This window comes from Mustela putorius, unplaced genomic scaffold, assembly GCF_011764305.1.
Source record: "Mustela putorius furo isolate JIRA1106 unplaced genomic scaffold, ASM1176430v1.1 tig00003869_pilon_pilon_pilon, whole genome shotgun sequence".
In the NCBI taxonomy this organism is placed as follows: domain Eukaryota; kingdom Metazoa; phylum Chordata; class Mammalia; order Carnivora; family Mustelidae; genus Mustela; species Mustela putorius.
Genome location: NW_025422021.1, coordinates 6,310,875 through 6,455,053, shown reverse-complemented (window position 1 = coordinate 6,455,053; position 144,179 = coordinate 6,310,875). Strand labels below are relative to the sequence as shown.

General features: G+C 36.2%; 1 protein-coding gene across 5 annotated transcripts; it reads right to left on the bottom strand.

Annotated features, from left to right (window-relative positions):
- Positions 1 to 25,083: 25,083 nt before the first annotated feature.
- Positions 25,084 to 113,309, bottom strand: LNPK (lunapark, ER junction formation factor). 5 transcript variants are annotated; one of them, XM_045066654.1, is made up of 14 exons: positions 112,691 to 112,832; positions 106,177 to 106,265; positions 104,577 to 104,618; positions 102,962 to 103,149; positions 83,284 to 83,342; positions 76,066 to 76,106; positions 69,579 to 69,662; positions 69,446 to 69,497; positions 50,228 to 50,440; positions 41,322 to 41,427; positions 39,734 to 39,804; positions 38,602 to 38,772; positions 36,900 to 36,982; positions 30,244 to 30,410 (listed from the first exon to the last, which is right to left on the bottom strand). In XM_045066654.1, the coding sequence occupies exons 2-14, from the start codon at positions 106,201 to 106,203 to the stop codon at positions 30,402 to 30,404; spliced, it is 1,146 nt and encodes a 381-aa protein (XP_044922589.1). In that variant the 5' UTR covers positions 106,204 to 106,265; positions 112,691 to 112,832; the 3' UTR covers positions 30,244 to 30,401. The 5 variants fall into 5 exon arrangements, with proteins under 5 accessions (XP_004774449.1, XP_012902279.1, XP_004774448.1 ...); XM_004774392.3 differs by lacking the exons at positions 36,900 to 36,982; positions 112,691 to 112,832 and adding an exon at positions 113,030 to 113,309 and having other exon boundaries at positions 25,084 to 30,410; XM_013046825.2 differs by lacking the exon at positions 36,900 to 36,982 and having other exon boundaries at positions 25,084 to 30,410; positions 104,577 to 104,620; positions 106,174 to 106,265; positions 112,691 to 112,849.
- Positions 113,310 to 144,179: the final 30,870 nt, after the last annotated feature.

The window sequence follows — 144,179 nt, the reverse complement described above, 5'->3', positions numbered from 1 at the left end:
ATGTCATGCCTTTGGATCACCAACACAGGTATCATGTCCTCTGTCTAGATAGATAAGAGTTTCAAACCAGGGGTGCCTGGGTGGCTCAATGGGTTAAAGCCGCTGCCTTCAGCTCAGGTCATGATCCCAGGGTCCTGGGATTAAGCCCTGTAGCGGGCTCTCTGCTCAGCAGGGAGCCTGCTTTCCCCTCCCTCTCTCTGCGTGCCTCTCTGCCTACTTGTGATCTCTCTGTCAAATAAATAAATAAAATCTTTAAAAAAAAAAAAAAAAGAGTTTCAAACCAAAGCTAGAACCAAACCCAAATTGTTTCCATCTCCATCTACTATGGCACTTCCTGTTGGGGAACCAAAAAAATGACCACTTGAACCACAAAAAGTGCAGGGAAAAAAGCACTTTTATGTAACTTGAGGTTGGGAATAGCACAATCTTTCACGATTTAGGGTGCCTGAGACATTAGTTATCTTCGGTTGAAATTCACATTTTTTAAATTGGCAGCTAGTCTTTCTCCATAGACCGCTCACTACTTTTTAATCTGATCCCTGAAAACCTACTAGGAAATAGCATAAATCCCACCTGTTTCTTCTTCTTCCCTTTCTGCAAATTTTCTTCTGGCTTCTTAAGATTATTTGGCTTCTCTGTGCTTAACAATTTGAATTAAATTAAAATCTAATAGAGTCAGGAAGCAGAATTCCCAATTTATCTTATAACAGACTCTTTTAATAGGTGCAATCTTTTTTACCAAGAATATGATAACAAGTTTGAAAATTAAGTAGAAGAATTCAGGAAATGAATGGGCCTTTTGCTGGCTGTAGAACAAACAGAACCATGTTTACAAAAACATTAAGCTAATATTTTTAAAGCCAAGGTTAGTTACATATACTCTACCTCTAAGCAAAGAAGTACATTTATTTGACTACATAGTTTCTTTATGCAGCTATGAAAACAAGACCTCTGCCTCCCATCTATTTTTAGGTAAGCCAGTATGTACTTCCCTGGCAGGGCCATGTGCCTAGGAAGGAAAGCATGCTGAGAGATTGCAGAAACTTGGCTGGTTGGTCAGGGAACGCTGGGCCAAAAAAGACAGCGTTTGAATTGGGCTTTGAACGGCTGGTAGGATTTCAGTGAGGCAGGGACTGAAGGAAGAAATGCTGTGCAAAATGGCAGAGACAAGGGATAACAAGAGAAAATTAAAAAGTGCAAGCTTTTAGTCAGACCACCAAAAACTGGTCTCCTGTCCTCTGTCAAATTCTGGAAACAGAGAAACGAACCCAACACGGCCCATACTCTCAAAGTTCCCACAGGACAACCCAGCCAGAGTGTGTCTGCATTTTCTGCCTGTAGGATGCTCTGAGCAGCCAGAGGAGGAAAGCTGGGTTTGTGGCGCTGGTGGAGTTTCGCATGTTGAGAGGACAGGAAGCAGGCCGTCCCAGCAGAATCAGCAGCATGTGCAAAGTCACCGAGATATTTTTCCTGTAGAGTTTCTTTTTTCTTATTATGTAACTATGAGAAAAAGAATAATAGTCACGTGGCTAACATTTATTAAGTTCTTAGCTATTTGTCAGGCACAGGTACTGAAACCTCACCAAATCCTCAGATATCCCTCTGAAATAGGTACTGTCTCCATTTCACAGATGAGCAAGTTGAGACCCAGGGAGCTAAGGGACTTGCCGAAAGTCACGCAGCCAGCTGGGTGGATTTGAGATCAGGGAGTCTGGCTCCAGAGCCCCCTTCCTTCAAGGCCGTTTCACCCCAGGTAACCTACGTGGTAAGGTCAAGGAAACATGACATTTCATCTCACCAGTTCTAGAGTTGGAGAAGAGTTTTATTACTCAGGCCCTACAACTTATCTGGAAGGCAGTCCATCTTAAATAAGTATTGAATATTCGAGTCTTTCTACTTTACATGCTACCCCTCTGTTCCTGGCATACTTACCTTTCTAGTTGGAAGTTGTAGTGGACTGTTGCTGTCATGTTTTCTGCTCCAATCCTCCCTTCTCTTGAGAACTTCTCGCCCCACTCCCCTTCTCTTCAACCATGGGATCTCAGTGGGGACTGCATGAACTCCTTGGCCATGGTTGTTGGCCCCAGAGGTATGCCTATCTGGGCTTGATTGAGCTAGATCTGGAAAATGACAGCTGGCAAATCTAGTGGCCATCATTGGCTGTGCGTTTTCTGCCCTATAGAGAACATTGTTGTACAATGGTTGAGGGTGAAAAAAATGAACTGAGTGAAATACATTTGAGGATGAGATAGAGCAGGAGTTCCCAGGGCATTTGAATGTCTAGAGCCTGTTGCCCCTAAGGTCCAGGCACATGCCTCCTTTGCCTGCATTTAGGTTGTATAAGATAAACCTGTAAACATCTAAAATACTCCCCTCTTGCTTAAACTAGTTGGAGTTCTGCCACATGCAGTCAAAAATGATCTCACTAACATGAGCATAAAGAATGAATGCACTAAAAATACCCCCCCAAACTCTCAGAGAACTTGAAAATAAGGGCTGCTGTATCCCTATATGAGCACATAAATAATTACATAGCCATCCAAAAGGGTGAGATCTTGCTATTTGTGGCAACATAGACACACCTAGTGGGAATAATGCTGAATGAAATAAGTCAGACTGAGAGAGACAAATACCATATGATTCCTTAAAAAAAAAAAAAAATCAGACCTACAAATACAGAGAATAATTGGTGGTTTCCAGAGGGAAGGGGGGCAGTGAAGGGGTAGGCAAATAGGTGAAGGGGCGTAGGAGATACAGGCTTGCAGTTATGGAATGTGTAAGTCATGGGGATAGAAGGCACAGCATAGGGAATATAGTCAATGATATCGTAATTATGTAGTATGGTGACAGATGGTAGCTACACCCATGGAAAATATAATATAGCATGTAGAGTTGGTGAGTCACTATTGTTCTATATCTGAAACTAATGCAACTTGGGTGTCAACTCTACTCAAATAAATACTTTAAAATACATATTCTAATTATTTTATACTTTGCTGTGTTTTCTAAATAAACAAATACATATATTTTTTAAATAGTACATACATATACACAGAGGTCAGGTAACCCCTTCCTAGAAGGAATGATCAGTAACCAACAGCTGAGTTAACATCGCCAAGTGACTCAGCTTCACCTACAGTTCTTGAGACCATCCCTCTTCTCTAATCCCCAAACTTTGAGGGCTAAGTGATCCTGAGTGCTTTCAAACACAGAAGCTCCCAACGGTGCCCTGCATTCTTAAGGAATCTGGAAGAGATGTACCTAAGCTGAATGGTAAACAAGATAGGACTCCACAGTAAAGTAACTTATTTTAAAATAAATATGCCAGATACGTGCTTTTCCTTAAAAGTCATTAGCCCAGGACTGCCAATGTGTCAGGTAGCATTGGAACTCCATTTTGGGGGGTGCCTTCACAGCCTCCGAATATTCTTAGTGATACCTATCTTTATCATTGGAGACAAGTCTAGACTTTTGGAGTGAGCCAAACTGTTTGGAGCCAAAGTTGTTGATTAAGGTGAGTAATCAAACTTAGAAAATCACTTGGCATCAGAAATAACATTTGAATATAAATATGAAGATAATTTTTATTTCATTATTTACAAACTGCCTCTGACAGGTGATTTTTGCGCAGTTATGTACTGTTACAATTTTATAACATAGCTTACCTGCAAAGGAAAATTTTTAAATCTTGTTTATATGATTTAATCAGCTTCATGAATGAGGAGAAGAAAAATCTCTTCTCCTGAAGTCCACAGTCTTACAAAAAGAGCAAGAGATGTGCCACCAAACGTGCTTCACTGTGTTATGTCAACTTGTAAAAACAAAAGGTTACTTTGGATTTTACAGAATCTTACATTCCAACTTCAACAGGGCTGAATTATCTGGACTATCGTCTAACACAGGAGGGATATTTATTACCCTGAGGGATAAGAAGTGACAATATCCAGAAACATTTACTTTAAATGTGATCATCTTCCTTTGAAAAATACAGCCGTTCAAACATAAACAATGTTTTGCATTTATTTCCTTTTAGAAAGTTTTCTTCCTCTGTAAGGTATTCTTCTACTTAGCCTATGAAGCCAATGAGACTACTGAGGACTCAAGAGACAGAGACATCAAAGATTCCTTTCACATTTTCAGAAATGTCATCATTATAGAGAACTTCCCAAATATTCTCCATTTTACATATGTTCTGTAAAGTTATAGGACACAAGAGTTATCAAGCAATCTTTCACATTTCCCAGAAAATAAATACATCTGCTTTAGAAACTCTTACATCAGTGAGATTGTGCAAATATTATTTGTTCCAGCTATGTCCTAAATAAATAAATAAAACCCCAGGAAAATCTTCAAACATCATTTCAAACGATACAAAGAGAAAAGTGACATGCCTGGCATGGCTGTCTGCTTTACTTGTACTGTTTTACTGTTTCATATTCTGAGCAAACAGAGAGGCTATTTTCCCCCAAGGGTTCAGGAGGGCACACAATTTCATTTCTTCAGAAAATTGTTTCTCAGGATTTCAATCTTCTTAGCTGGAGATGACAAAACATAATATCAGAAACACTTATGCTTTTTATCTAGTATATTTTCAAAGCATAAATAAAGTCTCAGTATACATTTAAGACAGGTAGATTCCAAGTCAGGGATAAATCACAGACATATTGTAAAATAGTTTTATAACATAAGAACATTTTAATTGTAAGATGGGCATGAGAAGATCAATAGAAAAAACAAGTCTTTTCCAAGTATTTTGCATTGTCACTCTTATTTGACTCAGATAGCACTCAATTTTCTAAATCTGAGGGTTAATGAGACAAGTAATAAAAAATTAAATTGGATTTTTAGAAATAGGGATTCAAATGGGCAGCATTCAGCTAACGCTTCTCTTTTTTCCATTTCCAGGCACAGTGGTGAGCACTATTTTGGTTTTCAACCTCATTACACTTCTATTCATAAAGCACGGTATAAAAACTTTAAACCTCAAATGTTTTAAGAATAAAACAAATCATGCATCTATGAAAAGATGAGCATAATGGCTTTTTTTGTAGCGTGTCTAGTGCACTTCTCAGCTGGCCTTGCACAACGTTAGCAGGGCAATTCCCATTAGCATTAATATGCTCTTAAGTTTCTACTGTTCTATCATTTAAGCAATAATTTGAGGATCAATTCAATTTCATGGGAATTTCACTATTCCAGGCAAGCTTCATGGCGTTGTGACATGACCTTGAGAAACTGAATTGTGGAGACATTTAAGGTTTCAAGATCTTTTGTGGAGTAATTTGAACACACACATGTACACACCCATACACATGTCATTAAGTGAATGCAATGGATGAAACCTGTTACAAAATAAGGTAGCTTCTGGGGCGCCTGGGTGGCTTAGTGGGTTAAAGCCTCTGCCTTTGGCTCAGGTCATGATCCCAGGGTCCTGGGATCAGTCCTGGGATCAGTCCTGGGATTGAGCCCCGCATCGGGCTCTCTGCTCAGCAGGGAACCTGCTTCCTCCTCTCTCTCTGCCTGCCTCTCTGTGATCTGTCTATCAAATAAATAAATAAAATCTTAAAAAAAAAAAAAGGGTAGCTTCTGAGGCATAAATGCCCATCAACCTCCGAATTTCCTTCTCTTGGCACCCAGCTCGCCTGCTGGAGCCAAAAGTCATCCAGCAAATTATCGGTATTAGTTCCTTAAGAGATTTAAGAGACACTTAAAGAATACTTGAGTCCTTATTCCATTCTGGCTGCTGTCTTGGGTGAAGACAGTGTCCCTAGAAGTTCTCTGGTAAGACACCGATTTCTGATCTGGAGAGTTAACAGAAACTCATTAGCACTTCCCCCACATAGAGCAGGCGTTCCATACATACTTACTGAATTGAAATAGCACCCTTAAGATCATGTGATTTGTCCAGTTAGAATAAGCAGAAGCATCTGCGGACAGAACAAGAGTTCTGAGTGTTGGGTGAGGGGCAGAGGAGAGAGCAGAAAATAAATACCCCATCTGAAAATTCAGAACTCTGATGTAACTAAAAAAGGTTTAGAAAGGGATTTCATTGTGTGCTGAGCAAACTATATTCTTGACCCCAAGAATTGTTTCTAGTGGTTACCAGAAAGTTCAGAGAAGTCACTAGGATAGGCAGCATTTTATATGTTCGCACTCACTGAAAGTAGAAGAAGCTTAAGGAAAAAGAACATTGCAGTAAGACTGATAGATTGTCAGATTTCTGAACTTTGACACTAATGAGCCTAAAAAATTTCAACAAGTCTCCAGATCTCCTTTTTTTTTTTTTAATTGTGATAAAAAGTACATTTTTTTAAAGGTAAAAATTCCTGTGTAAATAGTAGTTCTTTCCAGTCAGGAAGTTAACTTGACTTTTTTTTTTTTAACTATGAGAATATTTTTATTAGATTTGTGATTCTTTTGTTGGTGTTTTTGTTACAAAGTTGCTTAAGTTCTGAGTGGTCTGCTTCTAACTCTATTTTTCCTTTAAAACCTGTGATTTTGCAGAATGCAAGTATTTTTTGAAATAGTTATATCTCTTAGAGCAGAAGAGCCTTTATTGCATTTTCTTTTCTTTTCTTTCTTTTTCTTTCTTTTTTTTTTTTTTTTTTTTTTGGTTAAGATTTTATTTATTTATTTGATGGAGAGACACAGTGAGAGAGGGAACACAAGCAGGGGGAGTGGGAGAGGATGAAGCAGGCTTCCTGCTGAGCAAGGAGCCTAATGTGGGGCTCAATCCCAGGACCCTGAGATCATGACCTGACCTGAAGGCAGACGCTTAACGACTGAGCCACCCAGGTGCCCCTCTATTGCATTTTATTAATGCATATTATATGGCTGATGTAACTGATCATCTTCAAGGCTTGTCCTAGGAAGGTAAGCTCAGGTTGGAGTAGGACTATTTATAAAGAGCCAATAAGAGGTTCAGGGTTCTGGGATCGAGCCCCACATATCTGTAGATGATATAGATGTAGATGACAATAAGTGTAGACACTAAATGTCAGGAGACCATAGCTCAGGACCTCAAGTACAAGAGGAATTTTTCAGAGACAGGTAATTATTTTGACATTCCAGCATTACAAGAGAATTCAGTCAAACAAGAGGAGAGTTAATCTAGCCATCAATCAGAAGACACCCATGCCTTTGGGAAACTAGTGCCCAAGGTCTATCATGCTTTTTAGATACAGAAGATTCTCTTATTTATAGCCCTCACAATTTCCACCATTTCCCATCATTTTGTCAACATTTTCCACCCTTTGGGATTCTTCAGTTAATCAATGACCAAGAAGCTTTTCACCAAAAGGATTGACCCAGCCCTCTTTCCTTTGGGCCCTCCTCAGTGCTAAGCAGCTTGCCCTTGTAATCTGCTTTATTCAGCACAAAATATGAAATACAAAATAAAAGCAGTGGTTGACTTCCATAACTGCCTTTTGTTTTACCTTGTTGGCCCCCCTTTGCCCTATTTGAATAGTCCTGCATCTCCTTCATCTTCCATTCTTAATGAGGTTATTTACCTCGCATACCCAATGAGATTGTACCTTTTATAATAAATTCTCTTCTCGGAGATCTGTCTGAGAGGGCAACCTACTCAACTGTTAGAAGGATTAACCTTTTAACTGAGAGTGGTCTTAAGGCTGGACACAACTTTCATGCTGAGCTTTCAATTACTTAAAGATGTCACCATCGCGCACAGAAGGGTGTTTGCATTTACATATACTGGCAGATTAAAAAAAAAAAGGCACTCACTACCTTTGCAAAATGGCTACTCAAGAAAAATCATTTGTTACCACATGTGTATTGCTCTTGCTTATGTGTGTTAACGAAATACATGTGTGGTAATAGTGCAAACTGGGAAGTAGAGAACATCATTTCTAATGCATTGGTATTGCTATCAATTATGTGTCCTCATGAAATACATGGAGGTCCAATCCATATAGACCCTTTAAATTTCCTTTATACCCAATAAAGGAAAACCCATGTTTTTACCCCTTAATTGCATCTTCTTATATTGTCACCCCAGGTAGGAAACAAAACAGAGAAATGGCCAAAAGTCTAGAAATAAAATAAGAACAAGGGAAAAGCAAATAAATGGCTTGAATAATTTCATTTGGATAATAAATTTGACTTTACCTTACCAGGGGGTGGTGGTAGAGGTGGAGGGGGGAGGTGGTCAGTGGTTGAAAGTCAGGAACAATAGGGAAAAAATTTTAAGTTACTTGTTTATGCTTATACAGGTCATTGCATTTAAAGGTAATATTAAAGGGAATTTTCATAAATCTTTTGTCAACCAAAATCCTTTTGCATTATGATATATCTCACTCTGAGGTTCTCATGAACATTATTACCTAGTTTGTTTGATTACATGTTGTACTAACCTAAAAAGGACCTGCTTATCAGAGGTATCCAAGGCACTAGGAAAGCAGCTCTCTTAAGTCAAAATAATTCGGTCTCTATTCTCAGGACAGGAGTAATTGACAGGAGAAAGTAGTTGAAAGGAGAATCACCTCTTGAACAAAAACCTTCTTGTCCATCCCTCCTGCAAAAGTCCCAGGAAAATCTAGCCTATTTACTAACATTCTGGGGCTCATGGATTATTTCAAGAGAATTCAAATATTTACTGACAATCTTACTGAGAAATCAAATATTTACTGACCAGCTGTTACATATTGAGAATAGAGCAGGGAACAAAGTATTCAGAAATTTCTGGCAACATGGTTGCTTTCTACTGGAGTTAAGAGTATAATAAACAGTTTTGGGGGAGGAGTCAAGATGGCAGAGAAGAAGCAGGCTGAGACTACTTCAGCTAGCAGGAGATCAGCAAAATAGCTTATCTAAAGATTGCAAACACCTACAAATCCAACAGGAGATCGAAGAGAAGAAGGACAGCAATTCTAGAAACAGAAAAAGGACCACTTTCTGAAAGGTAGGACCGGCGGAGAAGTGAATCCAAAGCAACGGGAAGATAGACCCCGGGGGGAGGGGCCAGCTCCCAGCAAGCGGTGGAGCAACAGAGCACAAAATCAGGACTTTTAAAAGTCTGTTCCACTGAGGGACATCGCTCTAGAGGCTAAACCGGGGTGAAGCCCACATGGGGTCAGCGTGGCCTCAGGTCCCGCAGGGTCACAGAAGGATCGGGGGTGTCTGAGTGTCGTAGAGCTTACAGGTATTAGAACGGGGAAGCCAGTTACAGAGACAGAGCCGAGGAGTGAGCTCTCAGCTCAGGATTACCTTGAACTGGTTGCAGGCTCGGTGAGCTCGGAGCGCGGCCAGAGACCACAGAGACGGGAGTAATTGGGCGCGGTTCTCTGAGGGCGCACTGAGGAGTGGGGCGACGAGCTCTCAGCTCCTCCAGGACGGAGACCAGGAGGCCGCCATTTTCATTCTCATCCTCTGGAACTCTACGGAAAGCGCTCAGGGAACAAAAACTCCTGAAAGCAAACCCGAGCGGATTACTCAACCCGGCCCATTGTAAGGGCGGTGCAATTCCACCTGAGGCAAGGACACTTGAGAATCACTACAACAGGCCCCTCCCCCAGAAGATTGACAAGAAATCCAGCCAAGACCAAGTTCACCTACCAAGGAGTGCGGTTTTAATACCAAGGAGAGCAGCAGAATTCCAGAGGAGGAGAAAGCAAAGCATGGAACTCATGGCTTTCTCCCCATGATTCATTAGTCTTGCAGTTAATTTAATTTGTTTTGTTGTTGTTGTTGTTCAAATTTATTTTTCAATTTTTTTATTCTGCTGCTAATTTTTTTTAACTTTTACCCTTTTCTTTTTAAATGTTTTTTAGCTAGTTTATCTAAAATATATATATTTTTTTCTTTTTTATATTTTTTTCTTTATTTGTTTTCCTTTTTTTATAATTGTTTCTTTTTTTTTTTCTGAACCTCTTTTTATCCCCTTCCCCCCACCACGATTTGGGATCTCTTCTGATTTGGTTAAAGCATATTTTCCTGGGGTCTTTGCCACCCTTTTAGTATTTTACTTGCTCCTTCATATATTCTTTTCTGGACAAAATGACAAGGCAGAAAAATTCACCACAAACAAAAAGAACAAGAGGCAGTACTGAAAGCTAGGGACCTAATCAATACAGACATTGGTAATATGTCAGATCTAGAGTTCAGAATGACGATTCTCAAGGTTCTAGCTGGGCTCGGAAAAGGCATGGAAGATATTAGAGAAACCTCTCAGTATATATAAAAGCCCTTTCTGGAGAAATAAAAGAACTAAAATCTAACCAAGTTGAAATAAAAAAAGCTATTAATGAGGTGCAATCAAAACTAGAGGCTCTTGGAAGGGGAGGTGAACCATGAGACACTATGGACTCTGAAAAACAATCTGAGGGGTTTGAAGCCATGGGGGGTGGGAGGTTGGGGGAACTAGGTGGTGGGTATTAGAGAGGACACGGATTGAATGGAGCACTGGGTGTGGTGCAAAAATAATGAATACTGTTATGCTGAAAATAAAAAAGGGTATCAGAATGGATAAAAAAACAAAAGCCATCAATATGTTGCCTACAAGAAACACATTTTAAACCCAAAGACACCTCCAGATTTAATATGAGGGGGTGGAAAACAATTTACCATGCTAATGGACATCAGAAGAAAGCAGGAGTGGCAATCCTTATATCAGATCAATTAGATTTTAAGCCAAAGACTATAATAAGAGATGAGGAAGGACACTATATCATACTCAAAGGATCTGTCCAACAACTTCTTGTTCTCTAACAATTTTAAATATCTATGCCCCTAACGTGGGAGCAGCCAACTATATAAACCAGTTAATAACAAAATCAAAGAAACACATCAACAATAATAGAATAATAGTAGGGGATTTTAACACTCCCCTCACTGAAATGGACAGATCATCCAAGCAAAATATCAACAAGGAAATAAAGGCCTTAAATGACACACTGGACCAGATGGACATCACAGATATATTTAGAACATTTCATCCCAAAGCAACAGAATACACATTCTTCTCTACTGCACATGGAACATTCTCCAAAATAGATCACATCCTCGGTCCTAAATCAGGTCTCAACCGGTATCAAAAGATTGGGATCATTCCCTGCATATTTTCAGACCACAATGCTCTGAAGCTAGAACTCAATCACAAGAGGAAATTTGGAAAGAACCCAAATACATGGAGACTAAACAGCATCCTTCTAAAGAATGAATGGGCCAACCAGGAAATTAAAGAAGAATTGAAAAAATTCATGGAAACAAATGATAATGAAAACACAACGGTTCAAAATTGAAACAGTCATCAAAAATCTCCAAACAAACAAAAGCCCAGGGCCAGATGGCTTCCCGGGGGAATTCTACCAAACATTTAAAGAAGAACTAATTCCTATTCTCCTGAAACTGTTCCAAAAAATAGAAATGGAAGGAAAACTTCCAAACTCATTGTGAGGCCAACATCACCTTGATCCCAAAGCCAGACAAGGATCCCATCAAAAAAGAGAACTACAGACCAATATCCTTGATGAACACAGATGCAAAAATTCTCACCAAAATATTAGCCAATATGATTCAACAGTACATTAAAAGGATTATTCACCATGACCAAGTGGGATTTATTCCAGGGCTGTAAGTTTGGTTCAACAGCCACAAATCAATCAATGTGATACAGCACATTAATAAAAGAAAGAACAAGAACCATATGATACTCTCAATAGATGCTGAAAAGCATTTGACAAAGTATAGCATCCCTTTCTGATCAAAACTCTTCAAAGTGTAGGGATAGAGGGCACATACCTCAATATTATCAATGCCATCTATGAAAACACCACCACAAATATCATTCTCAATGGAGAAAAACTGAAAGCTTTTCCTCTAAGATCAGGAACATGGCAGGGATGTCCATTATCACCACTGCTATTCAACATAGTACTAGAAGTTCTAGCCTCAGCAATCAGACAACAAAAGGAAATTAAAATCATCCAAATCAGCAAAGAAGAAATCAAACTATCACTCTTCGCAGATGATATGATACTATATGTGGAAAACCCAAAAGACTCCACTCCAAAACTGCTAGAACTTGTACAGGAATTCAGTAAAGTGTCAGGATATAAAATCAATGCACAAAAATAACAAGACAACAAGACAATTTACATTTGCACCCAAAACTATAAGATACCTGGGAATAAACCTAACCAAAGAGGCTAAGAATCTATACTCAGAAAACTATAAAGTACTCATGAAAGAAATGAGGAAGACACAAAGAAATGGGAAAATGTTCCATGCTCCTGGATTGGAAGAACAAATATTGTGAAAATGTCTATGCTACCTAAAGCAATCTACACATTTAATGCAATTCTTATCAAAATACCATCCTTTTTTTTTTTCAAAGAAATGGGACAAATAATCCTAAAATTTATATGGAACCAGAAAAGACCTCAAATAGCCAAAGGAATATTGAAAAAGAAAGCCAAAGTTGGTGGCATCACAATTCCAGACTTCAAGCTCTATTACAAAGCTGTCATCATCAAGACAGCATGGTACTGGCACAAAAACAGACACATAGATCAATGGAACAGAATAGAGAGCCCAGAAATAGACCCTCAACTCTATGATCAACTAATCTTAGACAAAGCAGGAAAGAATGTCCAATGGAAAAAAGACAGCCTTTTCAATAAATGGTGTTGGGAAAATTGGATGGCCACATGCAGAAAAATGAAATTGGACCATTTCCTTACACCACACATGAAAATAGACTCAAAATGGATGAAGGACCTCAATGTGAGAAAGGAATCTATTAAAATCCTTGAGGAGAACACAGGCAGCAACCTCTTTGACCTCAGCTGCAGCAACATCTTCCTAGGAACATCGCCAAAGGCAAGGGAAGCAAGGGAAAAAATGAACTATTGGGATTTCATCAAGATCAAAAGCTTTTGCACAGCAAAAGAAATAATTAACAAAATCAAAAGACAACTGACAGAATGGGAGAAGATATTTGCAAATGACATATCAGATAAAGGGCTAGTGTCCAAAATCTATAAAGAACTTAGCAAACTCAACACCCAAAGAACAAATAATCCAATCAAGAAATGGGCAGAAGACATGAACAGACATTTCTGCAAAGAAGACATCCAGATGGTCAACAGACACATGAAAAAGTGCTCCACATCACTCGGCATCAGAGAAATACAAATACAAACCACAGTGAGGTATCACCTCACACCAGTCAGAATGGCTAAAATTAACAAGTCAGGAAATGACACATGCTGGTGAGGATGCCGAGAAAGGGGAACTCTCCTACACTGTTGGTGGGAATGCAAGCTGGTGCAACCACTCTGGAAAACAGCATGGAGGTTCCTCAAAAAGTTGAAAATAGAACTACCCTATGAACCAGCAATTGCAGTACTGGGTATTTACCCTAAAGATACAAATCTAGTGATCTGAAGGGGCATGTGCACCCGGAGGTTTATAGCAGTAATATCTACAATAGCCAAACTATGGAAAGAAAGAACCTAGATGTCCATCAACAAATGAACGGATAAAAAAGAGATGTGGTATATATACACAATGGAATACTATGCAGCCATCAAAAGAAATGAAATCTTGCCATTTGCGATGATGTGGATGGAACTAGAGGGTATCATGCTTAGTGAAATAATTCAATCAGAGAAAGACAACTATCACATGATCTCCCTGATATGAGGAAGTGGAGAGGCAGCATGGGGGGTTTGGAGAGGTAGGAGAAGAATAAATGAAACAAGATGGGATCAGGAGGGAGACAAACCATGTGACTCTTAATCTTACAAAACAAACTGAGGGTTGCTGGGGGGAGGGGGGTTGGGAGAAGGGAGGTGGGGTTATGAACATTGGGGAAGGTATGTGCTATGGTGAGTGCTGTGAAGTGTGTAAACCTGGTGATTCACAGACCTGTACCCCTGGGGATAAAAATATATTATATGTTTATAAAAAATTAAAAATTTTTTTAAAGTATAATAAATGATACAAAATATACAATGTTAGTGATAACATTGCCATTGAATATTGGTGATAATAGAGAACTTATAGAAAATCTTAGTGGAGGAAAAAAGCAAGAAAGGAAAATGGAGGGATATTTTAGGAGGGTGTTGTTAGGTCAGGGGAGACAAGCCCATATTTCAGTAAAAACCTAGTAGGGGGGGGTCAAGCCAAACAAAAGTATTAGGGTCATTCTTCTGTTACCTAGATGTTGGCTCATCAAGAGAAAGGGCTCTGAAGCAGCAGTATAGTTGGCATGATGGAGGAATGCAAAGGAAGCCAGTGAGGCCAAGGAGAGTTGAGATTATAAGAACAGAAGCATCAAGCAAGGAAAGGGTGAGGGTGGCTAGTATAGGACTTTGTAGACCATTGAAATGACTTGGGCTTTTACTCTAAATAAGTTGGGGAACTATGGATCTCAACTGTGAACATAAGTGCCAGTTAGCCGATGAATAGATAAAGAAGATATCATATATATGTGTGTGTATACATACAAACACACATACGCACATGCAGTGGAATATTATTCAGCAATGAGGAGGAAGGAAATCCTGCCATTTGCAACAACCTGGACGAACCTCAAGGGCCTTATGCTAAGTGAAATTTCAGAGAAAGACAAATACTGTATGATACCATTTACATATAATGTATGTAAAAGACTGTATTTTTATGTAAAGACATACATTTACATATAGTGTATGTCTTTACATAAAAAGACAAACTCAGGGAAACAGAGTAGGGTGGGAAGTGGGGGGAAAGGGGAAATACTGGTCAAAGGGTACAAATTTGCAGTTATAAGATTAACAAGTTTGGATCTAATATACAGCATGGTGATTATTGCCAATAACACTGTATCACAGGGACGCCTGTGTGGCTTAGTTCAAATGGCTGCCTTCAACTCAAGTCATGATCTCAGGGTTCTGGGATCAAGCCCCACATCTGGCTCTCAGCTCAGCGGGGAGTCTACTTCTCCCTCTCCCTTGCACCTACCCCATACTCATGGTCTCTCTCTCTCTCTCTCTCTCAAATAAACAAATAAAATATTTTTTAAATCTTTTTAAAAAATAAAAATAAATACTGTGTCATATACTTGAACATTGTTTAGAGAGTAGATCTTTACATTGTCGCCACAGGAAGGAGGTGGCAGCTAATTCTACAGTCATAATCATGTTGCAGTTTATAAATGTATCAAATCAATGGGTTGTATGCTCTAAACTTACACAGAGGTATATGTGGTCACACCCAGGGAGCAGGCTCGCTCTGGCTTCTGCTGGGAATGGGTTGTAAGGAAAGCAGAGGAGCACCTGCTACGAGAGCTCAGAGGAGAGCTGAGGGGCTGGGAGCTGAGAGTGGGGTCCGTGTCTGGACAGCATGGAGTGTGGAGTGAGAACAGAGGCTGCCTACAGAGACAGCCAATATCTAGGCTACAGATGAACCTATTTACAAATTCTAATTCATAGCATTTATTTATTATGAAACCAATCCATCAGAAAGAACCCAAATTAGTTGCCTCTGGTGTTGAAATATGTTATAAAACAGATTGACGTATGCATCCTTTAAAGTTTCTACACATTCGTATGTAAAACGAAGTCAAATGTTTGAGGAATGACAGAAGGACCCTCATAGCATCTCAGGGTTCTGTGGAACACAGAGTGAAAACTAGAGCACCCTGGGCTGCTGGGAAAGATGCCATACCCTGTGAAGACTGAAGCAGGTGGCCCCAGACTGCTCTCGGGAGGTGTCAGGAGAGGTGGAGGCTGTTGATGGGATTGGAAGCAATAAGGCAGCCCATGGCACCTCCCTGTCCTCGGAGGGCCTGAGGCTCATGGCCCTGAATGATTTCCCTCCCTGCCTTACGAAACAACCGGAAATAATGTTTGACAGCAAAATGTGTTAGAAGTTCGTAGAAAGCATACTCTTTGAATAGCGCCAGCATGACACATGAGTTACATGTAACAAACAGGAGTCATGAAAAATACATGGAAAAGCCCCCAAGGACTAAGGTAAAGGTTGATACCGACCCCAAATTCAATGGCTGGTGGTGGGTGAGCACAGGGTGACTGCAGAGGAAGAATGTGAGAGGAGGGGGAAAGGGTCCAGACAAGGCAGCTGACGAGTCTGGGCCCTTCTAGGGACAGCACCTCTAGCCAAAGGTTAGGTGGGAAAAGGCAGCCAGTCATCAATGCCTGAACCTCTAGGTAAAGCCCACGGGGATGGGAGCGGTGGGCAGCAGCAGTCCATACCCTTCCTCCCGGCTTCAGTAGAATACGTGGAGATATAAGGAAATCCAAAATTAAGGCTTCTTCAGTCCAGTCAAGAGTCCCAATTTTAGGGATAAGCATCTGTATTGGGGCGCAGTGTCTGCTGAGAAACTATTTAACACACATGCAAGGAGAACATACTGTTTGCCAAGAACCATTTTCTGCAGATGGTTGAAGGTACCTAGGAGAATTAATCCCTTAGTGACTTTGAACTCCAAGAAGAAGTCTGCATCCTTTGTACAAACCAAACCAGTATTTGACGTGTGCTCAGAAAAACCTTTCAATAGACAAAAAGTATTAGAGGGCTTTCAGTAAAAAATCTCATTGGAAAGACAATTTTTTAAGCAACATAGAATCAAAGAATTTAGATGTTGGTTTTAGTAGTTCAGTTAGTACCAAGACTAGAATTGTAATGTATATACCAAGCAACTTATAATCATTTTTTCTGTTGTCACAAATCAACTCTGCATGACCTCACAGAAGAGACATAGCCAATGATAAAAGAGGAAAGAATGTACATGGTTTCTTATAAAGGGGAGGAGAAGCCAGTAAGCACTCTAATATCCCTTTCCAGCTTCTAAAATAAGAGTTAACATCTCCAGTAGTGTTTTTGCAAAGTTAGGGCACCCTAAGGAGTGGTCATCTTACTCAAAGGGATTCTTGAAGACCTTCCTCAGAATAGTAAACAAAACTATGGAAATTTTTTACGGGATATTTTTAATCACTTTAACGTATAGAAGGTAAAGAAAGTGGGGCTGGTAAAAAGCCATCTTTAAGAAATGGATAGAATGGAAGGGAATGTGATACAGTGAATCACGTATGGATAAACCTAGCTTCAAACCCTGCCTTTCCCACTTGCTAACTCTGTGACTTTAGGTGAATGACTCAATTGCTTTGCATTTCCATTTGCTTATCTGTAAGATGGAGATCAAAATTAGCTATTTCAAAGAGTGCTTCTTTTTTTTTTTTTTAAGATTTATTTATTTGACAGACAGAGATCACAAGTAGGCAGAGCAGCAGGCAGAGAGAGGGGGAAGCAGATTCCCTGCTGAGCAGAGAGCCTGATGCGGGGCTTGATCCCAGGACCCTGGGATCATGACCTGAGCTTAACCCTCTGAGCCACCCAGGCACCCCTCAAAGAATGCTTCTAAGAATCAAATGACACTGTGTATCTAAGATATCTCATAGCAGCTTGGGTATATATCAAGCATTAAGTCAATTATGATTTCCCGAGTAGGAAACCAACACATCAGAGTGTCTTCCAGGTTCACTGCTATACATAATGAGACATTTAAAATACAAAATCTTACATATATTATAAATTTACCTATTTAATCTTCAAAATCAGGAAATTCATTCTTATTTGATTTGAATATTGAATAAATGATAAATTATTTGAATATCCATAAAGCAGTCTTGATAGTTGTAAGATTTTCAAAGAAATATTTTAAGGGAAGATCAAAGATTACAGTTCCATGTTGCATTTAACAAAGTGCCTACTTGTTAGAAGACAAAACCTTTGATTCATTCCTCTTAATTAAAGGAATTAATGAGCTGTGTATGTCTATATATGTGCATGTAAAGGTAGGTGGAGGAAATATATAAATGTGGGGGGGGTGGCCTTCATGCCACTCTACCAGCTTAGCATGTTTTATTGAAGCTGCTAGAAGAAAAAGAAAATTATTCAAGCTTCTCAGATTCTTTCCTCATTTTTAAGTCTGTATCATTCATAAAGCATTCATTTCTCTCCTTTATTCCAAGGTAATCAAGGTCTCTGTATTTTTACTGCTCAAAAATCTCATTTTTTTCTCTTCCTTTGCAAGTTAAACTATCAACTCTTTCCTATGACTTTCACATGTGAAAATGTTCTGAGTTTGGGAATAACTGAATTATCAACTTAAATTTAAACATCTTTGTGTAATACAGTGCTTTGTTGTAGATGATTCAGATTTTTTAAAATTTTTTTACTTGAAAAACCAGAAATATTAAAAGTAATACACATTCTTTATATTCAATTTGGAAAATATAAGAAAAGAAGATTAAAAAAGAAAAAGCAAGCCAGATATTATAACTCAAACAATGAAAATGTGTTTTCTTTCCAGTCTCTTTGCTCTGGTATATCCTTGCATACAGTATCAGACTACAATATTGTGCAAACTGTATTTTTTTTCTTTTTTCTCAAATCATGAATATTTTCTCACATTATTAAAAATACTTCAGGAGCATCTGGGTGGCTCAGTGGGTTGGGCCTCTGTCTTTGGCTCATGTCATGATCTTAGGGCCCTGGGATCGAGCCCCGCATCAGTCTCTCTGCTCAGTGGGGAGTCTGCTTCCCTTCATCTCTCTCTGCCTGCCTCTCTGCCTACTTGTGATCTCTGTCAAATAAATAAATAAAATTTAAAAAAATTTAAAAATAAAATAAATAAAATAAAAATACTTCAAAAAATATTTAAGTGCATTAAACACTCTCCCATCCAGCACGTTTTGATCACCTTTTTTTTTCCACAATCAAAAATAATTCTGTGATGAACCTCATTTTACAATGCAGTATGTTTAGTCCTACAAAGCAAATGCACAAACGTGAACACTATTCCGAAGGAGAAATGGAAGAGGAGATAATATGGGAAAGAGTAAGGCCAGACATATGAGCCCTCAGTCCGTGTTTGCCTCAGTACAGAGGAAAAAACTCACCACTGAAGAGCTTCGCTGTGGTCTGTAGACAGTGCAAGGTTCGAGCCTCTTAGTTATCAGATGTCTGTGCCTTCGGGTGCTTCAGAATGGATGATTGACTACAGTCTGACAACAGCCCATGGGAAGGAAGTTACAAGAGGCCAGTGGGAAGCCACATGGAGCAGTGTAATACAACTGTGTTGGTGTAATACAACTGTGCATGTATCAATTTATAAAGCGTTATAAGCTAAAAGGACTAAAGACTAAAAGGAAACCCAAGGAAGAAAAACAGTTGATGCATTACGATACGATGTAATAAACAGCTTTTTAAATTTACCACTGTGCTTTAGATTTCTTATAGTAAAAACCAAGGGGGGCGCCTGGTGGGGTGCAGTCAGTTAAGCAGCCAGGTCTTGGTTTCAGCTCAACTTGTGATCTCAGGGTTGTGGGATGGAGTCCACCTGGGGCTCTGAGCTTAGCACAGAGTCTGCTTAAGACCCTTTCCCTCTGCCTCTCCCCATCCCCACCCACTTTCTCTCTCTAAAATAAGTGTCTTTAAAAAAAAAAATTTTTTTTAAAACACGACAGAAAAAAATAATCAGGTTTTGGTAGGAAAACTCTCACTTTATGACATCACTGCAAGAGCAGGCGGTTCGGGGCAGGGGCTAGGGACAATTAAAGAACAATTAGAGGGGTGGAACTGTGACATTTATAATATCAAAACCCAGTAGGTTACCTTGTGACCCCTTACAATATCCCCATCTTATTTTCAAAATTCGATGTCACCAACTGGCAAGTTTTAAGCAGTTCTCATGTCTATATGTGATCCCTGATAAAGCTCTCAGCAGTCTAAAAGCACGCAAGAGTTCCATTTTTACACTCATTTTGCCACTGACATGGCATGGCTGTCTGGTAGCTGGCATGTAGCTTCTGGCCGTGGGGATCATTTGAAAGGTTCTTTAATGCTCAGAGAAAAGATACTTGAGATTCAATTGGCTTTTTTACATCATTAATCCAAATATTGCAGTAATGATAAGTAATCTCTTTGATTAGTTCGCTGTTCCTCTAGAAGAGAGTGGCAGCCTGCCTGCTCTGTTGGCTCATGGTCCAACTTTGAAAATGAGATAAGGTCTATGGATTCTCTCCCTGGAAAACTGTGCGTGCATACATACAAAATGGTGTAGGCAATTTCTGGAGGCCCATGGACCCTGTTATCCACCTTTGCACAGAAGAATACAAATGTATAAAGAAACAGTAAACCAGCTGATTGAAATGTTTAGGAGGGTGATGAAAGAGCGGGAAGTAGAAAAGGAAGATTCTGTTCTGGGCCACACCTAGACTTCCTGTTCTTAAGTTTTCACAGCAGCTCTTGCACTAGATATGATTTTTCTATAGCCAAGGAAACTGAGGTTCAAAGAGGTTATGGAACTTCCCCCAAGGTCATAGTGCTGAAAGTGGCAGAATACAAATGCTAGCCTGGTCTCCTGCCTTAGTAAGTCCAGCATACATTTCACGGAGCAATTACTGGGTCAATGTACTGCTTTCCCGCCTTAGGACTTCTCAAGAGAGAACTGAGCTATTGGTCTAATCACATCTGCTAGACTGGGAACTCCCTGAGAGTAGGGACCGCATCTCATTCATTTTCGATCTCCTGTGCCTGGTCCATAGAAGACACTCTTGAAAGGAGAAATGGATGTATACATTAGCATGCTGGAGCAAAAGTCCTGTGAAGACCAGAAGAAGCCATATGCAGCTGTATGTTGCAAAAACATGAAGGTCCCTGTCATCACTAAATATTCCTCTAGACGACCACTGGGAGCAGACTTTAATAGCTTAAAAACACACATGGTGAAACTTTTGTAAAGGAGCAGCATTTAATCCTTTTGAAAAATAACCTACCTCTAAAACACAAAATAGCTTTACCACAACCTGCCTAAAATGATCAGGTCAGCAATTAAGATCTTCTGGTAGTGAACTACTGCATCGTATAAAAATCAAACTCCTGCTGAAAATAAGTGCATAAATTAGGACTACTTCTAAAGACACTTAATTTTACAAAATTCATAATAAGAACTCCAATGCATTTTTTTTGTTTTTACAATACTTTCTCTAAGGATGAAAACTAAAAGCCCCATTTCAATGTAGTAAAGGTAATTGCAGCATTTACTGCTCATGTCATGTTGATTTATGACTATGTATCAAAGGTCATCCTTCTGTACTCATACATTATCAAATTTGAAAGCACAGTATTTGATTCTGACCAACCTTTAAACTGCCCACAATGTATGTGAAAAATAGATGGAGATCTACCTTGGGTTTTTTTTTTTTAAATGAACCCATGTTTCGGAAGCAGAGGGGTCAAGAAGCCAGTGGCAAGGTTAGATGTCAGCACTATGAATCTCATACTGTCTTAGCTTATCAATGAGGTCTAGTACAATGATCACAAGCTAAAATTGCTGTACTAATGAAGACAAAGGTCTAAAAAATTAGATAGCACAGGCCCTCTGACAGAGGGCAGTACCTTGTGGACGATAGTGCAGAAATAAGGACATAAATCAGTCTTCAGAGACAATAAAACCTATAATGCACAAATTGAATTGTTTACATGTGTATTGGAGCACTGCTAAAAACGGTTAAGTGTCAACCGCCGTACCTCTTGTTACTCATCTGGAACACAGCAGCCCTGAATTCAGCTTCCTCGTTAAGACAAGTCATCTGCTCCCTGCTTCTCCTCTTCCAACTCCAAATACATAGAGCTCCTGTTCCAACACACAATTTAGTAGTTTCGTGCCTTCCTGTCCTGAAAGTAGTGCTGGACATTCACAGTTGCTTCAAACTACTGCTGACCGTTATTTGCTGGGAGGATAAACTGCTTGTATCTGAATCTACTAAAACTTGCTGCTCTCTCCTTTGTGGTTGGGAGAGTGGAAAGGTGGGGAGAAGAGAGTATGCCCAATCTTCAGTAATGATTGTGGCTGTCTTTAAATTAAAAAAATACTATTTAATTTCATCAAGCCTAATTATGGGAGATTGCCTATTGAAAAGAAGAACAATCACACAAACACATAAAAAGAATCCATGTTTTCAAAAACCAAAAGAAAAAAAAATGTTCTGAAATGAAACCACATCATCTACCCAAAACATGTTTCAAGCATATCAATTTTATTTCAGCCTGTACTCAGTTTATAAAATTCACAGCATCCTGTTTGAAACACCCATGTATTATTTGGTTGTGTGAACACTCATAATCAAAAATTCAAGTTCATTCCAAAATTTGAATCATTTTGGTCCTAGGAAAAAAATATCTTTAAAGAAGCAAACCACCATAATTTACTAAAATGTGTTAACTCTTGACAGATAAGCAAACCCTTTAGCATTCTTGCTGTAGACAAGGCACAAAATGCCCATTTCATTTTTAGAAAAAAGAAATAACTTAGCTGACTATAATTCACAAAATATGTATTAGTGCACATTTTAATTACACCTGCCATGTGCAGTATACAATACCTTTTCGTATTTTTTGAGGCAAGTACTCAACTTTAAGGTCTGAATTCCAATGGCCTATATACTGAAAGAGGAAATATTCCTAAATTGTATTTCATGTATGTGTGTATCCAGGCTCCACCAGATACAATGTCAAAAAAGCACCTACTTAATCCAGAAAATTCCTATGTTAACATCAGATATAACATTAAGTGGGTCAGAAATGAAATAATAAAAATATACAGAAAAACAAAAATATTTTAAAATACCCCATTCTATGGGTGAGTAAAAATATGAGGTCAGAGGGTGTGGAATGCAGAGATCATCAAGAATGGTAGAGTTTATTAAACCAAATTATTTCATATACAATTTAGAAACCTTGCCCAAATAATAGATTCCTGTGAATCTATTACAGGCGGGAAGCTCTTCTCTCGAGAGAGAAGAGAGAAGAGCTTCCCGCCTGTAATCCCGCGTAGTGCATCAGCCCTTCGGTCATTCCAGCTCAGCTCATCCAGTTACTAAACATCTATGCTGGGGACTAAGGATACAAATGAATCCTCCCCACGCTGTGTGCTCACTGTATTTCCATATGCTCAAATCTTGAGCTAGTCCTTCTCACGTTCTAGCCATAATTCCTTTACTGATAGGCGTGTCAGAGAGAAGTAGCACGGAGACATAGGGCTGACCGAGTCCGGTCTATCACTTATTTCTACAAACCCACTCTCTAAACATACATGTAGTAGACACCGTACCAGGTGTGAGTTTTGTTTTGTGTTGTTTTGTTAGAGGAGAGCAAGACGGAGAAAATTCAAATTGAGAAACCCAGCCAGGCTTAGCATTCACAATCAGCGAGGGAGGCAGAGAGTTCCAAGAGACCAGGAGACCAGCTACATATGTACAAAAAGCAAGTAACTGCTTGGGAAAGCTGAGGAAGAGGTCACTGAGATGATAGATAAAGCTGGGTCTTAAAGAAACAAGATTTTGACAAGAAGAGCACCACGTAAACTCGGCACAGGGCATCTCTCAAAGGCATCAAATACTCCTCTGGTCACAATGTGAGGGAGAGTAGCGGAAGAAAAAGCTAGAAAAGGGGATCCTTGCAAGCTCCCCTAATGAGTCAGCCATATACAAATGAACCTTAGAACATTTTTTTTAACTTGTGTTTTCTTTTTCTCTTTATTTAAATTCAATTAATTAACATACGTTGTATTATTAGTTTCAGAGGTAGAATTTAGTGATTCATCAGTTGCATATAACCACTGCCCTTTACATCAGGTGCGCTCCTAATGCCCATCACCCACTTACCCCTTCCCTCACCCTCCTCCCCTCCAGCTTGTTTTAGAAAGCTCCTACAGCAAAATTGATGCTGGATTTTTAAAAAAAAGACAAAGGAAGCAATTGGAGTTTGCCTAAATTGTGAGGATCAAATTATCTGGCCCTCTCCCTACTCAGTAATTCAAATTTTAGATTTACAAAACTGCTCACACTACAAAATCTGCACTAAGACTACAGCAGTGTTTTCCATTTTGGGGGTGTGTGTGTGCACATAACTATTCAACAGCTAATTTATTGTGTCTTCTACATGCCAGACACTAGGAATACATTGATAAGTAAAAACAGATATGGCCCTGCCTTCAAGGAGTTCATAGTGTAGTGTAGGAGAAAAATTATCAAAGAATTTCAAGGGGCAGGTGAGTAGAGAGTCTGACAAGCATTCAGCTGAGAAGACTGCCCTTCAGCAATACTTGGCATTATCACAAAAATATGAGAAATCCAAAAGAGGATTATTCTGTTCTTCCAGCTACCAAAAGAGGAGAGGGCTCACAGATAGCGAATAGGACAGGGACTTAATGACCCTAGGTTCTGATTCCATTTTACAACATTCATAAATAAACTAAGTGGTCTTGGGGAATTAATTCCCACTTGCCAGGATTCCATCTCCTTACATGGTTGTAAGAGAACATATGTGAAAGTGTCTAGAGCGCAGTGGCTGACCAGGAGCAGGTATTCAAACAATGTTCATTTAATTCCTTACTTTCTTCACCTTTCAAAATCAGACGAAGATAAAAATATTTATTTTCACAAAAATGAATGATTTTCCCCAGTTTTCCTAAGTCAAATGCCAGGGATCTGGTAAAAGTCTTTGGCAGCTGAAAATTTGGCCTGTTCTCATATAATCCTGGAATAAGAACTTTAAAAATCTAATTTATGAAGGAGATTTTTGAGAACACTTTTTAATCTCCTCCAACTGCTTCCAACTTCTACCATTACTGCTGCCAAAGAAAGAGGAAGGTATAAATATTAGAAAAGAAAAAAAAAAACTGGAGAAAAATGCATAAAGCAGAAAATCTAGGTTGTAAAAGACATCAAAGAATATAGAGCTATGTAAGTGGACAGTGTTTTCTTCTGAAGTCCACAAGTAGTGTAAGTTAAGCCACATAACAGGACCTCTGGAGGCGAGAGAATGGAAAAAGTAAACAGAATAAGGCAAACCAAAGGTTACTTGGGGGGACATTTACTTTCAAATAAATTTAACAATTTTTAAAAAGACATTTTTAAATAATATTGAAGAAAATACACATTTGTTTCTGAGAAGGAAAGAAATTAGGTTGAGGTAAATTAATAGTTTATGGACCAATACAATTTAATGAGGCTTCTATCCTGTATTTTTAAATTTTTATTCTTATGTCTTGTCTATATTCTAATGCCAGTATTTTTCTTTTTTTTTTTTTTTCTAAATTCAGAGCCTGAATACATTTACTTATTAGCTAGGTGGAGTTAATATATTTAGATCTTCAATAACTCTGAAACAAGTCAAATTACAAACGGTAAGATTTAGCAGATCATCAATTCACAATCATCTTTATCTTGATTCATCTTTATGTAAGTATGTGAATTATTTATAATAGCTCTTTGGGAGTCCATAAACTATATCTAAGTCTCTTCTACAATTTTTTTCCAATGAATTGAGGTTATACTATATAGTGACCTCCATTATTTTCTTCTGATTTTTTAAAACAGCTCTGTTCTCCATGATTGTTTCAAAATAGCTATTCATAATTGTGTCAATTATCCCCATTCTTTGCTTTGACTGATTTGCATGAAAAAAAAAGAAAACATATCACATTTTTACAGTAACCAAACTCCAACACCAATATCGATTGGCAGTGTAAAGTTGGTGGTTCAATATAAAGCATCTGCATTAAGAGCTGAGATCTGAGTTTTGGCTTGGTTCAGATGCTAGCTATCCCTATGACCTGTGTAAGTCATTCAGCTTTCTGACATGCAGCATACAATATAAAATTAGAGTATCTCTCCCATTCACCTTTTCTCTCTCACACACGCACATACACTATAACTATAAGCTATAACTCTCCTAACTCAATCAGGTTCTCCATAACAATACTGCGTACCTAATGCATAAAACAAAAAAAGATAAATTTCAAGAATAAAAGGTATAGGTTAACAACAATTAGCAACATTTCCAAACTTGGCTTCTAACTACTCTTATTTGAATGCAATCCGGCAACTATTTATTGCAGGTCCCCATGTCTTTGTGAGTGGGACAATATCCCAGGCAGAGGAAGTGCAAGCTGGGGGATTAGAAAAAAACTTTGCATATACAAACCACAGAACACATTAAGATAGCTACATTAAAAGTGGGGCGGGAATGGTGGCAATAGTTGTGGTCAGAAATGCCAGAGGTAACTAGAAGCAGAATTACACAGGCTCCGTAGGCCCTACCAGTCAGTTTGGACCTCATCCCAAGAACAATGAGGAATCACTGAAGGGTTTAAGAAACGGTGTAGCAGGATTCCTTTCCCAAATTTTAGAACTGGGAAAGGCTCACGCTATAGCGCACAAAATAGATAGCAAGTGAGCAAGACTGGAGACAGAAACCAGTGAAGAGACAGTGCGGAGATACTGGATGCCTCAATGAGAAGAAGCAGGTCAGTAATTAAAAGTAAAACTTCTAAAGTTATTTGTCTGCATTCAAATCACAGAATTTCCACTGACCAAACTGCTTATTCTCTCTACAGCTCAGTTTTCTCATCTATAATCCAGAAATAAAAATCCTCACAGGGTTATGCCAAAGAGCAAATAAGGCACATATGACAGTTAGCACATTGCCTGGCACAGAGTAAGAATGCAAATGTTTATTATCATTATTAATGTTAATGGAATGGAGAAATGAAAAAACAGAAATTGACAGTGAAGATGTAGGAAAAAGGGGAAAGGGGAAGAGGGGTCAGTATAGTTCAAATACATCATATTTTTAAGTTTTGAAGGTTTGAAGGAGAAAATAGTGTTCATTTTTGAATATACTGATTGTGAAAGACATTTAGAAGGCAGGGAATTGTATCTGTCCAAAGGAAAGCAAACGGATCAAGACTGGAAATTTGAGAATCAGAGAGACGGGTGTTAATTAAATCCATGGGGTTGGGGTGCCAGGGTGGCTCAGTGGGTTGAGCCGCTGCCTTTGGCTCGGGTCATGATCTCAGGGTCCTGGGATCGAGTCCCGCATCGGGCTCTCTGCTCAGCAGGGAGCCTGCTTCCCTCTCTTTCTCTCTGCCCGCCTCTCCATCTAATTGTGATTTCTCTCTGTCAAATAAATAAATAAAATCTATAAAAAAAAAAAATCCATGGGGTTGATGAGATCCTCCAGAAAGAGAATATGCAAATGAAAAAATGCTGGCACCATGAAGAAGCTCTGGAACACTAGTATTTAATGGGTGGGAAGGGGAAGAGAAGCCTGCAAAGGACACTGAGAGGCGGGTGCCAGAGTGTGAGAGCTCCAAAGCCAGAAGAAAAAAAAATGTGTTTCGAACCAAAGGGAGTGCTCAACAGTGTCAATACTTCCAAGCAGTGAAATAAGCTAAGAACTGAGAGTTTTCACTGGATTTAGCAACTAAATTATTCATTTGCCTAAAAATATGCGTCAAGCTAGACCTGCAGATACAAGTAAACAAGACAAAAAAAGAGCCTTGCACACACACTGTGTGTTGTGAAGATAGTAAACTAGTAAACAAATAAAATACTAATATTGTGATAAGGACCATTAGTAGAGATAAAGTGACATGACAGAGAGTACTAGGCAGAGGCCAGCTTTAGACAGGGAATTCAAGAGCATCCCTCTCTGAGCAGAAAACTTTTAAGTGTAGACTTACTGAAGGACTGGGTTTAACATGATCACAGAACTGAGAGAGCCCTGGAAGGTACAGCATCGCAGTGGAGGAGGGATAGAGACAAAGAAGTCAGACCGTGTTTGTAGATCACGCTCAGAACACAGTGAGAAGAGTTTGAAAATATCTGTGGAGCATTTCTAAGTAGGGAAGTTTAGATCACTCTAGCTAATAGCACTTAACAGTTTATTTTTCCTTATTTACACTAGTCCTAATAATCAGAAATAGAGCATTTAACCATTCTTCAAAACCACTATTTATTACAATATCAGAATAACCTTTTCTATTTTAAAGGGTGCTATACAATTATAGCCTGTTACCTGTTGCAGTGACCTCACTAATCCCCTTTTAACCTGCTTCCATTTTCCTTTCAAAGATGTTTCTCATATTTGCTTGATTCTATCATTCAATTATATTTCTCTGAAGTACCCCTCATTTTCAAGCAATGCACACCAGAATTTGAATGTTTTAAAACAAGAAGATTCGGGGCATGTGGGTGGCTCACCCTGCTAATTAAGCATCTGAATCCAGATTTCGACTCAGATCATGATCTCAGGGTGGTGAGATTGAGCCTCCCATCAGGCTCCGTGCTCATCAGGGAATCTGCTTGAGATCCTCTCTCTTCCTCTGTCCTTCTACCCACTCCAAAAATAAATACATAAATACATAAATAAAAAAACAAGACAACTCAGCATGATGTCACTAAAACATTTATAGGTCAATAATGTACAAAACCTGAGATCCACCTTCCCCAAAAAAGATTATATTCAGAGATTATATTCCAGTCTCAGGTTCCTATTTCTGTCATCTATGTATTTATTTATATACATGTATATGACAGAGAAAAGTTGATGCAGAAAACTGGCTTGATTCTGAGCAGCTAAATTATATGTCCATATTATTTTTTCATTTCCTTATTTACAAGAGGAAGAATTTATAGCCCTTCCGTATTTCACAAGGATATCAATAATATAAAATGCTGTCATTTACTTAATTATTAATTGTCAGGCAGTGAGCTAGGCATATTATATAAATTATTTTTAATCATCCATATACCCCACAAAGTAGATATTATACCTCCCATTTTACAGTTGAAAAAAAGTCTCAGAGAGGCTGGATGACTTGCCCAAGACTACACAGCTAGAATTTAAACCCACTTCTGTGATTCAAAAACTCTGGTCCCTATACCATAATGCCTCAGACTATTAACAGATTGGACTCATTAAAATACCTATCAGATATAAGATATTAATCATAAAGATGAGCTTTTAAATAATAAATGTTATTTTATTAAATGTTTAATAAACTGTATTTAGTTTACTAAACTTTGAAATATTTGCCATATATATATATATATATATATATATATATATGCCTATGAACCTCGATTTCAATTTTCTTAATAATGGAGAAGAAAGATAAAAGGAAGATAAAAAAGATAACCACACTGTATTTAAGGTCCAAAAATTACCATTCTGGGTGACTTTTTTTCACAGTTAATAATACATAGATTAACTCCAATGAATTATTAGTAATTAATTGCTTATTCTCAATACTTATGTATTTCTCAAAATTAGAAATTAAAAATGGCTTCAGGTTTCCCTGAATCAGAAAACCCTAATCTCTGATTAGAACCTCTAAATGCTCCTATTTCTCTGAATTTGAAAAGCAATTAGTCTGAACTGAAGCATCATAATTTACTCTCAGAAGAGTCTATAGATTAATTGTATTGTGAACTGCTCCTACTAAGATTTTTTTAGGTAGCCAAGCCATCCACCAAGACACTGTCTGAAGAAGTCTAAATATTTAACAAAAAGAAACTGCTGCCAGATCATCTTTATTTTCCTTAACAAAATACACACAAGAGCACAAAATTCACTTATATATCACCATTATTTTACAAGTATAAATAATGCTCAGAATTCAAGTACAGTCAAGTGCAGAGGTATTTCCTATATGTTAATATGTAAACATAAGCTAATTATATACATCATGTGCCTTTGGCCCAGCTGCAAAATAAGAAACATCAAAGAAGAAACACTGCACTTGACTGTTCAACTGCATTCTTACTGAGAATTCGTACCAATGCCTATATAGATACAGTTATAACTTTCCTACCACTTAATGTAAATGCCTAAGTAGACATCACCCCTGCAAATACCTCAAGAATTAAAATTCCATCCATTTTTGATGATGAATGATTAAAAATCTTAATTGAGTTTCATTCCTTAAAATAAACACCATTAGAACTTATTCATAACCAAAGTTCTTCCTATGTCAAAATGGTATTATTTATAAGTCACACACAGAGAAAACAAGAATGCTATTCTGTTTACTTTTAGAATGGAAGAAAACATCTAATACCTGGCTAAACAGTGTGGGTCTTTATACATTCCAAAGGTTCTTACTTTACTGATATCACTTGCCTTTAATTTAACATCCAGGAGCTACAACTCTGACATATTGAAATAGCCAAGCAATCTAAATTCAAATGATATCAAGCATATATCCTTATGAGGGAAAAAAGAAAGCACCACCTAGAAAGCGATAACTGACATCAACAAGACTATAAATATCCAGTTGAAGGCACGTGGAAGCATTTACTACATGGCCATCAAAGATTCTCCACTGAGTTCAGGATTAGGAGTAGAATCAGCTCTAGGGACTGCTGATTTGGCTTCATTCATTGAGGTGTCCTCATTTTCAGCCTCTTGTTTCTCCTCTGGTTCCTCTGTGTCAGATACTTTTTCAGTCCCTTGGTCTGTCTCCTCTGTATCTGATATTTTCTCATCTGTCTGCTCTGTACTGTTATCAAGAACATCTTGTTCTTCTACAGATTCTGAAAAGATAAAGAGTCAAGACTTTAGGATTTCCAAAGTTAAAATGCTAAATGAGATAAAAGATATGCACATACACGGACAAAGAAACAGGAGAATGGTCTAATATAATCCTTAAAATCTTTTAAAATACGTACTTAACTCCCTATTACATACAAGAATTGGTGGAATGAAGGAAAAAACAACTTGGAGAAAACAAACCTATAAACATACTTTTATCTAAAGCCCTATATTTCTCTAAAATTTAGGAATTTTCACAGAATTTAGGAACCTTCCTAAAGATGCATTTAAAAGTTAAATGTCCAAATATATCAAACGAAGTCCCAACAGATTTATAAGACAACAGCCCAGTAAACAAAGCCAATGTATTAACTCCCAGATTACGTTTCCTGAAGGAGTTGTCTCCCTTGCACACAGACAACTCTGTAAACAATAAATGTATACGCCTGTGTGTGTATGCATGTGTGTGTGCATGTACAGGCAGTGCCATCTCCCACACTGATTTACCTCTCTATTATCCAAAGACTGGGATGGTCTGAATCCACGTTTTCCAAAGGCATGACAAGTTTCCCCCCATCCCTCTACAACACAAGTTCTCAGGATTTGAATCTCTGGGTCATATGCAGATTTATAAGACCAGTAAACAAAGCCAATGTATTAGCTCATAGATTATATTATATTAATATAATATACCTACAATACAAGGAAGAGAAAGGGAAGGGTCTTTTGCCCGCCTCCATAGTGGAAGCTAAGTGAGGGTCTCGGTTCCTATCTAAAAATTTACTCCTTTTAAATTTTCCTTTGAGCTTCATTAAATTCAAATCCCTTAATAATAATAACCTTACTCAGTAAAGTCCCTTTAGTTTTTTTAAGTTTAAAGAATAAAATGAGGGAAGGAATGTCAGAAGCAGAAATCTTTGGGCCTCCTAATTTCCAAGTCAAAAATAAAAATCTAGCTTTTGTTTTTATAATAAATAGTAAAAAAATCCTTGCTAGGAGAAATATGGTTAAACCACATCAGCCAAACAAATAAGCAAATTTTACTATGCTCCTAGAAGATCCCTTATGATATACTACAAATGTTATTACTTCAAAAAATCTGAAGGAAAAAGCCAATCTACACTAGTAAAAAGTTCAAGTTTAGTTCATTTACAGTACAGGTCAGAGTCTTGCTAAATAAAAACAGATTTGCAAAGAAATTATGTGCTATATGCACACAAGGAAGTAGACATCTTACAAATTCATGGTTTTACCATTATCAGTTTAAATAAATACAAATTATCTAAATCTCACACACTCACGCCAAGACTTTAAAAATACTAAAAAATCAGGGCGCCTGGGTGGCTCAGTGGGTTAAAGCCTCTGCCTTTGGCTCAGGTCATGATCCCAGAGTCCTGGGATCGAGCCCCACATCAGGCTCTCTGCTTGGCGGGGAGCCTGCTTTCTCCTTTCTCTCTCTCTTTCTCTGCCTGCCTCTCTGCCTACTTGTGATCTCTGTCAAATATATAAATAAATAAAATCTTTAAAAAAAAAGTGTAAAAAAAAAGACAATTGGAGAGTGAAGTAGCTCTTAAAAAATTAAAATTAAAAAAAATTAAAATACTAAAAAATCATTATTACTTTAAACAGACATCTTAGACTCTAGTTTACAGAATTAATTACAACCTCCTTCCCTCTTTCATATATAAAATGAAAAGCCAAAATTCCAGTCAGGGACATCCAATTTAGTGAGGTCTTACTGTATGAAAATTCATAGGATCACAAAATGTAGTGAGGAATGTTCACAAATCCTACTTGTGTCAAATGTCACAAAAATGCTATTTTTAAGTTGAACTGAAAATACACTGCAGTAATGGCATCACAGTACCACTTGGAATCTTATAAAAATCAAGGTAGAAAAGCAGTAGGTCATTTGAGTTTTGTTATTTGAATGTTCCAGTGCACAAAGGAAAAGCAGAAAGTACAAATGAAATTCTCTGGACATGTACGGATCATTTCTGCCACAAGGGCAAGCAAATTCTTCAGTGGAAAGCTTCAGGAGTCGCCAACCATTTGTAATTCTACCCTCCCAAAATTTATGCAGGGTAGAATGGTAAGAGTCAAAGTTTTCCACAACTCTCTGGCCATTGGGCAATACTGACTTGCCCAGAACTTTACAATTTGTTTTATTTTAGAAAGCCTTCTGAGACAAACCAATAAAGTCCTACGAAATGAAAAGACAAAAAGCTCAGAATCTGGGACTCAACTCACCAATAAATGTGTTTAGGTGAATAGAGACTCAGATAATTAGTTATAGTCTGTCTGACCAAATGCCTCAGTACTGAACAGGAGAAGTACTCAAGTTCATAGATTATCACAATAAAGCTCTGTGATGTAACTATTTTCAGAAACAGACACATCATCGGTCAAATCCAATTAAATTAAAAAACTCTGGTGTCTTGAGGCAGATAATACAAAAAGAAGTACTATGATAGTTACATTTTTAAATGCATAAAGATGAATTCTAAGAAATACTATGGGCTATCATAATTAGAAAATTATGCTTGCTTGTCAATAATTTATTTTATGTCAAAGAAAATACAGAAGACTAAAAACTGGTGAAATGATGCATAAGGCTTGAATATAATGAAAAAGCCTATTAATGACTACTTTTCTACCCCCAGGTTAATCTGCAGAAAAGTCATTTTAAAAACTGTAATACTACAGAAAAACTGGTATGTGTTATGATGCCTATGAAGCAGACATCAGTCTAAATGACACAGATATTCGATTTTTGGATGCCAAACCCATTTTGTTCAAGTCATCCAAATAAGATTTAAGTGAATTAGGTGTGCAAGATTAACAGAGAATTACATGTCTAAGAACTAAAATACAGAGCTTTATAATAAGATTATTAAATGTATTCCAAAAGTATTTACTTTTCTATGGGAGAATATCATTTGCCTATTCTAATAAAAACAGCTAATTTTTTCTGTGAAGTTATAGTTTAAAATAGCTTGATGGTATAAGATAATATAATAGAAGATGTCAATATTTGGACATAAAGTCATAAGAAAGAAACCAGCACTTGTGTTCACACTAATTAAAGAGGCCTCTTCTCCCCCATGCAACATCAGTTTAAGACTAAAATTAAAACAAAGTTAACCAACGTAATACCATCAGTAAGAAAATTTTTTAAATCAACTTTGGCATCTATAATGTCAAGAAAACAATATATCACAATGTTAAAAAACAAAAATGACCTATGGAATTTGTTCCTTTTCCCACTGCTGCCCCCTGCCCCTCTCCCCAATGTTCTTTAGAGAGAAAGCTTTTTCTACCAAATTGTAAACAACTGGCTTACAGTTGTTTGGAACTGAAACTCATAAAACTGAGTATTAACTGTATAATGAATACCACTGCCTCATCTATAAACCACACACATGCAAAAACATGTATGAACATCACCTTACCTTTTAGGTTTTATTCTCTCTCTTAAAAAAATAATTTTCTTTGAAAATTCGAGAACGGTCTAGCAAAACAAATTCATGTATTTCCTTTAGAAATACATAATTTCCAGGGGCGGGGGAACTATTCTATTTAGTTTATGCCTTTGAAAATCCTTCATATTTTGGTGAATTCATTTAGATTCTTACTTTTTATTCCGTTTTACAATAACAAAAATTTGTCTTGCTTATGCATCAAACTTTTGCCTTGCTAACACATCAGTACCCACTATATGTGTAGATTATAAAATTTACCCAAAGGAGAATTTGTTCAATTAAAATGGACAGTCTGTCTTTGAACTCACAGGTCTTAAGCAAAGCAGTTTTTATGTAACTTTCTGGCTTAAGGAAAATGGCCAACTTACATTAAGGAACAAAGACATGAATCTCATCTCAAAATTTAACCCATTATGGCTCAATGAATAAAATTAATTAAATAAAAACCACCTATGAGAGAATAACTCATACTAAGCACACAGAATACTGTTTAATAGTGATACTGTTATTTACCACTGGAGAACAAATGCATTAGATAAGAAAGAAATGTCATTATCAGGCAATAATGTAAAACTATTAAGTGAAGGTGCTTCAGCAAAGCGAATCAAAAGACCAAAAGATCTCTAGGTCTAAAACAAACAAACAAAAAGATACTATAGGCATGTTTGTATCCTGATGAAGCTATACATAATTAAATATCAATAAAGGTGTAAGCTTTTTGGATCTGGTAAATACATAATTCAACAAAATTTACATTATCAAATAGTTCAATTTCCTAGAGCATCATAACAAACAATAGTAAAAACAGAATTTTCTCTAGTTCAACATAACCTAACAGGAACAATATGTTGCTTAAAAGAAAGAAAAAAGCAAAAATCAGATTACAAAAATAAATTTCACCTTATATAAATTTTACTTGCTATTTTTGGTATTTTTTATTTTTTTCCTTTTTTATTTATATTTAATTAGCCAACATATAGTACATCATGAGTTTCAGATATAGTACAGCATTAGTTTCATCACTAGTTCAATAACTCATCTGTTGCATATAACACCCAATGCTCATAAGAGCACATGCACTCCTTAATGCAATGCCCATCACTTAATTACCCCATATTTTTGATAGTATTGATTAAATGCCATAGGTTTTATTATTAGAAAATTATTTCCAGTTGAATAAAAGCTATCTTTTTTAAAAATAATTATATAAGATCTAGACAAATACAACTGAATAATTAAAACAATACTAACATTTTTTAAACATGGTAGCCTAAAATCACTCTATAGGTATGCTAACAATGTAGAAACCTCCTATTCTAAGTATTTATCATAGTTAACAAAAAAGAATGCTACATATCAATTATTTTGGAAAGCATATTTTAGGAAAGCAAAACTGATAAAGCACTTTAATGTGGCTTAGCAGAGATTCACTACTCAGCCATAAAAAAACCAAATAACTTAAAAGTAGTTCATTACTTTGGCATACCATATCTAGTATGCTCTTACATAAAAAGAGAATCCATAATCCTAATTTCTTGTGTTTCTTTTTTTTTTTTTTTTTTGGATCTCATTTATTTATTTGACAGAGAGATAGAGAGCACAAGTAGGCAGAGTGACAGGCAGAGGGAGAGGGAGAAGCAGGCTCTCTGCTGAGCAGGGAGCCTGATATGGGGGTCAATCCCAGGACCCTGGGATCATGACCTGAGCCGAAGGCAGATGCTTAACTAATTAAACCACCCAAGTGTCCCTTGTATTTCTTTTATACAGTATTACCAAAGCATCTGGATACACAGTTCTAGAAGAAAATTACAGGAATCCAAATGAGTAATTAATAGGAGAAATTTTCTAGGTCTCCCTCTTTGATGAAAACTCCAATATCTCTTAAGTTGTTCTAAAGAGTGATCCAAAAGCCTTGTGTCTCATCCTAAATGCAAAATCTTACACTAGCAGAATCAAGACAAAACTCAAAGTCTTGCATCATAGTTCTTTTTTAAAAAGGTTGCTTCTAATGATTCAAGATTATTCATATAAGCAGATACAGAATATTTGTTGAAAGGAAAATTCAGATGGAAGAGAGCTATCTTTTTGTTTCCTCTGTGACTTCAATAACCTAATCTCTACAGTTTCTGCCACTATCAAGGAGCTATTTCACTACTTTAAAAAATATAAAAATTGGATGCCTTGGTGGCTCAGTCAGCTAAGTATCTGCCTTCGGCTCAGATCATGATCGCAGGATCCTGGGGTCGAGTCCCACATCGGGCTCCCTGCCCAGCAGGGATCTGCTTCTCCCTCTGCCCCACCCGCCACTTGTGTTTGCTTTCTCTCTCTCTCTTTCAAAAATAAATAAAATCTTTAATTTTATTATGTAAATTTATATTTATATTTTATTTATTTATTTTATTTTTATTATATTATATAAATTATATAAATTTTATATATTAAATATATAATATATATTAATAATGTATTATATACAAAATATATAATTGATATATAATACATATATAAAAACTTCCCAGCATTTATATATTTATATATTTTATTATTTATAAAAAATAAATTTATTTATTATATATTGTTATATATATTATGTTATATATATGTATCACGAACGCAGAAATCAGAAATCTAAGACCTTGCTTACACTGGCTGTCAGTACAGAGAGATGACTGAGATGATACGGTCTTACTTAATAGTTCAGTATAATAATCATAAAGGTATGCCACCAGCGTTCAAAACAAATGCAGCTTCATCTTTCACGCGAATACTTGCTTATTACTTGGAAATGGTAACTATATCATAGTGGTGAGACAGTAGTCTTGGAGAAAAGTTTCAATCTTCTGAAAGCTAAAGTAAAAGGTTCTCAGCCTTTTTGATGAATCCAAGGAGAACTATGAAAAAGTTACGACTCCAAAGACTATTTTAGCCAATGTAATTGTTTCTTCCGTTCCTTGCCCTACAGAGTTGTTAGACCCTGCCTCTGATTTTGTCTTCACCTATTAATATTACCTTATTAGGGCTGAGTTTGAGCCAGTTAGACTTCGTTCTGGAGATTTCAGATAGAAAATGTGACATCGGGGGTATTGTTCCTCCTAGATTTGATGAGAAGGAAAGGTATCGCTAGGTGCTGTTTGCTAACTATTCATCTCAATCTTAGCAGAAGACACTAAAGCATGGGACTCTTTACCAAGACTTTTATTTTGTTGGCTGTTTCCCTCCCTCCCTCCCTCCCCGCCTCCTTCCCTGTTTTTTCTTCCCTTTTCTTTTCCCATCCCCTTTCCTTCTCCCTTTCCCCTTTCCTTTCCTTTCTTCCTTCCTTCTTATTAGCTTTCAAATATTCACTTTAGCTTTTAATAAGCAAGTTTACTCATGGAAAGGACTTCAATTTTTCTTCTAGGAATCTTCACTATGAAATTCTTTCGTTTTCTGTCCCAAAAGGCAGCAATAGCAAGGCAGGTGATTTGCATGTGACAGCATGCAGCTCAGAGCATGACTTAAGCAGAAGAAAACTTGTGATTATGTTTGGAGTTGATGTCGCAGACTTGGAGAAGGTAAAGGTATTGATTCCATGTTGAAAGAACAAGGGCTTTCTGTCATGACTATCTGTGTTCAAATTCATTTGATAAATGTTAGTAAGCCAAAAGCCAAGCCCAAATCAACACACACATTTTAGGTTCACTCTTCAAGTTAAAAAAAGAAAAAAGGTTCTCAAATTTTCATACTAAACTTCTCATATCTAAAAATTCACTGTCTCATGTCATTCTCAGTTAAAGCAATTTTTTCACTACTCAGCACTTGTATAAAGAACTCAAATATATATAAATGAGAATTCCTAGAAATTAAAAGGATGATAAACTATGTGAACTAAACTTCTAATATGGATTTTTTTTCTATATCAGGCATAGCACCAAAATATCATGGCCTGAGCCATAATTTTAGCATCTTCATCCTTCAGAGCTGCTCAACAAACATCACCCCACCTAAGATTAACAGAAATAGTTGGCAATTAATAGTCAGATCTTCCAACTCTTCCCCATTTTTTCATGATTCTTCCTCAAGTCATAAAACAGAATTAGAAGACGAGTTCCAAAAACCAATGAATTCTGATAAATTTTATTTCTCTAAAATAAGGTTGTTTTACATCAAAGGCATCCATTATCAACATTAATCTTGCAGACCCCAAAAAACTGTTTCAAAGGACTACCAGTCCTATCAACATAGTTATCCCATCAATACAAGGATGACTTTCTGATTCCAAAGTTTCCTGCTTCCAGTAACCTTACCAATTCCAGTGGTAGGCACAAACCTATTTCACCAATGTTAATTATAAATCTTATCAGAATTTTAGTCTTATAAGTAGTTGCATAATTCTTATAATCTGCTTCACTTAAATAAATTGAAAAAATGATTCCATGAAAACACTACTAGTCCAATCTCCCAACAGTTACATGAAGATGTCACTACAAAAACAATGTTTACCTAGCTGTTGCTAGATGCTGCTTAGCACAGTATAACCAACATTTTAAAACTGAAGCACATTAGACCAATCACACAGGAGGCTAGAGTTTCAGAGCCATAGCTGATACGTGCATAATAAATTATGCATAATTTATGCATAAATTAATCCATTCTTACCTAAAAGCATTATGCTTTTATTATTAAATAGCAAACATTATTAAGAGGCATAACTTTTTAATTAACATATTCATACCTTCACTGATCTGGTTCTCTGATGAAATCACACTTCTTGAGGGCAAAGGATCAACTGAACTTGAGCTTTCCACTGCCTGCCTCTTCTCAAAACTAAACTCTGGAAGTCTTGGAGCCTGAGGTCTAGTTTTTCTTGCAGGATTCAAGAAAAAACAGTAGGCACATCTAAAAGCTGCAGAGAATTAAACACACACACACACACACACAAACCAAAATAAATTCAAGGATTAATGAGATAATTTTCAATATTACTTTTGCAAAGTAGTCAAAGAACCCTTCAAAAATTACTTATCCCTTGAGAAATTACTTCTGGTTTTAATAATATGGCAGGTGCTCTCCAAAAGCTAATTTTCAAGCACCTTTTCTAATTACTATTAGAATTAGAATATTAATTTTAAAACAGAAAAGATCCTAAGTTACACGGCAGGTTATCTAATAGCAAAACAATCTATACTAATCTAAAATGTATTACAGAAATTTCACTTCTAGTCACTACAATCATTAGGTATTTTAAAATCCAGAACCCTGCTCACTTGCCTGAGAAAATGTAGCATGATTAATTAAGTGCAATATTTTTTTAATAGTAGCTGCACATGAGAATCATCTGAGGTACTTCAAAAAAAAGCCTGTCCCCCTCCCATCAGACTAATTAAAACAGAAAAACAGACTCTTCGTAGGCATGATAATATTATTATTTTTTTTTAATTTGACAGAGAGAGAGTGAGTTCACAAGTAGGCAGACAGAGAGAAAGGGGGAAGCAGGCTCCCCACTGAGCAGAGAGTCTAATGAGCGGCTCGATCCCAGGACCCTGAGATCATGACCTGAGCCAAAGGCAGAGGCTTAACCCACTGAGCCACCCAAGCACCCCTAGGCATGATAATCTTTAAAAGTGCTTCAGGTGATTCTGATACACAGTGAAGTTTGAGAAAACTGACCTAGAAGTTGTACACTGTATGAGAAAAACAACTGCATTGTTTTTCCTGCTTGGCTCTGTGTTCTAAAATAAGAACAATATGCCTGAAAAATACATACAGGGATAGCACCTAAAACAATGTGACATTATATAGGAACTGGCACAGAATGAAATATTTAAGAGTAACATATTTAAATCTAACTGCCCAATAATTCTTACCAATGTATTCAAATTCTTCTTTCAAAGCCATGCCATTATGAGAAAAACACTGCTGACATATAAGGGCATACCTATACGAAAAGGAAAAATGAACATGTCAGTTACAAATGCAGACAAATCCCATGGAAAGGTTACTTTAGCCATCTCAGCTAACTTATATTTTTAGCATAGCAGAATATGTTGTAACAGTTTAGATGTTCCTTACTAAACAATGAACAATACTCTTTAAATATAACAGTCAAAATTTCAGCCCTTTTAAAATATAATTTATACATCAAATTAAAAACAAACTAAGCAAAGTTAAATGAATATGTCCTTACTAAGTTAAAAGAAACATATCCGATGACAGAACACTTAAATTTGAGTTACTTCCTAACATGTATTTCTGGGGATGACAGACCCCAAATCTGTGGCTAGATACGACTGGAAAAGATAGAACTCCTTAGAGATTCACAATGAATGTTACTAAAACCTCTGAGAAGTCTGTATAAAGAAATGAATTTAATTTGCTTAGTCCAATCCAAAGGTTAACTTCACATATATCATGATTTCTATACCTATCCCAGTTATACATCTTCCTCATTTTCTATTTATATACTCTCTCTGTTCTCTGTGTACACGCTTAAAAATACTTGGCCCTATGAAACAACTTGTCTGTTTTGAATAATATACAATTTATAACTGTATATTATATATACATATATAATTTATAATTATATATATAATATATATATATGGGGCAAATATATAATTTATAATTATATATGTATATATAATTATATATACTATATATAATTTATAATACTAACATTAAATATATCTAATATATACATATAATTTATAATACTAACATTAAATTCAGTCCTTTTATTAAAATGATAATATTCACCATAACCTTGTCAATATCTACTCAACTATCCTAAGTATTTTTTAGAAGTCTACACTATCACAGTTGCTCTTCTCACATCATCCCTATCTTCTTCAGGTTATTATAAAAATTAAATAAGACAATAAGTGGAAAAGCATTTTGAGAACTAAAAGTGTCAAAACATATGTAAATTGTCTTCATCGTTATTAAAATAATCACCATCACCAATTCCAGTACTGACATCTATAAAACTCCATTTCTTACAGACTACCAAGTTTTTACTATTTGTTTGCTCTTCAAGCTTAAGTTTCATGAAATGACACAGTTTCTCTAAAAATAATGTCATACACACTGAAAAAATAAAATAAAATTTTAAAAATAAATAATTTTTAAATAAATTATTTTTTAAATAAATTATTTAAATAAATTTATTTAAATAAATAAATTATTAAAAATAAATAATTTTTAAAATGTCATACAATATTATTTTGTTTTCTCTATATATCTTGCTATATTTTAATCTAGATACTTTATCTAAATTCTTACTGAAAAACAACTGAATATTACTCTTTGCAGGGCTATAAAATATTCTATTATGTTCTAAAATCAGGAAATAGGAGCCACAGAACTGTAGAACATCTACTGCATACACACATACATGCGCCCTGACCAATAAACTTTTTCCTCATTTTTATTTATCTACCACTGTAATAAGCATACCTGTTCTGTGGACCATCACCAACTAAATATTCAACAATTCTATCCAGAGCACCTCGTTCTCGCGGGAGAATGGGCCTTGCTAAAGGTGGACCCGGAGGATGAAGACCTAGTAAATAAAGAAATATTTATGTATTTGTATAAAATACATTTAAATTTTAATTCAGTTACCAAGTACTACCCATGCTTGTCAGAACTTTTGAAAGATTTTAACAAAAGAAAAATACATCTCTTTAAAGCATTAGAGTTTTCATTAAAAATATTATACTACATGGGGCGCCTGGGTGGCTCAGTGGGTTAGGCCGCTGCCTTCGGCTCAGGTCATGGTCTCAGAGTCCTGGGATCGAGTCCCACATCGGGCTCTCTGCTCAGCGGGGAGCTTGCTTCCTCCTCTCTCTCTGCCTGCCTCTCTGCCTAACTTGTGATCTCTCTCTCTGTCAAATAAATAAATAAATAAATCTTTTAAAAAAAAAAAAAAAACACTCTCATCTCCTTCAAATATAAAAAAAAAATATTATACTACAAAAAAAATGTTAAATTAAGTTCTAGATCAAAACCATCAACATAAACTATTAAGAAATGAAACTATGTTGGGCTCTGTACAAACTAATTTTTTTTCATTTTATTTTATTTCTTTTCAGTGTTCCAGAATTCATTGTTTATGCACCACGCCCAGTGCTCCATGCAATATGTGCCCTCCATAATACCCACCACCAAGCTCACCCACCCGCCTCCCAAACTAATATTTTTAAGTGCCCACACTCTTATTAAGAGGGCATTTGTCGTGAAGAGAACTGGGTGTTGTATATAAGTGACAAATCACTGAATTCAATTCCTGAATTCTACTGAATTGCACTGCATGTTAACTAAAACTTAAAAAATAATTTAAAAATAATTTTAAAATTTAAAAATATGTATATACATGTATGGATAGATAAAACTAAATATATTTTTGTAGGATTATACAAGTAATAGGACATTTTAAAGGACATATAAATAAATAAATAAATAAAATGTTCAGACTCTTAAAATCTTATGTAATAACAAATTAGAAAATTAGGGGACTTCTATTTGGGGCAATAATAGAGTCACGGGGTCAAATTTACCTTCCCACCTAAATTAACTAAAATACTGTGCAAAATATATCATGAAACATTTTTTAAGACACTGGGTATCAAACAATGTAGGATAAAGATCCCCAAGAGACCAAAAGAGAATAAGAGGAGTCCTGTAACTGCTCCAGCCTGTTGCCTGGAGAAAATTTCCAGGCAAAAGCTCAGGAAAGGTAAGTCAGCTCAGATGTATAAGCATCCCTGAGTTTGAGGAGATAAAGCTAAAACTCTGGGGAGACCAAGTCAGGTTCATAGAAAGAGAATGCAGAGTGCAAGAACACCAAAGATCTACAGAGGAGCCCCAAGACTGTTCAACATCTTACTGGCTAGTGCACGTGTATATTGAAACCGTCTGAGTACACAGAAAAAACTGCCCCCAAATATTAGAGGTAATAGTGTTCACATGGAGCCCAAGTGCTGCATGTTCTCACCAGCCAAAGTGGAAAACATCATAACTCACAGGTTACTGGATTATGTAGTCAGAGGACCTTTGTATAAGGACATAAAAACATCCAGCATTCAATAAGATAAAATTTGTAATGCCTGATATCAGATGAAAAATTATTAGACATGCAAATAAGCAGGAAAATAAAACCCACAAGAAAAATCAACCAAAAATGACCTAGAAATGACAGTTTATAGAATTAATATACAAATATATTAAAACATTTATTATGACCACATTCGATATGATTGAGAATCTAGAGGAAAGATTCACTGTGGTAGTCAAGACATGGAAAAAAATTCAAAAGACCCAGACCGAACTTCTATAGATGAATACTACAATGTCTAGAGTGAAAAATCTGCAGATGGGATGAATAGCTGTTTGGACATTATAGGGTGTGCGGAAGTAAACTTGAAGAGACAGTAATAGAAACCATACATAATGAAACACAAAGGAAAGCCTAAAAATTTTTTAAATAAATTATCAGCAAGCCGTGGAACAACAACAAGCAGCCTAATATAGATATAACTGGAGTCTATAAAGGGGGAAAAGAAAATAATACTTGAGGAAATTATGCACAAAAATTTTCCAAATTTGATGAAATCTATAAACCCACAAATCCAAGAATATCAACAAACCCTAAGCACAAGAAACATAATTTTGCACCAAGGCACAGACAATCAAATTACTTAAAACCAGTGATCAAGAGAAAATCATAGCATAGTCAGAAAAAGATATATTTTATACAGAGAAACAGAGGTAAGAATGACAGATTTCTCACCAGAAAATAAGCAAACCAAAAGAGAGTGAAGCAAAGAACACTATCACTTAGAGTTCTGTATTAATAAAAATATCTTTTAAAAATGAAAGCAAGGGTGCCTCGGTGGTTCAATGGGTTAAAGCCTCTGCCTTCAGCTCAGGTCATGATCTCAGGGTCCTGGGATCAAGACCTGTATAGGGCTCTCTGTTCAGCAGGGAGCCTGCTTCCCCCCTCTTTCTGCCTATCTCTCTGCCTGCCTACTTGTGATCTCTGCCGGTCAAATAAATAAATAAAATCTTTTTTAAAAAGAAAAGAAAAATGAAGGCTTTTCAGCATACAAAACTGAAAGAATTCATCATTAGCAGAACTGCACTATAAAAATGTTAAAAGACAGAAAAATGACACCACACAGAAAGAGGTAGTACAAAGGAAACAACTGAAATGGTTACCATGTGGGTAAATATCCAAAACTCTTAAAAAATAATTGATAGCTTAAAGGAAAAATAATCATTGTTGTAGGGTTTATTAAGTATATTGAAGTAAAATGTAAGGCAACATGCACAAAGGCCAAGAGAGGAGAAATGTAAGTATACTGCTGTCAGATTCTCAAACTGTTTGTGAGCTGATGTTATATTACTTGAAGATAAACTGTCGTAAGTTAAAGAAATACACTGCAAACCCCAAAAGACCCACTAATATGAAAAAGCAATATAGCTAGTTAGGCAATGAAAAAAGATAAAATACAAGATTTAAACTCAGACTCAAATATACCAATCCTGTTAAATGTACATAGTCTGAACATCCTCATTATTGAGCCACAAGCTGTCAGAATAAAAAAACAAGATCTGATATATGTTGCTTACAAGAAAAAAATTCAATACAAAGACACAAATACGTTAAAAATAAATGACAAAGGGGCATCTGGGTGGCTCAGCTGACTGGGCTTCCAACACTTGGATTCAGCTCAGATTGCGATCTCAGGGTTGTGGGCTTGAGACGCATGGTAGGCTCCACACTCAGTGTAGAGTCCCCTTGGCACTCTCTCTCCCTCTGTCCCTCCCCCTACTCGTGTTCTCCCACTCCCTCTATAATAAATAAATTATTTAAAAGTAATGATAAACAAATGATATAAACTATATATAAATAAATATACTAACACTAATCAAAAGAAATCTGGAGTATCTGTATTAACAGACTTCAGAGCAAACAATACTATCAGAGATAAAAACAATAATTTTATAATGACAAAGGAGTCAATTCATCAAGGGAGCATAATAATTCTAAATATATATGTGTATCATAGGAGAGCATCAAAACACATAAAGCAAAAAATTAACAGAAACTACAAACATAGACACATATCTACACTGTGTGTGTATATATGTTGTATATATGTTATATATATATATATACTTGTGTATATATATACAAGACTACAGACATATTTATATATATGCACACACAATAGTACAGTTGGAGATTTCAACAGCTTCCTCTTAATAACTAAAGGAATAAACACAGAAATCAGTAATGATATAGAAGACCTGAACAACACTATGTGCTACCACCTTATCCTGACATTTATAGCCACTCTATCCCAACAGGAACAGAATATAAATATTCAAGTAAATATAAAACATTTAACAAGACGGATGATATTCTGAGACATAAAACAAGCCTCAGTACACTTAAGAAGATTTAAACAATACATAGTTATGTTTTCTGACCATGACAGAATTGAATTAGAAATTAGCAACAGAAAGACATTAAGAAAATCTCTAAATATTTGGAGACTAACTGACATCCATTTAAATAACCAAGGATGCAAAGAAAAATTAAAATGGAAGTCAGAAAGTATTTAATGAAAAAACAATATACCAAACTTATGATACACAGCTAAAGCAGTAGGTAAAGGGAAATTTATAACACTAAAACATCTATAAAAGAGGATAAATCTAAAATTTATGAATTCAGCTTCCACCTTAAGAAACTAAAAAGGAAGAGCAAATGAAACCCAAGATAAACAGGATTAAAGAATAATAAAGAGTAAAAATAAAATATAAAATACAAAAATAGAGAAAATCTGGTTCTTTTGAGAATATCAAAACTGATAAACCTCTAGTCAGATTAAACAGGAGGAAAAAAAGCGAAGATAAAAAATACTAATATCAGGAATGAGAGAAATGGCATAAATCTAAATTGTTTACAAGTATATTATAAGTAATTTTATGCCAATATACTCAAAAGTTGCATGAAATAGAGAAATCCTTTGAAAGACTAGCAAATTACCACAGGTTACTCAACAAGAAATAATTATTCAACATGCTAAAATTTATAAAGAACTTTTTATTATCTATATTCCTAAGAGATAATAGTCTGTAGATTTTGTTCTATTGAATCTTTAGTTAAAAACAAATTAAAAAATAATACAACCTTCCACAAAGAAAACACCAGACCCAGATGCTTCCACCTGCAAATTCTACCAAACATTTAAGGAAAAAATAATATAAATTCTACACAAAACTTTCTGTAAAATTGAAGATGAGAGACTACCTTCTTATACCTTTGATACCCAAACCAGAAAAAAGACACTGCAAGAGAAGAAAAAACAAAAAAACAAAAACAAAAAAACTACAGACCAATATCCTTAAGGAATATTGATGTAAACATTTTTAACTTGATGTAAACATTTACTAACTTTTAGTAAATCAAACCCAACAATATATACAAAAATTAAAACACCATGACTAAGTCAGATTTATCCCAGGAAAGCAAGGAGTCCAACATTTAAAAATCAATCAATGTATTTCACTATATTAATAGATGTTAAAACAAAAAATAAACTAAAACCCTATATGAGCATCTCAATAAATACATTAAAAATGTTTGATAAAATCCACCCTCCCTTACTGAAAAAAATTTTCAGCTAATTAGAAATTGAAGGGTACTTCCTCAACCTGATAAACGCTATCTATGTAAAACAAAATAACAACAAACCCTACAGCTAACACCAGGCTGAATTGTGAAAAGGTAACCGCTTTCCTCCTAAGATCAGCAATAAGGAAGAAGGTCTGCTTTTCCACTTCTTCTTTTTTGTTTTTAAGATTTTATTTATTTTTTAAATTTTATTTATTTGACAGACAGAGATCATAAGTAGGCAGCGGCAGGCAGAGAGAGGAGGAAGCAGGCTCCCCGCTGAGCAGAGAGCCTGATGCGGGGCTGGATCCCAGGACCTGGGACCATGACCTGAGCCAAAGGCAGAGGCCTTAACCCACTGAGCCACCCAGGCGTCCCTTAAAGATTTTATTTTTAAGTAATCCCTACACCCAAAGTTGGGCTTAAACTCATAACCCCAAGATGAAGCATGACAAGCTCCAACTGAGCCCGAAAGGCTCCCCTATTTTTGCCACCTCTATTCAACATTTTACCAAAGGTTCTAGCTTGTGTAATCAGCAAGAATAAGAAATAAAGGAGCCCAGATTAGAAAAATTATCTTTATTCACAATGTGATAGTCTATGGAAAATACTATAAAATCTACTAAAAAACTAATAAAAAACTAATAAGTTTAGAAAGATTATATAAGACTAATATACAAAAATCAATTGTATTTCTAAGTATATTAGCAATGAATAACTGGAGATAGTAAAACAAAGCCATTTGCAATAGGCTCAAGAAGTGTAAATAATTATATACACATATAACCAAGAAAATGTGTAAAATCTATATACTGCACACTACAAAACACTGCTAAGAAAAACTGAAGATCTAACTAAAAAGATATACTGTCTTCATGTCATAAACTAGGCAATATCAGAAGAGACAAATGGAGAGAGGAAGAATAATCTAGTTTTAATTAATGATTTACATCATATAAAAACATTAACAAAAATAAAGAGTTATAAATTGTAACTCCACAATCTTTGAAAACTGCGAAAGAACTGTTTGTAGGAGATACTCTGAACTAAGTGTCAACACAGAAGACAGCACTGAGAAGAAAGTGAGAGAATAAAATAAGTAAGTGATGTTTGCCTCTATAAAGCAAGGCAGGATAAACAATAAGAGAGGCAGCAATAAAGGTTTACACAGAGACCTCATAGAAAGACTTTGCAACAAAAAGAGCCCTTATAGGATTAAGCCTTACAGTATAAGGATACAAGGTTTTCAAAAAACCTGTGACAAAACTTTAAAGTACTCAAGAATAGTTTCAGAGTAGCAATGCTGTATTAATATTTTAAAGGCTAATAAAAAGATATGTGCCTTGTAAATAATCACAAACCTAGAAGTTGTTGCCATCTAAAAAAGGGCAAATGATGTCAAAATTTTAACAATTAACAAATGAAATTTAGGTTTTAGAATAAGTTCTTTGTATAACAAATCAAGAACATTTTTCAGATTTCATCAGATAAGTTGTGAGTTTACTTGTATTAACAACATTCAATCATTTACAATCAAAAAATAAATTTGAATGCAGACATTAAGTGTCATCCCCCATTATCAAATTTTCAACTTGAATAAGTAAGCCAAATGATATCTTGAAAGCATTTAAGTCAATTTCACTTTTGCTGGAATATTTAACTTCTGAATGTTTAAAATGAAAATGTCCATAAAGGAATCTGGATACATAAAACAACAGATTTCATAAAAATATCTTAAATGCTGTGCATACTAATAACTTTTAAAATAACATATCCTCATTATCTATGCCATTATAGATAACAGTAATTAATACAAACATCAAGAACAATCATTGTAGGAATACTGGTCATTTTTACACAGCTTGGCAAATTATCAAGTACCTGCTGGTTATTAATTTTCAAACATATGGGAGCCCTGTGGTAATACACATTAAATTGATTCTCTTCCACAAATATGGCATAATGAAAAAATGAATTATTAATCTTCTCTATAAGAAATCATTTAACTCATTCATATTTTTGGCAATGCACAACTTAGGTCTTTTACATGGAAAATGAATTAAAAACTTTAGTAAAATATGTTTTATTTACATGATCATGAAATTTAGGCCATTTTTCCCTCTACAGCCCTATTCTTTATGTGCAATACAGTTTTTATTACTTTATACAAGTTGCTAAACTTTGATTTCCTTAAAACTCAGATACACAAATGTACATAATTCACGCATTCTCACACAAAAAAAGTTCTTCCATTAAACCACTAAGAACTTCACAAATTATGGGTATATCAAATAACAAGAGAAAGATAAATAATTTTCAATCAACTTAATTTTTCTCAATTTCACAAAATATATGGCTGCCTTAAGTGACATCATTATATGCCAAGTTTACAAGCATTTTTTTCAATAACTACTTTAAAAGTTATGTACATTTCATTTGTAGCCAGATTTAATTTGTTTATAAATTAATAGTTTTTTAGTTTTCTAAAATCTTATGCTCCTTTTCTTTAAAGGAAAAGCAGGGGGAAAAAAACACTCTTACAGTAACATTTAGATTGTTTTTATTATAAGTGCCCTGAATACCTGATATCAACTACTGACTAGCCTCAAAATGATTATAAATTATGTTAGTAATTAGTCATGAAATAATAAGGTAATTTAAATTAGAATTAAATATCCTAAAATAAGTAAATAATTTACTATCATATTCAAGAACTGACATGGAAATTTATACAAAATAATGTAATCTGCTGAAGTATTAGACTTCCATGTCCCATTACACTCCAAAATAAAGTGGCAGGGTAATATAATCAATTACACTCCCAAAATGTGATCTTCCCCTAGAGATTACCTTGAAAAAAGAGAATCCAAAGAAATGAAATAGAAAAGGCAATTGTTAATTTAATAGAACTTTATGCTAAAGTAGCTGTCAGAAAATACTAAGGTCTGACAGCTTAATAAGAGAAAAATCGAGGGATGCCTGGGTGGCCCAGTGGGTTAAGCCGCTGCCTTCGGCTCAGGTCATGATCTCAGGGTCCTGGGATTGAGCCCACATCAGGCTCTCTGCTCAGCGGAGAGCCTGCTTCCTCTTCTCTGCCTGCCTGCCTGCCTGTCTGCCTACTTATGATCTCTCTCTCTCTCTTTCACTCTCTGTCAAATAAATAAATAAAATCTTAAAAAAAAAAAAAAAAAGAAAAGAAAAAGAAAAATCTACCAGCCAATATTAACAACAATAGTATTGTATACCACAATACAGAAATAGTCTTCCTGGAATATGTTGTCATGCTTAAAAATATATGTGAAGAGCTTAGCAAAAAGCATGAATATATTCCAGAAGTGTTCTCTTCTATTCCCATTTTATATAAATCTGGAGCCATTCTAAAGCAGAATATAAAAAGATATGCTATACCGTTGACTACAGAATACTACAAAGTTTTATTGCCATTTAAACAAAGAAGCCATAACAGTTAAATGAGCTCAAGAAATAGGTTTCAGTATCACAAGGTGCCAGCTGTAAAGAGTTATGGCTAATTGAATATGGAACTCCTGCTTAATCAGATAACTGCTCTGCTATTTCCAAATGAAATGCCATTTCCATACTGCCTGAAAATGGCCCATTTTATTGGTAACCAGAGAAAACAATATAAACTGTAAATAACATTAAGTGCTCTGTTTACCCATTCCAGGCACTGAAGTAGCAGGGGATCCAAGACGTCTTGGTAACACATTTGATGATAGGACTGGAGTAACAGTTCTTTCTGGGGGTCCACCAGGGGCTGAACTATCCTTTGGTGGTCCGGGAGATACTGGAACTTGTGGAGGAGGGCCCTGGCTAGAGCTTGGTGGTGTTGGAGAAAGGTTTCTCTGAGCTGCAGTCCGCTGACGAATCTCTGAGAATAAGAATTAAAAAGTGCATTTTGATTTCATATCCGTAAGGACCAATACCACAAAATGATTCATGTTTAATAAAGTTCTGTAGCACCAGAAATCATCTGTAGGGTCAAAACTTCTGATAATAAAAAGTTTGTAAGATGTGACATTGAAAACTGACTATAATGGATTACTCTGTTTCTGATCCTACACTTCCAACTACATATAACAAAAGTCTTGATCTAAGTCTATCTACAGATACCACTTTTCAAAATAAATTCAAATAAAATAAAATCATCACCCAATTATGTGTGATGCCTTTTTATGGTAAACTTTCATAATTTATGATAAAGAAAAGTAAGTTTATCAGAATTTGTGAAAACTCTGATGAAAATGGCAGCTTTCTTCAAGATAAGGAAAATGTTAACTCTAAGATATAAGTGAATAAGTATATTCCGGAATTATGAAATAATTTATGAGGTACTTAATTTAAGCAGTCATGGAAATGCTGAAAAAGTAGTCTTTACTATTAGGTACTATTCCCAATCTCCTTTATACTCTTACTGTCTTTTTGGTAATTTTTTTTTGCCAATACATTCAGTAAAGGAAAACTTCCACTCTGCATAAACAGTATCATCATAAATAAATCTTATCTTTTAGTTGCAGAAATTACAAGATTTTCTGTAATAGGGGCTGGTAAATGTGCCAAATCCAGGCCCCCACCCCTTTTTTTTAGTTTTATTAAAACACGACAATGCTTTTTTGTTTATATATTGTCTATAGCTGCTGGAGAAGAGCTGTAAGAAGATTTCTTTACAAGAAATCATATGGCTGTCAAAGTCATTTACTGTATTTACTGTCTGACCCTTTACAAAAAGTTTCATGATCCCCTACTCCATAAAACAAAATTCAATTCTATCATTTCCCCTTCCCACCAATACCTTATTTGAATGTTGATGGTAAGATCTCAAGAAGTGCTTATTACTTTTTTTTGTTTTGTTTTTTTAATTTTTTTTTTTAATTTGACAGAGAGAAATCACAAGTAGATGGAGAGGCAGGCAGAGAGAGAGAGAGGGAAGCAGGCTCCCTGCTGAGCAGAGAGCCCGATGCGGGACTCGATCCCAGGACCCCGAGATCATGACCCGAGCCGAAGGCAGCGGCTTAACCCACTGAGCCACCCAGGCGCCCTGCTTATTACTTTTTAATTCTACATATTAACTAAAATTATCACAAATCCTGAAACAGTAGGCTGATACTAAACAAGTTAAATTTTAATTGGCATGGCTGGTAAAACTGCATACATCCAGAAGCAAAATATTTTAAATTTGGACTCTATTTGACAGTTAAAGATTTTCATGAAAAGTTCACTGCAACTAAAAGTACAGCTCTAGCATCAGGCTTTAGTTTACTACAACCTGGCAGAAAAGTTTGGTTAGAATCTGGCTGTAGCTTACAGCATTATAAGACTTCAGATGGGCTAACGTCATTAACATCTATCTGTAAATTAAGGATAATAATATTAACTAATAGAACTGTTACAAGGGTTAAATGATGTCTGTATTGATAGTTCACATTTATCAAATACATAATATCTCAGATGATGGTGTTTTCACGCAAAGTATTTTCAAATGACCAGTTAGTAGGCTGTAATTACCAAGACCAACTAATCTTCCTCTGGCTCTTAATTTAGTCGCTAACCTAGCCACTAAAATAATAAATTACAAGCAGATCATCTTTATATAAATGGAACTACCTCTATATCTGGCTATTTTTCATGCAGTTTATTTAGAAATTTTCAGATTTTACCTAATTGTATCCTAATAGCTCCTGCAAATTAGCTGGTTACTTAATTATCTTTACTCAAAGGAACTCTTAAAAGGTGGATACACATTGGGAAAGCTATGAAATACTGCAAAAGGTAGCGAGGGGCACCTGGCTGGCTCTGTTGGTAAAGCAGACAACTCAGTTTCAGAGTTGTGAGTTGAAGCCCCACAGTGGTGCTTACTTTAAAAAAAAAAAGTTGCAAAAGATACTAAGATCAATGAAATTATATTAAGGTTGGGTCATTTAAATTAATCTTTTAAAAATGAGGTATCAAATACTATAAATCACTTTTTAGCCAATTTTCAGGTAAGATTACTCCCAAAAAATGACATTTTTCATCCAGATAAGTAAAACTTTAACATGTACCAAACTATATTAAAAATAATTTATTCTTTCACTTCTTGAACAAAGACTTGAAACTGCTTTCTCTGGTTGTGAACCTACCCTGGGAATATTAATTAAAGTACCCTTTTACCATACATCACTCATATCACTCATGAACTACTGAAAGTTAAGGTCTATAACTAGCTAGGTTCACAAAGGACACCATGTCTAGCATTCTACCAAAGAGACATGGCTTAACAATTTCCGAACCTAAATTTAGACAGAAAAAGGAGAAAAATGATATAAAAGAGTCAGGAAAGAGAGAAAACATAGTTCCATTGTTTTCAAAGGAAAAGCACATAACAAAGAGTTATATATCAATAAGAGAAAATAGCTAGCAATACAACACCAAATCTATATTTGGTAAGGTGTTATGAAATAGAATCTGGTAGTCTCAATTTAAAACATCTAAGATTTATTTACTTTTAGTTATTTGCCATTCACAAATGCTTTGTAATATAACTACTCTAAAACTTTCCTGGTATTCAACAAAGTATTATATTGGTTATAGTTAACGTTTCCTGCATTTAAATGTAAAATACCATTCCACAAAAAAGATTTACGAAGCATTTCACATCAATCTGGTAAAGTATCATAAGGAATGTTGCGTAAGTTCAATTCTTGACTAGAGGATGTTTCAACATCCTTATTAGTGTCTGTATTTTTAAATTCAAAACAAGCAAATAGAATCTAAATGAGATTTAAAACTTCTATATTACAATAAACAAAAGAAAACAAAATGTAAAATAATGATAAAACGGCACCTAAGTGGCTCAGTCAGTTAAAATAATGATAAAACAAGATAGTTGTTAAAAAGCATAGACTCTGCCTGAAATAAATTAAAGACAAATACCATATGATTTGACTCACATGTGGAATTTAAGAAACAAAACAGATGAATATAAAGGGAGAAAAAAGAGGCAATCCATAAAACAGACTCTTAACTACAGAGAACTAAGGGTTACTGTAGGAGAGGTGGGTGGGAGGGGGTGGAGATGGGTTAAATGGGTGATACGGATTAAGGAGAGCACTTGTGATGAGCCTGGGATGTTGTACTGTAAGTGATGAATCACCAAATTCTACACCTGAAACTAATATTCCACTGTATGTTAACTGGAATTTAAATAAAAACTTGAAACTACAAAGAAAAAAAAAAAGCAGACTCTGGGATCAAGGTGTGTTGATTTAAATTTCAGCTCTATCCTTTTTATTAGATATACATGCAGCCTTTTCCAAGTTGCTGACAAAACTCAGTTCAGATTCCTTGTAATAGCAATACTTACCACTTAATAGTTGTTACAAAGATTAAATGAGGTAAGCAAAGCGAAGGGCTTAACCAAAGCATAGGTACTTCATAAGTACTTAATAAACAAAAACTATAAGAAGTAGTATTCATCTAAAGGTTGAGATCACAATAGAGACTGTGATCACAGAGATCACAATAAATCAAAAGCTAACCAATCTAGAATTTATATAAAATGTAAATATTAATGTACAAATTAAATATTTTCCTAAACTTGTGAATGTATTTAAATGTATAAATTCACAATTTATGCAAAAACTTAAATCTAGCTTAACTCTAGCTTGCTCTCAAATAATTCTTGAAATAAATATTCTATAACACAAATAATTCTCTTGATTTATCAGATTTTTAAATACTGATTGTTTACATACTTGTAGAGGGTTTTAGCTTCGTTTTGGTATTAAGCTATAGTAGGAAGAATACCACACTACAGTTAGGAGGCCTGGATTTTCATCCTAGCTAATACCATAGTATTATGGTGGATAGTTCCCTATCCACTCTGGGTTTCAAATTTCTTTATAGAGCGGTGGCAAAACTACAAAGACAATCCTTGTATTTTCCCTAGCACTGGTCAAAGGTTTTTTTCAACATTATGTCCAGTGCTAAGCCTTGTAAGAAAAAGCATCAAGAAAAAGTCTTTGAATGATTCACATTTGCAAAAGTGGAGATTCTTAAATTTAGGGTGAATTTGGCTCTTTGTAAGTGATTATTAAATGTAGTTAAGTGAGATGTGGGGATATAGCTTCAGGAGAGTTTCTATTTTGAAATTTATGAAAATTCTGGTCTCTATTGTTTAAATTTATATGATTCCTTTAAATAATCAAAATAATAAAGACCATGCACCTGGCATCTCTTCCTTTTGCTTTCAAAATTTTTTCTAAGGTCTATGTTGACTGTATCATCTTCTATATAACCTACTCATAATAAGCTACTTTAAATTCAGCCTCTGCCCTACTTCTCTACTTAAATTGTTTTTTCAATAGGTGGATGACTTTTTAATAACAAAATGACTCCATACCTACTTCCCTCCCATAGAGGCAAAGGAAAGGAAAGAGAGAGAGAGAAAACTTCCCAACATTTCATTCCTGGACCTAACACAATCTGTTTTTTGTCCTCCTTCTTAGATACCACACTATCACTTACCACTTAAGGCACCACTGGTTTGGTTACCAACAAACTTATTACCATTACTCTTACAGCTATTCTTTATCAAATCCCTGTTATCTGCCAGGAACTATAATAGGTGCTTAATGTGAGTTTACTCATGCCACCTAATATTTAGACCAACTCTTTGAGATAATTCCAACCCTCAGTTTTCAAAAGAAGAAACCAAAGCTCAGAAGCTAAGGAACTTTCCAAAAGTCTCAAAGTAAGTAAGAGATGGAGGCAGGATACAAATCCCAGGTTTTATTACAACAGTGCCTCAACTCTGCAACCTATCAGATTCGATGACTTCGTTTGTCTTCTACTTAACCTGAACCTTTGCAGACGATGACAGCAGATGCCATCCCTACTACACTTCAACTTTCTAGACACCAGTTAATTCTGATTTTAACTCTAATCATTCTTCTGTCTTTTTCCTGAGTTCCTCCTTTCTCCTTCTACTCTTAAGTGTTAATGTCCCCTGGAGTTCTGCCATAGCCTTCTTACTCTATTTTCTCACCCTGAGCAATTTCAGTCAATCCCACGGTTTGAAGAACTATCCTCTATTATTCCAATCGTTCCTACTCTGTACCTATAACCTTAATTTTTTTCCTGAGCTCCATATAAAATAATCAATTACCTATAAACCATACCACCTGGATGTCACTTGATTCAACAAAGCCAAAAGCAAATCCATTATCTTCTAAATAAACCTACTACTCCAATTCTATGTTTCTTATCTTGATTAAAACACTAACATATATCCAGCTGCCAAAAACCTAGGTGATCTCAAAATGGATAAAAGACCTCAATGTGAGACAAGAATCCATCAGAATCCTAGAGGAGAACATAGGCAATAATCTCTTTGATATCAGCCACAGCAACTTCTTTCAAGATATGTCTCCAAAGGCAAAGGAAACAAAAGCCAAAATAAACTTTTGGGACTTCATCAAAATCAAAAGCTTCTGCACAGCCAAGGAAACAGTCAACAAAACAAAGAGGCAACCCACGAAATGGGAGAAGATATTTGCAAATGACAGTACAGACAAAAGGTTGATATCCAGGATCTATAAAGAACTCCTCAAACTCAACATACACAAAACAGATAATCATATCAAAAAATGGGCAGAAGATTTGAACAGACACTTCTCCCATGAAGACATACAAATGGCTATCAGACACATGAAAAAATGTTCATCATCTCTAGTCCTCAGGGAGATTCAAATCAAAACCACATTGAGATATCACCTTACACCAGTTAGAATGGCCAAAATTAGCAAGACAGGAAACAACATGTGTTGGAGGGGATGTGGAGAAAGGGGAACCCTCCTACACTGTTGGTGGGAATGCAAGTTGGTGCAGCCTCTTTGGAGAACAGTGTGGAGATTCCTCAAGAAATTAAAAAGAGAGCTTCCCTATGACCCTGCAATTGCACTACTGGGTATTTACCTCAAAAATAAAAGAAGGGCCATCTGTACCCCAATGTTTATAGCAGCAATGGCCACGGTCACCAAACTGTGGAAAAAACTAAGATGCCCTTCAATGGACGAATGGATAAGGAAGATGTGGTCCATATACACTATGGAGTATTATGCCTCCATCAGAAAGCATGAATACCCAACTTTTGTCGCAACATGGACGGGACTGGAAGAGATTATGCTGAGTGAAATAAGTCAAGCAGAGAGAATCAATTATCGTATGGTTTCACTTATTTGTGGAGCATAACAAACAGCATGGAGGACATGGGGAGTTAGAGAGGAGACAGGAGATGGGGTAAATTGGAAGGGGAGGTGAATCATGAGAGACTAAGGACTCTGAAAAACAATCTGAGGGTTTTGAAGTGGCGGGGGGTGGGAGGTCGGGGTACCAGGTGGAGGGTATTGGAGAGGGCACGGATTGCATGGAGCACTGGGTGTGGTGCAAAAATAATGAATACTGTTATGCTGAAAATAAAAAAAAAGTAAATTTAAAAAATTAAAAAAAAAAAAACCAACCTAGGTGATATCTGTCCCCTCCTCCCAGTCCCCACTATCCAAATCTAGTATCATCAAATCTTGTCAAACTACTCTTAAACCTTAATTATCTTCTAAATCTCTTCTTTTGCAAATCCTTTGCCACAACTTTATGTAGTACAGACCTTTTTTTCTTTCCTATATTAGATAATATCTTAATCTTATCTCCATGTCTTCAGCCTTCCATTCTCCATATTACAAAAAAAACAAAAATAAAGAAAGAAAATGTTCTAAAATGCAAAGCCTGCAGAGGCTTCCCATGTTGCATATAAGATAAAGTCCCAAACTCCATAATGTTGCATACAAAATACTTCATAATTATCCCTCCCTCACATAAACACCAGGCACCTCCCTTTTTCAGGCATATAGCACTATTTGCAGTCCCTCAAGGTAACAACTTGTTTCTCTTACCTTTGCATGTGAAGTAGACCTTAAGAGTCCTTTCCCAATGCATTCTCAAAGCAAATTGTTACTAAAATTTATAATGCCTTGTGATTTGTACCTACCTTCATTATGGTCCTTAGTATGTTAAGATTATGTAGGTGTGCACACTCTTTTGAACCAAGAGCTCCCAGATAAAAAAAAAAAAAAATACATCTTTGCAGCCCCAGGATTTGGCAAGTAACTAGCAAGAGTATTAGCTTAATAAACATCTATGAAATAAATTTACTTTCCGCTTGCATTTTAATATCAAATTTCCAACTGCCTATCACCCAACTTAGATGGTGTAGTAGGCACAATAATGGCCTCCCAACCATGTCCACATCCTCATCCTCAGAACCTATAAATATTATGCCACATGCAAGGGGAATTAAGACAGCAGACAGAATTAAAATTGTTAATCAGGTGAATAAGTGTTGCCTGCTACATTGAGAATTTCAGCCTAACTTGAGACCATACAAATAAGCTACCTTCAAGCAAAAAAATATGCTAACCACTATATACCACTTGCTAGCCTTTAGTTTACTATTTCGTTCTTCTGCTTTTTAAATTAAGAATACATTTTGCTTATATTATTTATAAACAAATAGTACAATTTAAAAATGAGCAGAGGACCTGAGTAGACATTTTTCCAAAGACATAAAGATGTCCAACAGACACATGAAAAGAAACTCAACATCACTAATCATCAAAGAAATAAGTATCAACACTACAATGAGATATCACCTCACACTAGTTAGATTGACTAGTATCAAAAAGACAAGAAATAACAAGTGTTGGCAAGGATGTGGAAGAAAGGGAACCCTTGTAAACTATTGGTAGGAATGTAAATTGGTGCAGTCACTGTGGAAAACAATATGGAGTTTCCTCAAAAAAATTAAAAATTAAAAGTAGAAATACCATACAACTTCCACTTCTGAGTATTTACCAGAAAAAAACAAAAACACTAAATATTCTGAAAAGTTACATGCACCCTTATGTTCAGTGTATCATTATTTATAATAGCTAAGATATACAAGTAACCTAAGTACCCATCAACAGACAAATGATCAAGAAGATATGATATAGATAAACAGATACACACATACAAACACACACACACACATATGCATACAGCAGAATATTACCCAACCATCAAAAAGGATGAAATCTTGCCACTTGCAACAATATGCATGGGACTAGATGGTATTATACTAAGTGAAATAAGTTAGACAGAAAAAGACAAGTTACCATATGATTTCACTTATATGTAGAATCTTTAAAAAAAAAAAACAAAAATAAATGAACAAATAAAAAGAAAAACAAACTCATAAATACAGAGAACAAACTGGTGGTTATCAGAGAATGATGGTGGGGGGACAAAATAGATGAAGGGGATTAAGAGACACAAATTTACAACTATAAAAGACATCACTGGGACAAAAAGTACACTATAGGGAATATAGTCAACAATATTGCATTAACTTTGGTGACAGATGGTAACTACATGTGACTTGGAGAGTCTTTTAAAATGCACACAATTATCAAATCACTATGTTGTACACCTAAAACTAATTTAATGTTGTATACCAATTATATTTCTATTAAAAACAGATTATGTTTTGCTTTATAGTTCTTTATCTCAACACTTACTTTTTTCATTACCTTGACTATCTATTTCCACTTTAATTTGTCTCCTACCTCTTTCAACTTTAAACAACCTGCACCTTGCAGTTCATCAAGGTTCCATTTGGCAAATTACTACTTTACAACATTTAAACAAAATCCGTTAATTCTAAAAAAAAATTTTTTTCTTTCATTTCCTTCAACTCATTTATTAAGCAACCACTATGAGTAAGGCACTATCAAATGGAATGCAGAGTTGCATACAGAGGTGACAAGCAAAGATAACACAAAATCATGAAACACCAGGTAAATGCCATAGAAAAAGGAACCAACAAAGCACCATGGAGGGTCCAAGAATGGGGAGATTAAATTCAGTGATGGGATGCAGGAAGGGTTCATGGTAATGGTGGCATTTAAGAACACTGAAATATGGATGGGAAGCTAAATGCCTCTGTTACCTGTACTAAGGTACATGTAGAGTTTTAAAATACAGGTTCAAAATTCTTTGATTTGCCATCCTATAAAGGAGGGAGGATGTCTATGTCTCCTCCCTTGAATCTGTGTTCTGTTACCATTTGACCAAGAGAATATAGGGGCTCCAGCTTTCTGGACTACTTTCTGTCTCTTGGGCTGCTTGTTCTTAGAACCCAGCCACCATGTTGGAGCAACTCCAAGTGACCCCATGAGAGAAGTCTATGTGGAGAGGAACTAAGTGCCAGCACCAATTTGTCAGCCACGTATATAAGCCATCTTGGTAGTATATCTTCCGCGCCCAATCAGGTAGCTCCAAGAGATATGAGGCAGAGATGAACAATCTCAGCCAAACCTTACCAACACTACAAATTCATGAGCAAAACAAATTAAGGTTGTTCTAAGCCACTAAGTTTTGGGGTGTTTTTTATACAACAGATAACCGTAATGGTATAGATATGATACTTAAGAAACCCGAAAAAAAGTGAATTTACTGTTTTACCAGTGTTTTCCAGATTTCCTTAATCAGACATACATCCCCCCAAACATCAAAATATGAAGTATTATTCCCTTTACTGTCAAGATTATAAAGATTAGTGATTCTACTTTAATCTTCCATATCTGCCATGGAACACAAGTAAGTAAACTCTAAAAACCTACTTAAGGAAATTATAATCCATTTTCTCAAGCCATTAAATTTTTCTACAATACTTACTCTGATTTCAAATTTAGCTGTGGGGGAATACAATTGACTTTTCTTTTGTTAATTTCATTAGTAGAAAAAACATTTCATTAGTAGAGATGCAGGGTTATGTTCAAAGGTAAAAAAGAATGCCTATGTAGCTTCCTTTTGAAACAAATATAGGAAAGTCTGTTAAGGATTTCTAATCATAACCAATCCTAGAACCTTGCCAGTAGGGATAACTGCAGCCTTTTCAAGTTCAAGCACCCCTCTCTGAAACCACACTTTTCCAGATTAATTCCCCTGTTATTCTTTCAACTCCAAGAGGATCTATGACCCATTAGTTATTAAAGGGGTCAGCAAACTTTTTTTGTGAAGTGTTAGATAGTAAATATTTTAGGCTTTGTGAACCATACAGTTACTCTTGCATATTCTTTTTCTTCTTTTTTTATTTTTTTGGATACTGCGGACAAAGGGCTGATATCCAAGTTCTATAAAGAACTCCTCAAACTCAACACTCAAAATACAGATAATCATGTCAAAAATGGACAGAAGACATGAACAGACACTTCTCCAATGAAAACCTACAAATGGCTAGCAGACACATGAAAAAATGTTCATCATCATTAGCCATCAGGGAAATTCTAATGAAAACCACACTGAGATACCATCTTATACCAGTTAGAATGGCAAAGATTAATAAGAGAGTAAACAAGAAATGTTGGAGAGGATGTGGAGAAAGGGGAACCCTCTTACACTGTTGGTGGGAATGCAAGTTGGTGCAGCCTCTTGGGAAACAGTGTGGAGATTCCTCAAAAAATTAAAAATAGAGCTACCTATGACCCTGCCATTGCACTACTGGATATTTATGCCAAAGATACAGATGTAGTGAAAAGAAGGGCCATATGTACCCCAATAGCAGCAATGGCCATGGTCGCCAAACTGTGGAAAGAGCCTAGATGTCCTTCAACAGATGAATGGATAAAGAAGATGTGGTCCATATATACAATGAAATATTACTCAGTCATCAGAAAAGATGAATACCCAACTTTTGTATCAGCATGGATGGGACTGGAGGAGATTATGCTGAGTGAAATTAAGTCAAGCAGAGAAAGTCAATTATCATATGGTTTCACTTACTTGTGGAACATAAGGAACACATGGAGGACATGGAGGACATTAGGAGAAGGAAAGGAAAAAATGAATTGGGGGAAAACAGAGGGGGAGAGGAACCATAAGAGACTATGGATTCTGAAAAACAAAATGAGGGTTTTAGAGGGGAGGCAGGTGGGGGGATGGGTGAGAGTGGTGGTGGGTATTAAGGACAGCATGTATTGCATGGAGCACTGGGTGTGGCACATAAACAATGAGTATTGGAACACTGAAAAAATTAAATTAATTTTTTTTAAAAAGAACACTTTATTTTTTTTTAAAGATTTTATTTATTTATTTGACAGAGAGAGATCACAAGCAGGCAGAGAGGCAGGCAGAGAGAGAGGAGGAAGCAGGCTCCCTGCTGAGCAGAGAGCCCGATGCGGGACTCGATCCCAGCACCCTGAGATCATGACCTGAGCTGAAGGCAGCGGCTTAACCCACTGAGCCACCCAGGCGCCCTAAAAAGAACACTTTAAAAATGTAAAACCAATTCTAAGGTCAAGAGCCATATCAAACATATCTTGTAGTTTGCAGACCCCTCTATTAACATTCCCAACACCTTTGACTGTCCATCATCCTCCCCTCATGTCCTTATTTCCTTCATGATCATCTTAGATCCCATAACACAGTTATAGTCACTCCCTTGTAACAATTTCACCTCCTCTGCCCCTTTATCACTTTATTTAATCCATTAAGTAAAACCCCAACCCTGGTTAAGACTGACTCTCTTCCTACTTCACACATGTATCCACAGAACTAAACACAACTGGAAAACATGTACAAGCATGCTTTAAATTCATGACTGTTACCTAATTTACTCTTTCTTTCCTTTCTTTTCCTTCCTTCCTTTTCCTTCTTTTCCTTCTTTATAAGTAGTGGGAGCCCACTGTGGGGTTTGAACTCATGACCTTGAGATCAACACCTAAGCTGAGACCGAGCCGGATGCTTAACCAAAAAACTGTGCCACCCAGATGCCCCAGATTCACAACTATTAACTTTAAGTGGATATTAGTGTCCCCTGGCATTCCTACATTGTTCTAATCCATTTACTCTCACTCCACTAGAGATTTATTTTATATATTCTCTTCAGGCCCCCAATATCATCTTCCCCATTCTCACTCTCATTAAGAATACAGATACAATCAAAAGACAATTCCCACCAGTTACCTATATCTGCGCATGTCCTTTGTCTTCACTCCTTACTACTGACAAACTATGCATGCTCCCATCAAAAGCTAACTCCCTCTATGCTACCCAAAGCAATCTACACATTTAATGCAATCCCTATCAAAATCCCACCCATATTTTTTCAAAGAAATGGAACAAATAATCCTAAAATTTATATGGAACCAGAAAAGACCTCAAATAGCCAAAGGAATATTGAAAAAGAAAGCCAAAGTTGGTGGCATCACAATTCCAGACTTCAAGCTCTATTACAAAGCTGTCATCATCAAGACAGCATGGTACTGGCACAAAAACAGACACATAGACCAGTGGAACAGAATAGAGAGCCCAGAAATAGACCCTCAACTCTATGGTCAACTAATCTTAGACAAAGCAGGAAAGAATATCCAGTGGAAAAAAAGACAGCCTCTTCAATAAATGGTGTTGGGGAAATTGGATGGCCACATGCAGAAAAATGAAATTGGACCATTTCCTTACACCACATACGAAAATAGACTCAAAATGGATGAAGGACCTCAATGTGAGAAAGGAATCCATCAAAATCCTTGAGGAGAACACAGGCAGCAACCTCTTTGACCTCAGCCACAGTAACATCTTCCTAGGAACATTGCCAAAGGCAAGGGAAACAAGGGCAAAAATGAACTATTGGGATTTCATCAAGATCAAAAGCTTTTGCACAGCAAAGGAAATAGTTAACAAAACCAAAAGACAACCGACAGAATGGGAGAAGATATCTGCAAACAACATATCAGATAAAGGGCTAGTGTCCAAAATCTATAAAGAACTTAGCAAACTCAACACCTAAAGAACAAATAATCCAATCAAGAAATGGGCAGAAACAGACATTTCTGCAAAGAAGACATCCAGATGGTCAACAGACACATGAAAAAGTGCTCCACATCACTCGGCATCAGGGAAATACAAATCAAAACCACAGTGAGGTATCACCTCACACCAGTCAGAATGGCTAAAATTAACAAGTCAGGAAATGACACATTCTGGTGAGGATGCGGAGAAAGGAGAACCCTCCTACACTGTTGGTGGGAATGCAAGAGGGGGCAACCACTCTGGAAAACAGCATGGAGGTTCCTCAAAAAGTTGAAAATAGAACTACCCTATGAACCAGCAATTGCACTACTGGGTATCTACCCTAAACATACAAATGCAGTGATCTGAAGGGGCACGTGCACCCAAATGTTTATAGCAGTAATGTCTACAATAGCCAAACTATGAAAAGAATCTAGATGTCCATTAACAGATGAATGGATAAAGAAGATGTGGTATATATACACAATGGAATACTATGCAGCCATCAAAAGAAATGAAATCTTGCCATTTGCGATGATGTGGATGGAACTAGAGGGTATCATGATTAGTGAAATAAGTCAACCAGAGAAAGACAACTATCACATGATCTCCCTGATATGAGGAAATGGAGATGCAACATAGGGGGGTTGGGAGGTAGGAGAAGAATCAATGAAACAAGATGGGATTGGGAGGGAGACAAACCATAAGTGACTCTTAATCTCACAAAACAAACTGAGGATTGATGGGGGGAGGGAAGTCGGGAGAGGGAGGTGGGGTTATCGACATTGGGGAGGGTATGTGCTATGGTGAATGCTGTGAAGTGTATAAACCTGGCGATTCACAGACCTGTACCCCTGGGGATAAAATACATTATATGTTTATAAAAAATAATAATAAATTTTAAAAATAAATTAAAAAAAGCTAACTCCCACACTTGTACACCAAATCCCATCCCTTCTTGCCTCATCCTGGACAGTTTTCCATCAACTGTGTCCACTCTCTCCATCATCAATTATTCTGTGTCTTCTAGGCCATTCCTAGCAGCACACAAACATGCTATTTCTTTCATGCAGCATATGTTCACCCACATACACATAATGCTTCCCATCCAGCTATCCATTTTTCCACTCCCTCTTATGCAAAAGAAGAGCCTCTTCCATCTCCAACTTCTCTACTCCCCTATTTTCTTAAGCCCACTCTAATCAGGCTCTTGCCCTCATTCCTCCTCCAAAATCATTATTTTCAAGGTGACTATGGACCTCAACACTGTTAAAAACCAATGTTCAATTCTCGATTTTAACCTAATTGGCAGTTTTTCTCATAGGTGATCACTACCTTGAAACACTCTCTTTGGTCAGCATCCAGGACCCAACATTCTCCAGGATTTGCTCTTGCTGACCACTTCTCAGTTTCTCTTTATGGTTCTTCCACATTACTCCCAACATCTTAAGGTTGGAGTGCTCCAGGGCAGCCTGGGTTCTTTTCTCTTTTTTCTCCATATTTACATCCTTGGTAATCTCATTCAGTCTCACAGTTTTAATATCACCCACATTTTGATGATACCCAGATTTCTATCTCCAACCCAGATAATTCCTGTTTGCCAGACTTACATTCAATTGCTTCCTTAAAATATCTACTTGAATGTCTGGCATCTCAAATGTACATGTCCCAAATCAAACCCTTTTCTTCACCACATCACCTCCAACTTCCTCTCTTCCCCAAAAAGTGCTCCTCTTGCAATTTCTAACATATGGGTAATTGACAACTCCATCTTCCCAGTTACTCAGGTCAAAATTCTAAGTTATCTGATTCCTCCTTCTCTCATGCCATATCCAATCTATCAAGAATTCTTTTGGGTTCTAACTTCAAAATATACGCACAATCTGACTAATTCTTAAAATCACCTTCACTATTACTGAACCAAGGCCCAAGCCAACATCAATGCTTTCCTAGATTACTACAATAGCTTTCCAAGTAGTCTCCCAGCTGCTACCTTTGCTCCCTTTACAGCCTCAACAGCATAACCTTCCCTTTAAAACATAATTTAGACCATGTCAATCCTCTGCTCAAAACAAAAAAAAAAAAATTTTTTTAAAGTAACTGAAAACTGAAATTCTTACAACGATCTATACTCCATAAGGCCCTACATGGTATGATCCTTTCTTTCCTCTCTTACTGCCCCTCCTACTAGTCTCCCCATTGTTCAATCCAGTGCAGCCATACTGGTCATTTTATTTCCAGAGCAATCTGGGCCTCCTGTCTATTTACCCTATGCACTTGAAAATTCCTTTGTCTACAATATTCTCCCTTCAGATATCTGCATGGAGCATTCCCTCACTTTTTTCATATCTCTGATCATTTCCTCACTCCTTTCATATCTTTTTTAGATATGAAATTTATTTATGTGGCCTTCCCTGACAACCCTTATTTAAAACTTCAACCCACCCACCTTACCCAAGGCACTCCCTATTCACCATTATTTCTTTACTTTCCTCCATCTAACATTTTATATATAAACATATATATATGGCTATTTCTCTCTCTCTCTCTCTCTCTCTCTCTCTCACACACACACACACACACACACACACACACACACACAGTTTTTTGTCTGTTTTATTCCCTAATATGTCCCCAGGGTCTAAAACAATGCCTGGCAGAGAGCACACACTCAAGTAAACATTTATTGGGAAAACAAAACAAAACAAAACAAAACCAGAGATTAGTACATAGAAGTCAAATTTATTCCTGCAGGCCAATTAAAACTTTGAAAAGAAATGTAATTTCTTACCAATCCTAAATATCTCAATTTCTTTATTCACCAGAAATCTATTCAGAAAATTATACTGGCAAATTCCATTTTTTCACTAAATCCAAACTTCAGCATGGAGCCCAATACAGGGCTCCATGACCCTATACATGACCCAATACATGACCCTAAGATCAAGACCTGAGCTGAGATCTAGAACTGGACACTTAACAGACAAAGGCACTTTTTAATCTAAGGACAAAGCCTTCCCAACTCTCAGTCTATGACTCCTAAAGAACTAGAATAAATGCTAAACACTGAAGTACCAGATCATTCTATTAAATGTAAATATGTATATATACACACATATCTACCTTTTATGTTCATTTATTCCTTCATATCAAATGATAACACTGATTTCCTAAGATTAAGCACCCACTAATAAAAATTCCTTACAAAAAGGGGTCGGGACTATACTGTCAAGGTCATGAAAAACAAGGAGAGTCTGAGAAACCAGCACAGCCAAAAAAGCCTAAGCCATGTCAACTAAATGTAATGTGGTATCCTGGATGAGATCCTGAAACAGAAAAAGGACATGAGATAAAAACTAAGGAAATCTGAAGAAACTATGGACTTTAAGTTAATAATAGTGAATCAATATTGGTTCATTAATTTTAGTAAATGTACTATTTTAAAAGATGTTAATGGGGAAACTTGGTACAAGGGTATATGGGACTTCTTTGTACTACCTTTGTAATTTTTCTGTAAATCTAAAAATATTCTAAAAGATTAAGTTTATTAAAAAGGAGGAGATGGGCAGGTTAGTATTTTGTCTGTAAATATCATACTCCTTTCAGTGCTAAACCTAAGCAACTCAAAGAATACTATTCTCAAATATTATAATCAATCTCAGTATAATATATACCATTAGCACTAAGTAATAAAAATGAAAGACACCTTATACACATGAATCACAGTTCTCATTCAGCAATCACGCAAGACAGCTAACAAAACATATATATGTATTTATTTTACTAGCTCTCTTGTATTATATGGATATGTATACACAAACATTCACATTTAGTACTTTTCCCCCCTTTTTATTCCAGTTCAGAAACAGGTAAAAGACAAGAAACGGAGTAAAAGAGGGAGAGAGGAGAAAGAGGGGAAGGAAGGAAAAGAATGAATGAGTGAATAATGGTTCAAGCACAGACAAATATTTGGCTAAATTCACAGGAACACAGAACTTAAACATAAATAGAAGGTATGACTGTCACCTACAAAATAATAGGAACCTACAAGAGATCTGAAAAGATTAAAACAACAAAACTCAATTATAATTCTCAAAAAGTAGAATGAGTTGAGATAGAATTTAAAATTTTTTAAATAAGGAAAAAATTCTGAACACCAATTAATTACTTCAGACCTGGAAGAACTACTAGTCATACTAGAATAGGACACTCTAGAAGAAATATTTTTTAAAGTAAAAAAAAAAATAGCTTATAAGCTTAAGGTCAAAAACCATATTATATTCCTCTCTGTATTCTCCATGGTGTTTTCACTTAAGATTATTTAAAATGTTCTTTTAAATAAACAATTCATTTAAATTATAGCTAAGGGTTAATTCTCCCTAAAAGGATATCCAAAAGCAGTGCCACAAGAATCAAGAGCAGAGAGACCAGCAATGGTTTTTCAATAACTATAATATGACATCAGAAGGAAAAAATGTATTTGGGTTTCAAAAGCTTCTAAGGAAAAATGAATTTAATTCTTCAAGGAAATCATGTTGCCTAAATATTAATAAATACTTATGAATGTCAGTAAAGAGGTCGTATGTCTTTTTTTAATGAGAGAAAACAGATTTCTTTAAGTAATAGCAACAGCTTTCTGCAAAAATCACATTTTAAAAATCTATTTCCTAAAGTTATTTAAAAAGTATTTTTTAAAAGTTGGTGCCAGTTATACAAAATACTTTTAAAAATTATAGAAACCTGGCCTATAGACTAAACACTCTTTTTGAAATTACTAGGTGGTATAAATTACAGAAAAATTTAAATGGATTATGAAGGCAGCAGTTTCAGTGTAAGTATCTAATTTATTTTAATTTCTATAAACCAAATCCTACTTACAGAAAATTGGAGTGGGTGGGATTCTTCCCATATAGCTCAGCCAATTAGAAAAACTAAAACTCTTATGGCTCATTTAGTATCCATGGTCTTTGTGGACATTTATAAAAGAATTGACTTTCCAAGTTCTAAATGTCATCCTAACATTATAAACCAAGCTACCATTCTGATGATTTATAAGAACAGAAGTTTACATTTTTAAAAATAATATATTCTAAATTGCAACAAAAGCCTTATAAACTATATTATTATAGTATAGAGAAAAGAACAAAGAGGAAAGCCAATGCAAACTCAAAAATATCTTTTCACGTCAGTCTTAGAATTACTTCATGTAGCCACTTGAAATAATGACTTTTTAACTTTTACATAATATTCAATGATATAAAAATGATGGTTTCACTAATAATCTGATTAGCTTCAAAAATCAAGTTAATATTATTATATAGCAGTAATTCCAATTCTTTCTAAATTATTAGAAATTCTAAATCTCTAAATTATTTTACTATCTTCCTAAATAAAAGTGTTTAGAAGAAACTTCAAGCCTGACAAAAATCTTCATTAAATTCATCAAAAATAAATCATAAAAATATAAGAATTTTTTTTTTAAGATGTATTTATTTGAGAGAGAAAGAGAAAGCAAGAGCATGGAGGGGAGGGGCAGAAAGATAGGGAGAGAGAAACTTAAGCAGCCTCCAAGCTGAGTGCAGAGCCTGATACAGGGCTCAATACACAACCCTGAGATCATGACCTGAGCCAAAACCAAGAGTCAGATGTTTAACCAACTAAGCCACTAAGGTGCCCCTGTAAGGATTTTCATAAGGTATGCTAAGAGATTCTCATTTGAAAGGGGGAAAAAAAAACCTTACAAAATACTGGTGAAATTATTTAAATTTCAAAAGCTTAAAACCAATTACATATTTATCTCAACAGATAACATCTTTACTCAACATATTCCTGAAAGATCAAAATGAAATAAACTTATTGCCACCCACTCCAAGTCATAACCCATATTACCAAATATAAATTAACACAAAAGCATTCTACATAAGTTTCTACACACCTCTATCACACTTTTGAACTCACTTGGATAAATATGGATCTTTCCAACAGCAGCAGCAGTTTCTACAAAGTTATTTACCTTGTCCAGGTCTTGCAGTTACAGCTGCTCCAGCAGATGGCGGCTCAAGCTCCTGTCAATTACAATAATGTTATTACAGTGACCTACTACAATGCGCTATTTACAATAAATTAGAATGATATAACAACCTTACCTTTGCTTTCTTTGAGTCTGGATCAAACCTTTCAAGAATTAATTTAGCAGTTTTATAAGTTTCTTTTTCCATGACTTCTTCAAGCTACAAACAAAAATTTCCGTAAATTGTCACACTTTAAAACATATACATGACTTACTTTTATAAGTCCTATTCCAAAAGTGATCAAGTACAATGCTTAAAATAAACAGCATACAATATATTCAGATAGCATCAAAGACTTCCTACAGTCAAATAATTAAAATCTACATTTTAAAATGGCTTCTAACCTCTAATATGTTACTTGTATTTAACAGCTTTACTGCAAGGAAATACCAAATACTGCTAATTGTTTACATATAATGAGGAGAATAATTACATGCACCAACTTCAATAATGGAATGTGCAAAAATCTATCAGCCATCATTATTGGAAGTTATTAGACATGACAAGCAAATGACAGGCAATTCCTCAGATTTATTTCCTCATAGCACTTAATGCTATTAATTTAAAGAAGGTCGTTAGCCAAGAGCTTTACAAAATAAAATCTCTGTGCCAATTAACTGCTGTCAGCATCGATTTTAGATTATTTATTAGCAGAAGCAATTAGCTTGCTGCAAATGCAGTGAAAACTCACTAACTGGGAGAACAGCCATGGAATTTGCTCAAATGACTTTAAGAGCTGAAACTCCCCCTTTTTTACATAGATTCAAACAACTTTAGAGGGGAAAAAAACCACAGTAAGAATTTAAGTAAAAATTTTACTGAGTTCTATACACACACTAGGGGCTGTAATTAAAACAGTTCATTATTACAGCATTTTATTTACAATACACTCAAGTCAGTCAGGGTTTAATTTAAAAAGCAATAACCAGTAAAGTATCATTTTAGCAGTTATGGCCCAGTATCAGAAAAAGTTTAATTTTAGTATAAGACAGTTGTATTATGACAAATAGCTAATGTGTAGAAGAAAATGCTTTGTAAAAATTGGAATGGGACCTTTTCCTTCTCAGTGACCAATGACAGCCACTTAGATTCATTAAATGTCACATTTATTCAAAAGGTCATTTATTTTAGAATACAACATGGAGCACATTTACCAAGTTTAAAATACAGTTAAAAATATGCTACCCAACAGTAGTTAATGGGCTCCTTATTAAAAATTCAATTCAACATTTAAGAAGCTACGTGCTTAGATGAATAATTTAACCTTGGTTTAGTGAAAATAAAACATTTTCCTAATTATTTCAAAATTATGATAAATTCTCAAAACAATCAAGTTTAATGTTCTAATGTAAAGGAAATGTAAAGAAAACTTTAGAATTGAGAAAAACTGGTAATCAGGATTTTAAAAAAAGGACATATCATATATCCCTAAATCTACATAGTCTATAAGGAATCTACATGGAATATCAATGAATTAAATCCAATAATTTTTAATGTTTTAGACCAACACTGTGGCAATAGAACTTTATGTAATGATGGAAATGGCTTATATCTTCACAATGCAGTAACCACTAAGCCATATGTGACAAATGTTGCTTGTGCAACTGAGGAATGGAATTGTAGTTTTATTCCATTTTAAACAATGTAAATTTAAAAGATACATGGGGCTTTTGGCCACTAATGTGGACAACACAGATCTAGATGAAGATGACTGCTAGGCTTAAAAAGATTAGGTAACACTGTGATTTTTAAAACAACACGCGAAACTCAAAACCAAAATGCAACTTCAACAAATGACTGTAACACTTGGTACACTGTTCAGCAAGTATTCATTTTTATGTCTATGTTCATGTAAAGTATCTTCAATAAAGTCATTTTTTAAAGCACTAAAAGATGTAAATCTATTCTCCTTTTCCTTAGTACTTCTAGCAAAAATTTTTCACATAATTGCTTAATTAACACATGTATCCATACAACATTTTAGGTGAATAACTTGTTTTAAACAGAGACATTCTGATAAGTGCAAAAAACATAAACCTTAAACTCCGAAGTCAGAAAAAATCTGGGTTCAAAGCACACCTCCATTCTTAATTATGTAGAAAGACTGAGCAATTCCACTGGCCTCAGTTTCTCTTTTTGTAAGGCAGATACACTAATATTTTCTTCATAGCACCGTTAGGCACTTTAAATACAATAATATATGAGAAAGAGTCTCTAACAGTACCTAACACAAAAACACAAAATCGTTAGTGATACCCCAATTATACAGAATGGGTCTGAAAACAGCAGTGTTTCCAACATATTCATCCCAGGATTCAGGAATGAAAAATTAGATTCTCAAAACTCCCTAAAATATAAGTTGCACTGTGTTTTTCATAATTTTTTTAATTTTTTAAATTGTTCTATGATAAATTATACTAAAAGTTTCAGGGCTTTTTATTTAAAAAAGCAAATAATAAACATAGTTTATTATGAATCAATATTTTGACAAGATTATGTATTTCAATGACATGTAAAAATTATTTCTACTTGATACAGACATTTCATCATAGATAACACTAAAAGAAGAGAACATGAATACAAATGTCAGAAAATAATTTTTAATTTTAAAAGGTAATCCTACAAATATTTAATATGTAAATTATCATTCTTGAAATAAAATTTTAAAACAGAGCATCAATTGCTCTATCCAGTATTCTTGATCTTTGCTTTGTGCCAAATATTCTAGATATAGAAAAATTTCTTTTGTTACGTACTCGTCAAATTATTAGGAATGTGCCCCAAACCATCTTCAACACACAGCATTAGGGTACATGTTGCATTATATAAACTCATCTTTTTTACAATGATGAAAATACTGTCTGCTTACCCTGATTTTGGTTATACTGCTGAAATCAATACTGTTTTTACTAGTTCAGATTTTACATCATTTTCTGATTTCACATAGTATTCCACAATAATAGTCACATCTTTTCTCTCTGCATTTCTTCTACTAAAGTATTTACAAAGATCTGTAGCCTACAGTGAATATTCAAATACTGGAAAATGGCAGCAAAAATTATTGGGTAATATAAATATAGCATTTGAAACTTCTAGTGAGGTCAACAGCCCTACACAGAATTACATGCTGAACTTGCTAATTTAAGTACTTCTTTTGCTTCTAAAATTTATTTCATAGAATGTCATTCATAGGATTGTACATAAAATTTATCATGTATATAAGCTTATTATTACTTACCTGTAAGAATAATTCACCATTGACAAGAAATGGGACCCATAAAATATGGCCACAAAAGCAAGACTGACTGATTAATTAGACTGTAAGACCTCTCTACTGCATGCTCCTGTCCTGTTCCCACAAATGTCCATATTAATCTATAGCTCAGCATGTCAGCATTTCTTGCTCTTTCTTTCAACTGGCAGTAGCGGATTTCTTTGAAGCAGTAACATTTGTAGTTAGTTGTTAGGCTATACTACTCAGAGAATTATAACACTTCCCCCTATGTTCCTAATTTCTCAACTGATTTTTCTCAAAATTCAGAAAAACACAAATTTCCTGAGAAATGCCAGAAAGGAATTACCACATAGAAATAATATTCTTGAGGGGCACCAGGGTACCTCACTTAGTCAGCTGAGCTCAGTAGGTCGACTCTTGGTTTTCACTCAGGTCATGATGTCAGGGTCATGAGATTCAGCCCTGCCTCTGGAGCCTGCTTAGAGATTCTCTCCCCTTCCCTTTCCTCTCCTTCCCCCTCTGCTCATCTCCCACCCCCCACCTCCCTTGTGAGCAGGCCCAGGCTTTCTCTTTCTGAAATAAATAAATAAAATCTCAAAATAAAGGAAAAAAAGAAATACTATTCTTGGAAAAGTATGGTATTTTCATGAACACACTTAAATTTCGACTCATGTTCTGATGGATCTTGATTTTGAACTGTGTTGATGGAATGCTCATGGATGCAAAGGGATTATCGATTAAGCTAATTTTTTTTCAAAAGCTGAATTTTTTTTTGAGTAGCAAAATGTACACATCTAGACTAGGGAGTTTTTTAGATAATTAGAGATTTTTAGTTTTATTTTAATAAGTAAATAGTTACATTAAGTTCTTAGATTTAAATCATTGTCAAGATATTAATTTTCCTGGGCACCTGGGTGGCTCAGTGGGTTAAAGCCTCTGCCTTCGGCTCAGGTCATGATCCCAGGGTCCTGGGATCAAGGCCCGCATCAGGCTCTCTGCTCAGCTGGGAGCCTGCTTCCTCCTCTCTCTCTCTGCCTGCTTCTCTGCCTACTTGTGATCTCTGTCTGTTAAATAAATAAATAAAAATCTTTAAAAAAAAATATTAATTTTCCTAAGTGATTTAACTTTTTAATCAATTAATAGTTCATGTTCTTTCTTAAAATTACACTTATATGAATTATGTATTATTTTACAAATCTATTCAGAATAAAGAGATGCATCCCTACAGAAACCACCTTTAATAAAATGTCAAGTAGTAAATATAATTGGTTTTCATTTTGTTATTGAAAGAGGAAGGATAGGAGCTGAATATTTTTGGACTGATAGTTATATTCCTACAGGCAATTTAATAATAAAAGTATTTTCAAAGCTAATGTAGAGTTTAAACTTAAACATTCATGAGCAAGATCAATTTTTATTACATTTAGTTTTTGTTCAAAAGTAGTGCCCCTTCTTTTTCCTCTCATTACCAGCAAAATGATCAGCAAGCACTGTGCTCCTTTACTAACTCACCCTTAACACCTATTGTTCTAAACAAAGTAAATGTAAAGCAACTCAAACAAAGTAGCTCTGTTAAGGGCTTGAGTAATAAAGTCCAGGGATGAAGTTTCCAGTAGTAACCATCATGACCAACAATAGTCAAGTCAATGCAAATTGTTCCCTAATTAATAAAATGAGTTGGAACAGCCAACTTATTTTTCTTAAATCATACTGCAAGAAATATGGCATATTAAACTATTCTGTAATATTGACACCGCTTGAACCATTCAGATAAAGACAACTCTTGGCCCTGAAGTGAATTTTCCAACTGTGAGGCCTAGATGAAGCAGCTTTATGCTGTCCTTCCTTTGAGGGTTATTAAAGAAGTAAATAGCTTAATTTGTCTTTTCAGTTTTCCAAGTATGCTCTGTTACTCTTTTTTGCCCAATCACCTGTTTTCCAAGATTCTGTTTTCTGGTCATGTGACAGCACTGATATTGGATCAGATTCTCTTCACTTAAATTTCTTTTTAAATTTTCTTCTTTTTTTTTTCTTTGTCTTCCTTCTTATATTTTCTATATTAATAAAAATTTCTCCATTTTGATACAAGTAGCGTTTAGCTCTGATCACCTCTATCAGCCCTTCTTTTTAAGCAAACCAAACTAATCATATCACAATTTCTATCAGTATTTCCTCACTTTGAATTTATGGCTGTTATATAATGCATGGAATTAAAGAAATATAATAAGGTATAAGGGAATATCTCTATGTTTCAGGACCATTAAAAATGTCAATGCAATGTTGGTAAATCACAGAACACTGAAGAAGCTCAAACAAATAAGAAATCCTTTCACAATTAAAGTTTTTTTTATTTTTCAAGCACTTAAACTCTCAAGACCAGTGTCTTTTATTACCAATTCAAAAACAATTTTTTTTTAAGTAAGCTCTAGGCCCAATGTGGGGGTTGAACTCACAGCCTCAAGATCAAGAGTTGCATGCTCTATCAACCAAGTCAGCCCTGTGCCCTCACAGAACAATTTTTACACTAATCTTAACTTTCATAATGTTTATTAGTTTCATAATCGTTACTTATTACATGTTACACTAAAATACACTGATCATATGCATCTGATTAAATTTCATTAAGTTTCTACAAAACAAGCCACTGTTACCAATTATCATTTTCATACTTCAAAAATAATTATATAAAAAGGCATATGTAAATTCAAGCCTAACACCAAGTTCAATTCACTTATTAGAGGGTATGATAATGCCCTATAAATAGCTAGGGCCCTTCTTCTCTTATGCTTGGCCCCCTTTCCAAACATTTAACTGGCCCCACAAGAGATACCCATGTGATCAGAGCTGCTGATAGAAAATGAAAGAAAAACAATTCTTTCTTTCCCCCTTTCTTCAGCCTTTTCATGTTAAATTTGACTTTTACAACCAATCTTCTTGATCCCCCTCTCTCCTAGCCTTACCTAGCCTTATTCTGTCCAGAAAACCTGAGAAGTGACATATGTAGATGTTTGATCCTTTTTTAACCCTAACAATCAATTTGGATACCCACCTTTTTACCCCTCTGCCTCATTTAACCTTCCAATGATTCATTTAATTGCTTCTCAGCTTACAACTGCATAGATTCCCAGACTCAAAAAAAAGTCCACATAACTACTTTTTCCTGTCAATCATAATTAATTAGCAAAAATATTCATAATTTAGCTTCATCATTAAAATGCTATCCATACTTGTTACTTGGATGGTCATAACGTATAACAGATAAACATTGTTTATTCAGTTCTTAATGTATTTGTTTTACATAAATTAATTTTAAATAAGTTAACTTACTATTTTTTTCTTCTGGGATTTTAAATCATCCAATGCTTCATCTAGAAAACAAGATTTAAATCAAAGCTAAATCAGATATTAAGATACTTAGATATCTTAAAAACAGTATGCCAAAAGATATATATTAAGCAACCACAAGGAAACTGTCTTATTTTAGAATTTCTCACTGATGTGTACAGATAAAAATTATCTCAATCTTCACACATATATATTTCATACTGTTGCCTATATATTACAAAGCTAAGTAGCAAAAAATTGACTTTACATAGAATAAAACACCTTTCAAAATTTAAAAAGATCTAAACATTTTATCAAATAGAATTTAAGTAATTAATAATTTTTAATTAAATCTAAAAATAAAATTACTATTTCTTCATTAAAGTTCAAGGATAGCAAACATATGAATACCCAAATCAAAGTATACTATTTATGTAAAAATCCAAAGACAAACTTATACAAAGATTTTACTGTAATTTTTCAATATTTTAGTTTTTAATGTGTTAGGCAACTTACTATTAAAAGGAAAAAAAAGTCTGCTAACATGTGAAAAGAGAGTAGTCATCTATAGTTAGAGAAGAGCAATGAAATATTTATTCCTTAATCGAGAAGTCAGAAAATTTTTTCCATAAAGGGCCAGACAGTAAATACTGGAATTTTGGCCAAAAGGCAAAATTGAATAAGTACTTTTAAAGCAAAAGAATGAACAAATTTCCATAAATCTTTACTGACAAAATTCAAATATAATAATAATTAAGTTCAATTTTTTGTAACATAGGTCTATCATTGAGAAGAATAAAATTATTTTCTTTTGGGTGAATAGATAACATTTCACTTAAATGAGGTTCAAAGTTGCTGTTCCCTATCATCAAAACTGACTGCAAATATTAATACCTTAATGTTGATCTGTCATGAGATTTTACACATTTGACTTTTGAAAATGTTTTTTCACATGTATAGGTAGAGCTAAATACTGAAATCAAGTGACAAGCACATGATTTTAACCGAGGATATTCATTGTTTGGAAAGCATTTATAGAATTCTTTAATTCTTCTATTGATATTTGCCTTTTCTTATCATTACATTGGAAATTAAACACTTCCAATTGAAAATAAGTGGAAGCCCCTCAATTGTACAGTTAAGTGGATTCTGCAATATGGAAACTTCATTTGCACTTCTTGAAGTCTGAACATCACTGCTGGATTGCTTTTTTTTGGCCAAGATCAAGTGTGAAAAACACTGTTAGAACAATTGTTTGAGCTCAGATCATATACTTGATACAAATTTCTGGGGGAATGGAGATTGTGCTTCTTGTTTTAACTTTTCACAATCTTTTTAAAAAATTACTTTGTGTTATTACAATGATATTCCAAAATGACTTTATAGCGTATAGGTTTTGCATATAAGGACTGTTTTGTCTTGCAATCTTAGGCTGAATTCATTAAGAACCATTATCAACTCTGCAGCAAAAGCTAATTTTCCAAAGCCAGTCAGCATTCAATCACAGTGGTTGCATGCAGAAATATTACACTCTAGGCCCTGAGCTCAAAATATCACAATAAAACTTTACCACTGCTGAGCCATCAAACTGCTGTGGGGCTGGGCAGGTTATGATAGTCAGCTTCTATTTCTGATGAAAGTTCACATAATTGACAATGGTTAAGTTCATGAGTGTAAATGAAGTTCCCATTGACACTACTAATTTAATAACACATGGTAGGTTCAATTACGCTTGGCAAAGTACCTGCTGTCACATAACACAATGAGTAACCACAAAATTTAAACACCTTACAATTTCACAAGTTTGTACATTAATCCAAATAAGCCTTTTTCTGCTTCCCACACTTTTTTAATATAGTTGACACACAATGCTACATGAGTTTCAGATATACAACTTAGTGATTTGACAAGTTTATACATTATGCGATGTTCACAAGTGTAGCTACCATCTGTCCTGTTACATCACTATTACAGTATCACTGACTGTATTTCTTATGCTGTGCCTTTTATTCCCATGACCTACTCACTGCATAACTTGAGGCCTATATCTCCCTCCCCCCTTTACCATTTTGCTCAATCTCCCACTCTCCTCTCCTCTGTCAATCATCAGTTTATTCTCTGTTATTTACAGGTCTGATTCTGCTTTTTGTTTTTTGTTTTTGTTTTTGTTTTTTTTTAGAGTCCATTTATGAGTAGAATCATATGTTGTCTTTCTCAGTCTGACTTATTTCACTTCACATAATACCTTCTAGGTCTATCCATGTTGTCTCAAATGGCAGTCTCATCTTTTTATGGCTGCATAATATTCCATAGTATATGATATATTTATATACACAGAACATGTTCCTTATCCATTTGTCTATCGATAGGCACTTTGGTTACTTCTGTGATTATTGTAAACAATGCTGCAATAAACATAGGGATGCATACATCTTTTCGAGTCTGGTTTTTTTGTTTTGTTTTGTTTTCATTTTTTCTGGGTAAATACCCACTAGTTGAATTATTGGATCATATGGTATTTCTCTTTTTAATTTTTTGAGAAACCTCCAAACTATTCCCCACAACGTCTGTACCACAACGGCTGTACCAATTTACTTCTGCACCAACAGTGTACAAGGGTTTCTTTCTCACTGAAACTTGTTTATCTTTTCGATTTTAGCCTTTCTAACAGGTGTGGGATGGTATTTCATTGTAGTTTTGATTGGTACTTCCCTGATGATTGATGATATTGAGTACCTTTTCATGTGTCTGTTGGCCATGTGTATCTTTGGAAATATTTTACCACCAATATTTATAACACACCTTAGCAGATTCCACTTCAGGTTGTACTGAACTGGTGTTTTTTCAACTTTGAAGATATTCTGTCCTAGAGTTGTTTTATAGAGATTTTATGTGGAAGTTAATTCAGTAACTGCAAGCTCAAAATTGATTCCTCAAATAAACTACAATTGAGGAGTATCAGAGCCAAGGAAGATCACTTGGAATCATTTATCATGTTTTAAAATTAACTATCTTGCTTCCAATATTCTCAGTTCTTCAAATTGTTCATGCCAAAAGGCTACTTACTAACTAAGCAAGTATAGCTTCTCTGAACAATTCTGTTCAGCTGCTGCAATCAAACAATTCAATTAATTCACCACTGGTAAATAAATGGCTTTCCCTGCTTCACTAATAAGCCACCCAGAAACTTACTGCATTGAAGCTCCATTTTCACTTTTAATTTTTATGAAGAAATTCAGCTATGATGAGATATTCCATTTTAAATGTTTTACTTTTTCTGACCATTGCTTTTCTGTGAGTTGGGAGTATCATGAGTTAAGTACTCATGGTAAAATGGTAATGTCAATGTATATTTGTATTCTTTTAGCACAGTCCACTATGCCCTAAAAATGCAACATTCAAAGTCCAATCTTCTCTTCTTTTGTTGTTTTTACATGTTGAGTATGCATTGATAATTAAAAAAAAAATTGTCACAATACATACGGCACATGGCATATGAAATGTCAACTTATAAATTTGTATCATTTGTCGTACATTCTCCAACAGTCTCAAGTGTTGAGATGAGAGCACCACATATAGTTTGCTACAAGTACTTAACTCTGCCACTGTAGGATGAATGCAGCTACAGACAACATTTAAATTAATGGGCAGTGTTTTGATCCAGTAAAAACAGAAATTTGAATTTCATATAAATGTAATGTCACAAAATATTCTTTTGAATTTATTCAATGATTTGAAAATGTAAAAATCATTCTTTTCTTTAGGATTTTATTTATTTATTTGACAGAGAGAGAAAGAGAGCACAAGCGCACAAGCAGGGGGAGGGGCAGAGAGAGAAGCAGGCTCATTGGGGAGGAGGAAGCCTGACGCAGGGTTCAATCCCAGGACCCTGAACCAAAGGCAGCCACTTAACCAACTGAGCCACCCAGGCATCCCTAAAAGTCATTCTTAAATCATGACCTGTACAAGGTAGTGGGCAAGACTTGGCCCACAGGCTATAGCTTGCGAACCCTTAATCTATATTATGTACAAAGCAAAAAACAAAGGAAATAAAACTAAAACAGAACAAAAAACAAAGACACAATCAATAGCTTCAGGCTGACTTGATGCTAAAAAAATATATTTGTAGGACAGTAAGATAATCTTTTCTGATGTCTATTTTAAATGTACATATAATACCTATTCAAATGAATTAGATTTTTTTAAAATAAAAGGATCCCTGAAGTAAATTTTTAACGCAACCCCTTTATATAATAACCATGTCCTGATGTGCCTATTTCTAAGTTAAAATATTCATACATTTAATTTCCTTAGAAAAGTATTTCCAAGCACTCTTTTTAAAATAAGTTTTCTTATATTTTCTACTATTTTGTTAGTTCTATGAGGTCAGAGAGCATATTTGTTTTAAACTTATTCCTGTCCTCCTGGTATTTACCATACTATCAAATATCACGGGAAACAACATCATATGTTTATTTTCCTTTTTGATATTTGATATTTGAAAAATATTGATATTTAGCATCAATATTTTTTAAAACCACAGCAAACATAATACTTAATAATAAAAAGTAAAAGCTTTTTCACTGAGTATCGGAAACTAGACAAGGAGTCTGCTATTCCCACTTCAATTCACTATTATACTGAGTCCTAACCCATTAAATAAGACAAGAAAAATTTAAAAAACAAGAAAAATAAAAAAGAATAAGGAACAGAAAAGAAAAATCAGCACCATCAGCCCATATATATATTAATACTTCGCAATTTTTATATATTTTGGCATACAGTTTCACTTAATACTCATAATAATCCATCCTAAACATTTTATGTTTATGATGATGATAATATAGGTTTCCACTTTACAAATTAGGAAACTGATGTTCAGAGAATTAAAACTTATCTGTAGGACAAAAAGACAGCCAATGTGGCTGGAGCAAAAGCAAAAAATGTAGAGTAGAAAGAGATGAAGTTAGAGAATGGGCATAAGCCAGAAAGTAGGATAAAATAATTCAGGTTTACTCTAGTTGCCACAGGAAATCAATAGAGAATCTGAAACAGAAAAGACACGACTAAATATACCTCAAAAATAGACTGTTTAGGAAGCCACTCCTAGTATAAGTAGATGATGATCACCTGAATTAGAACAGTAGTAATAGTAAAACAGGTTAGAAGTGGTCAGATCTGAAATAATGTTGGAGGTAGAGATGATAGGACTTTGAAGGGGAGAGAGAAACTCATGGTAAATTAAAGGGAATATGGAGTCAGGACAGGGATTTCCCCCCAGCTGTTTATATGGAAGGGAGATTATATACCAATAGAGACAATCAAATAGAAATAGCTAATACAAAAGAGGATAATGGCAGGAAGAGATAACTGCAAGAACAATGTTCTTGAAATGGCCAGAATATCCAAAATCCAAAGCATAAATGGAGAGCTTAGCCATAGATGGAATCAAGGTCAGTCTTCCAGACTACCACAGAAGGATGCCAACACACTGAGTAACAGATGGAGCTAACTTGATATATTTGGTGGTGGAAGTAGTTCTCATCTGTTTATATCTATTTTCTCCATAAAGTGAGACTCACACATGAGAGTGACCAGGTAGATTTTTGTGGGGTTTTGCTTGTTTTATGAATTTTGAATTTTTATTTGGTTGGTTGATTGGTTGGTTTTATTTTGGTTTGGTTTTTGTTTATTTGCAGGAAGGCAGGTATTATTTATTTGAAGAGAAATACCAACTCAAAAAATACTCTTAAAGAGAAAAAAGTAAATTTTCTAAGAAACTATGAAATAGGACTGTGCAACAGTACTGAGTATACCTTTAATATTTACAATATAGATTTAAAATAAGTCTGGTCAGGGGCACCTAGATGGCTCAGTCAGTTAAGCATCTGCCTTTGGCTCTGGTCATGATCCCAGGGTCCTGGAATTAAGCCCCACATCAGGATCCCTGATCAGCAGGGACTCTGCTTCTCCCTCTCCCATTGCTCTTCCGCAGCCCAACTCATGTTCTCTCTCTCAAATAAATAAATAAATAACCTTTAAAAAAAAAAATAAGTCTGGTCAGTATGCTGTATGATTTTCCTCTAATAAATTTAGCTTTTCTGATGCAGGGACAGATCAAGCTTATGAAAGTTTTAACCAGGATAGAGTCTTGCCAGTCACAGATTAAGCACATAATTGTATTTAAAGAAGGTACAGTTTTTGCCAGACCAGACAAGTAGGATGCAAAAGAGGGGCAAAGGAATCAAGGGTATCTGCAAAGAATGGTCACTGGGCTAGCCCAGTGAGCCTAAACCAAGTTGGAGAGAAGCCGTAACTCAGGGGGGCAGTTTGAAAGTCATGTATCTGTATGAACCGTATTTGGATCTTGAATTAAACAAACAAAATACGTACATTTTATGATATTAAGAATTCCTTTTCAGATAGGATAATGTATTGTATTACATTAATGATAATATACTATATAATTTATTTTTTTAAACATCTGTCATGGATAGATATAACTAGGATATACTTCAAAATAATAGAGTGGGTAGATAAGTAGATAGAGTTAAAAATTAAATAAGACTAACCATGAGTTGATGGTTGTTTATGTTGTGTGATAGGCATATGAGGACTTACACTATTTACACCCTGCATTTGTGTATGTAATTTTGTATATGAAATTTTCCACAGTGAAAAGTTAAACAACAAAAGAATAAAGAAGTCACATATAAAGTTCATTTAAATAAAATTTATATACCTTTGTTAAATTATAACTCATACTTTTAAGACCTGAAAATCTTTAAAATCTATACATACACAGAATACAGAAGGAAATATTATCACAATTTGCATATTTCCATAAAAACAAAAGCCTAGGAGCTATGAGGTTAAAGAGAATGGTACAATTAATAGTACAAATCAAAAGATGTCTAAGTATATTCTACTCTATAATAATGTAAGTTTTGCATAAAGATTAACAAATAATTTCTCTCAATTTAAGAGATGAATTAATGAAATTAGTTATTTTGTGTAAAAAAATCTAAAGGAACAAGACAAAAATACCAAAAGAGAATCCTCTTGATTATTCAAAATACTTGATAGTAAACAACCCTTCAATATTTACAAGATTTTCATTTCAATATCCCGTTTCACAACCTACCATTCAGTAACAAACCAATGCACTATCAGAAGGTGTTTTTTTAAATGTATTTATAAGAATTTAGAAATTAAACTTACTATTTCTTTCTGTTCTCTTGGAAAAGAAGAAAATAAGCACTGTTCTTATGCTCCAGATGCTACAGAGGAAGCAAAATTCAGAAACAAAAACCATTATTAAAATAAGTGAATTAGAAGACATATAAAATGAAAACAAATACACATTTCCACTTAGAATTCAGTACAGTGCTTCCCTTTATATTTTGAAAATCAGAAAGTACTCCTTTCTTTCAGAAACATCAGAGGTCTACATCTGCATTCAAAAAAGTTCTCAACCTAAAATCCACAGACTTTCTGAGGGTTCCCCAGAATTATGAAATTGCCATTGTGTGCATAACTTTATTTCTCTGGAGAGACCACTGTGTTCATCACTCTGTAAGGAGTCTATGAAACCCTCCCTCAAAAAACAAATTAGACAGTCCCCTCTAACTAAGTAAGCATCAACTCCAAAAATCTGTCCATTCCCACGCATTGAGGGAAAAGCATTTTACAAATCCAGCACATTGCATAAATGTAAGTTGCGGGACACCTGGGTGGCTCAGTGGGTTAAAGCCTCTGCTTTCAGCTCAGGTCATGATCCCAGGGTCCAGGGACTGAGCCCCACATCCGGCTCTCTGCTTGGCAAGGAGCCTGCTTCCTCCCCTCTCTCTGCCTGCCTCTCTGACTACCTGTGATCTCTGTCTGTCAAATAAATGAATAAAAAACTTTTAAAAAAATAAATAAATAAATGCAAGTTGCTACTACTTCCTTATTATTAAACATTGGAAGGATCTTCCCTACTAAACAAAATAAGCTATCTAGAAGAAAAAAAGCCTATCTTCAACTAAGTACTTGATAAGTAAACTTAGCTAAACGCCACCTTTTAAATATTTTATGAGAAGAATTCTCTGGGACTTATATTAGTAAAACATCAAATGATATTAAAAGTAAATTAAAGAATGATCCTAATCACAAATTTGTTAAGGTCATCTCTTAAATTCAATGTAACTATAGCAAAATACCTCTTTGTCCAAAGAACATGGTGGAACATATATAAACATCATTCATAATTTCATAAAAGCAATACATTTTAGGGGTGCCTGGGTGGCATTAAATTCATATCTTTCAATAATTACTCTAAATGTAAATGGACCTAATGCTCTAATCAAAAGACAGAGGGTATCAGAATGGATTAAAAAAAAATAAGACCCATCAATATACTGCTTACAAGAAACTCATTTTAAACCCACACACCTCCAGATTGAAAGTGACAGGGTAGAGAACCATTTATCATGTTAATGGACATCAAAAGAAAGCTGGAGTAGCCATCCTTGTATCACACAAACTATTATCTTAAACCAAAAGAGATTATTATATTTATAATATCATAATAAATGGGTCTATCCAAAAAGAAGATCTAACAATTATAAATATTTATGCAATTAATATAAAGCAATTAATAACAAAATTAAAGAAACTCATTGATAATAATACAATAATAGTAGGGAACTTTAAATTTCCCCCTCACAGCAATGGACAGATCATCTAAGCAGAAGATCAATAAGGAAACAAGGGCTTTGAATGACACACTGGACCAGAAGGACTTCACAGATATATTCAGAACATTACAACCTAAAGCAGCAGAATACACATTCTTCTCAAATGCAGAGGCAACAGTCTCCAAAACAGACCACACACTACATCACAAATCGGATCTCAACCAGTACAAAAAGACTGAGATCATATGTCATGCATATTTTCAGACCACAATACTATAAAACTTGAACCACAAGAAAAAATTTGAAAGGGAAGTTAAATAAAATCCTACTAAAGAATGAGTGGGCCAACCAGGAAATTAATGAAGAATTTATAAAATTCATGGAAACAAATGAAACACAACAGTTCAAAACTTCTGGGATGTAGCAAAGGTAGTCCTAAGAGGGAAGTATATAGCAATACAAGCTTTCCTTAAGAAACAAATCTCAAATACACAACTTACCCTTACACTCAAAAAAGAGCAGCAAATAAAGCTTAAATCCAGCAGGAGAAGAGAAATAATAAAGATTACAGCAGAAATCAATGATACAGAAATTTAAAAATAAAAAACAAAAGAACAGATCAGTGAAACTAGAGAGCTGGATCTTTGGAAGAATTTAGTAAGATCGATAAATTACAAGCCAGACTCATCAAAAAGAAAAGAGAAACACTGAAGAAATACAATTACAAGAGAATATTAGGTGCAATCATATGCCAATAAATTAGCAATTAAATTTGGAAAAAAATGGATAAAGTCTTAGAAATATATAAACTACCAAAACTGAGAGGAGAAAAAAATAGAAAACCTGAAAAGATCCATAACCAGCAGGAAACTGAACTAGTTAAAAAAACAAACAAACAAACAAATCCCTAACAAACAAGAGTCTAGGGCCAAGTGGCTTCCCAGGGAAATTCTACCAAACATTTAAAGAAGAATTAATACCTACTCTTCAGAAACTGTTCCAAAAAATAGAAATAGAACGACAACTTCCAAACTCGTTCTATGAGGCCAGCATTATCTTAATCCCAAAACCAGACAAAGACCCCACTAAAAAGGAGAATTACAACCAATATCCCTGAGGAACATGGATGTAAAAATTCTCACCAAGATACTAGCTAATAGGATCCAACAGTATACTGAAATGGTTATATACCACAACCAAGTGGAGCTTATTCCTGGGCTGCAGGGGTGGTTCAAATCACCCTCAAATCAATCAACGTGGCACACTACATTAATAAAAGGACAAGAACCATATGATCTTCTCAATAGATGCAGAAAAAGCATCTTTTCTTGATGAAAAAAACTCTCTGCCATGTAGGGATAGAGGTAATATACCTCAGTATCATAAAAGCCATATACAAAAGACCACAGCAAATATCATCCTGAACAGGGAAAACTGAGGGCTTTTCCCCTAAGGTTAGGAATACAACAGGGATGCCCACTCTCACCACTGTTGTTTAACATAGTACTGGAAGCCCCAGCCTCAACAATCAGACAACAAAAAGAAATAAAAGGCATCCAAATTGGCAAAGCAAACTTTCACTCTTTGCAGATGATACGATATTCTATGTAGAAAACCCAAAAAACTCCACCAAGAAACTATTAGAACCGATACAGGAATTCAGCAAAGTTGCAGGATATAAACTCAATCCACAGAAGTCAGTTGCACTTCTCTACATAGCAATAAAGCAGAAGAAAGAGAACTCAAGGAATTGATCCCATTTACATCGTATCAAAAACCGTAAGATACGTAGGAATAAACCTAGCCAAAGAGGTAAAGGATCTGTGTTCTGAAAACTATAGAACACTTATGAAAGAAATTGAGGAAGACACAAAGAAATGGAAAGACATTCCATGTTCATGGATTGGAAGAACAAATATTGTTAAAATGTCTATGTTACCCAAAGCAATCTACACATTCAATGCAATCCCTATCAAAATAACACTAACATATTTCACAGACCTGGAACAAATAATTCTAAAATTTGTATGGAACCAGAAAAGACCTCAAATAGCCAAAGGAATGTTGAAAGAGAAAAACCAAAGCTTGTGGCATAACAGTGCCAGATGTCAAGCTCTATTAAAAATTTGTAGTAAAGACACTATGGTATTGGCACAAAAACAGACATATAGATCAATGGAACAGAATAGAGAACCCAGAAAGGGACCTTCAACTCTATGGTCAACTAATCTTCAGCAAAACAGGTAAGAATATCCAATGCGAAAAGGACAGTCTCTTCAACAAATGGTATTTGGAAAATTGAAGAACCACATATAGAAGAATGAAACTGGACCACTTTCTTAAACCATACACAAAAATAAACTCAAAATGGATGAAAGACCTAAATACAAGACAGAAATCCATCAAAATCCTAAAAGAGAACACAGGTAGCAACCTCTTCGTTCTCAGCCACAGCAACTTCTTGCTGGACAGGTCTCTAAAGGCAAGCGGAAACAAAGGCAAACAAGAACTACTGGGACTTCAACAAAATAAAAAGCTTTTGCACAGCAAAGGAAATAGTCAACAAAACCAAAAGATAACCAAGAGAATGGGAGAAGATATTTGCAAATGTCTTATCAGATAAAGGGCTGGTATCCAAAATACATAAAGAATTTATCAAACTCAACACCCCAAAAACAAACAAACAAACAAACAAAAAAAAAACCCAGTCAAGAAATGGGCAGAAGGAGAGATAGAGAGGAGATGGGAGTTGGGGGAAATTGGAAGGGGAGGTGAACCATGAGAGACTATGGACTCTGAAAAACAATCTGAGGGTTTTGAAGGGGTGGGGGATGGGAGGTCAGGGTACCAGGTGGTGGGTATTATAGAGGGCACGGATTGCATGGAGCACTGGGTGTGGTGCAAAAATAATGAATACTGTTATGCTGAAAATAAAAAATAAATTAAAAAAAAAAGAAATGGGCAGAAGACATGAACAGACACTTCTTTAAGGACATACAAATGACAAATAGACACGTGAAAAAATGCTCAACATCTCAGCATCAGGGACATACAAGTCAAAACCACAATGAGCTACTACCTGACACTGGTTAGAATGGCTAAAATTAACTCAGAAAATGACAGATGTTGGCAAGGATGTGGAGAAAGGGGAACCCTCTTACACTGCTGGTAGGAATGCAAACTAGAACAGCCACTCTGAAAAACAGTATGGAGGTTTCTCAAAAAATTAAAAATAGATCTACCCTACCAAACAGCAATTGCACTACTAGGTATCTATCCAAAGGATACAAAAATAGTTATAAGAAAGGGGACATGCACCCCAATGTTTATAGCAGCAATGTCCACAAGAGCAAAACTATGGAAAGAGCCATACATATATATATATATATATGAAATATTTATATTGTATAAAAATATATTTTTATATAATGCAATATTACATTATATTATATAGATTTATATTTATTTGTAATACTCATATATTTACATATAAATATATATTTATACATAATGCAATATCACTCAGCCATAAAAAAGAATGAAACCTTGCCTTTTGCTACAACATCGATGGAACTAGAGGGTATTATGCTTACAGAAGTCAGTCAGTCCGAGAAAGACAAATACCATATGACTTCACTAATATGTACAATTTAATAAATAAAGCAGATGAACATAGGGGAAGAGAAGGGAAAATAAAATAAGATGAAAACAGAGAAGACGACAAACCATAAGAGACTCTTAACTCTAGGAAACAAACTGAGGGTTGCTGGAAGGGAGGCTGGTGGAGGGATGGGGTAACTGGGTGATGGGTATTAAGTAGGGCACTTGATGTAAAAGAGCAATGGCTATTATATGCAACTGATGAATCACCAAATTCTACCCTTGAAACTAATAAAATAGACTATATGTTAACTAAATTGAATTTAAATGAAGAATTTTTAAAATTAAAAAAAAAAAAAAGATTCTCTTTCGTTCTGCCTCTCCAGTCCTGCCTTTGCCGCAGTTGTGCTCTCTCCCTCTCTAGAGAGGAGGGAGAAAGGAAGGAAGGAAGGAAGGAAGGAAAGCAGGCAGGCAGGCAGGAAGACATTGAATCTGAATTCATGTTATTTCTTCACTCTAAAATACATCATTGCTATTCTTGGGAGTTAGCTTGCAAGTCACCAGTGACCCCTGTCTCCTGATATTTACACCTTTGTGTAGTCCTCTTACCAGTGTTGGTCTGTATAACCAATAGAATATGGCAGAAGTAATAGTATGTCACTTCAAGATTAGGTTATAAAGGACTGCAGCTTCCATGTTAGGCCTCTTCTTCCACCCACCATCTTTCTCTCTCTCTTCTCTTCTAAGAGAAGCCAGCTGGTATGCCATGAGGACATGAGGGAACTCTATGGAAAGGCCCATGTGGCAAAAAACAGAAGTCTGTGGCAGAGAGCCAGTGAAGAGATGAGGCCTGCCAAAAACTATATGTATGAGCTTAGAAGTAAATTCTCCAGCCTTAGTTAAGCCTTCAGGTAACTGTAGCTCCAGCCAACAGCTTAACTGAAATTTGTATATAAATAAAGACCCTAAGCTAGAACCACCTAAGTTGCTCCCACATTCCTTCCTGCCCCTCAGAAACTGTGAGAGATAATAAACATTTGTTGTTTTAAGTTACTAAGTTCTAGAACAATTTATTACAGCAATAGATAATCAAAATATGCTTTTTATGTTGTGGTGACTCGTTTTTATGACTCAGACAACTATCTAAGCATTAAAAAAGGCACTGAGCACTGTCCTTATCAAGGGAAGGGAGAGAAGAGTTTAGACATAGTGCTCATAACACTGAAAGATGCTACAACAGGAAACTCTCATACTATTTCTCCACTACAAACCCACTGAAATAGTGGCAGCACAGAGATGATATACGGGGGAAAAAATGTACAGGAAAACAGAGAACATGGGAAGGAATTGCAGAGAAAGTGACTAGTATTCCGTAGAAAATCAGGAAATTTTCTTTGATATTTTTTAGAAGCATATATACTTTTCAAAGTGTGAAAACTACAAGAATTGAAATATACTCCCTTACTTCAAAATAAAACGCAGTAATCCCTTTTGCAGACAACAGGTTCTCCTTTTGGTTTTTATCAGAATTGCTGCTGGAGAAAATGAGCTATCAAACAACACACACTTCTTTCAAGACTTGAGCAGCAGAACATATGTAGTGCATTCATCTTTAAGGCTAAATTAAAAGAAATCCTTTTGTATTTTTAAAACAAAATTTAGGGGGGGAAAGGTACTTCAGAAATCCGTCTTAGTTATTCCAATAAAGGTTTTGCTTTCCTAATAGTTAAATATAATTTATGAAAATAGAACAGCATGTTTTGTGAAGATATTAAAGATACTATTACTGACTCCTACTTTGACAGTGGTATAATTTCTACTTCCCTCTTCTCTTCTTAGAAATCCTCTAGGGGCGCCTGGGTGGCTCAGTGTCATGATCCCAGGGTCCTGAGATTGAGCCCGCATCGGGCTCTCTGCTCAGAGGGAAGCCTGCTCTCTTTCTCTCTCTCTCTGCCTGCCTCTCTGCCTACTTATAATCTCTGTCTGTCAAATAAATAAAATAAAATCTTAAAAGAAAAAAAAAGAGAAAGAAATACTCTAAACAGAGGACCCCGGGTTGCTCAGTTGGTTAAGCATTTGCCTTCAGCTCAGGTCATGATCCTGGGATCTAGCCCTGAATCAGGCTCCCTGCTCAGCAGGAAGTCTGCTTCTCCCTCTCCCCCTACCACTGGCTTGTTCTCTCTTGCTGACTCTATCTCCTTAGTAAAAAGAAAGAAAGAAAGAAAGAAAGAAAGAAAGAAAGAAAGAGACTCTAAACAACAGGGAGATCAAACAAAAACAAATTCCTGTCCTGGTAAAATACAATATAGCTAAAACCCAACTCTCAAAATATGTGGACAGTCTCCTAAAAGTAATGGAGATCATGGAAATCAAGAGTGCAAGCAGAGAAGGAAAACTTCTTATCTCACAAGGAGGTAGCAAGACAAACTTCTCAAAGCATAAAGTCTAAAGCCCATATTTATAACAAGGATAAGACATATGTGTTGTAGACAGAATGTCCTCAGAAGCAAAACAGAAAAGACAGAGCTTAAAGAGAAACCATTCAGAAATACCCTGTTTACAAAGAACACTGTTTCTATGGCAGCAGGAGAGAAAAGAAGTTTTGTATTAAGAAAAAAAATACAGTTGCCTAACTCTATTGGCTGGGGAAAGATAAAAGCTGAATAAACTAGCACATTATATCTTGGATCATAAGGAAAATTCTAGATAGCCTGGAACGTGGAAAGACCTACTCCCATACTCACAAAAACCTCCTACAAATAACTAGGCAAAAGTAAAGTAAACATACCACATAGTTAGAGATTTATTTTTAAGTTTAAAAAAAAGGCAAAATAGAAAATTATGTTCCAAAACCTAGAGCAACATCTTTGCTCTCAATAAATGTAAATGAGTTAAACTCAGCAGAGCAAAAGACTTTCAGACTGGATCATAAAAATAAAACCCCATCTAAAACTCAAGAGTTTTTGAAAGTTGAAGAAAATAAAACCATTGGCAAAAGTATACTAGGCAAATACCAACAAAACAAGGGTTGTATCTTAATACCTCACAAGGTTGAATTCAAGATCCTGCCCCCACCTCGCTGAAAAAAGAAAGCTTTAAACCTAGAAAAAGAAAGTGATTTCATAGTGCTAAAAAATGATGCGCTTCCTTTCCAACAAACGGTGCTGGAGCAACTGAGCAACCATGAAAGAAGAAAATAAAAGAATCTCAACATGAACCTCACACCTTATATAAAAATGAACTCAAAATGGCTTACAAATTTAAATGTAAAATGTTAGGGAAAACGCATAGGGAAAAAAACAAAGAAGAAAATCTTCAGAGCCTATAGTTAGGGAAGAGTTCTTGACAACAAAAGCACAACCCATAAAAGGGAAAATTAATAAATTTTGCTCACAAAAGCCCTATTAAAAGAATAAAGACAAACTACAGACTGGGAAAAAATATTTGCAAACTATATACCCAAGAAATAACTTGTATCTATAATATATAAAGAACTCTCTAAACTCAACAGCAAAAAGACTGAAAAGCCAATTAGAAAATTAGAAGACATGAACAGAAGAGGAGATATAAATGGCAAATATACATGAAAAGAGGTTCAACATCATTAGCCCTTAGGGAAATGTAAATTAAAGCCACAATGAAATATCACTACATACCTATCAGAATGATCAAAATAGTAAATAGTGAAATACTAAATGCTCACAAAGATGCAGAGACACTAGATCATTTATATGCAACCAGTGGAAATGTAAAATGGTATATCTACTCTGAAAAAAAGTTTAGCAGTTTCTTTAAAATCTAAACAGGTACTTAACATGCACCCCAGAAATTACATACTTGGGACATATACCCCAAAGAAATGAAAACTTATGTTCAAATGCCTATATACAAATGTTCACAGAAGTCTTATTAGGTAATAGCCAAAAACTGGAAACTATCCAAATGTCCTTCAACAAGTATACAGTTAAACAAACCATGGTATGTCATTATCACAGAATACTACTCAACAATAAAAAGAAACTATTAATACACTTAACATTTTGAATGGATCTCAAGAATATGCCAAATGAAAAAAGCCAGTTTCAAAAGATTATATGCAATGTGACCTCATTTTATAATTCTTGAAAAAACAAAATTATAAAGATTATAAAACAGATTTGTGGGTAGAAGGGTTAAGAATGGGGCAGGTGGAGGAGGGTTGGTATGACTACAAAGAGATAGCAAAAAGGAGCCCTGTGGTATGTGTGCATGTATGTTTGTATGTTATTCATTTATTTATGTAATCTCTACACCCAACGTGGGGCTTGAACTCATGACCCTGAGATCAAGAGCCACATGCTCCACCAACTGAGCCAGCCAGGCACTTCAAGTCCTGTGGTTTTAGAATAGTTCTGAATCTGAATTGTGGAGTAGTGACATGAAGTTACAGATATGATAAAATTACATAGAAATAAAACACACACACACACACATACACACACAAAGTACATGTAAAACTGGTAAACTCTGATAGACTCTGTGAACTGAACCAACGTCAGTTACCCAGTAGTGGTATTTTACTACTCATATAAGATCTTACCACTGGGGCAGGCTGGGTGAAGGATGCAAAGGACATGCTTGTACATTTTTTGGGGTTTTTTTGCAACTTCATGTGAATCTATAATTATTTCAAAATAAAAAGGTTTCTTTTAAAGGAAAATTCATAAAGCAAAACGAAACAGAGAGAGGTTGAAATAAATTACTAGAATACGAAAGAACTATACAACATAATAAGGTAGCGTTCATTGGTATTATTAAGCTCTAGGTACCTGGGGAAAAAAATATGTATCTTCAAGTGTTTGTGAATGGCAACAATTGACCAAATAGCACACGACCAAAAGAAATTCAATTCAAAGAAGTAGAAATATTATTAAACAATATGCTCTGAAAGTAATACAACAAAACTAGAAACAGTAACTAAACCAGAAGCCAAACATACAAACACACATTTGTCACCTAAAAAAAATGCTTAAATTCTAAATACTAAATTTTAAAAATCATGATATCTAGAATATAATCAAAGTAAATCACTACATATCAAAACATGTGGAATAAAATTAAGCAGTGATCAGAAACTATCATGACCTCAAATACACATATAATTTATTTATTGTTAGTAAATAAGAAAGAAAGAAAAAAATAAATGTATGATGTACATAATTTAAGTTTAGGAATGAAATAAGCCTAAGAGGAAAAAAAGAATAAAAAGAAGTAATTTCTTAAAAGCTGGTTCTTTGAGAGAAAAAAGATATAAATACAACTAAGGAAAACAATCACAAAAGGGAAAATGTACAAATATACATAATAACAAACAATAAGGAAGCAATAATCACAGACACAAAACAAATTTTTAGCTTTTTTTTTTTTTAAAGTAGGCTCCATGCCCAGCACAGAAGCCAATGCGGGGCTTGAACTCATGATCCCGAGATCAAGACCTGAGGTAAGATCAAGAGTCAGAAGCTAACCAACTGAGCCACCCAGGTGCCCTATTAAAAAAAAAAAATTAAATTACTGACAGTAATGACTACTACTATTACAACACTCTACAGAAATACATTTCAAAACTAGAATGAGTGGGTGCCCGGATGGTACAGTCAGTTGACCATTCAACTTTTGGTTTCTGCTCCAGTCGTGATCTCAGGCTCATGATCTCAGGACTGTGGGATGAGCCCCACATCAGGCTTCAGGCTCAGTTATGGGATCTACTTCAGATTCTCCCTCTGCTGCTCCTGCTCATGCGTGCCCGCACGCGCTCTCTCTCTCACAAGAAATAAATCTTTAAAACTGTAGAATGAGTAATTACATATATTTTTAACAAAACAAACCTTGGACAAGGCAGAAAACCAAAAATATTAACTACTATTGAATTTAAAAAGTTGTTAAGACCTACACGCCATAAAAAACCCCAAGCTCAGAATACTACCAAACTTACAAAGCACAGATGCCAGTACTATTTAAACTAATCTAAAGCATTAAAAAAATAAAAACTTAATGTTTATATAAAATGATTACAAGTATGAAAGTAGAAATTTTCCTGGGATTCAGGATTTCAATCTTTGAATTCAGTACTTAATATAATCTATCATATTAAGGGATATAAGATGAAAAAAATCAAATGACTATTTCCATAGACAATGAAATAACATTTAACAAAATTCAACAATCTTTCTTGATGTAAAAGAAAACTAAATCTGAATGGAAAATTCCTTAACATGATAAAATGTTCCAATGCAAGAGTCAAAATAATTCCCATGATAATGGGAAACATCAGAAGCATTCCCAAGGAACAAATTCAGAATGTTCACTATTTTCTCAATAACTTAACATTGTCCTGAAGGTACGAGCCAACAAAATAAGCCAAAAGAAAAAAAAAATCAGATAAAAAATATGAAAGGTGGTAAAATTATTGCTGTTAACAAATGTTTGAATACTCAAACTTTTTTTAAGATTTATTTATTTATTTGCGAGTGCAAGAGTGAAAGCACAAGTGATGTGCAGAGGGAGAGGGAGAAGCAGACTCCCAGCTAGCTGGGCAAGGAGCCAACGCAATGCTTGATCCCAGGACCCTGACGTCATGAACTAAACCAATGGCAGACACCTAACTGAATGAGCCACCCCGGGTGCCCCAGTAACTATAAACTCAAAAAAATCAACTGAAAAACTTATTAGAAACAAGATGGGGGTGTCTGGATGGCTCAGTTGGTTGGGCACCTGCCTTTGGCTCAGGTCATGATCCCAGAGTCCTGGGATCCAGCCCCACATTGGGCTCCCAGCTCAGTGGGAACCCTGATTTTGCTATCAAATAAATAACTAAAATCTTGAAAAAAAAATACAAAACAAAACAAAATTTTAAAAAACGAGATGATTCTTGTAGTTGAATACAGAATTAGTATGGAAAATTAGTAAGTTCAAATATACAATCGGTTCTAGAATATACTAAAAACTCTCCCTTAACCTATTTCATCAAATCATCCCAGTTTTCTTTTCTGAATGAAATTGATACTATTTGAAACATTAGTACAGCATGAATTTCTGTTATACATAATCTAGTGACTTACACCATAAAATTACAAAGGTATACTAACAGGGAATACTTGTAACCTCAATATAACAAAATTACATTTTAATTATAGTAAATATTTTAAATCCCTAATATTTAGTGTTTTACTGTACTAAAATTAAAAATGGTAGATGTTAAAATATAGCAGAAAATCTAAAATTCAATCAACATAATCACACCTTCCTCACTTTTACTAAAGGATTAACATTCCATAAACCTCCACCCAAAACATGAAGGTTTTTCATCAACCTTCAAATATGAAGCACTTTCTGACAAACTCAGGTGCTATTTTTTCAACAACCACATCACACCCATCCATTTTACTGTTTTTAGAGGAGATTTAGCAATATATAAAGCTAAAAATTAAAAGATATACATGTGTCAATATTTATAACTATGTTGACTACTTTGTCAGTTTAACTACCAAAGGCTTTAGGAAGAATTACCTTCACATTCAGACAAACTAGTAACAATAATTTATTCCTTATAAGGAACAAGGCAGGAATCAAGCTTTTTTTCTTTAATTGACTTTAATTTACATATATATATATGTATAACCCAACACCATTTTCCCCCAATGATTTGAAATGTCATTTTATCATATATAAAAACCATATAGATCATACCATACTATATACATATTATATACAAAAATTCCTTTGAGACTTTATTTCTGGATTCTTGTGTCTCTTTGGTCTATGGAAAACTTCTAATTAATTCATACACTATTTATTTATGCACTGTGCCAAACTTTTAATTTATACACTATTTATATTCTATAGCAAACTTTTAATTAATGAAGTTTTATAATGTATTTAATGCCTGGCAGACCCCTGCTTCTTATTCCTCTCCTTTTTTAGAATTTTCAGAACAATTTTTATGTGTTTATTTTTCATTAAAAAGTATGGAAGGGCACCTGGGTGGCTTACTCGGTTGAGCGTCCAACTCTTGGATTTCAGCTCAGGTCAGGATCTCAGTGTTCTGAGATTGAGCCCCTCATTGGGTTCCATGTTCAGCAGGGAGTCTGCTTGAGATTCTCTCTCTCTCCCATCTCCCTCTGCCCCTCCCCCCTTCTCTCTCAAATATTAAGTAAATCTTTTTTAAAAAGTATGGAAAAAGTGTGCCCAGATTTTTGAAGTACTGTTGGTATTTTTAATGTGAACACACACTTTTAGATTAATCTAGGGAGAACTGATCTCAAAATAATACTAAATCTTCCCATCTAAGAATAGGATCTGTCTCTTAATTATATCTCAGTACATAATTCTTTCAGTATAGAATTCTATTAAGTGAATAACCATCAATATTCAAATATCTATCAACATTGCAAAAGTGATGGCTTGCAAAATGATTTCTTACCTACCAAAACCTCTTAGTAAATATTCTCTTTGAGTAAATAACAAAGAGATGTTCACAGATACCTTCTCCTTTAAGAGCCAACTTTGGTTGATGACAGATACTTTGTATTCTTATTAGAGTGCCATGAAAGAAATGTTTAACTTTCCTCAAAAGGTTTGTCAAATTATACCTGTCAACTCTTCTATATGGATTGAGAAAATATATTTTGCCAGTTAGTTCTGAGGGGGGCAGAAAGGAGACATTGAAAGCTGTGTAAGATCAAAGCCCTATCCTCAAATGGCCTTCAATTCAAGTAGGAAAACAAACAAACAAAAAGAAAACATAAAAAACAGGGATAAGACAACCTTCCTCAGTTTCTTTGTTGAACTTTTTCTTTCCCTAACTCCATTTAAAGAGGAATTTAGAAAAACAAACAAACAAAACAGAAGGAAAATATGGTTAAATGCTCTGGGAAGGTCAATGTTTTATGCCAATAAGCCTCTATAATGATCTTATAGAGAATGAAATTTCTAGGAAGTTACAATCTGTAAGAATAAAGTATCGCATGGAGCACTGGGTGTGGTGCAAAAACAATGAATACTGTTACACTGAATAGAAATAAAAAATAAAAAATAAAATTTTTTAAAAACCTGCTATAATTGGGGAAAAAAAAAAAAAGAAGAAAGTATCCAGGAGTAAAGTCTAAGACTGCCTGTAGAGTTAGGTTAAGAGACAAAGCTTAATGGCTGTTCACTCTTAGAAAATGAACCAATTCCCACAGTAATGCATACTTGCCAGCATAATCAAGAAATACAAAACTTAAACTATGATCCAAACCTTCCCTCACCATGGACCATAGCCTTAATGACTCTTATGAAATAGGTTCAGCGTTTAGATTGTAATTTATTTCAGTAATAGTTGAAATATATTGAAATAGTTGAAATATATTTCAATATATTGAAATATACTAAAATAGTTGATCAGAGATGTAAGTTAATTATTGAATCTGAAAGGCAAAAAAAAATAATAGGTTGGAATCATACCAAGTTCCTCCATATGAAGGAAAGAAGATATAGTAAAAATCAAAGTACCTTATACAGAATATTGATATTGTATAACAAAAGATAACTTGAAGATAGTTATGATTACATAATATACGCTCAGTACTGAATCTATGACTTCTCTGTCCAGTAAAAGCATTTGGGAAATCTGGAATGCAGAAATAACAGTCACTTTTTGCAGTTATCAGGTAGATTTCTAAGCTTTATTAATCAGCATTGACAGTGTTAAGTAAAACACTACATTGTACTGCTCTTTCTGCTTCCATTTCTTTAAGTAAACCCTAGTCTAGACCACAAAATTTTTGTTTCCAAAGAAAAAAGTCCAGGAATAAGCTAAGGCTACAGATCACAGAAAAGAAAATGTCCTGTGGTAAGTCTTCTTTCTACATACCACAACATCTACTTTCTCATTGTTGTATTTTATTTCATGCTGTTTTGATTGTCATCAATCAGGAGGACAATTCTATTCTTTGAGGACTGGCCTGTGCTTCCAAAAGTGAAGAGCTCAGTGAAACAGAAGCTGCAGCAGTTGAGAACCAGGTCACAAATGTGAATGAGACAAAGTGAGAAATGGCTCTGAAGCTTAACAAATCAAGAAATACTAGATGCAGGCGATGCAGAACAGGGAGGACACAGTAAGGCTAATAGAGCCTCATACTCAAAATAGGAGAAAGATCCAACTGAAGAAATAATAAACATTTTTTTAAAGATTTTTATTTATTTACTTGACAGAGAGAAATCACAAGTAGGCGGAGAGGCAGGCAGAGGGAAAGGAAGGGAAGCAGGCTCCCCACTGAGCAGAGAGCCCAATGCGGGGCTCGATCCCAGGACCCCGAGATCATGACCTGAGCCGAAGGCAGAGAGGCTTAACCCACTGAGCCACCCAGGTACCCCTGAAGAAATAATAAACATTTTTAAAGAAATTGATGTGTATGTATGTGTATATAAATATTTGCTATTTGTAGGAAGGACTCTAGGTCCAAAAACTCCCTTTACTAAGGGAATGTTGATATATGTATATTTGCAAAGAAAGAAAAAATAAAGAACAATGTCTTACCTTAAAAAAAAAGAAAGAAAGAAAGAAATTGTGTTTTTCTACTTTTAAAAACAATTAGTATATGATTTACTTGCCCAAAAGTCTTCTGCAGCATACCAGATCCAGTAGATCAGTTTGTGAAAAGCCATTAGAATTAGCACAGTAAAGTTCCCTGTAAGACATTCTTTTGCAACTAGATAAAAATATTTCATAATCAAAAAATCAATTTTGGGGTCACCTGGGTGACTCAGTGGGTTAAAGCCTCTGCCTTCAGCTCAGGTTATGGTCTCCCGGTCCTGGGATGGAGCCCCACATCAAGCTCTCTGCTCAGCAGGGAACCTGCTTCCTCCTCTCTCTCTGCCTGCCTCTCTGACGACTTACAATCTCTGTCTATCAAATAAATAAAATATTTTTTAAAAAGTCAATTTTGATATGGAAATGGAGGTCAGCTGAGGTTTTTTCTAAGTTTTTAAGGATGCTTCAGTCAAGTAAATATCACATTTATTCCCTTTCTAAATTTTTCTCCCCTCTTTTTATAAAACACTAGAAATGAACAAGGAAAAGGAGCTCAGCATTATAAAATCTACTGTTACACCTGGGATAAGGTGCATTCCAAAAAACTCCAAAAGAGAAAGCAAACGGCAGAGATTTTATTTGGTAATATGCATGCACTCAATTTTTGGCTCTTTTATCTATATACAAAGCTAAAATTTTGTGATCTCCAGTTCCAATTTGAAAATATGCCCTGTACTAAAGATTAAACAAATGAAAAATTTTTTTACTACAGCAGTCCCTAAGAAAGATCAGACACCTGCCAAATATCAAATCAAAAAAACCTGAATATCACCCAATTCCTTCTTTTCCCTTACCTTCCATTTCCTCATACCAAGTTGTCTCACTTGTATTTCTGAAATACTGGCATCTCTTTCACCTCCACTGCTACTGGGATGTTAAATCCATCTTTACCTTTAAACTCCTGTAGCAGCCTCCTAGCTGATCTCCCTGTTTCTGCCCCTGTCCTCCTCTACTCGGTCTCCACAGGCAGCACACATGATCCTCTTAACTTAAATCTCATCATGCCATTCTTCCACCAAAACCATTACAAGCTTCCCATTTCACCCAAAATGAAATACAAACTCCTAGGCCATGACTCTCCCATGATCCAGATACTCTGATTCTGCGAGCACACCTCCTTTCACTCTCTCTCCATCACACATTCCATATACACTGATCTTTCTGACTCTCAGATTAGTCATGCTCTCTCCTACCTCATGCAGAGCCTTTGTATTTTCGTTTTCTCTTCCTATAAAGACCTTCCCTCAACTCTTGGATTTTTGTTTTAGTTTTTGTTTTTAGGATTTGAAGAACATATTGATGTAAAAAATTCAAACAATACCAAAAAACCATATGGAAAGAAACAACTACTAAACAACTACTAAGAATGACTACCCAAAGAGAATTTCCATTAATACTTTGAGGATAATCTGTTCTTACATCTCTCTATGGATTCATATGCTATTATATACTGTATATATAATCAATCTTCCATAAATTCCAACTCTTTCCAAGCTGGTTCTTTCTCATACATTAGTTCTCAACTCAAATACCACCTTCTCAAAAGAGGGTCTGTTCCTCTCTATATCACCCTGTTTATTTTCTTCACTGCACTTCTTTGTTTACTTGTCTCTCATTTTTTATCTGTTCAGTCCCCCACAGAATGTAAGCTCCATGAAGGCAGAGATCTTGTCACTAATTTCTCAATCACGAAGGTCTAGCCCAAGACTGAACACACTGCAGGTGCCCAATATTTACCAAATGAACAGATGGTAGCTCTGTTTAACAATAAGCTGCCAAATCCTAAATTAATATCTCCCATTCAAATTTATCTCCTGAGCTTCATACTCATACTTAATCATTCTACTTGTCTAAATAGAAACAGGTATTTTAGTCTCAGTGAGCAAACCTGTTCTTCATCATAGGAGTCCCTATTTAGATGGTATTCCCTATTTAGACAAATGACACTACCATCAAACAAATTTCCCAAGCCATACATTTAAATTCTATCCTTGATGCAATTATTCCCCCTCACCTCACACCCACTGAATCACCAAGAACCTCTCCATACTATCTCAATTGTACCTCCTAAGACTTCAATACTCATTCAAGTCTCATTCAGCCCATCTGCTTCTCTTCCACTCTCCTGCTTCCACTCAATAGCAAATCACTGTCACTCATTTTTCCCCAGACAACTGTAATAACCAAACTTGCTGCTTTAGAACCATTCTTATTCCCCTCTAATTTATTCTCCATGGTGTAGCCTCAATATTTTCAAAATAACAGTATGATCACATTATATTCCTTCATTAAAAACTTCAATGGTTAGGACGCCTGGGTGGCTCAGTTGGTTGAGCAGCTGCCTTCAGCTCAGGTATGATCCCAGCATCCTGGGATGGAATCCCACATCGGGCTCCTCACTGGGCAGGGAGCCTGCTTCTCCCTCTGCCTCTGCCTGCCATTCTGTCTGCCTGTGCTCGCTCTCTTTCCCTCTCTCTCTGTGACAAATAAATAAAATCCTAAAAAAAAAAAAAACTTCAATGGCTTCCCATTACTCTTAGATTAAGTCTTAAAATCCTTACCATGCATTATAAGGCCCACAAGAAATACTCGTTGCCTAACCACCCAGACTTTCCCTATAAACCAGTCTTTGGCCTTCTTTCAATTCTTTAAACCTACCATTCTCTATTCCCCTCATGGCTTTCATATATGCTGTTCCTTCCACCTAAAGGATTAGCCACCAAGTCACACCACCCTTGCAGCACATATGATTTGGGTCTCAAACTCAAAGGCCATTTCCTCAGGGAGGCTATGGTAGGCATAAATCTAAAGCTATCTCTCTTCCTCCCCAAGATTTCCATCCTCTGTTATACAATCAAACAGTAATCTAGGTATTGCTGTGAAAGGACTTCCCAAATATAATTAAGTATTACTCAGCTGATTCTAAGCAAGAGAGATTATCCTGGATTATCCTGATGGGTCTAATATAATCAGTTAAACCCTGAAACAGAGCTTTCTCTGGGCTGAGGGCAGAATTGGAAGTCAGAGAGATGCGGCACAAGTCAGCAAGCAACCTGACTAAACCTGGAAGATTCTCCCCCTAAAAGATTCCACGTAAGATCCCAGTCCAACTGACTGAGTACCTTGATTTAGGCCTGCAGGACTTTTAGCAGAGACCCTAGTCAAGCCACCTGGACTTCTGATCTACACAAGCTGTGATACAACAGATGGGTGTGCTCTAAGCTGCTAAACTTGTGGGAACAATAGAAAATTAATACAAAAACTTCCCTGACCCCCACCTCCACCACAGATAGTGTTAGAGCCTCTGTTAAATGTTCCCATAGCATGTGACACTTCTCTTTCATAATATGCATCATACTTATTACTTAATGTATGCTGCCTAAGATCTACATTCAGAGATTTTGTATCTTTGTATACCATAAACCATTATATTCCCACACCTACAAAACTGCTACTTATAAATGTTTAGAGTGAATGAACCAATTTCTTATTCATCTGTCTCTCCACAGTCTCAAACATGACACACCTTCGGTAAAATGCTATATTATAAAATATTGCTATAAGGGTCAGTTGCTTTATAGCAGTGACTGAAAAGAGAGGAAAAGAGAATGGATGATTGGAATATATTCAGAATCACTGGGGCAGTTTTTTGTTTGTTTGTTTTGTTTTACAAACCTTCTCTCACTTACAACTACCCACAATCTGAAATGCCCACTCCTTGCCCTATATCCCTGGCCGGGGGAGGGGGCGGGCCATCTATTAGAGAATTACAAAAGATTCCCATATAGAGCCATTATTACTAACGTCACTGAGTCATATTCCTCAGGTATGCTGAATTGTAAATTAAAGTTTAACTCACAAAGTTGGTTTACTTTTTTAAAGAAATGCTTTGCAAAAGGAAAAAAAGCAAATTTACTCAATCTGAAACATTACTATTTCACAATAAAGAGATACTGAATACATTTTAACCGGTCAAAAAGAGGAAAGTCAACTGAAAGAACAATTTACTTACATCAATGGAAAAGCAAAAAATGGAAGTGTCATGGCAAGTCTTGCTGTAAATTCATCAGGAAGATACCACAAATATACAATTAAACATGTAAACAGATAAAGAATTGAAGAGTAGAGAATTAATCTTCCAACCCATAATTTCTGTAATCTCTGATTTTTTTCCCTAAATTCTTCCAATGCTTGAATTTCCTGTTAAGAGAAATTGTTCTATATTATTGAATTGAATCTCAAATTTCATAAAGAAATCAAAATAGTAACAAAAAATTTTTAAATGATCAATTATATATGAAGAACTCTGAAAAGTCAATGAAATATATCTTAATATTTTTAAAAAGAACATAATATGAAAAAGAAAATTAGAAATAAAGTTAAAAACATATGAAAATGCTTACTCTGACAAGTCACTATTTTATTTTATTTTATTTTTTAAAGATTTTATTTATTTATTTGGCAGAGAGAGAGAGAACACAGCAGAGGGAGTTGGGGAGGGAGAAGCAGGCTTCCCACCAAGCAGGGAGCCTGATGTGGGGCTCAATCCCTGGGACCATGACCTGAGCCGAAGGCAGATGCTTAAGGACTGAGCCACTCAGGCGCCCCAACAAATCACTATTTCAAATGCAAAATTAAGGGATGCCTGAGTGGCTCAGTAGGTTAGCATCTGCCTTCAGCTCAGGTCATAATCCTAGGGTCCTGGGATCGAGCCCCATGTCAGAATCATTGTTCAGCAGGGAGGCTGCCACCCACCCTGCTTATGCTCACTCGCTCATTTTCTCTCTCTTTGACAAATAAATAAAATCTTTAAAAATAAATTTAAAAAAAATTAAGATACTATTTTTTTTTTTTTAAAGATTTTATTTATTTATTTGACAGAGAGAAATCACAAGTAGGCAGAGAGGCAGGCAGAGAGAGATAGAGAGGAGGAAGCAGGCTCCCTGCTGAGCAGAGAGCCCGATGCGGGACTCGATCCCAGGACCCTGAGATCATGACCTGAGCCGAAGGCAGCGGCTTAACCACTGAGCCACCCAGGCGCCCTTAAGATACTATTTTTGACCTACCAAATTAGCAAAGATCAAGCATGGAATTGACACCAATAAATAGTACTTCTTAAACTAAATAATAATTCTCGCTGTATAAGGTCTAAAAAAAATGGCTAGAAATTAATCAATTAATTTTAAAAATCTGGCTACAAAAAGAAAGAGTTAATACAAATGAAAACACTGACCCATACTAGATTCTTTCAATCTATTCACCACTCTTGATATTCCTAAGCAATAGGCACTTTTGATAATGAAGTTTATGAAGTTTTTGGACTGATAAAACTGTTGCAGACTATTTTATAATCTACTTCATCCCATCTGCAACATTGTTTTACACCATTCTATACATCTAATCTAATTTCATACTAACAGGTTCTAGTGATACAGACTTCTTAAGTCCCTGAGAGATTTCTGATTTTTTTTTTTTTAGATAATATAACATTAAAGTTCTCAGGCTTACTCTATATCATCTCTAAATTCCCAAGCCAGATCCAGTCTCCAAAATAATATACTTATACTAAAATAATATTTATGCAATACCCAAGATGAATTAAAACACCCCAGAGCCAAAAATCATACCTTATCTATATTTTCCAGAACTTCTACAGTTGAAGGTTTTGTCTGTTATAAAAACAGATATAAGACATTAAAATTTGTTACTGCAAACTTAGAAACACTTTGACTTATAAAATCATAAAAGAACATTTTAATTCAAAAATAAGTTTTTTCAAATCTGAAGTAATATGTATTCTTGTTTATTAATGAGATTTAGATTTAAATAAAATTATAATTATAAACAGAACTACATAAGGTTACAGAAGTAAGCATTTTCCTACTTGGGTTTTTAGTCCTAAAGGTGCTTTCAACTCCAACAGCTCAATTTCTACCATTCTTATTTTTTTTTTAATTTCTACCATTCCTAATCCCAATAGAACATGCTTTTATAGAGAAAGTTTTCCTACAAGAAAAATTTATTCTTAGATATGATTATTCAAAAGAAATCATATATTTAAAAGCTCAAGACTAAAGATGGTCTGATCTACTATTGCTAAAAGTTCACTTAGGATTCTGAAAGTCAAAATTAACAGGTTACCTTCATTCTGAATTCCTAAAGTATTTTTCTGAAGATCAGATTTGTAAAAGACATCTAAGAATACTTCATTATAGCACAGTTTGTTAAAAATATTTTTTATGCACCCACAATAAAAACCAGCCAAATTATCTCATGCAAAATGTCTCATACAATACCAATTATATACTCAATAACATAAGAGGGCAGTGGATATATCAATTCATTATAGTTCCCATAAGAGTTTTTAACATTAGGTTGAACCATATGAAATTGCTTTTTATGTAAGTCAAAACAGTTGAATATTGGCGATTTCATATGGTTCAACCTAACAAAGACAAAGGGAAGGTAAACAAATTTGCTCCTCAAGCAGAACTGTAATAGAGTTTTAAAGGGAGGAGCAGAGAGTCAATAGAATATCAATCCAAAACAAAGCATTTCCATAACAGTCCAAAAATTAGTCTACCAAGTATTGCAAGACTCCTTATGGTAAAAAGGACTTAAAAATAAGCAAAGTAATTTCTCTGAGACTACACTATCCTCTCTCATATTAGAAAGAACATTTATTAATATATTTTATATTTTATAGCACTAAATAGGAGATACTTCCTCTAAAGCCTTAACCAATAAAATCAAACTGCATTTCAAATTTTCTTTAAGCTTTAATTCCTAAAAGTATACTTAGTATGACTTCAGCAAATACATAATAAAAGATATAGCCCATAAAAACATTAAGTGTTACACAGCATACAACTATAATTTCAAATAGTTCAACAATAACAGTAATTTCAACTATTTTTCAAATAAGATTGAAATGTAAGCAATATAAGAAAACAAGAAAAGACAACCATTTGCATGTGAATGCATAAATAAATTAAAATAATCCACAAGTCAAAGTGACATAATCATATTAAACAGTCATTAAGATACCTATATAGCAAGTAGAACTATTAAAGTCCAAATATACAACTAATTCATCAGAGAAGAAAATTAAATAGAATTAGGGGTAATATCAAGCTCTACTCAAGGCTATAGCACAAAGGAGACTTTACAAGTAGGTTTATATGACACTTTATATTAGACTAAGAATTGGATGTAAAGAAAACTTACCCTCCATCGAGAAAATAATCCACCCATCTTTTATGTGTAGAAGATGAGCACAGTGATAAATATCAGCAATTGTCCAAAGGAATTCACAACTAGAAATAAAGCAAGTATTTAAAAAATTTAAGTTAAACACACACTATACCCACTCTAAAATTTAGATGTTGCAATACTGCCTAAAATACTATACAATATTAATTTCTTTGAACTCCGTTTATGTGGAAGTTTAGTTCAGATAGTCTTGGGATAAAATCTACCCTTCAAGAAATCCCTTCTTCCATGCCAGGACACATTTAAAAGTGAAAATATAGCTGAAAAGGCTTTTAAAAAGGCAAGGCATTTTAGGAGTGTATATTCATACCACTTTGCAACTTGCTGTTCTTTAAAGTAAGTCCCCTCGTGAGTGGGAAAAATAAATAAAATAGGTCCCCTAATGTTGTAAGAAAAGTTTTACCATACTACTTTCATTCTACATTCTTAGATACAACGTTTCCATCATTCAGCTGTCTCCCAACTAAACTAATTATTCAGAATTAGGGGTATCTTACAATGTTTAGAATAACGTTATTTTACAAGTAATAACAGAAAGCCCATGGATTCTGACTAAGAAAATAAAGGTTACAAGACTACTAGTGAGCTTGAGCAAATCATTTAATGCTTTTGAGCTTTAATTTTCTTTTCTGTAAATTAGACTTAATATACCAGCACTTCTCACAGGATAGCCTTCATTATTACCATTTTACAGATAAGAAAATTAAGGGAAAAGACATTCAGCGATTGGCTCAGAAGTAACAGGATTCAAAGCTACTATCTTCAGGGACACCTGGGGGGCTCAGTTTCAGCCGGGGCATGATCTCAGGGTGTGAGATGGGAGCTCTGAGTTGGGCTCTGTGCTGGTTATGGAGCCTGCCTGGGATTCTGTCTCTTCCTCTCCCTCTGTCATTCTCTCTCTAATTAAAAAAAAGAGAGAGAGAGACAAACAAAAACCACACAAACTACCCTATCTTCAGACTTCCAGTCTGTTCACTACTGATCCAATACTCAAACATTTCTCTTTGAAATTGTGTCTAAGTTGGGGCAGCTGAGTGGTTCAGTTGGTTAGGTGTCTGCCTTCAGCTCAGGTCATAATCCCAGAGTCCTGGGATTGAGGCCCACGTTGGGCTTCCTGCTCTGTGGAACCCTGCTTCTCCCTCTCCCTGCCACTCCCCCTACTTGTACTCTCTCTCTGTGTCAAATAAATAAATAAAATCTTAAAAAAAAAAATTGTGTTTAAGTCTCTAAAGCCAGTTGACCTTCATGTGAGCTAGCTGTGTATCTATGTCCTTCTTATAATCATTTTTCTATGACTCTGAAATGTATTACAATATTACCATGTGGATGAAAATGTATCAGCCATCTTAGATTCTAAATCAACTTAGCAGCCCAAAATTATGGATCTTTTTTATTCTTTTATATAGAAATAGTGAAAGTACACTTTCAAATTTACATATTTTTACCAGAAATAGTTAGATACTCTCAGTATATAAAACTACTTTATTCCACACACAAAAGAAGTTACGCCATAATTCTCAGGTTTTTTAAGACCATTAATGTAATAAAAAATGACGCCAGTACTAAGGAAATACATTCACTCCACAACACTCTTTACAGATTAGAATTAGCATAAGGCATACCAATCTTGGACTTTCTTGTTTAGAGAAATAACAAAGATCCTAATTACAAATACTTCCACTTTACAAAGTGATTTCTAGGACCAGAAATAGCTATGAACTGTCCTAAAAAGTTTTGGTGTTTATAAACGAATGTTACAAGTCACATTTAAATTGCAACCTAAGAACTATTAATCCTTCAATATTAACTCAGTATTCAAATTTCTAAAATGCAGTGGTAGGAAATCCAGAAACTTTAATGAATAGAAGTATAAATCTCTCAGTTGAAACATTAAATAGATCTTAAAACCTTCTTAAGATGCTAAAAATACTCACCAAGAAAGGTAACTGGTTTGGAGGCGATTTATATGAACCATTGAACTTGGTACTTTAAAAGTATACAGTGTTTGGGAACTAATTGTATGGTAACTAGCACAGTGTTTTATACATAACTGACCTACACATTTTGGTTTGTAACAGTTATATGCCTCCGAGTTAAGTGTATACATATTAAAAATTGGAATTTTTAATATTTAAAGGTAATAACAGGGGTGCCTGGCTGGTTTAGTCGATAGAGCATGGAACTCTTGATCTTGGGGTCATGGGTTCAAGCCCCATGTTGGGGGTATAGTTCACTAAAAAATAAATAAATAAATAATTTTTTAAAACAACATTTAAAAAAAGTAATGACAACAGTAAAGATACCAGTTAAATATTTGATAAATACTTTATCTCTGGTATGCCCTAAAACAAATGCTTTACATGAATTTTATTATTTAGATACCATTATCATCCCATTTTATAAATGTCAGAAACTGAGGCTAGGGAAATGAAGAAATTTGCTTCCAAAAATACTAAGTAGCATAGCCAGACACAGGGTTTTAGTTGTGGCTTTTTATGAAGCAAACAGTTATTCTCAATAACATAAAATCAAAATTAAAGTTTGCTTTGTATAAATTAGATTGGAATATTTATATATCAAATACATGAAAGCACCTCTGACATTCTCAAATCGCTGGTAAACAGAGCTACTGAAGTGGAAAGTAAGTTATAAACACAAGAGACAGTGTTGGTACAGTGTATCATGTGGCCCAACTCCTCATTTGATTAAATCTGAATGCTTAAATCTGCATGGAAGAGAAGCTAAATGATTTGCCAAATCATTTTGGCAGCTAGCACCTGCAAGGGGCAGAATTGGTATTGAAAGTCTGCAAGTACTGCCTTTACTTGTTTACTGCACATCACTTTTTAAGTGTAATATGAAATATTGCATAATATTGCAATTAATACCAACCTTGACATCAATTATTTGCTTGGAGAATTGTTTTGAAGTTAATGACTCAAACTATGGCTTAGTCTTTAAGATCCCTGAAGCAGAGTATTATGCTTTAAGATTTGTCCTCTAAAACAACATTAGGGTAAATAGTCATTAAATGCCTATCCATGCTTTCAGGATCATAATCAAAGAATGAGTTAACCCTCACTGTTCCAGCAATTTTCCTAAAATTCCAAATTCCTGTATTTATTAAAGAAGCTGATTTGCTAGAATACTCATGTAATGGTAGTACTTTCCAACAGATATGAAACATAACACTCAGTCTTTCTATATAGCTTTAATTTCATACCTCTTCTATTTTCAAACACTTTTTCCCTCCTTGCCACACGAACATCTTAGATGGCCCATTACTTACTATGAAACCTTGGGCAAATAAGTTACTTAACCTCTCAGTTACTCAGTATCTCAGGAAAAGAGGGATAGTTAAGGACACTCTTAAATTCTGAAAGGCTGAAATGATGACATAATGCATTTGAAAGTATTTACAACAGTGCCCAACATATAACTAATTTCTCAAAACAAATTGTTTTTACTGCTGTGGTCATTGCCTTTTCCTAGTCCATCTCTTCCAACACACGCAAGATATATGAGAAGCAAATAACTAGCATTTCTTTCTGAAGCATAAATCAATGTTTGCCCTTGAGTGGACAGATTGCTCAGTCTCAAATGGCTTATCCCCAAGAACTCTTCCATGAATATGTAGTCTCTTTTCACTCTGATATCACAATGGCATCTGACATGACCTTAAAAGCTGGATACATCCAATGTGTTTTTCAATAAATAATAATACCCACTATATTATTTCAATGTGTCCTACTAACTGATATTCACACTCAGGTTTGGGCATCAGAATTTAAAACCTTGGGTCATGTTGTTCTCAAATTTTCAGCTCACTTCAAATCTTATTAAAATAATGGAGGGGAACCTGGATAGCACAGTTGGTTGAGCGTCTGACTCTTGGTTTGGCTGGGGTTGTGATCTCAAGGTCATGGGGCTCTGTGAAAGGTGCAGAGTCTGCTTAAGATTCTCTCTCCCTCTGCTCCTCAACTCCCCCGCCACACCCCACTCTCTCTCTAAAATAAAAAGTCTTTATAAGAAATAAAATAATGGAGTAAAAAAGGTCTGAATCAAAATATGGCTCAGATGCACACTAACAATGTGATCTGAGGTAAATTAAACTCTCTAACCTCAGTTTCTACATTTACATAGTGGCGAAAATATCTACACTTCACAGAACTGTTGTGTGAATAAAATGAAATTAAATATCACTTGGCACAGTGTCCAACAAGTAGTGAGCACATAATAAATCTTAGCCATTATTATCATTATTTATCAGGAAGCACATGTAGTACAGACAATACTCCTCACACAGAACCTTTCTATCTTCTTATAAAGTACCTATTTGGGGGACACCTGGGTGGCTCAGTCTAAGTGTCTGCCTTCAGCTCAGGTCATGATCCCAGAGGCCTGGGATCCAGCCCCAGGTCTGGCTCCCTGCTCAGCCAGAAGCCTGCTTCTCCCTCTCTCACTCCCCTTGCCTGCGTTCCCTCTCTCTGTCAAATAAATAAAATCTTAAAAAAAAAAAAAAAGGGGGCGCCTGGGTGGCTCAGTGGTTAAGCCGCTGCCTTCGGCTCAGGTCATGATCTCGGGGTCCTGGGATCGAGTCCCGCATCGGGCTCTCTGCTCAGCAGGGAGCCTGCTTCCTCCTCTCTCTCTCTCTGCCTGCCTCTCTGCCTACTTGTGATTTCTCTCTGTCAAATAAATAAATAAAATCTTTAAAAAAAAAAAAAAGGTACCTATTCTCATAATTTTAAAATTGGAAAAATAAATTACAGTTTATATTTTAACGGAAATTGTATTCATGTGCTCTAGTATATAAAAAATATATATACTCTGCATATTCTTCCATTAAAACAGCAAAGAAAGTTAACTTTTATGTTTATCAAGTTCCAAACCTAAGTGCAAAGTACTCAGTCACCATCAACAGTGCCTCTCTATTGTACTATTCAAGATTAAAAGTGATTTGTTCTAGAACTCTTTCAATTATTCTAACTGAAAAAGCATTCCTGAAATATCCTAAATCACCATATTTATTGATCAAAAATAAAATTACTGAAAAGAAGTACACCTCTAAAAGCACTTTTATTATACGCTGATTTACCATGGTCTTCATGGTAAGTTGATGTCCATTCTGAACTAAACACTACCAAAAATGCCTATTTAAGTAGAAAGATCTGGATATTAAATCATGCCATATAACTTCTTAGATTCTCTATCAAGTTAAAAATATATAAACACCGTAAATTTTTTAAGAGCGGTGAGCTAATCTTAACAGGTGACAGAGAAACTTAACATTCTAATTTTAAATGCACTCTTGTTTTTAAAAACGTGTTCAAAATCAACTTCCTCCTGAAATGGAACTATGGGGGCTGCTGAGAACAAGAGATTATCGCTCCCTGCCATTCCCTGCCAGTTTGAACACATGCCTGAAGCCAAGCTTACTCACATGCACACACACTGCTGTTGAACAGGGTCAGTTATATTCATGGTGACACCCAGGCCAAAGAGATAGGAGAAAACAATTGACATAAACCAGACGCCAACTGGGAAAAGCGGAACATGGAAAACTCCGTGAGTCACGGGTTTTACTACCATGAGGGCACCATCAGCAAAACAGAGTTCACTAATACCAACTCTCTCAATCGTCATACACAATATTAAAGAATTAAACTATTCTTTAAAGATTTTTATTTTTAAGTAATCTCTACATCCAATGCGGCCCGAACTCACAACCCCCACCCCCCCACCCCCATTAAGAGTCCCATACTCCACCAACCGAGCCAGCCATCAATTCAACGACTGATGTCGTTCAGATCTGCTCTTCTCCTGGGACGTGCCTGTGACACCTACGCAACCTCGCCCTTTCCTCCACCCCTTACACCGCCCACCTTCCCTCAAATAAGGACAACGGCCGCAGACAGGCTTCTCTAAGCACCACGTAGTCCACGCCCACATGCCTGGGCCGAGCAGCATGACACTGACAGTTTTCCGTCTCTCCCGACCCGTCCAATTCGTGGCGCCTCCGCACAACTCAGACAAAAAGAGATGGACAAAATACTCCAAGCGACAGCTTAGCGTTGAACCTTCTGACCCTTCGTCTCGACATAGGTGGGCCAAAGAGCCGATGCTCAGCTCAACCTATTCACCCCGCGGTCTCTCTGACAACAAGGCTGGGAAACTACCTTCCCGTTGCGGGAGGTGGGGGCGGGTGGTGGCCAAACGGGTTCTCTATTACTCCAGAGTCACCCCTGGCACTTTGCTGGGAAATCAAGGGGAGCAGGAGGCGACGTTGGTCAGCGCGCAGCCCGGCGGGAGTCGCACTAGCAGCCGCCGCAGAGCTCTCAGGCCACTCGGAATGGGGCGGGGGCGCCCGGGAGAGGCAAGCAGGGGACACCGGAGCTATCTCCCCGAGAAGAGCCCAGCGCGCTTCCCCCCTGCCAAGCCCTCCCAACTGCCCTCATTTTGAACGTTTTACCTGCAAGAAGCGGGCAAAGCCCGGCGCTTGCGTCCACGTCTGCCAGCTTCGGCGGCCACCGCGCAGCCTGCCTCCAAAGCAGGCAGCAGCCGCCACCGACAGAGCGATGGGCCCGGCCAACTCCTTCCCATCAAACCCCGCGCTCCCGCCGCGGGCCAATCGGCGCCACGGCCGGCGCGCGCCGCGCCCCGGTCACGTGACGGTGACCGGGGCGGGCAGTTGGGGCGGGCCAGTCGGGCGGTTGGCCGGAGGGCGCTTGTCCCTCTGGCTTCCGCGGCTAAGTAGGGTGCTCATCGTGGCGTCTCGGGGGTGTATACTGCCATTTATTATGAGTCTTACCGCAACTGTTACTTCTTTTCCTCTGCCTCCTCTTATTCTTTGCAAGCCTGTTCTCCCAGCTCTCACTGGAGAAAGAAAACCCCGAAACTGATCCTGGTGGTCCTAGACCTCGGGGAGAGAGACGAGTGGGGTTGAGGGTGGAGATGGGTGCGTCTGGCAAGGACTCCTCCTTAAAGGATCTCACGATCCGCGGTCATGCAGCCGGCCGCAGAGCAAGTTGATAAAACCACACAGCTTAGAAGAGGCCAGTTCCCAAACAAAACGATGGAGAAAATTCAGCCTAGACTCCAGAAATGCTTGAGGCTTTCATCACTCGTGGACGTCAAAAAGGGTCATTTGATGACAGGACGCTTACCTCACCCGTGTGTGGTAAGCTTCAAATGCCAGATGGTGATGATATCAAACCCTTAGATAACATAAGCCGAGTTTTCTATCTTAAAACTCTGAACTCAAGAGGTCGTGATACGTGGGCCCACGAATAAACCACCCAGGCTGCATTCACTCCAGATTTGAAACATTGGCTAGAGAGCGTTCGATTTCCTAGTCACCTGGAAGTGAAAAGTCTAAATAACAAAAGATCTTGAACCACACAAGGTAAACAGTGAAGAAGGGTTGAAAAGCAAGCAAAAGCTTTGGTCATGGTTTACCTCTGGGACATGTTTTAACCCTTTGTGTCAACATTTTTCATGGGGTTTTTCTATTTTGTTTATTTACCCACATGTTTTTAAATTTTCCATAGTTTTTGAAGAGTGGCATTGTTTTCATGTGCTACATGTAAACTTTGGCAAAGCAACCAGGTAAGGTGAAGTAAGAAATTGAGCATAGGATTTTTTTTTTTTTTAAGATTTTACCTATTTATTTGACAGACACAGATCACAAGTAGGCAGAGAGGCGGGGGAACAATTTAGGAAGTGGAATAGAAGATTTGAAGATGGAATTAAATATGGTGGGTGATGTGGAAATATTGGGGTTAGGAGCAAATGGTCAAGAAAATTCTTGAGGGGCGCCTGGGTGGCTCAGGGGGGAGGGGGGGCAGGCCCCCTGCCGAGCAGAGAGCCCCATGTGGGGCTCCATCCCAGGACCCTGAAATCATGACCCCAGGCGAAGGCAGAGGCTTTAACCCACTGAGCCACCCGTGCACCCCCTTTTTTTTTTTTTAAAGATTTAAGAAATTGAGCATAGGATCTGATTGGTAAGAATAATATACTGGGAGCTACCAGATAATTCACTGTGGAGTTGTTTATCCTCACTGTTAAATCTTTAGTTACAGCTTTGTAAGCTTGAAAGGATGAAGGGAAGAGGGTGGGCCAAAGTTTACTTCTTGTGCACTCTGAGTCAGGTATTTTACAAATCTAGAAGAAAATAGGAAAACATTTCATCTATTTCAATATGAAAATTTAACCATTCATTTTTCATCCTTTGCTATTTCAAAGCATATTTTTAAAAGGCCTGTGCAGTTAATGCAAATATATCTCCTCACCTCAGGAGTATCCTTTTCTAAGAGAACAGGGAAGAAATATTTTCTACTTGTTAGTGATTTGTTCTCTAGTTTTAACTGAGCCATCATGGTCTGTTGTAAAGGGGGAAAGAAACAGGGTGGGGGAAACAAAGAAGAACTAGCCAGGTGCCAGATATCCCAAAAACCTAATCCTGAGACAAAATTCCTAGTTAATTGCTCCAGAAGAGGAGAGAGTAGGCCTGAGAAGGGGAGGGTGAGATGTATTGAATCAGTAGCACTTTAAATCAAACAACTTTTTAGGTATCATTTTTCAGATGGGGAAATTGAATAGAAATATGTATATATTTCTATTCTATAGAAATATATATATTCTATATATTTCACACTATATGTCTGCCTCCTTTATATTAAACACTTTGTCAGGCAGTGAGGGAAGACCAAATATTGAGGACAAAATCCTGTGTTAAGTGTAAGGATACAGAGATAAATAACAGAGCTGTCCTAAAGCAGCTAACACTAGCGAGAGAAACCTTCAAGAAAACAAACCAAAAAATACAGGGTAAATAAGTACTATGATAGAGGCAAATGTTCAAGAGAGTGAAAAATGAGAAAGCAGCAGCAGCAAGAGAGGATATGGAAAACCAATGAAGGTGGTGCTTCAGCTGAGTCCAGATATTAAAGAATTATTCCCTACTAATCCTAAAACTGTCCTGGGATAGATTCTAAGAAAGTGAAATCAGGAAAACACCAGAAGGGTCACCCAGTGGCTCAGTCGTTAGTCGTAACACTATACTTCTGCGTCTGCCTTGGATTCAGGTCGTGGTCCCAGGGTCCCAGGATCTAGCCCTGCATCAGGCTCCCTGCTCAGCGGGAAGCCTGCTTCTCCCTCTCCCATTCCGCCTGCTTGTATTCCCACTCTTGCTGTGTCTCTGTCTGTTAAATAATAAATAAAATATTTTTAAAAAAGGAAAACACCAGAGAAGATGAGAAAGGAAACAAACTACTCTAGTTAAAGGAATGTTAAAAGGTCTAATTCAACAAATAAGTAAACCACACTTATTTAAAGGAATAAGTGAAAATTGCAAGACATATGTGCTATGAGAGCTTATAAGAGGGTCATTCATTAAACTGGTCAGAAACATTAGGGAAAAATTCCTTGAAGTCATACTGGATTGGAGATCTGAAGGATGAGATACTGAAAAAATGAAGAAAAGGAAACAGAGAACATCATGTCTAAAGACCTTTCGTCAGGGAAGAACACTGCAAGCCTGAGAGACTGAAAGCCCAATGCTGCTAGCACAGAGAATCACAGAGAGTGTTACAGTATGAAACTAGATACCAGATCTTGCCGACCATACTGAGACAGTTTGTCTTTTTCTTGAGAAACAGAGAAGGGAATTAACCTGAACAGATTTGTGTTTTGAAAAGCTCATTCCAACTGCAATGGGGGAATATGAACAGGGCCAATTAGGGTCTATGGGTGGTAGTTAGTGTTGGTGGTATTTCAAATGGATTGGGGTGGGCACAAGGAGATAAAGACAAGTAGAGAAAATGGAACAATTTAGGAAGTAAAATAGAAGATTTGAAGATGGAATTAAATATGGTGGGTGATGTGGAAATACTGGGGTTAGGAGCAAATGGTCAAGAAAATTCTTGAGGGGCGCCTGGGTGGCTCAGTGTCTGCCTTCAGCTCGGGTTGTGATCCCAGGTTCCTGGGACTGAGCCCTGCTTCGGGCTCCCTGCTTGGCAGGAAGCCTGCTTCAGCCTCTCCCAGTCCCCCTGCTTGTGTTCTTGCTGTGTCTCTATCAAAATTTTTTTTTTTAAGAATTCTTGAGACATCTTTGGTGCAAAAAGGTGGTTTTATTAAAGCACAGGGACAGGACCCATGGTCAGAAAGAGTTGGTGGGAGGTCATGAGGGGTAGCTGGTTACAAACTTTCAAGTTGGGAGGGAGTTAGGGACAGTACAAGCCGTCAAGGTATTTTGGAAATAAGGTTTCCAGGACCCTGAGGGGGCTATCTATTGGTAGGAAAAGGTCATTTATTACTGTTATAACTCAGTCATGAGACCCTTCAGATGAGTATCAGTGGGGCCTTATGCTTGGAGTATGATTGCTAATATATATGTTGAGGGGTAGAGATAAAGGATGTTTCCAAAGGAATCTCTGTATGTTAAAAGTATATATACTCATAAGATCCTGCGGGGTCAGGCTAAGATTGCCTTTTGCCCTTAGCAAAGTGTCAACACTGAGGCAGGTGAGCTCTTAGAGGAAGATTACTCTGCCTGTTTCAAGGACTTGTCAGTAGGCTGTAAGTAGTACAGAAATTTAATCTTTCTGCTTTTGTTACCCACATCAGTGAAGTGGACTGGGGATTATTTTTTTATTTTAAATTTTTTTATTATGCTATATTAGTCATCATACAGTATGTCATTAGTTTTTTATGTACTTTTCCCAGATTCATTGTTTACATATAATACCCAGTGCTCCATGCAATATGTGCCCTCCTTAATACCCATACCCAGGCCAACCCATCCCCTTATCCCCTCCCCTTTAAAACCCTCAGTTTAGTTTCTCAGAGTCCACAGTCTTTTCTGGTTTCATTTCCCCTTCTGATTTCCCCCCTTTCACTTTTCCTTTCCATTTTCCTAATGTCCTCCATGCTATTCCTTATGTTCCACAAGTAAGTGAAACTATATGGTAATTTACTTTCTCTGCTGGACTTATTTCACTCAGCATAATCTCCTCCAGTCCCATCCATGTTGATACAAAAGTTGGATACATCCTTTCTGATGGCTGGTCCATTGTGTGAATGGACCACTTCTTCTTTATCCATTTGTCTGTTGAAGGGCATCTTGGATCTTTCCACAGTATGGCTATTGTGGATATTGCTGCTATGAACATTGGGGTACATATGGCCCTTCTTTTCACTACATCTGTTATCTTTGGGGTAAATACCAGTAGAGCAATTGTTGGGTCGTAGGGTAGCTCTGTTTTTAATTTTTTAAGGAAACTCCACACTGTTTTCTAAAGTGGCTGTACCAACTTGCATTTCCACCAACGGTATAAGAGGGTTACCCTTTGTTAATTTTAGCCATTCTAATTGGTATAAAATGGTATCTCAATGTGGTTTTAATTTGAATCTCCCTGATGTCTACAGCCATACCACACTGAATGCGCCTGATCTCGTCTGATCTCAGGAGCTAAGCGGGGTTGAGCCTGGTTAGTACTCGGATGGACTGGGGGTTAAAGAAGAGGAAGGAGTCAGAGATTATGGGATCTCTGCTAGGCGTGGTGGGTTGATAATAATGCTATCACTGAGATATGGAAACACTGGAAGAGAGTTGGGTTTGAGGGAAGATGGTGATCTCATTTTGAACTTGTTGAGTTTAAGATGTTTTTGTGACTTCAAGGAGAGAGATGACGTGTAAATAGATCTATTGTCCAGCACTGAGAAGTCTGGGCTAGAGGAAAAATATATATATTTTACAGTTTGGAATCTTTCCTTTTCAACATGGTACTTATTTTTTCAAAATGTAAAAAAAAAAAAAATACTATTTATAAATAAATATTTTGTTTGTAAATACACTATGGAAAACAAAATAAAAGGTAGAAGTCTTTAAAGTTATTTCCCAGAATTCTCTGTGAGTCACCTGGGCCTTGGCTTAAAAAACAAATTCTCAGGCCCCTTCCCTGGAGATTCTAATTCTACATGTCTGGTATGGAGCCCAGAAATTTGGATTTTTAACAACTGTCTCTGGTGACTCTTCTTATCAGGAAGTTTTTCTGGGGAATGGTAGTCAGTGCCAGAGGTCACCTACATAAGAGTTATCAAGGCACTTAATAAAGTGGGCACTCATGGGGCACCTGGGTGACTCAGTCAGTTAAGCATCTGCCTTCAGCTCAGGTCATGATCCCAGGGTCCTAGGATCAAGTTCCGCATCAGGCTTCCTGCTGAGCAGCGAGTCGGCTTCTCCCTCTCCCTCTCCCCCTGCTTGTGTTCCCTCTCTCCATGTCTTCCTGTCAAATAAGTAAATAAAATCTAAAATAATAATAAAATTAAATTTAAAAAGACTCTTGGGCCTGAGGTAGAAGGGATGAGAGGAAGGAAAGAGGGAAAATAAACTACAGTACCATGAGGTCTAAGATCTCACCCACTGTCTCTGACAGAGGTGTCCTAGGATCTCCACCAGGCGGTTCAGAGACAAGCTGGATTCTTCACTGGGTGATACATATGCAGACAGGAAAGACACAGCAGGAAAGCTCTTAGCCCAGGCTTCCTGCTGTGGCCGCGTCTACCAAAAATGGCATTCCACTAACTCTGAGGCTGTCTCTCTCTCTCTCTCTCTATTTATTTATTTTAAATTTTAGAGGTGCTTGGGAGGCTCAGTCTATTAAGCATCTGGCTTCGGCTCAAGTCATGATCCCAGGGTCCTGGGATGGAGATGGAACCCCCCACGTCAGGCTCCCAGTCAGCAGAGTCTGCTTGTCCCTCTCCCTCTGCCCCTCACCCCCACACAGGCCTTCTCTCTTTCTCTCAAATAAATGAAACCTATTTATAATAATTTATAGTTATTATTTATTTGAGAGAGAGCAAGTCGGGAGAAGGGCAGAGGGAGAGAGAGAATCTCAGACTATGAGCTGAGCAGGGGGCCCGATGCAAGTCTCCATCTCACGACCCAGAGATCATGACTTGAGTCAAAATCAAGAGTCAGATGCTCAACCAACTGAGCCAGCCAGGTGCCACACTGCTCTCTCCACCACTCCCACCAAGCCTCATACTTCCCTGTCTTGCCCCATCCCCAATCTTCTTCAGAGTTACAATGCATATATTCCTCCCAATTCAGGAGTTTTTTAAGCTAATCTGGACAGAACTAGAAGGAAAATAGGGTCAAATGCTATGTTTCACTCTTGTCAAAGCTTTTTTTTATCCTTGAGAACCTACTTCAGAAGTGTTTCTGTTTTTAAAGACTAAATTGTTTGTACTCTCTGTAGTCTTACTATAACAACTCTAAGTCTCTATGAGGCACTGTAGATGCTTCTAACCAGAAGAATCAGGAAGTATGGGGAAGAAAGAAGATTGGATATTTTTTGTGATGGAAATTTGGCAAACAAGGAAAAGTTCATAAAAAAGAAGTGTACTACTTGAAAACTATAACCCAAACACTCATGTGACCCCGCAGGGTCAAAAAGCAAAATACTGCCAATACCCCGTAAGGACCCAGTGTACCTCTTCCCTTATAACCCCCAAATGCCCAGAGATAACCACTCACATGATTATTAGCCTATTTACTTTCTGCTTTTCTTCACATTCTTTCGTCCTAATGACTCACTTTTTAAAAATATATTTATTTATTTATTTGACAGAGAGATCACAAGTAGGCAGAGAAGCAGGCAGGGGGCGGGGGGGGGGGGGAAGCAGGCTCCCCGCTGAGCAGAGAGCCCAATTTGGGGCCTTATCCCAGGACCCTGAGATCATGACCTGAGCTAAAGGCAGAGGCTTAACCCACTGAGCCACCCAGGTGCCCCCCTAATTACTCATTCTTAAAAATATAGCTTATGCTTGTTTTTGAACTCCTGTGTAAATAGAACCAAAGAGTATTTCTCATGTCTTGAATGGTTTTGGTCAAGGTTATGTCTTTAAGTTTCACCCATGTACATGTATCTATTAGTTCATTCATTTTTGTTGCTGTAGGTTACTATATTACATGGAAATATCATAATTTACTCATCTATTCTACTCTTGATGGGTTTAGGCTATTTCCAGCTTTGGGCTATTATGAACAATGCTGGTGTGTGTGTGTGTGTGTGTGTGTGTGTGTTTATCCTGGAACACAAAAACACAGATTTCTATAGAATCTTTACCCTGGTATGGAATTCCTGATTCAAGGGCAGCTTTTAAAGGCTATGCTAAATAAATTTTACCAGTTTATATAACCAACAGTGACATTAAAACATTTCTTTTGCTCCTTCTCCTCAACACTTGAATTGTCCCAACATTTTAATTTTTGCTAATCGAATGGATGTGTAATACCTACTTATTGAACTACTGGTTTGCATTTCCCTTACTTTAATGAAGAATAGCTTCTTTTTATATAAGCACTGCCCCATGTCTCAGGTGTTTTCCCATTTTTATATTGGGTTGATTGTCTTATTGATTTCTATTAATTGATTATAGAATATGGAAATAAGTCTTTGGTTGATTACATGTGTTACAAATATTTTTTTTCCCATTCTGACTTACCTTTTCACTCTCTTAATAATGTCTTTTGATGAAAAATTCTTAGTGGAATCAAATTTATCACTCTTTTCCTTTGAGCAATGGTGCCTGTATCCTGTTTAAGAGATCTTTTCCTACTCTAAGATCATTAAGATAGTCTCTTCTGTTGTCTTCTAAAATTGTATTGTTTTGCTTTTAAAATTTAGTTCTAAGCAGGCCTGCAGTTAACTTTTTTATTAATGGTGAAAGGACAGCACCTTTTGTTTCCCTACCCCTACCCACAACCTCAATGTGGAAAATTAAACCAGCACCACTTACTGACAGGTTGTCCTCTGTATCTTATCCTGCAGTGCTATCTTGGTCCTAAACCAAGTAAGTAATCATATATATGTGTGGATTTGTTTCTGACCTTGATACTCTGTTCCATGAGGTGTATTTTCCTTTTTATATATTCCTGGATTTGGTGTGCTAATATTTTGTTTAAGATCTGGGAGACTCTCATATTTTGTCTAAGGACTGAAGAAAGAGGAAAAACTGAAGATAAAGACAGAGCAAAAGAATTGTTGCTGTGAGGAACATGACAAGAATGCCCACTCTCACCACTCTTGTTGAACATAGTATTAGAAGTCCTAGCAACAGCAATCAGACAACAAAGAAAAATAAAATGTATCCAAATTGGCAATGAAGAAGTCAAACTCTCTCTCTTCACAGATGACATGATTCTTTATATGGAAAACCCAAAAGACTCTACCCCCAAACTACTAGAACTCATACAGCAATTCAGTAATGTGGCAGAATACAAAGTCAATGTACAAAAATCAATGGCTTTCCTATACACTAACAATGAAAATACAGAAAGGGAAATTAGAGAATCGATTCCATTTACTATAGCACCAAGATACCTGGGAATAAACCTAACCAAAGATACCATAAGATACCTGGGAATAAACCTAACCAAAGAGGTAAAGGATCTGTACTCGAACTACCGAATACTCATGAAAGAAATTGAAGAAGACACAAAAAGATGGAAGACCATTCCATGCTCTTGGATTGGAAGAATAAACATTGTTAAAATGTCTATACTGCCTAGAGCAATCTACACTTTTAATGCCATTCCGATCAAAATTCCACTGGTATTTTTCAAAGAGCTGGAGCAAATAATCCTAAAATTTGTATGGAATCAGAAGAGACCCTGAATTGCTAAGGAAATGTTGAAAAACAAAAATAAAACTGGGGGCATCACGTTACCTGATTTCAAGCTTTACTACAAAGCTGTGATCACCAAGACAGCATGGCACTGGCATAAAAACAGACACATAGACCAGAGGAACAGAGTAGAGAGCCCAAATATGGACCCTCAACTCTATGGGCAAATAATCTTCGACAAAACAGGAAAAAATATACAGTGGAAAAAAGTCTCTTCAATAAATGGTGCGGGGGAAACTGGACAGCTATATGCAGAAGAATGAAACTCAACCATTCTCTTACACCGTACACAAAGATAAATGCAAAATGGGTAAAAGACCTCAACGTGAGACAGGAATCCATCAGAATTCTAGAGGAGAACATAGGCAGTAACCTCTTCGATATCAGTCACAGCAAGCAACTTCTTTCAAGATATGTCTTCAAAGGCAAACAAAAGCGAAGATGAACTTTTTGGACTTCATCAAGATCAAAAGCTTCTGCACAGCCAAGGAAACAGTCAACAAAACAAAGAGGCAACCCACGGAATGGGAGAAGATATTTGCAAATGACAGTACAGACAAAAGGTTGATATCCAGGATCTAAAAAGAACTCCTCAAACTCAACACACACAAAACATATCAAAAAATGGGAGAAGATAAGAACACACACTTCTCCAATGAAGACATACCAATGGCTATCAGACACATGAAAAAATGTTCATCATCATTAGCCATTAGGGAGATTCAAATTAAAACCACATTGAGATACCACCTTACACCAGTTAGAATGGCCAAAATTAGCAAGACAGGAAACAACGTGTGTTGGAGAGGGTGTGGAGAAAGGGGAATCCTCCTACACTGTTGGTGGGAATGCAAGTTGGTGCAGCCAATTTGGAAAACAGTGTGGAAATTCCTCAAGAAATTAAAAATAGAGCTTCTCTATGACCCTGCCATTGCACTACCGGGTATTTACCCCAAAGATACAGATGTAGTGAAAAGAAGGGCCATCTGTACCCCAATGTTTATAGCAGCAATGGCCACGGTTGCCAAACTGTGGAAAGAACTAAGACGCCCTTCAACGGACGAATGGATAAGGAAGATGTGGTCCATATACACTATGGAGTATTATGCCTCCATCAGAAAGGATGAATACCCAACTTTTGTAGCAACATGGACAGGACTGGAAGAGATTATGCTGAGTGAAATAAGTCAAGCAGAGAGAGTCAATTATCATATGGTTTCACTTATTTGTGGAGCATAACAAATAGCATGGAGGACAAGGGGAGATGGAGAGGAGAAGGGAGTTGAGGGAAATTGGAAGGGGAGGTGAACAATGAGAGACTATGGCCTCTGAAAAACAATCTGAGGGTTTTGAAGGGGCGGGCGTGGGAGGTTGGGGGAACCAGGTGGTGGGCATTAGAGAGGGCACGGATTGCATGGAGCACTGGGTATGGTGCAAAAACAATGAATATTGTTACACTGAAAAGAAATAAAAAAATTTAAAAAAAGAATTGTTGCTGTGAGACACAAACCAATAGATGAGAAAGAATGAAGTTGATCTGTAATTTTTCATTCTGGTAATGACCTTCTTTGGGTTTGACCATAAAAGTTACACTAATTAGCCTCATAAAATGAATTGGGAGATAGATTTTTTTCCCTTCAAATGTCATTTTTTTAAATTTATTCTTTTTATCTTTGGAATCAGATTATCAAGAGCCCCCCCAATCTCATTTAGATTTTTATAAAACTTTCTTTAGTTGTGTGTATTAATTTCAGGAGTAATAATATCCTTCCACGTGAGCCTTTCCTTCCTGGAATATTGCATAACTCTATATTTGTTCAGGTGTCTTTATACATTCTCCAAAAAAAATTGTCATTTTCATCATATAGGTCTCATACTTTATAGTAGGCAGAATTCCAGATATCCCTGCAAGATTGCCATCCCCTGGTTAGTCAGTAAAACACTAATCCAGGTACTGCTGTAAAAGACATTTATGGATATAATTAAAGTTATAAATTATCCTGAATAGTGGCACCTGGCTGCCTCAGTTGGTAGAGCATCTGACTCTTGATCTCTGAGTCTTAAGTTCAAGCCCCACATTGGGTGTAGAGATTACTTAAAAAAAATTATCCTGAATAATCTAGGTGGGCCTAATTTAATCACTTGAGCCCTTGCAAAGAGAAATTTCTCAAGCTGGAATCAGTGAGTTTTGGCAGAAGAGGAAAACTAAGTCGATAGATGAGGTAGAAGAGGAGGTCAGAGATTCAGAGAAGGACTTGACCCATTGGGGTTAACTTTGAAAATGGAGGAAAGGGAGCACAAACCAAGGAATGTAGGCACGTTCTAGCATCTGAGAATGTCTCCTCGCTGACAGCTGGCAAGCAAACTGAAACTCAGTCGTACAACTGCATGCATGGAAGTGAATTCTGTCAACAACCTAAATGAACCTAGAAACAAATCTCCCTTGAGTCTCCCGAAAGGTACACAACTTGCTGATACCTTGATTTCAACCTGGTAAAACGCAAAGCAGAGAGCCAGCTGAGTCACTAGACTTCTGACTTACAGAACTGTGAGAGAATAAATGAATGTTTAGATTCTAGAGTTGTGTTAATGTTTTATGGCATCAAAAGAAAGCTAATTCATACCTTTCTTTTTAAATTTTTTATTATTATGTTCAATTAGCCTTTGGAGACATGTCTTGAAAGAAGCAAGAGAATCAAGCAAAAATGGACTTCTGGGACTTCATCAGGATAAAAAGCTTTTGTACAGCAAAGGAAACAGTCAACAAAACTAAAAGGCAACCCACAGATGGGAGAAGATATTTGCAAATGACAGTACAGATAAAGGGCTGGTATTCAAGATCTGTAAAGAACTTCTCAAACTCAACGCCCAAAAAGCAAATAATCCAGTCAATAAATGGGCAGAAGACATGAACAGACAGATATTTTTCCAAAGAAGACATCCAAATGGCCAAAAGGCACAAGAAAAAATGCTCCCCATCACCTGGTATCAGGGAAATCAAAACCACAATAATATACCATCTCACAGCAGTTAGAATGGCTGAAATTAACAAGACAGAAAACGAAAAATGCTGGTGAGGATGCAGAGAAAGGGGAATCCTCTTACACTGTTGCTGGGAATGCAAGCTGGTACAGCCACTCTGGGAAACAGTATGGAGTTTCCTCAAGATGTTAAAAATAGAGCTACTCTAGGACCCAACAATTGCACTACTAGGTATTTACCCCAAAGATACAGGGGGAGTGAAAAAAAGGGCCACAGGCACCCCAGTGTTCAGAGCAGCAATGGCCATGATAGCCAAACTATGGAAGGAGCCGAGATGTCCTTCAACAGATGAATAGATAAAGAACATGTGGTTCATATATACAATGTAATATTACTCAGCCGTCAGAAAGCATGAATACCCACCATTTACATCAACATGGATGTAACAGGAGGGGATTATGTTTAGTGAAATAAGTCGAGCAGAGAAAGACAATAATATTGTTTCACTCATATGTGGAACATAAGGAAAAGCAAGGAGGACATTAGGAGAAGGAAGAGAAAACTGAAGGAGGGGAAATCAGAAGGGGATATGAACCATAAGAGGCTATGGACTCTGGGAAAGAAAATGAGGGTGTCAGAGAGGAAGGAGGGGGGTGATGGGTGAGCCCAGCGATGGGTATTAAGGAGGGCATGTATTGCAATGAGCACTGGGTGTTATACACAAACAATGAATCATGGAACACTATGTTAAAAACTAATGAAGTACTGTATGGTGGCTAACAATATAATAAAAAAAATCACTGTGGCCAATACACACCTTTCTTATTAAGCAAAATATTTTCGGTGGTTCATCAAGTAAGACTTGATGATGATACCAGAAAGGTCGCACTCTTCAAATCCTGTGGCTGGCAATTGTTGTGCCTTTTATTATTTTTTTTTCTAAAGATTTTTATTTATTCCTTTGATAGACAGAGATCACAAGTAGGCAGAGAGGCAGGCAGAGAGAGAGGAAGAAGCAGGCTCCCCACCGAGCAGAGAGCCCGACGCAGGGCTCGATCCCAGGACCCCGAGATCATGACCCGAGCCGAAGGCAGAGGCCTAAACCACTGAGCCACCCAGGCACCCCTGTTGTGCCTTTTAGAATCCAGACTAAAAATGCCCAAGAGAGAGGCAGTCCTGGAAGCTACCTCCTGAAGGCGGGCTTGGGAGACAAGATAAGTAATACCTTGGAGCAGTGGGACAAGAAGTCGGGGAAAGCACAGCACCAAAAGCCAAGAACTTGGGGTACCGCAGAATGAACAGTGCAGGTCCTCAACATTTACTCACTTCAAGGTGGGACCTGTGCATCACAAACTTTCTAAAGTAAATATGTGCTAAGTGTGGTTCCTATGTTCCAATAAAAAACTGAGGAAATAGAGCCTAGACTGGTGTGAAATAACTCTGAAAATATTTGTATATTTTGATATTGACACTTATCAAGTCGAATAGTAAAGATTCCTACTCTCATCATTAATACATAATCTTAGAGCCATTTGTTCTGAAAGATTTAAAACTAGAACCCAAGGTATCCTGGCATGTAGACAATGCTATGTGAGTTCAATCTAGTTATTGAAAAAGAGAGCAGCATTTTCTTCTTAAAATGGAAAAAAAATTCTTTTGCTTATTCTGGAACAAATTATATATAAACTAAGTTAAAATAAATTCTTGTCTTGGTGCCCAGTAATTCCAAAAGGTGGCATTCTAATGCTACCTAAAACTTAATGATACCTGTGACAAATCAGGTACCTGGGGAAACTTGAGTCTTCACTCTTCTGCATTTAAAGCTTAAACATAAAACAAAGAAGATGTAACGTTTGCTAATTTATACTGGGATTTATTGTTAATAGGAGTTACAGGAGTACATGGTGTTTTACAAAGCATAAAATATTGAAAGACAAATTTTCTGCCCTCAGGAGCTTAGTAAAACATGTGTAGGCAGTAGCTAACAGGATTTAGGTCATGATGATTTACAAAGTGACCACCAATGGAAAACTGGATATAGAAAAAATGTCTTATTAAAAGAGAGAATTGGAAAATGCCAGGGATTTGGTGGCTGGGTGGGGGTGGGGTTGGTGGAGGAGATGGCAAAAGCTGAAGGAAGAATGAAAAAGAGAGGAGATAAATGAAAAAGAAAGTTCTAAGAAATGAGGAAAGAGGGGAAAGGGGAAAAAAATGAAGATGGAAGAAAAGATCTGCAGCTGCAAGACATGAACCAATACATGAGAAAGAACGTAGGACTGATTTCCTTGGCAAATCTCTGAAATTAGACAACTGGAGATCCTAACTATACAATTCGGTTTTTTGTTGTTGTTGTTGTTTTAATTTTTTATTTTTTATAAACATATATTTTTATCCCCAGGGGTACAGGTCTGTGAATCACCAGGTTTACACACTTCACAGCACTCACCAAAGCACATACCCTCCCCAATGTCCATAATCCCACCCCCTTCTCCCAAACCCCCTCCCCCCAGCAACCCTCAGTTTGTTTGGTGAGATTAAGAGTCACTTATGGTTTGTCTCCCTCCCAATCCCATCTTGTTTCATTTATTCTTCTCCTACCCACTTAAGCCCCCAGAGCTGGGGCACCTAGGTGTTTCAGTGGGTTAAGCCTCTGCATTCAGCTCAGATCATGATCTCAGGGTCCTGGGATGGAGCCCCGCATCAGGCTGGGGCTCTGCTCAACAGGGAGCCTGCTTCCTGCCTCTCTCTCTGTCTGCCTCTCTGCCTGCCGCTCTGCCTACTCGTGACCTTTCTCTCTGTCAAATACATAAATAAACAAAATCTTTTAAAAAAATAAAACTTAAGAGCTAATTTTCCAGTAGATACTAAACCAAACCTCTTGTTCAAGCTGTATTATTCCACCTATAACAGATAGAATACACAAATAAAATTCTATGCCGATCTGAATGCAGCTGAATTGTGAACAACTTAAAAAGTTTGAGGAGGGACACCTGGGTGGCTCAGTTGGTTAAGTGTCTGCGTTTGACTCATGCCATGACCCCAGGGTTCCTGAATTGCTCCTCTCTCTCTTTCAAATAAATAAACAAAATCTTTAAACCTGAAGAGTACTCCTTCTTGAGTTTAGAGTTTCTTTATATTTTCCATGTGTTAAACCCTTAAAAGATATATAATGTACAAACACTTTCTCCCATTCTATGGGTTATTTTTCCACTCCTTTGATATTGTACTTTGACACACAAAAGTTTTATGTTTGGACCATAGGTCTTCTAAGAGTTTCGTCATTTTAACCCTTCAGTTCTTTGATCTATTCTGAGTTCTTTTTGAATGTACTATAAAGTGAGGGTCAAAGGAAGCCTGATAGAGATTTATATAATACTTAAAACTCCCTAGAAAAACCTCTAAATGGCAGGATTCAGAGAGATTCCAGATTGGTGAACAGTGGAGGTGCTGGGAGTGTGGCCAGCCTGGAGAGGGCATGGAGAGGGCATGGTGGTTCTGTGCCATCCCGTCTGCCCCATACTTTTCCCTACTCATCTCTCCATTGGGCTGGCTTTGAGTTGTATTCTTTATAATAAACTAGTATTAGAAAGCAAACTGTTGGGGCGCCTGGGTGGCTCAGTGGGTTAAAGCCTCTGCCTTCGGCTCGGGTCATGATCCCAGGACCCTGGGATGGAGCCCAGCATCGGACTTTCTGCTCAGTGGGGACCCTGCTTCCTCCTCTCTCTCTGCCTGATTCTCTGCCTACTTGTGATCTCCGTCAAATGAATAAATAAAATCTTTAAAAAAAAAAAAAGAAAGAAAGAAAGAAAGAAAGAAAGCAAACTGTTTTCCTTAGTTCTAAGAGGATGTGAAAGAAAAAGTATTACTCTCACATTCTCTGGCCCACAGGGATCCCCTTCCCTGGTCTTCTGGACAAGAAGAATTTCTCTGAGTTTAGCTGTATGAATGCCCCAGCTCTGCCAGGGGCCAAGGGTGGCTTGGCTTAAGACCATGAGCAAAAAGAGGGGGAAAATGGGAAACTCACCCCCGTACAGCTCACTTCTCCAGGTTTTGACTCTCTTCCCCAATCTGTCTGCTTTCCTTTCCTTTTCAAAGTCCTCAAATAGTTGGGTTTTGTATTTTGTCTAGAGAGAGATTTTAGCTGTAATCATCAGAGGGCTAGGGTCTAGTAGTCCTTCTCCATCTTGGCCATAAAAGTTGAACCTGCATACTTTTTAATTGTCTCTCCATGTAACAATGATTTTGTAATATCATTTTCTTTTTAAAAAAAGCTTTTATTTATTTTATTTGACAGAGAAAGAGGCAGGGAGCACAGGCAGGGGGAGCAGCAGGCAGAGGGATAGGGAGAAGCAGACTCCCCGCTGAGCAGAGAGCCTGCCATGGGGCTGGATCCCAGGACACTGGGATCATGACCTGAGCTGAAGCCAGATGTTTAACTGACTGAGCCTCTCAGATGCCCCTGTAATATCATTTTCTATAAAAAGTAGAAAGATGATTCAGTCTTCTGGTTGATTAAAAACTTTTTTGCATTATAGACAGTTCAGGCAAATATTTCAGCTTTGGGTTAATATCATAAATTTTTAGAATGGCTGTCAAATGTAGAGAGAGTGCTATCTAAATAAAGCTATTTATTAGCTTTCTTGGAATGTGCTATAAGATGTCTGGGACTTTGAAGTGTCCTTGTGTACTAATTAATCTGAAATATTCTTTTAATCAATAAAACTTACTACTCATCCTTGATGTCCTTGTTCTAATGGCATGAGTTTTACATTTTATTTTATTTTATTTTATTTTTTCAGTGTTCCAAGATTCATTGTTTATGCATCACACCCAGTTTTATATTATTTTTTTCAGAGTAACCATTTTGAGTCAAATCAAGAACTTTAAATCCTTTTTCAGTATGTTCATATAGTTCCCTCCTCTCATTAGTTGGATTATCAGACAATCCTAGAGCCTTTTCAATACTTATCTTTGAAATGTATCTCTTCCTTCTAGTGAATTCCTGCATTTGGTGATGACTTGAAATCTTTTTTGTTATTTGTCAGAATAATTTTTATTGATTGTGTACCATTTTTTACATCTATTTTATATTCCACTAATTTTTATCTGAAATTATTTTTAGTTCTTTATGAATAGATTTAAAGATAAGAAAATACGGTGCCCTTCTGGGATGTCTGGATGGTGCAGTCGATTAAGAAACTGACTCTTGGTTTCAGCTCAGGTCATGATCTCAGGGTTGTGAGATTGAGCCTCTGTCAGGCTCCACACTCAGCATTGAGTCTTTTTAAGATTCTCTCTTCCTCTGGCCCTCTCCCCCAGGTGCGCCCTCTCTCCCTCTCTCTCTCTCTAAGATAAATAAACTTTTATTAAAATGACGAATTTTTTTTTAAGAGCATGAACGGGGGAAGAGGAGAGAGAGAGGGACAAGCAGACGGTGCACTGAGCACAGAGCCAGATGTGGGACTCCATCTCACAACCCTGACATCATGACCTGAGCTGAAAGCAAGAGTCTCATGCTTAATGGACTGAGTCCCTCAGGTGCCCCAGATGACTCAATTTCTTAAATGTCTCATGAAAACATTTCAAAGTGTCCTTCTGAATTACGATTAAAATTAGGTATTTTATTTTTTTCAACTTTTTGAGTAAGTTTTTTGCTTTTTTTTTTTTCTGTTGCGGTTTTTCTTCCCAATCTTTGAGAAATATGTTTTAGAGTGCATAAAATGTCTTTGGCCTGTGTTGCAAGGCTTGAAAAGCTTTATAATGGACCACTCATTATATTATACTTAGACTTTTTTTTTTTTAAGATTTTATTTGACAGAATGAGAGACAGAGCACAAGCAGGGAGAGCAGCAGACAGAGGGAGAGGAAGAAGCAGGCTCACCACTGAGCAGGGACCCTGGATGTGGGGCTTCATCCCAGGACCCAGGGATCATGACCCAAGCCGAAGGCAGACGCTTAACCAACTGAGTCACCCAGGCACCCCTACATAGCCTTTTTTTTTTTTTAAATCCAAGTTGATATATGTATGTAAAATACCTCATTGATGAGAGGAAACTGAGAGGCAAATAGCTGTTGTAAATGCCAATGTGGTTAACAACTGTGGAGGCAGATTTTTCTTTTACAGATTAAAGGAATGAGCTACACATGGTGAACATCCTGCACACTTATTAATATCTTTAAAGAGCGCTAGGAGCCCTTTTCCTCACCTTTCACAGCAGCCCTGTTGCTGGACAACACGGCATGGGTGTTTTCAACTGCAGGTTACTGTTGTCAAAAAGTTATTTCCCATTGTTGGATAAGCCTCAGGCAGGTTTTCAGTTGGTAAAAAAAAGTTTAAAGCCATACACTGAGTTTTCAGTCACAGCAGTAGAGAACAATAATGGCAAACTAATCAGTGTTGGACACATCAACGGACTCCACATCAATGGAGAGTATCTGGCGTCTGGTTTATTTATTTGTTAACACTTTCATTATATGTATATTCTCCTATTAACTCTAGTCATCTTGTGTTGTCTAGAATAACCACAGGTTTTGAGGACTTTCAATATATTCATTGCGTCTGAAAACCCATCCAGTGTAAGCGAAGTCTGGCTTGCTGAAAATAATTTACAAACAAAACAACATGTATTACCTTTTCCTGCCTTAGAAGAGACTCTCAAGAATATAACGATTTGAAATATTTTTAAATATCCTTTTGAGAAACATTCCTTTGCCTGTTTTATATTGTTTGATTCTATATAAATATTAGAATCACAATTTTGAAGGGAAAATGTCTTTAATTAAAGTATTGGGGGGATGCCTGGGTGGCTCAGTGGGTTAAAGCTTCTGCCTTCAGCTCAGGTCATGATCTCTTGGTCCTGGGATTGAGTCCCTCGTCGGGCTCTCTGCTCAACAAGGAAACTGCTTCCTCCCTCTCTGCCTGTCTCTCTGCCTACTTGTGATCTCTGTCAAATGAATAAATAAAATCTTAAAAAAAAAAAGTAAAGTATTGGGTGACATTACTTTTTGTAACAGGCCATAATGAAAGACCACAGTCCTTATTAAAGTCAATGAATCATAGGATAGCTCTATTTTTAACTTTTTGAGGAACCTCCATGCTGTTTTCCATAGTGGCTGCACCAGTTTGCATTCCAACAGCAGTGCAAGAAGGTTTCCCTTTCTCTACATCATCTCCAACAACTATTGTTTTTAGCGTTTTTGAACTTGGTCATTCTGACAGGTGTGAAGTGGTATCTCATTGTAGTTCTGATTTGTATTTCCTTGATGATGGCTGATGTTGACCATATTTTCATGTATCTGTTGGCCATTTGTATGTCTTCTTCAGAAAAATGTCTATTCACTGGAAAACAGTATGGAGGTCCTCAAAAAGTTAAAAATAGAACTACCCTATGATCCAGAAATTGGACTGCTATGATTTATCCAAAGAATACAAAAGTTCTAATTCAAAGTGATACATGCACCCTCATATTTACAGCAGCATTATCTATAATAGCCCAACTATGTGAACGGTCCAAGTGTCCATTGACTGTTGAATGGATAAAGAAAATGTATACACGTACATTAAAAAAAAAAATGAACTCTTGGGCACCTGGGTGTCTCAATAGGTTAAACGTCTGACTCTTGCTGTGGGCTCACATAATGATCCTCAGGGTCATGGGATGGAGCCCCAGGGCGGGCTCCGTGCTTGGTGTGGAACCTGCTTAAAATTCTCTCTCTAGTTCCATCCATATTGATGCAGATGATGGGTATTCATCTTTCCCGATGGCTAAATAATATTCCATTATATATATATATATACCACATCATCTTTATCCATTCATCTGCTGAAGGACATCTCAGCTTCTTCCACAGTTTGGCTATTGTGGCCATTGCTGCTATGAACATTGGGGTGCATGTGCCCTTTCTTTTCACTACCTCTGTATCTTTGGGATAAATACTAAGTGAAATAAGTCAAGCAGAGAAAGGTAATTATCATATGATTTCACTCATATGGAACATAAGGAATAGCACAAAGGACCACAGGAAAAGAGAGGGAAAATTCTCTATTAGAAGAAATCAGAGAGGGAGACAAAACATGAGAGACTCTGGACTCTGGGAAACAAACTGAGGGTTACAGAAGGGAAGGGGTTGGGGATGGGGTAACCGCGTGGTGGGTGTTAAGGAGGGCACGTGTTGTGATGAGCACTGGGTGTTATACACAACTAGTGAGTCGTTGAACACTACGTCAAAAACTAATGATGTACTTACTATATGTTGGCTAATTGAACGTAATTATCAATCAATAAATAAATAAATTCTCTCTCTCCCTCTCCCTCTGCTCCACACCCCTACACTCACACACATGCTCTCTTTCTCTTTAAAAAATAAATAACATTTTAAAAGAATGAAATCTTGTCATTTGCAATGACATGGATAGAGCTAAAAAGTATTATGCTAAGCAAAATAAGTCAGTCAGAGAAAGACAAATACATGATTTCATTCATATGTGGAATTTAAGAAACAGAAAAAGAGAGAAAAAAGAGAGAAAGAGGCAAACCAAGAAACAGACTCTTAACTGTACAGAACAAATTGACGGTTACCAAAGGGAAGGTGGGGGATGGGTGAAGTATGCGATGGGATGCAGGAGAACAGTGGCTGTGATGAGGCCCAGCTGTTGTGTGGAGGTGTTGAATCACTGTACTGTAAACCTAAAACTAATCTTATACTGTATGTTAACTAACTGGAGCTTAAATAAAAGCTTTAAAAAAGAAAACTTCTTCCAAAATATGGGCAAGTAAATAAAGTCATCAGCCTGAAGCTGCTGCCAACCTTCGTTGACTACACAATTCTGTTTTTGCTTTACTATTTTCTATTTCTTCTGCTTTTTTTTCATTTCTTCTTTGGAAGTGCGCTGAGTCTCATAATCTTTAACTCTTCTGTTGTAATTTTCATAATCTATATTTTCCTGGCCTTCATGAATGCTTTCTTTCCTGCACAATTTAGACCGTTTTCATAAATCCCAATGTAATAAGATAGTTTTAGATGATTTGAGGCTTTTACGAAACTTCCATCTAAATCTTTGGCTTCCAAAAAAATACTTTCTTCCAGATAAATTTGAATGTTAGAATAACTAATAAATTCTTAAAAAAAAAAAAAAAAACTTGTTAAAACCCTGAAGTTAAAACATGGGAAGGAGCAATACAAATGCATTTTTAAATTTGTTACTATATTGTGATGAACTGGAAAATGTGTAGGCTATCACTCCTATTACATACATGGGTTTCTTGATAGTATGTGCAGTGCAGGAGTTTTGTCACTGGAACACTTGTGTGCTCTGACTGTCTCACTGTATTAATGTTAGCTTTGCATGCCTACACTCCTAAAACACAAGACTTTGTCAGGCTAAGATAAACCAGTTAGGCTAAGAGAACTTATAATACATCGGGATGCAGAAAATACACAGAATGCTTGTTATTTTAGTACAGATATGTACCCCCAAAACAGAGGAATTTTGGTAAACTATTTTGCACAGTTCCCATCAAAAAAGTGTGAATTATGTATAATTGCATATGCCGCATTATCAAGTATATTTTTTATAGGAAAGAACTTTTAATTTCACTAGATGTTAATGAGAATTCAATCCTCCACTTAGAACTTTACTCATGTGATGACTGAAAGAATTTTCCGCAGACTAGCTTCTGGCTCCATATATTGCAAATTTTGTGTCTGCTGCACTAACAATTTATTCCCTACCCAGATCCCACTCATTTTGTGATAGCCTTTGGCCTTGCACCTTCATACCACCATGCCAAGTGCATCAGAATGGGCAACTTCTAGTATGCCTAGAAGTTATTCTTATCCTGAGAAGTCTAGCCACAGGAGTGGCTATAAATCATGTAAATACATCCCTTTAAACCCCAAAAATCATACCTCCAACTATCCCTGACCTGCATCCCCAAAATGCCGGAGCAATTCCAAAGCCACATAATACAAGGGGAAATGCATTGGAGGGAAAGCCAGAAGAGAAAGATATGGCAATCTTTGCTGACTGACCTTAAATATCTTACTTGGGCAAATCTAGCAGACAACATATGATCTTGTGAACACATCATTGCAGTCCCTGTCCAGAAGCTTTGTAACGGTTTCTTTCAAGGAGTCATGACACGTCAGCCTCCCCAGCTTCATGGTAAATCTGCCCATGGACATTACTTCCAGGCATTAACCACAATTTCCACCACTGCCTGCGCTGTCTTATCCCTTTTTCTGCTCCTGGCAAATCCCTATCCTTCTTTCAGGGCTTGATTCAAATGTCAATAATTCCCTGAGAAAGAACCTTGTGCATTGAAAAGAAATGGGGCTCTGGTAAAAGACAGATCTAGTTTTCAGTCTTAGCTAGGTCACATGTTGTTTGTGTGTCACAAGCAAATTACTGACTCCTTTGAGTCTCTCCTTCATCTATAAAATATGTATATATTATATATATTAATAATTATATATATATTATATATATTAAAATAAGAAAATATACCTTGCTGACTTTGTAAAAAAAATTAAATTAGCATTTTATCAATTCTATCAAGTGATAGAAAATTCTACCAATTTCTTTCTTATTTTAATATCTTCTCATACAATTTTGGGAACATGGGGAAAATGATGCTTAAGAGAAGGTTTAAATTACTTATTTCTCTTCTGACAACACTTTGTGATTTGGGGGCCATCAGGACAGGAAGTACGATGAAGTAACTGAGGTATTTGCCTCACGTCCAAAATTTAGAGAGGTGTCAAAGGACTCAGTAATCAATATAAATAATAATTTAATTCAATATTTTAAAAAAATCAGTGCAAATGAATTCATGATGAATAAAATATCAAAATTGTAAATAAGGACAGGATCAGAATTACTGATTTTTTCCCTTTGCCATAGACTCCAGCATGGCTCACTGGTGATCAAAACTTGAAGTAAACAAAGAAAGGAAAAAGTACTTGATGGAACACTTTGGAATATTATTTCTCTTTATAATGATTCATAGCAAATTTATTCTCATTACATTCAGTTGTCTTTATAGATGCCATCTTTCAACACTCCTAATATTAATTTTTATAGCATTAAAGCTTGACCCTCCACAATAGGTGAATATGAACAAAGTGCCTTCATCATATCTTAGAAATATTGTTCATACTATTGAGAAGTAACTTACAGTTTTGGAAATCTTTCAGTAATTTCTGTTGAGATGACATCATTGGAGAATGAGCTACTCCATTTTTTTCATATACTGAAGCTGTTTAAATTTCTCACTCAAGCTCTGACAGAATGGCTTTTTCAGAGCACTTCGGAGACTTTATGCTTCCTTTAGGAATTCTACCTATATATCAATAAGTCGTTCTTATTTTCCATCTAAATCATTCGGTCAAATTTGTTTATGACCATTCCTCTGAGATGGTGGAGTAAAATACTTCAAATATTCTACTTGAGGTGTGATCTGTAATCTGTACTAGTACATTGTTAGTGGAAGTATAAATTGGCAGTTGCTTAAGGTCAATTTGAAAACAACTACCAAATTTGAAATATGTATAATATATATTACTTTTATAATTAAAATTTTTTTAAAGAAGTAGCTTCTTCCAGGTGAATGAGTACAGGGTCCCTAGCTTCAAGGACCTCATACTTTAAGGGTAAAGAAGAAAAGGGCATACATAGGGCATATTTTACATATGTACATAGGGCATATTTTTAAATTGTTGTGAGGTGTGTTTCCATATTTTAAATATTAATTATAATCCATCATTATAACCCACACAAAAAGTGTGAACAGAGTCTAAAAATTTTTGGAATTGCCTTAATTCTACATTTTTGAAATAGAAGATAATTTTGTATTAAATGTAATAAATCCTCAAATTAAGAATAAATGAATTGTTATACTATTCACAGTATTATTTTGTTTATTTTTTTAATGTTTTAATTATTTAAGTAATCTCTACACCCAATATGGGGCTCGAACTCACAACCCTGAGATAAAGTCACACACTCCTCTGACTGAACCAGCCAGCACCCCATTTTGTTTATTTTTGAATGCATAATACATGCATATGATACAAAATTCAAAGGTTGCAAAAGCGCAAAGAGAAAAATTAAGTCTCTCTCTCTCACCTTGGCCTCGGGATGCAGAATTCCCCTTCCTGGAGGCAACCATTGTTGGCAGTTCTTGGGTAGCTTTTCAGATATATTTTATGAATATATGGATATATTTATTTCTCTTTTTTATTTTTTGCACACAGAGTAGTTTATTCTATACATGATACTGTATATATCTTAAGAATTAATTCTCAGCAATCTTATTGGCTGCATTCAACTGAAAGAATGTATCATTCTTCATCTTTTCTTCAATTAAGGGACATTTAGGTTGTTTCTGATCTTGTATCACTACAAACAACACAGCAGTCCAAAACCTTGTGTATGCATCCTATCTTTGTGTATCAGTATACATCTGTAAAGGATATGTGTAACTTATCCTTTCAATAGCTATTTCCCATTATCCTCCATGGAAAGTGCACTAAATCACATTCCTCACCCTAGACAACACAATGTATGGTCATTTTTATTTTTGACAGTGTGATGTTTTTAAAAATGGTATCTCATTGTAGTTTTGCATTTTTCTAATTATAAGGTAGGTTGAACATCACTTCGTGTGTTTAAGAGCAACATTTACTTTCAAGATTCATTACATAAAAAGGAGTCAGTATTTGATTAGATTTTCCCCCCTCAGTGAAAAAAACCTCCCATTGAGGTGTAACTTATTATGGTCTACGATTTAACTAACTAAACTAACTAACTAAGTCAATCAATCAATCACTACAACATCTTAGAATATAAAAGCAGGGTTTTCCACTTTTTCTGGAAGAATTCAAAAGTTTATATTTGGGGGCACCTGGGTGGCTCAGTGGGTTAGAGCCTCTGCCTTCTGCTCAGGTCATGACCCCAGGTTCCTGGGATCAAGCCCCACATCGAGCTCTCTGCTCAGCAGGGAGGCTGCTTCCCCCCTCTTTCTCTGCCTGCCTCTCTGCCTACTTGTGATCTCTGTCAAATAAATAAATAAATAAATAATCCTAAAAAAAAAAAAGTTTATGTTTGGATTTATAACAAACATGGAAAGTTTCGCTGGAATTATCTATTAGTAAAGTTTGAAATACCCACAATATATATATACATCCTCCATCTTATTTATTTATTTATTTATTAAGATTTTATTTATTTATTTGACAGAGATACAGCAAAAGAGGGAATACAAGCAGGGGGAGTGGGAGAGGGAAAAGCAGGCCTTTCACAGAGCAGAGAGTCCAATGGGGCTCGCTCCCAGTATCCTGGGATCTCAGCCTGAGCTGAAAACAGACACTTAATGACTGAGCCACCAAGGCACCCCTCATCTTTTTTTAAGATTTTATTTATTCATTTCAGAGAGACAGAGACTGAGAAAGCAAGGATGAGTGGGGGGAGGGGCAGAGGGAGAAGCAGACTCCCTGCTGAGCAGAGAGCTTGATGCAGGGCTGGATCTCAGGTCCCTGGTATCATGACCTGAGCCGAAGACAGATGCTTAACCAACTGAGCCACCTGGGTGCCCCTATATCATTCGTTATGATTGTCTTTTTTATGATTCAGTGTCGAAATGCAAAAAATATATACCTTAATTGGAAAAATGTTTTCCTTTAAAACAATAGCTTCCATATTATTCAGTAATGAAAATGCAAACTTCTAAGACTAAGAAAATTTTTCCTAATGAAAGTTTGTCTTTAGGGACTTTCTAAGATGATTATTGATGAGTAATATAAATATAGTATAAGTTTTCATGCAGAATTCACAAATAGAATTGTTGCTAGTGTTACAATACCCATGTAAATAAGTACTGTAAATGGATATTACAGTAGTGTTACTCTCTGTTCTGTGTCATTTCAAAGTCAACATTAAATCATTGCCTTTCCATCATTGCTATAAAAGTTAATTTTATTGGGGCGCCTGGGTGGCTCAGTGGGTTAAAGCCTCTGCCTTCAGCTCAGGTCATGATCCCAGGGTCCTGGGATTGAGCCCCGCATCGGGCTCTCTGTTCAGCGGGGAGCCTGCTTCCCTCTCTCTCTCTGCCTGCTTCTCTGCCTACTTGTGATCTCTGTCAAATAAATAAATAAAATCTTTTTTTAAAAAAGTGAATTTTATTAAATAAAACCATGCACTTGAAATGTGTCAAAATCTTAGGACTTTTCCAGTTTGTATTGGTTATATGGAAATTACTTAGTATCTTAGAGTTCTATGTACAAAATAAACTTTTTAATATCATTATTTTAGAAAATTAGTCTTTCTACTCCCTATGACCCACCCCACCCCATCAGCTTCATGCGGAGAAATAACTCTCTCAAGTTATAGATGGGAATGCCTATTCATCAGTCTGGCCGGTCACTGGAGTGAAGGATGTCACTGCCAGATCCCCTGATGCCCTGTAGAGTGGCACAGACTTCTGGAATTGAAAGGGAGCCAGATCAAGGAGTCATTTAATCCAGACCTCTCTCTTCCTGCAAGGCTCTGCCTGAAATGTCTAAGACAGATGGTTTGTCCTTAAAATTCACCAGGGACAGAGATTCTACAATATTACTCTGGAGCCTTTTCTAATGTTTAATCACTATTTCTGTCAAGTCAGTTTAAGCTCTTCTCTGCTAGTTTTTCCTCTGCAGACATGGAAAACAGTTGGTCGGCAACCTCTTTCTAATCACCTTTCCAGTTCGAAAAGACATTTTCCAAGGTGCCCTTCAGCTTTGTTTTTTCAAGGTTATATCATTTATCTTCTATCCATCTTTAATATATCAATATTTTATCTCATTAATCATTTGGATTACTTTTCATTAAACCCTTTCCATTTATTCTATAACACTCCTAACTTAGTATTATAGCAAGCTCTTTAATTGAACTGTGCTTTTATAAATTTTAATTATTGTAGGTAATACAAGGTAACATACAAGGTAACCACACTTTCATTTATTCCCTAAATAATTATTTATTAAGTATTTTTTGTCAGCAAGAAAAAGATAAGCATATCTCCTGCTCTCTTACAATGTTACAATATGCATTCTAATAAAAGAAATCAAGAATAATTAAAAAATGGATCTATAATACAACTTTATGATGAGAATAAAGTATCTTGTAGTAATTAGAAAAAGACCAGACTGCCGTGCTAGAGACCCAACAATAACTAAGTGGGTTTGAAAAAGAGGTTTACTTCTTACCTAACATTCCAGTGTGACTGCTTTGGATCATCAAGAAGTTCTGCTCCATGAAGTCATTGAGAGACCCCAATCCTTCTATCACGTTGCATCATCAAACCTTAGGTCAATGTCCTTATCTTTATAGTATAAAAGCTGAGTCACGCTGAGTTCCAACCAACAGGGAGGGGAAGGATAGTATGGATGGAGCTATCTTGGGCCCAGAAGTGGCACCCATCACTTCTCTTCTGTGCGTTAATGAGAGCACAGTTGCAGGACCACACTTGACAAAGGACACTGGGAAATGTAGCCTAACCATGTACCCAGGAAGAAGAAAATAGATGTTAGGGGACAGATACAGTATGAGCAAACACTATCAGGGTTTCTCCCCAAAATCTTCAGATCCTTTAATTTTTTTTCAGATTTTATTTATTTATTCAAAGAGAGAGCACAAGCAGGATGAGGGGCAGACAGAGAAGCAGAATCTCTGTTGAGTAGGTAGCCTAATGCAGGACTCGATTCCAGGACCCCAGGATCATGACCTGAGCCAAAGGCAGCTGCTTAACTGACTGAGCCACCCAGGCACCCTTCAGATCCCTTTTTACCTCTTTGTGTGTTTCTGCTTCCAGCAGCAAACAATGGGCTGTTTGGGGGGAAATGCCCGAGGGGAACAGGATCTCACCATGCCAACACTGGAAAGTGCCTAGGAATTTACTCCCCCCACCATTCTACTTCACCCAAGGGGGATTGATGGGTGCAGGAGTATGAAAGACCCCTCCAGTCAGGACAATTCTGAGGCATGACTTCTTCCCAAAGTTCCCGTGCAGGCACATGGTGAAGCTACCCTCTACAGGAGTTGGCCTGAGACTCATTTTTGCTTGACTATCTTTTCTGTGCTGCTTTCCACTTCCCTTTACTGCTTTCCCCCAGGAGTACTTTCTTAGTAAATCACTTGCATAGGAATCCTCATCTAATGGCCTGCATCTAGGAAACCTGATCTAAGACACAAGGTAAAGTGTTAAAGGTGCTGGATTATTTTTAGTGGCTTCACACCTAAGATCAAAAGGAGTATTTGGTCAAGTGTGAATGACTTAGCTCATAGCTATCATTACTACTATGGAAAAAAAAAAAACAAACTAAAATGTGTATTTTTGTTGTTTGCTAGGGTCACATTCATATATATATATATACATATATAGCTTTTGTGATGTGGATTTCTACAAACTTCAAAAAGTGAATGCATTTGGGGGCACCTGGGTGGCTCAGTCTGTTCAGCATCCAAATCTTGATAACAACTCAGGTCTTAATTTCAGGGCCATGAGTTCAAGCCCTGTGTTGGGTTCCACACTGGTTGTGGATCCTACTTAAAAAACAACAACAACAACAACAACAAACAAACAAAAAGTGAACACATTTATATCTTGTTCTACATTATCAAAGGAATCTTCATAAAAACACTCTTCTAAGTGTATCTTTGAACATAAAAGGAATACACTTAGGTGAATGGAGGGAAGAGGCAGCAAATGTGCTCAGTGATACTGAGCCCTGGGAAACCCATCAGAGACTTAGAGTATTTCAGAATACAAGAGGCCATGGATTCTAAATTAACTAAAATGCTGAAAAGTAACATCTTTCTGGGGGCCAGATATATCACAAATAATTGTTTTGGACAAGGGTACCGTGGGATAGGAGAGAGGACTTCAGAAGGAACAACTGATTTAGCTTCGACTCTACTAATTATAACCATCAACGATTCTCTTTTATGATCCTAATTAATAAATTAACATAGAAGTTTATGTAACACAGTAATTTTACAATAATATTGAAGTATGTAAATATTAAACTTATTTGTGTATTAGAGAATTGCTAGGTTTTGTTATGAGTGACTCAATAAGATAGAATTTTTAAAAATAGGTTTCTGATTTATAGTACCAAAATCAAAATCAAAATTAATGAATATTTACAGAACAATTTATAATAATATAATTTATATTAAATTTAAAATAATAAAACCTTTGCCACTAAAAGCACATGGTACGAGTATTATTATTTATTACTCTATAAGTTATAGAAAATGGATAATTCATATTTTTGTCCCAATAAAAGGCAAACAAAGTATATCTAATAGAATACAATTGATTATTGCTCTCTATATAGATCAGTCTTGCCTTTGTTTATAAATGTTATAGCTTTCCATATTGCCCACGTGTATATAGTTCTTTGAATTCTCCTTATAACATTCTATTGGTTCCCTCATTAATTAATGCATTAAGCAAAATACTTGATATGGGTTCATTTTAGATTTGTATAAGTTGGTTTTACCTTCTTTTAGAAATATCCTTTAGGGGCGCCTGGGTGGCTCAGTGGGTTAAGCCTCTGCCTTTGGCTCTAGGTCATGGTCTCAGGGTCCTGGGATGGAGCTCTCTGCTCAGCGGGAAGCCTGCTTCCTCCTCTCTCTCTGCCTGCCTCTCTGCCTACTTGTGATCTCTGTCTGTCAAATAAATAAATAAAATCTTAAAAAAAAAAAAAAAAGAAAGAAAAGAAAGAAATATCCTTTAGGAGCACCTGGGTAGCTCAGTCGGTTAAGTGTCTAAATCTTGGTTTCAGCTCAGGTCATGATCTCAGGTCATGGTTTCAAGTTCCTCAGATAGAGCCCCACATTGGGCTCTGGGCTGGGTGAGGAGTCTGCTTCTCTCCCTCTTCCCCCTCCCCGCCCCTCCTCCTGCTCAAGTGTGTTCTCTTTCTCTCTCTCTAAAATAAATAATCTTTATAAGAAATAGAAATATCCCTCAACATCTTAATAATAATACCTTAATAGCGCTAATGGTTCACTCTATCTACACAAAAATATACTGAGGACAAGCTTCATGAAGAGTGCCGTGCTGTGCTGAGCATAATAAACAAGTATGGGAACTGACTATCTTCCTAACACTTCCTCACAGAATTCTACCAGTCAAGCTGCAAGGAGATTAGCAAAAGAAGTATTCATATGTATTTTGTTTTTTATCATAATTGGTTCCTGTAACCACAAAGTCATTCTTTTCTGTTTCTTTTGTTGTGGTTATTTTTGTTCTATTTTATGTGACCCATAACAGAAAAATTACTCAACATTGGAAAAGAAGATAGTTCAAGCATTGGAATTTCAACTCCATACATGTTTCAAAGAGTGCAAAAGGTTGTGTTTCAGGAGGGTACTAAAATTACTTATGATTTTTTTTTTTTTCCGAACAAATGCCAAGAACTGTATCTGCTAATAAGTTTTGCCCAGCTTGGAAACCAAACTCAGCCACGTAGTAGGAGAATACCAGATATACGACAATAAATATTTTTGGCATAGTTTCAAAGCTACATAATGCCAGACATAGACATGTAAAAGTAATGGCAAGAACTACAAAGATTATAAAAGAAATAAAGTCACAGTTCGTAATTCATATGATTATGTTCAATAGCAGGCTTAGACAGCTTTTCACATAATAAGATCCACATGTAAAAGCATCAGCTTATTTTACTCAGAAAAAGATAACAAATACTAAAATGGCTTTTAAAAATAAAATTTTGTTGAGAGCTTGTAAATGTATTTTTGCAAGCTAAAGGAGAGTCGCCTAAATTGGGTCTTTTTGTTTGTTTCTATTTAGATACCCAACTTTTGCTTCCTTTTGTCACAAGAAAAATTAAGCCAAAAAGGAAAATGGGGTCTCAAAGACTGGACCACCTTTTAAATATTGTCGCTGTAATCAGTATATTAAAACTGGAGTTTAGAGAGAACACCGTTCCCCTAAAATTAAATAAATTATTCATTGCATTTAGAGAAAGGATGAAGGAAATATAGTTGTCAGATGTCAAACCTTAATTTGACTACTGGGTACAGATTATGGGGATCAAAACCAAAGTGACTAAAATAGTCCAAAACAATCCCACTGCATCCTCCGTGGCAAGATGAAGAAAAAGACTATCTATCTAAGGCTGGGTTTTGGTGCAGGTCCTCTAGCAAATACGTTGTGCTACTTGGGTTATTTTATTTTAGACCCAGAGAAATCAAACTCAATTGGGTTTGTAGCGGGGTTGAC

Bases quoted from the DNA above. Each gene is read 5' to 3' on its own strand.
- LNPK (XM_013046825.2), bottom strand. From the start codon at position 112,821: ATGGGAAGGAGTTGGCCGGGCCCATCGCTCTGTCGGTGGCGGCTGCTG. The intron at 106,266-112,690 runs GTAAAACGTTCA...CTTTATTTCTAG, and splicing joins GCTTTGCCCGCTTCTTGCAG to TTGTGAATTCCTTTGGACAA. The intron at 50,441-69,445 runs GTAAATAACTTT...TCTTATTCTCAG, and splicing joins AACTGCAAGACCTGGACAAG to AGATTCGTCAGCGGACTGCA.